The sequence below is a fragment of the Mesoplodon densirostris genome, chromosome 2, assembly GCF_025265405.1.
Source record: "Mesoplodon densirostris isolate mMesDen1 chromosome 2, mMesDen1 primary haplotype, whole genome shotgun sequence".
Lineage (NCBI taxonomy): Eukaryota > Metazoa > Chordata > Mammalia > Artiodactyla > Ziphiidae > Mesoplodon > Mesoplodon densirostris.
The window spans coordinates 12,302,279-12,428,824 of NC_082662.1; the positions used below are offsets into that span (position 1 = coordinate 12,302,279).

The 126,546-nt window shown below is 46.8% G+C and overlaps 1 protein-coding gene and 1 long non-coding RNA gene across 2 annotated transcripts; both read left to right on the plus strand.

The window, feature by feature from the left end:
* Nucleotides 1–23,578: 23,578 nt before the first annotated feature.
* Nucleotides 23,579–119,833, plus strand: LOC132502448 (forkhead-associated domain-containing protein 1-like). Its single transcript, XM_060118342.1, has 10 exons — nucleotides 23,579–23,671; nucleotides 27,863–28,012; nucleotides 76,948–77,077; nucleotides 77,754–77,878; nucleotides 80,798–80,893; nucleotides 81,318–81,538; nucleotides 82,076–82,241; nucleotides 88,352–88,440; nucleotides 89,750–89,811; nucleotides 119,784–119,833. Exons 1-10 carry the CDS (start codon nucleotides 23,579–23,581, stop codon nucleotides 119,831–119,833), a joined length of 1,182 nt encoding a protein of 393 aa, XP_059974325.1.
* LOC132477581 (uncharacterized) lies at nucleotides 63,860–71,162 on the plus strand. Its single transcript, XR_009530294.1, has 3 exons — nucleotides 63,860–63,932; nucleotides 67,601–67,731; nucleotides 71,105–71,162. It is a non-coding gene; the product is annotated as an uncharacterized LOC132477581 (long non-coding RNA).
* Nucleotides 119,834–126,546: the final 6,713 nt, after the last annotated feature.

Here is a 126,546-nt window from a genome sequence, read left to right on the forward strand (position 1 = left end):
TTTTTGATATTGTTAGCTGAAAAGTAAGCTGGATAAGAATCTCTGTCATGTAAATGTATTTTTGTTTTTTGAAAAGATATGATTGCAATAAAAAATATATAGCTAACATTTAGTGCTAAATGCTCTACATGAGGGGTCAGCAAACTTTTCCTGTAAAGAGCCAGATAGTAAATACTTTAGGATTTGTGGGTCACATGGTCTCTGCTGCAACTACTCAGCTCTGCCTTTGTAGCTGGGAAGCAGCCATAAATAATATGTAAATGAATCACTGTGGCTGTGTTGCAATAAAACTTTATTTACAAAAATAAGCAGAAGGCCAGATTTGGCTGCAGGGCCATAGTTTGCCAACCCCTGCTCTATATCATTATTCTATTTAATCTCCAGATAGCCCTTTATAGCAGAGACTATCAGGGATCCTAAATTATGTATGTGGAAACAAAGGCTTAGAGAGAGCAAATGACTTGCCCAAGGTCATCAGCTCTTATGCGGCATAGAAAAAAGTCTGGAAAGAGACACAGCACAGGGCCTCAGTGCAGTTAACGCTGGGGAAGAGAACTGAGGCAGCTCTTACCCTTTCCAGGCCTCCTGCAATGCTTTCAGTGCATAAGTCTCATGAATGGGAAGGTGAATCTGAAAATATTCTTTAGGACTTTGGGGAAACTCACAGTCTCCTCTGCATTCTCTGTTGATCTTGTGTGTTAGTGTGGACCAACGCGGCGGAACTGTCGGAACAATCAGTGGCCGAGGAAATTCCTGGGGCAGAGCCCTACAGAGAAATTTTTGTGGACCAGGACCTGTCCCAGTACGATAAGGTGAGGGGTCTCGGGGAAGCACAGAGCTACAGCAGCAAGAGGGACCTTGGAGAGATTGCCACTGCCTCTTGTTCTCTGTGTCTCAAGGACTGTCCCTTTTTCCTACTTCCAAGAAACCACCTCTTCCTCCCAAGACATTCAGCCAGGTTTGGCCACTGCTCATTTTATCCCAAATAACATCTACAACTACAAGGTACTGAGCACCTACTGTGTACTGGGCCATGTTCTGTGCACTTGACATTTATTAGCTTGTTAATCTTCACCATCTTCAAAATAGATTTTATCACCCTCACTTTGCAGATGAGGAAACTGAAGCTCAGAGAGGTTCAGTAATGTGTTCAAGGCTGTCCAATGCAAGGAGCCTTGTTAGGATTCAAACCGAGGTCTGGTTAGCTTCTCAGCGGGTACTTCTAACTCCCACACAGTAATCACTTGGTCAACCTTCAGTGATGGAACTGATGCAAAAACACATTCCTAGCAGGAGGAAGTGAGCCCTGAAGTCAGGGAGGCCTGGGCCAAGAGACTCGTTAAAGAGCCAGAGAGGTTTAAAGCAGAGATGCAAGCAGAACAGGTGGATTGAAGCCATCCTGGGAAGGGCCCAGGTCAATTTCTCCCCACTTAGACACGACTCGAAAGTTACTGTAAAAGAAGCAGTCTATAATATCTCGCTTTCCTTCAGGGCCAGGGCCTGCTCCTGCAGCAATTCTCAGAGTTTGTGAGGAGCAGACCTACCTGGGGTTCTTGTCAGACACGGAAATCCAAACCTTCAGGAGGCAGGGGGTTCCAACCCAGGCATCCTGGGACCAGACTGTGCAAAATGTTTCAGAAAGGCCAGAAGCCATGCTCAGATTCTGTATTTATCGCTGTGTAACAAGCCATCCCCAAACTTAGCGGCTTCAAACAGCAATTCATTATTCCCCAGAATCTATGGGTTGACCTGGAAGGTTCCTTTGCTCGCGTCCCCTGGCCTCACTCATGCGGCCTCAGTCAGCTGCTGGCTTGGCCTGTCTGGTGGTCGGTCTCCATTGGCCTCCTTCCCACATCTAGGGCCTAAGCCAGGACGCCTGGACTGGTGGGCCCCTTTGTGCATGTGGTTTTTCATCACAGCACGGTGGTCTCAGGGTTCCCAGGGGGCCAGAGCAGAAGCTGCACAGCCTGTAAGAACTTGCCTGGAGATCATGCAGCATCACTTCCACTCCATTCCGTTGGTTAAAGCAAGTCACGGGGCCAGCCCAGACTAAAGGTTGGGGAAATAGACCGGATGGCAAAACTGCACAGTATTGGTAGCCATTTTTCAACCTGCCTCAATTTTAACTTGGAAATATAGTGCAACCACTATAATTTTTTTCTATTTATAGAAAATTTTTATAAGCCATTTATAATTTTTTCTATTTATAACAGAAATAATTCTTTCTATTTATATGCTGTTTATATCCTGACTTGCCAGGACTCCTTCAAGTGACAATAAACAAATTAGCTTGAGGGGGAGCATTGATTAGCTCATCTTATTGGAAAATATAAAGGGCCACTAGCTTCAGGTATGGCTAGATCCAGGAGCTTGAATAATGTCATTAGAACACCTCCCCACTACCAAACTCTCCCCTCTGTTTCCCTCAGGTTCTGGCTTTCTACATAAGGCTGGCTTTGTGTGTTTGAAAAGACAAACTCAGGCAAACAAGCCTACATATTTAAAGTTTATGATCCAAAAGAAGGCAAGATCCTCTCCCTCTGTAATCGATGTGTGAAATCTCTGATTGACCAGCTTGGGCCACATGCACATGGGGAGGTGGGACAGGAAGGAGCAGGGCACATGACTGACAGTCCTACCCAGACCCCATGGAAGGAGGAACGCTCCCTCCAAGAAGGGCAAGGGGACCCTCAGCAGGAAAGCAGAACCCACAGCTGTCCACTGCCCTCTGCAAACTTCTTATATTCCAGCACTGGCATGGGGCCTGGCACTTAGTTGCTGCCCGATGAAAGTTTGTTGCATGAAAAATGAATAAGCACCTGGCTGATCATAACAGGGTGAAACAGGGGAAACTGCCCAGGTTTAGGGAATACGTCTGCCACTCTCTCTTGAAGTTTTGCCACCAACTTTCACAAGGACCCAAAGGAAGGCCCCTGGCAGCAGCTGGCAATGTCAGACAGGCTTTCTCATGAGCGAGACCCTGTCCTTCCCCAGGTCACGGAGCTAGTAGGTCGTGAGGCTGACTGGATAGCTCTCCTGCGAATGAGCTGGCCCAGAAATTGCCCATTTACCTCCTCCTGTGACTGCTGTGGAAAAGGCCTCTGGGGAATTTCTTCTTCTTCTTCTTCTTCTTCAGTTTTTCTGACATTTTATTGATAACGTCTGATGAGAAGTTTGGGGGAATTTTTTTTTCCTTTTTTGGAAAACCTAACCAATTCTTTGGCTGCAGAGCTTTATCACTGGAGAGATGGAGGACAGGGTTGATTATACCTGTGGGTACAGTCTACCAGCAATTTTGTTTTTCCAGCCAAAAGTTTACATGAGCCCATGCAAATAAATCACTATTCCTGTCTCATTTACTTTCCAGATTGAGTTACCTGGAAAAAATTCATACATGAATAGCCAAAAGAGGCAGGAAATATTAGAAGAGAGGAAAGGGAAAACAAATAGTTCAGAATGTTTTAAGTTAAAACAAATAACCCTCATTATAGGCAGAATGTGGTCCAACAGAATGTTGTTTTCCTAACTACCTTTCCTAGGTCCCCAGTGTGCTAGGCTGAATATTATAAATGAAAACATTCTAAGTAAACTTTCTAGCAACAAAAGTTCCCAAGTGGGATGGTTGTTCTTAATATGAAAGTCTAATTCTTGGGGAAAGGAAAGTTTCCGTACCTGTGGGGTACAGACATCCATTACAGGAGTCTATATACAAGCACCTCATTTTAACCCAATTCTTGTCTCTGTGAGATTTTCCAAGTGACAGAGATAGCCTTGAAAGTCTGCTTTTTCCCTCCCTGCCTGCACTCACCTTCCCAAAGAATGATACCATATTTTTCCTGTGTTTCTTTAAATGGGCTCAGCCTTACACCCAGACCCACACCTAGTAAATTTCCCATCTGGCCTCCACCCAGGATGAAATAATTCGTCTGCTGGGAAAAGAAGTCAGCCGTCTCTCCGATTTTGAACTTGAATCTAAATACAAAGACACCGTGATAGCAAGCCTGCAGAACCAAGTGTCCAACCTGAGGCAGAAGCTGTTGGAAACAGCCGCCTCCAGGCAGGAGAGGGTGATCCCGCCCAAGTTTCAGGTTCTGCATGAAGAGGACGATGCCCAACAGAGAGAGATCCAGAGCTTGAAAAACCAGGTAGGGCTCAGAGACAAGTGGGTCGGGGCCTTGGGGTCACAACACAGGGTGACAGCTCTCAGGTAGAGCCTGGGGGGAGCCACCCGGGTAGTTAGAAATGGGCAGTGAGCACAACCTGGTGAAGAGTGGAGATCCAGGGAGTGGAGGGTTGGCAAGTTTCTAGCCTTGTAAGAACAATATTAGATTTGATTAAGTGCGTACCATTTTCAGGCCCCGGTGCAGGTGCTTTGGGTGCATTAACTTATTTGTTTGTTTGTTTGTTTGTTTGTTTGTTTGTTTAATGTATTTATTTATGGCTGCATTGGGTCTTCGTTGCTGTGCACGGGCTTCCTCTAGTTGCAGTGAGCAGGGGCTACTCTTTACTACGGTGAGTGGGCTTCTCATTGCAGTGGCTTCTCTTGCTGCAGAGCATGGGCTTCAGTAGTTGCAGCATGAGGGCATCAGTAGCTGTGGCTCGTGGACTCTAGAGTGCAGGCTCAGTAGTTGTGGCCCACAGGCTTAGTTTCTCCACGGCATGTGGGATCTTCCCGGACCAGGGCTCGAACTCGTGTCCCCTGTATTGGCAGGCAGATTCTTAACCACTGCACCATGAGGGAAGTCCCCTCATTAGCTATTTAACCTCAGTCTTCTGACACATGCCATTCTACAGATGAGGAGACTGAGGCACGCTCAGAGATGCCCAGGAGCTTGCTACAGCTTGCACAGCAAGTGAGAGGCAGTGATGTGATTTGGGCTCAGCTCTGCCACGTTGTACACCTCATGCTTTCACACCCATTTTGCATTTCCACCCAACTCCTGTCGCTTCAGTGACCACTTCTCACACCCACCTGGACCCAGCCAGAAAGAGCTGGAGATGGGGAGAAGGAACCCCACAGTGTTCCAAACACTGAGGCCTTTATCAAACCCTGAAGGCAGCTGCTGGTTCATTTATAGGGAATTTCACCAAAAAATCTCCACCCAGAATGTCTGGATTTACCAGTCAACTTCCTTCCTCCTGAAACTAAATCCAAAAAAAAAAAAAAATGCTTTTTAAGTTTTAAAGAACTACTTTAAAATTGGCCACTGATCTTGTACATAAATTGTATCTCAACAAAGTTGATAAAAAAGCAATTGGTCATTGATGAATTTTGGCCTCAGTGCATAATTCTGCTTAAAACCGTAGTCAGATTTGGTTCAACATGGCGGAGTAGAAGGACATGCTGTCACTCCCTCTTTCGAGAACACTGGAATCACAACTGACTGCTGAACAATCATCGACAGGAAGACACTGGAGCTCACCAAAAAAGATACCCCACATGCAAAGACAAAGGAGAAGGCGCACTGAGACAGTAGGAGGGGCGCAATCCCCATAAAATCAAATCCCATCACTGCTGGGTGGGTGACTCACAAACTGGAGAACACTTCTACCACAGAAGTCCACCCACTGGAGTGAAGGTTCTGAGCCCCACGTCGGGCTTCCCAACCTGGGGGTCTGGCAATGGGAGGAGGAATTCCTAGAGACTCAGACTTTGAAGGCTAGTGGGATTTGATTGCAGGACTTTGGCAGGACTGGGGGAAAGAGAGTTTCCACTCTTGGAGGGCACACACAAAGTAGTGTATGCATTGGGACCCAGGGGAAGGAGCAGTGACCCCCATAGGAGACTGAACCAGACGTACCTGCTAGTGTTGGAGGGTCTCCTGCAGAGGCGGGGGACAGCTGTGGCTCACCAAGGGACAAGGACACTGGCAGCAGAAGTTCTGGGAAGTATTCCTTGGCAGGAGCCCTCCCAGAGTCTGCCATTAGCTCCACCAAAGAGCCTGGGTAGGCTCCAGTGTTGGGTCGCTTCAGGCCAAACAACTAACAGGGAGGGAACCCAGACCCACCCATCAGCAGACAAGCAGATTAAAGTTTTACTGAGCTCTGCCCACCAGTGCAATAGCCAGCTCTATCCACCACCAGTCCCTCCCATCAGGAAACTTCCACAAGCCTCTTAGGTAGCCTCATCCACCAGAGGGCAGACAGCAGCAGCAAGAAGAACTACAATCCTGCAGCCTGTGGAACAAGAACCGTATTCACAGAAAGACTGCGAAGATGAAAAGGCAGAGGGCTATGTAACAGATGAAGGAACAAGATAAAACCCCAGAAAAACAACTAAATGTAATGGAGATAGGCAACCTTCCAGAAAAAGAATTCAGAATAATGATAGTGAAGATGATCCTGGACATCAGAAAAAGAATGGAGGCAAAGGTCGAGAAGATGCAAGAAATGTTTAACAGAGTTCTAGAAGAATTAAAGAACAAACAAACAGAGATGAACAATACAATAACTGAAAAAAAATACACTAGAAGGAATCAATAAAATAACTGAGGCAAAAGAACGGATAAGTGACCTGGAAGACAGAATGGTGGAATTCACTGCTGAGGAACAGATAAGAAAAAAGAATGAAAAAAATGAACACAGCTTAAGAGACCTCTGGGACAACATTAAACACAACAATGTTCACATTATACGGGTCCCAGAAGGAGAAGAGAGAGAGAAAGGACCCAAGAAGATATTGAAGAGAATATAGTCAAAAACTTCCCTAACATCAGAAAGGAAATAGCCACCCAAGTCCAGGAAGCACAGAAAGTCCCATACAGGAGAAACTCAAGGAGAAGCACACCGAGACACATAGTAATCAACTTGGCAAAAATTAAAGAAAAATTATTGACAGCAGCAAGGGAAAAATGACAAATAACATACAAGGGAACTCCCAGAAGGTTAACAGCTGATTTCTCAGCAGAAAGTCTACAAGCCAGAAGGGAGTGGCATGATATACTTAAAGTGATGAAAGGGAAGAACCTACAACCAAGATTACTCTACCCAGCAAGGATCTCATTGAGATTCCATGGAGAAATCAAAAGCTTGACAGACAAGCAAAAGCTAAGAGAATTCAGCACCACCAAACCAGCTCTACAACAAATGTTAAAGGAACTTCTCTAAGTGGGAAACACAAGAGAAGAAAAGGACCTACAAAAACAAACCCAAAACAATTAAGAAAATGGTAATAGGAACACACATATCGATAATTACCATAAACGTGAATGGATTAAATGCTCCAACCAAAAGACACAGGGTTGCTGAATGGATACAAAAACAAGACCCATCTATATGCTGTCTACAGGAGACGCACTTCAGACCTAGGGACACATACAGACTGAAAGTGAGGGGATGGAAAAAGATATTCCATGCAAATGGAAATCAAAGGAAAGCTGGAGTAGCAATACTCATATCAGGTAAAATACACTTTAAAATAAAGAATGTTACAAGAGACAAGGAAGGACACTACGTGATGATCAAGGGATCAATCCAAGAAGATATAACAATTATAAATATATATGCACCCAACATAGGAACACGTCAATGCATAAGGCAACTGCTAACAGCTCTAAAAGAGGAAATCAACAGTAACACAATAATAGTGGGGGACTTGAACACCTCACTTACACCAATGGACAGATCATCCAAACAGAAAATAAATAAGGAAACACAAGCTTTAAATGACACAATAGACCAGATAGATTTAATTGATATTTGTAGGACATTCCGTCCAAAAACAGCAGATTACACTTTCTTCTCAAGTGAACATGGAACATTTTCCAGGATAGATCACATCTATGTCACAAATCAAGCCTCAGTAAATTTAAGAAAATTAAAATCATATCAATCATCTTTTCTGACCACAGTGCTATGAGATTAGAAATGAATTACAGGGAAAACCTGTAAAACACACAAACACATGGAGGCTAAACAGCACGTTACTAAATAACCAAGAGATCACTGAAGAAATCAAAGAGGAAATCAAAAATTACCTAGAGACAAATGCCAATGAAATCACAATGATCCAAAACCTATGGGATGCAGCAAAAGCATCCCATAGTTCTAAGAGGGAAGTTTATAGCTATACAAGCCCACCTCAAGAAACAAGAAAAATCTCAAATAAACAATCTAACGTTACACCTAAAGGAACTAGAGAAAGAAGAACAAACAAAACCCAAAGTTAGCAGAAGGAAAGAAATCATAAAGACCAGAGTAGAAATAAATGAAATAGAAACAAAGAAAACAATAGTAAAGATCAATAAAACTAAAAGCTGGTTCTTTGAGAAGTTAAACAAAATTGATAAATCATTAGCCAGACTCATCAAGAAAAGAGGGAGAGGACTCAAATCAATAAAATTAGAAAGGAAAAAGAAGTTACAACAGACACCGCAGAAATACAAAGCATCCTAAGAGACAACTACAAACAACTCTATGCCAATAAAATGGACAACCTGGAAGACATGAACAAATTCTTAGAAAGTTATAACCTTTCAAGACTGAACCAGGAAGAAATAGGAAATATGAACATATCAATCACAAGTAATGAAATTGAAAGTGTGATTAAAAATCTTCCAACAAACAGCAGTCCAGGACTAGAAGGCTTCACAGGTGAATTCTATCAAACATTTAGAGACGAGCTAACACCCATCCTTCTCAAACTCTTTCAAAAAATTGCAGAGGAAGGAACACTCCCAAACTCATTCTCTGAGGCCACCATCAGCCTGATACCAAAACCAGACAAAGACACTACAAAAAAAGAAAATTACAGACCAATATCACTGATGAATATAGATGCAAAAATCCTCAACCAAATACTAGCAAACAGAATCCAGCAATACATGAAAAGGATCATAAACCATGATCAAGTGGGATTTATCCCAGAGAGGCAAGGATTCTTCAATATATGCAAATCAATCAATGTGATACACCATATTAACAAATTGAAAAAGAAAAACCATATGATCATCTCAATGGATGCAGAAAAAGCTTTTGACAAAATTCAACTCTGATTTATGATAAAAACTCTCCAGAAAGTGGGCATAGAGGGAACCTACTTCAACATAGTAAAGGCCATATATGACAAAGCCACAGCAAACATCATTCTCAATGGTGAAAAACTGAAAACATTTCCTCTAAGATCAGGAACAAGACAAGGATGTCCACTCTCACTACTGTTCTTCAACATAGTTTTGGAAGTCCTAGCCACAGCAATCAGTGAAGACAAAGCAATAAAAGGAATCCAAATTGAAAAAGAAGAAGTAAAACTGTCACTGCTTGCAGATGACAGAATACTCTACAGAGAGAATCCTAAAGATGCCACCAGAAAACTACTAGAGCTAATCAATGAACTTGGTAAAGTTGCAGGACACAAAATGAATGCACAGAAATCTCTTGCATTCCTATACACTAAGGATGGAAAATCTGAAAGAGAAATTAAGGAAATACTCCCATGTACCACTGCAGCAAAATAATAAAATACCTAGGAATAAACCTACCTAGGGAGACAAAGACCTGTATGCAGAACACTGTAAGACACTGATGAAAGAAATTAAAGATGATACCAACAGATGAAGAGATATACCATGTTCTTGGATTGGAAGAATCAATATTGTGAAAATGACTCTACTACCCAAAGCAATCTACAGATTCAATGCAATCCCTATCAAATTACCAATGGCATTTTTTAGAGAACTAGAACAAAAAAGCTTAAAATTTGTGTGGAGACACAAAAGACCCCGAATAGCCCAAGCAGTCTTGAGGGAAAAAAACGGAGCTGGAGGAATCAGACTCCCTATCTTCAGCCTATACTACAAAGCCACAGTAATCAAGACAATATGGTACTGGCACAACAACAGAAATATAGGTCAATGGAACAGGATAGAAAGCCCAGAGATAAACCCATGCACCTATGGTCAACTAATCTATGACAAAGGAGGCAAGGATATACCATGGAGAAAAGACAGTCTCTTCAATAAGTGGTGCTGGGAAAACTGGACAGCTACATGTAAAAGAATGAAATTAGAACACTCCCTAACACCATACACAAAAATAAACTCAAAATGGATTAGAGACCTAAATGTAAGACCAGACACTCTAAAATTCTTAGAGGAAAACATAGGAAGATCACTCTTTGACATAAATCACAGCAAGATATTTTTTGATCCACTTCCTAGAGTAATGGAAATAAATACAAAAATAAACAAATGGGACCTAATGAAACTTCAAAGCTTTTGCACAGCAAAGGAAACCATAAACAAGATGAAAAGACAACCCTCAGAATGGGGGAAAATATTTGCAAATGAAGCAACTGACAAATGATTAATTTCCAAAATATATAAAGAGCTCATGCAGCTCAATATTAAAAAACAAACAACCCAATCCAAAAATGTGCAGAATACCTAAATAGACGTTTCTCCAAAGAAGATATACCGCTGGCCAAGAAGCACATGAAAAGCTGCTCAACATCATTAATTATTAGAGAAATGCAAATCAAAACTACAATGAGGTATCACCTCACACCAGTTAGAATGGGCATCATCAGAAAATCTACAAACAACAAATGCTGGGGACAGTGTGGAGAAAAGGGGACCCTCTTGCACTATTGGTGGGAATGTAAATTGATACAGCCTCTATGGAGAACAGTATGGAGGTTCCTTACAAAACTAAAAGTAGAATTACCATAGGACCCAGCAATCCCACTACTGGGCATATACCCAGAGAAAACCATAATTCAAAAAGCCACATGCACCCCAATGTTCATTGCAGTACTATTTACAATAGCCAGATCATGGAAGCAACCTGAATGCCCATCGACGGACGAATGGTTAAAGAGGAAGTGGTACATATATACAATGGAATATTACTCAGCCATGAAAAGGAACAAAATTGGGTCATTTGTAGAGATGTGGATGCATCTAGAGACTGCCATACAGAGTGAAGTAAGTCAGAAAGAGAAGAACAAATATCACATATTAACGCATATATGTGGAACCTAGAAAAATGGTAAAGATGAACCAGTTTGCAGAGCAGAAATGGAGACACACATGTAGAGAACAAACGTATGGACACCAAGGGGGGAAAGCGGCAGGGGGTGGGGGTGGTGGTATGATGAATTGAGAGATTGGGATTTACATGTATACACTGATGTGTATAAAATGGGTGACTAATAAGAAAAATACAAAAAAATAAATAAACATTTTAAAAAAAGAAATAGAAAAAAAAAAAAACGTAGTCAGTGCTTTGGGGCCTTTGTTCTCTTGTTCTCTGTTTACTGTCTTTCCCTTCTGTAACCAATTCTAGGTACACAGTTTCAATCCTAGAAATGGTGCTCTAGAAAGGACACAGATTGTGTATGGTTAACCTAGGAGATTCTAGCAGGAAACTGTAAGCTCCATGAAGGCAAAAGTTGGGCCCAGTAACCTTCTAGAACTCTGTTAGGACTGTGTCTGTTTGTTTGTTCTTTATTCATCCATCCATCCATCCGTCCATTAATCCAAATAAATATTTTGGAGGGCCTATCCTGTGTCATGCCCTCTTCCAGGCTCTGAGAATTCAGCAGAGAACAAGACAGACATGATCCTTCCCCCTGTTATGCTCTAGTGAGGGAGACAGAATAAACAAGTCAACAAATACATGCTCTAATATTTAAATGAACTAATGACTCTCCTTCAAACCTGGTTTTGAAAAAACAATGAAAGTAACAGGTCCTATAGGAATTATTAGTGCAAACAGCTACCTTGACATGTAGCTGACACATTAATGAGCATCTTTTTCTTGAACTGAACCCAATTTTGCTGAAATATTCCTTTCAGTTATTCTCCCATTTCAGAGCTTTCCTGAGAAAATGACATGTCTTTTTCAGGTACATGGATGAGGCTGAATTATTCCCACATACCTTTTTTTTTTTTGGCCGTACCACGCGGCTTGCAGGATCTTAGTTCCCTGACCAGGGATGAAACCCATGCCTCCAGCAGTGGAAGCACAGAGTCCTAACCACTGGACTGCCAGGGAATTCCCCACATACCTTTTTTTAAATAATTGAAATATCTTTGATATAGAATATTATATAATTTCCACATATCTTTGAATATCAGCCGGTCCCAATTTGAGTTTTATTTAAAGTGGCTGCCGATATCTGGGGGAAAAAATGTTTTTTTACAAAGAAATTATCTAGAAATAATTACACTGATGCCTCCCCTACCACTGGAGCTTCACTTATAACTGAAGAAGAATATTTTATAGCAAGGCATATATGAACCAGAGGCTCCATCGGTTTGAACTCAAATCGAGTTTCATCCACTGACATTTTAGTTTCTTAACTATTCTACTGCCTGCAGGGCATTCCACCAGAAGTGTAAGCCACATGGCAGGTTGATTTATGGTTCTGATTACTTTTCTGATTACTGTTTTCCCTGGTACCCGAAGGTGTGTCCATAATGATTTGCTCTCAGAGATGTTCGATCTGCTACAGTATCACTAGAAAATTCTTACCTCCATGTGCTCTTATACGCCTGTGCTAATTAGAAGCCAAATTATCATCCTGAAACAATCACTCCTCCTAGCACTCTTAACTTTCTTATGATTCAGTGCCCATTTTATTACACAGCTTAACAGACTTTAAACATCTTGGAATTTATGCCATTACAAACAATATGGATATTTATTTTGATAGTAAAAGTATCAAAGAGGTTTGAAGACTCTTTGGAGTTTTCCAGCAATCTGAAATCCTAAAACTCTGACACTCAGATTGAAATATTTTCAATCTGTCAAAACCACTGGAATCTTAGAGGGGAACATATGTTTTCCCTCCCAGAAGTTTGTCTCTGTGTGTTCTATCTCTGGTATCTTGCAAATAAAAGCATTAAGCTGAGAAGAGCTTACAAACACTTTCAGTGATCCAAGGACCTTTTATGGAAAAGTTGTATTTCTCCCCAACAGAGAAAAGTAAAATGTGAAAGAATTTTTTTACTCAAAGTTTCCAAAGCACAAACATGCAAAAGTATAGCCTTGGGGAGAGTGGGGGGCAGAGTGGCCTGTGTCCCCGCAAGTTCTAGCATAGACCCCCCCCAAAAATGTCTCAGGTGCCCCAGGGAAAAAGTAAGTGTAACTGCCCCAAATGTCCTAGACTCTGAACCATGATGGTGCATGAAACGAGTCAGAAAACGTGTGAGACCTTGACGCTTCTGTTAATTCTACCAGAGTAATAATGACAAGATTTCCAAGGACACAAACCAAGACCAAAGACTGTGATCGCCATCCGGTGGCCATATCAGCACGCCCGAACTCCATTACCTGGGCATGCCCACCACCTCCCCCCAATCTTTTTTTTTTTTTTTTTTTTTAGTGTGCTGCCTGCAACCTGGTCTGATGATAAACAGGGAAATTCCTGTATTTCTTCTTTTGGAGGGATCATTTTTATTTAAGATACTGAGTCTCTATTTACTCTTATAACAGTTATTTTTAATTTAATGCACGTTTTTCAGTTTAAAAAGGGAGCTGCTTCTACGAAAAATGCTAAGAAATTATAGTGGGGCTAGCCAAGAGACATGGGAAAAATGGTGAAAGTGGTATATGAATGACTGAAGTTTAGGAACTCTCTTAGGGTGGGGTTGCCAGATAAAGTAAGGACACCCAGTTAAATTTGAATTTTAGAATTTCGTTTTAGTGTGTGTCCCAAATATTGCATGGGACACATTTGCACTGAAATATTATTCATTATCTGAAATCCTATTTTAAGTGAACATCATTTTTTCCTCCCCTAAATCTGGCAAACTTACCTTAGGAGAACAAAGAAATTGCACCCAGAACTTCCCTGGTGGCACAGTGGTTAGGAATCCGCCTGCCAGTGCAGGGGACACGGGCCCGAGCCCTGGTCCAGGAAGATCCCACGTGCCGTGGAACATCTAAGCCCGTGTGCCACAACTACTGAGCCCTCGTGCCACAACTACTGAAGCCCGTGCGCCTAGAGCCCATGCTCTGCAGCAAGAGAAGGCGCTGCTATAAGCCTATGCACCGCAACAAAGACCCAACACAGCCAAAAATAAATAAATAAATAAATAAAATTTATTTTTAAAAAAAGAAAAGAAATTACATCCTTCTCCTTGTCACTTCCGTTTTGATCTATCAAAACAAGCTAGTGGGGCTTCCCTGGTGGTGCAGTGGTTCACACTCCGCCTGCCGATGCAGGGGACGCAGGTTCGTGCCCCGGTCCGGGAAGATCCCACATGCTGTGGAGCGGCTGGGCCCGTGGGCCATGGCCACTGAGCCTGCATGTCCGGAGCCTGTGCTCCGCAACAGGAGAGGCCACAACAGTGAGAAGCCCGCGTACAGGAAAAAAAAAAAAAAAAAAAAAAAACAAGGTAGCTCTTGTCCTGTCTACGGATTGCGTGGCATTTATGCCCCAATAAACGTGTCCCTGTGGAGTACTGAGGCCTGACATCTGAAAAATCCCAGGGCAAAGGCCCACAGTGCACCTTGAGGTGGGAAAGTCCGGGCCACTCAGAACAAGCAGTCTGGCCACATCAAACCGAGAGGGAGGGTGTTCCCGGCCCAGCTCTCTTTCCCAGCCTCTCAGGTACCTGCTCTGTGGAGGCCGAGGCCTGGCAGCTACTTTCGGGCCCTTACCAACGTTGCATTTGATGGAGAGCCTTCTGCACCCCACGTGTAGACCTAGACCCCTGGAGGGGGGACCACCCTTGAGGGGGCTTTGAGCCATGGACTTAGAGGGTGCTCAGAGCAGCCATAGATAGAGCCGGCCTGTGGTGCTCCCACCCACGATTCCTGTATTTCCTGTTTTTATTTTTATTTTTATTTTTTTTTGTGGTACACATGCCTCTCACTCTTGTGGCCTCTCCCATTGCGGAGCACAGGCTCCGGACGCGCAGGCTCGGCGGCCACGGCCCACAGACCCAGCCGCACTGCGGCATGTTGGATCTTTCCGGACCGGGGCATGAACCCGCGTCCCCTGCATCGGCAGGCGGACTCTCACCCACTGCGTCACCAGGGAAGCCCCTGTATTTGTGCTTAATAACAGCCATACTGGCGTTTAAGTGAGCCTGGCAAGGCTTACAAATGCACACATAAAGATTACCAACTACCTTCCCCAGAGACGGACGAGGGAAGCTGAAGCTAAAACACCCTGTGAGGGCTTCCCTGGTGGCGCAGTGGTTGAGAGTCCACCTGCCGATGCAGGGGACACGGGTTCGTGCCCCGGTCCGGGAAGATCCCACATGCCGCGGAGCGGTTCTGCCCGTGAGCCATGGCCGCTGAGCCTGCGCGACAGGAGCCTGTGCTCCGCAATGGGAGAGGCCACAACAGTGAGAGGCCCGCGTACCGCCAAAAATACCAAAATAAACCCAAAACAAAAGAAAAAAAACACCACGTGGGTAGTCAGAGGAGAGGACCGTCACAGCTCATCCCCCTGAGCCGTGTGCCAGGCATGATCTGATCACTTGTACACATGCTAACTTATTAAAATACTTCTAACAATCCTATCAGGTTGGGACTACCATCACCCTGCGTACAGACTGAACAAAAGGAAACAGAATATGGTGTCCTCCTTGTGTTCACAAAGCCCGTTAACTGGCAGAGACAGGACTTGAAGGCCACAGTCCGGCTCCTGAGTCCATGCCATGCTTTACGGCCTCCAACTTCCCACGCTCATTCCTAGAGCCACCTGGGAAGGAAGAACCAGGCAACTAAAGACTGGGTTTGAATCAGACTCCACGTCTGACCAGCCACGTGATCCCGAGCAGGGGGCCTAACCTCTCTGAGTCTCAACCTGGCTCCCTTGCAAAATGGGCACATTAATGGGAACGTCAGCCTTCAGCAACGCTGTGACGAGTATCAGTGTAGCATGTGTGAACGGGCTTTGTAAACTCTGGAGTGTTCTGTGAGGTATAAACTACCCTCTATTCTCATTAGAGGGAATTCATTTCATAACCTGCTCCCGGCTCTTGAACTTTGCTGTGCATCCAGTCAGTGCTGGATGATCTGGAACCAACAGCTGGTCTATTTATGGCTGAAAATCCACAGGTCATAGGAAGACAGCAGCACCCGAGCCCCTGGGTGGCCACAAAGATAAGGTCCGTGTCTCGAGGACCGATGACATGGTGGTCACTGAAGGAACAGGCCCCTCCTGCCCCTTCCACTAGTGACAACGGAAAACCTTGGTTTCCCCAACACCCCGATCCAAGATCAACCCGACTCTTTGCCCAACGTTGGAGAAGTACCGGCGTGTCCTGCAGGCCTGGCTGGCCCCTCTGACTGTATGTTGCCTCCTTCCACAGATCAGTGCCCTACAGCAAGGCTACAACCAGGTGCTGTGCCAGACCCTGTCTGAGAGAAAATTAGAAATCACCTCCCTGAAGCACGAGGCCGAGAACTTAAGGAGGGACGCCGCCACAACGTCAGGTGAGGCCCTTCTGCATTCAGGCCCCAGAGCTTCTGCCCTCCCCCTGCAGACATCACCAGTCAACCAGCGCACCTGTGCCCGTGACCTGGGTGCAGCCTCAGGGATCACCCGTGTCGGTGCATTAGAGTTCTCCCTCAGTGGACGTTTCTTGCCACCCAGTTCCGAGGGCAGGGCCTGGTAAATATTTGAGAGAATGGTATCTCTTGGCTACAAGGTCTCCTGAGCACTGGCCCCACCAGGGAGAACACAGGTCGCCTTGTGGCTTGGGTGGTTCCACAAAGCAGCGTGAGTGCAAACTAGAGCGTGGACAAATGGGGTCACTCCTTTAAGGCACCCATGGTCTCACCCATTTCAGCCGAGTGCACTTGGGCCCAAGGGAAACCATTTTCTAATTTGATCCGAGGTGGTTCCCTGATAAAGGGCTTGGGTTGGGAGAGGTGCAGCCAACACACAGCTGTGGCTGAGCTTTGATTTCCCTGGATTCCTTCATTGCTTCCACATGTTTCTTGAGCTCCTACTAGGTGTCAGGCCCTGTTCCAGGCTCCGGGGAGGGAGAGCCAAGCAAGACAGTCAGATTCCTGTACTCACAGATTTGGGAGGGGGTGACAGACAATAAAAGTAAACGGATGAATACACAAGCCCACTTCAGAGAGCAGTGGTGCTGTGGAGAAAATAAACTGTGTGTCGTGGTGGCCAGCGCTTGAAGGGGGGAGGCCAAGGGGGACCAGCTTAGTGGGTGTGCAACCATGGAACTCAGGTGGGACTTGAACCCGTGGGCTGGGACTCGAACCCAGTGAGAACCCACTATCTTTTAATCGAGATCATGCATCTGGTCTCGGGACTTACTAAAGCTCAGGTTCTTTATGTCTCATCGCAGAAAGAATTCAGTGAGAGACAAAGTAAGAAGTGGATTTCTTTAGAGAGAAACACACTCCACAGACAGAGTGTGGGCCATCTCAGAAGGCTAGAGGCCCCCAAATATGGGGCGGTTAGTTTTTATGGGCAGGGTAATTTTATAGGCTAATGAGTGGGAGGATTGGGACAACTCTAATATTTTGGGGAAGGGGCAGGGATTTCCAGGAATTGGGCCAACACCCACTTTTTTTTTTTTTTTTTCTGTACGCGGGCCTCTCGCTGTTGTGGCCCCTCCCGTTGCGGAGCACAGGCTCTGGACGCGCAGGCTCAGCGGCCATGGCTCACGGGCCCAGCTGCTCCGTGGCATGTGGGATCTTCCCGGACCGGGGCACGAACCCGTGTCCCCTGCATCGGCAGGCGGACTCTTAACCACCGCACCACCAGGGAAGCCCCACCACCCACTTTTTGACCTTTATGGTCAGCCTCGGAAATGTCCTGGTGCTGGTGGGTGTGTCATTTCGCTCATGTATTACAATGAGCCTGTAATGAGGCTCCAGTTCCCCAGGAAGACGAATCTTACGCCCCCTTGGACCTAGCCGATTCTAACCAGTTTATGCTGTATCCTCCACGGCTATGTCCTTCTTTTAGAGAGGACCTGTTTCACGTGGGCAAGGACAAGCCAAGGGCAAGAGAGTCTGCGTGGAGTGAACAGGGGATTGTGGGGCTGGGCAGGGTCGGGGGTCTGGGTTTTTATTGCAAGGGTGTTGGGAATCCAGTGGAGTTTTTTAAGCAGAAACTGACATGTCTAGAGACCTGAAGAGGATGGGACCACTCACAGACGAGGGGAGGGAGAGAAGCAGGTGACAGGGCGGAGGCAGTGAGCCTCGGAGGGGCACATCACTCTGAAAGCAGCCAGCGCGTAGCAGGAAAGATGCCCACAGCTGTAGAAGCCAGGCATCGCATTGAGTCGCACGTGAATCCCCATCTCTGTATGAATCTGTGCTTTCCTTCTGCCTCACTCTGCAACTTAATCACACCCACACCCACCCCCTGCTGCCCCCAGGTTTCTGCTTATGCTCCTCCCTCACTTGGGATGTCCTCAGATATTTTCTGAGCACCTCCCCCAGGCTAGGTGCTCTTCTGGGCACCAGGAATGTAAGGATGAACTCGCTGCTCCTCACCTTCCTCCCGTATGTCGGCCAGTGAAACCTCATCCAAGCATCGAGCCTGTCTCAGATCCCACCTTCTCCGATCACAGACTCGGACAGACCTGGGTTGGGATAACGCTTGAGATGGGCTGGACCCACTCAAAGTGTGGCAAGCCCCAGAGGGATTTCCAAGTAACTGAACTGTGTCCTGGAGGCAAAGCTCATTTTTAAACTGAAATTCTGGAGCATTTTGGGCTTTATTACATAGACATTCTTGATTGATACCTACCACTAAAACTGGGCCTGATGTTCTTTCAAGAAAAGAACCGTAGGAGATAACCCAATACCACTGCATTTATGCACCCTTCTTCCCACTTTTATTCAAAATGATACTACAATGCAAGAGGGAAGAGATATGGGGAGATATGTATATGCATAACTGATTCACTTGGTTATAAAACAGAAACTAACACACCATTGTAAAGCAATTATACTCCAATAAAGATGTTTTAAAAAAATGATACTACAGTAATGGAGTAGTTATCTATTGCTGCATAACAAGTTACCCCAAAATGTAATGGATAAAACCCCAACCAATATTTATTATCTCACCCAGTATCTGTAGTTCAGGAATTTGAGCGGGGGGTGACTTAATTCTCATGAGTTGCAGTCAAGATGTTGGCTGGGGCATCAGTCATGTCATCTAAAGCCTCGGGGGGAGCCGGAGGATCCCCCTTCAGAATGGCTGCTCATGTGGCTATTGGCTGGAGGCCTTAGTCCCTCAGCACACATGCTTCTCTCTAGGGCTGCTTGAGTGTCCTCACGACACAGCAGTTGGCTTCCCCCAGAGTGAGTGATTGGAGAGAGAGCAAAGAGGAGGCCACAGTGTCTTTTATGACCCAGCCTGAGAGGAAACAGTCCGTCATTTCCACAGTATCATATTGGTTACCCATGGCAGCCCTATTCAGGGTGGGAGGGGCTACACAGGGCATGGATTCTAGGTGGTAGGGATCATTGGGGCCATTTTGGAAGCTGGCTGCCGAGAAAAATAATAGGCGCCATGGAACAAACATAATTTAGCCACTTTGTGTTCTTGGGACATACCGCATCATTTGACCCTTACAATAACTCTGTGTGGGACAGACAGTGGGAGGTGAAATAGCTTGTCCAAGACCAACAAGATAATAAGTGGTAGAGAGGGGTCCAAACTCAGAGGACTGTGAAACCAACCACCCCATCAATAGTGTCCAGCAGTGCCCTCTGCCACACGCCCGTCTCCTGGCCTCTGGAGAAGAATTCCTGGACCTTCCCTGTGCTGGACCTTTGTTCCCCAGGCCCATGGTGTGGCCTCTCCTCCCAGCTTTGCCTGGCCTGTGCCCTCAAGGGGCCCCCAAAGGCTTCTCCTCTCGCTGCTGCTGACTGCCCCTCATTCTCACTGAAGCCGCAAACCCAGTTCTGTGGACTTCGCTCTCATTCCCATTCCTGCTCTGGGACCCTTGGAAAAAGCCTCCCCAATTGTAGGCAGTCAGCGGTGGTGGCCTGGACTTGGAAGGTCTTTTCCAAACGTTGGCTGACAGCCACGGTGTTGCCAATAATCCTTCCTGCCTCTTTGACCTCCATGAGTCTTTTGTTTTGGTTTGGTTTGGTTCTTTTACAGAGATGGTGTCATCTTTGCAAAGAGACGTGTTAGTAAAGGATGGTCAAGTTCAACAACTACAACAGGAGGTGAATCAACTGAAAAGTGAGAACAAAGAAAAGGATCACCAGCTCGAAGCCCTCAGCTCCAGAGTGAGTGTCGGGTCATCAGCAAATTGTAGCTGCGAAAAGCAGACACAGTGGAGTCACATGACACACGGTGGTGAGATGAGGCCGGTGCCTAAGGACACAGGGAGGCTAGCTGCTGGGCACGTGGCCAACTTCTCTGAAGCCTTTCAAAGGACAGCATGTATGTGGCTCAGAATAAGCATAATAGATTTTCAAATCAAGCAAACATTTTCTAACCACTATTATAAATTAGTTTGTTTAATCCCAGCAACAAACCCACGTATGAGCATATACTGCCATTACAAAGTTTAACATTAAACAGAATACGATCTCTCTGTGAGCACGGATGACCACACAGCTGCATCATGGTCCCAGCACCACTGGTTCTCATAATTGTCTTCAAAGCAGAATGTCTGAAGATCCAGATGCAAACACGTAGACTCTCATTTCTTCCTTAGACTTTAGTGTGTAGAATGTCTCTATGGAAGATGAACGTGGTAGGCAAGCAAAGAGCTTTTTCCATGTAACTGACTATTTGCAAATCTTGTCTTCAATGCTAACTTTAGAATCCTGCCTCTATAGGATAAGATTTCTCAGTATTTGCATGATGTGCCTGTTTCTGTGAGTCAAGGTAAAACCTCAAAGCTTTCATCTCAGGTGGCAACTCAGAGATTCCCAGAGGTAACCCAATAGCTAGGTCTGCATGGGGCTGGGGTGAGAACAGATCTTGAGGTTCCAAGGAAAAGGCACAATAAGTAATACCTAGTACATAGTACCATACCCAGTTTGGAGCTGGTGAAAGGCACTGCACGAGCTTTGGGATCAGACAGACCAGGGTCCAATCCCAGAGCTTTCTTTCATTGTAAATTATTTGGCCTCCATTTCCCCATTTGTGAAATGGGGATGACAAAATCGTTTTCCGAGAAGTGGGAGGCTGGTTTTAGTTGTGCTCTTCTGCCTCTGCCCCGGGTCGGCTGCCTGGCCAAGCCCTCTGCATTCGTTTCTCCCAAGCAGAGTGTCTTCCCAGGCATGTGCTATAGCTGTTTAATGTGGTGTGTGTGTGTGTGTTTGTGTGTGTGTGTGTGTGTGTGTGTGTGTGTGTTGGGGACGGGAAGGGGATGCAGAGCTGGTGCTAAGTAGAAGGAATCTGCAAAGACAGCACCTGCTTGGCTCTTCTAACTCCTGAAGTGCATTTGGATGATTTATGTCCCCGTTTCCCCTTCCTCATTGACCTTGGAATGAGGTCCCTTCTCTTCTAGACTGTGCTGGCCAATAGCACAAGGGCTCGTCACCACCAAGGGTCGTACTCTTGTGAACATTTGGGATGCCTTTTTTTTTAATGACATACATCATGTGTGTTACTTTTAGAAAAATAAGTAGATGACATTGAAAAGAAAAAAGTAAAAAGAGAGGAGAGGAAATGCTACCTTGAGAAATCAGTGTTAATATTTTCATGTATTTTCTTCCAGTCTTATTTCTATATATTGCCTAGAAATCAATCAATCAATCATTTTATAGTGAATTTATTCTATGCACATTTTTAAAATTTTTAAATACTTACTATTATCCCGTGCTAATAAATCAACGCTCTTATCATTCGTCTTAAAAGCTACATACTTTCTCCTGGATGTACCCAGTGTTATAAAGTGGTCTGCTGTTCTAAACAACACTTGGGTTGTTTCCTCATTTTTTTTTTTCTTCCACGGTTACTGACAATTCTGTGAAGAGCATCCTTGAAACTACAGATTTACTTATTTCTCCAGTCATTGTCCTTAAGGTACATTCCTAAAGGGGGAATTGCTGGGTCAAAAGAAGGCACATCCATCCTTATGCCCTTAATGCCTGTTGCCAAGCCGCCCTCGGCCAAGACAGCTCCCTTTACCCCTCCACACCAGTCGGGGCAGTTGTGTCTTTGAGATGCAACCTGCACAAAAGCCCTAAGATGGACCCCAGCTCTCTGGCTAGGCCCCCTCCACCCTCACTGGTCACAGCGTGAAAATATCCCAATCCCTGCCCCCTAAGTACCCAGACTCTACAAAGCTGGATTTCCCCTGCAGTGAAGTTTGCTGGCTTTTGAAGAGGAATTTAGATGCTCTATTCCTCAGAACTCATGAGAGGGGTGAACTGGGAAGGACTGCAGGATCCCGTGCTCCCATCACACAAATGGTCTCGCCTCTCAGAATTCAGAGGTGTGATTGGGTTATACAGCAGGAAACACTCCTGGGCGTGAACACAGGTACTTGGGACCCCCAGCCAAGCCCCCTGGCCTTGTCCTTTTTCTCCACAGTGCTCAGTGCTGAAAGAAGAGTTACAGAAGGAAGATGCCCAAAAGGAGAAGTGGGAAGCCCAAGAGAAAGAGTTAAAACTCTGCAAAACCGTGCGTTGAACCTCCTGACCCCTAGGTGTCCACTGAAAGCCTAGATTGTGGCCTTGAGGGTTTTGGAGGGGTTCCTTGGCCCATTAGCTAGCACAAGCTCTGGGGCTTTCTGGGTGTTTGTCTGTTAATGTAGTCTCCTAATTCTTTGGTTTGCTGGCCTCAAAGAGATGGGTGAAAAGACCATGGAAAACATACTCTCCCCAGATTTTCTGGGCAGTTGGCTCAAGGCCCCTCATCAGGTTTCCCCTGGGGAAAGGGACGGGAGGGGGCCACCGTATGCTGCTAGAAATTCACCGTGGTCCCTACCCCTGACTTGTGATGCCCAGACTTTCATGATCCACTGTCACAAGTTTTAGCACAGCCCTGAGCACTGTTATTAACACAACTCTTCTTGAAGTGTTTTTGCTTAAATACATTCAATTTTACAATAATTGATAAAAACAAAATAAAAAGCAAATGTATCACTGGCCTTGTATGGAAGGTGAACATAAAAATTTATAAAATGAAAAGATGACCACTAAATGTAAATGTTCACCCCCTGTACTGGCCCGAACCCTCGTGCACATCACCAGGCATACGTTTTCCATCCGTTGGGAAGGACGGTGCCTGGGACGGGGGGAGGAGATGTGTGCTCTTCTCTCTGTCAGGAACACACTTCTCTGCCTCAAATGAGAAAAAAGAAAAATGTCATTGTTCTTTGCTTCCAAACTGTGCCCATTGTGTCTTCCAAACAGCCCTTATTTAGATTGAACTCAAAAATATACCCCAAGGAAAGAGATTCTAATGAGTGGATAGGTATCTTGTACTGTTTAATCCAGGATCCATGCTGATCTTCAAAAGAAACTCAAATTTTCCCTCACCCAGCCCTTTCATTGCATCCGTTGAAAGAAAGTCTACTTTGCCTCAAAGATGTGGAATTGTCCCCCAAGGGAAGGAATGAAGCGAATCCCAGACTAGGTTTCTGCCTTAATGAACCAGATGAAATGAGTTCTGAAGTTGACTTCCCTGTTGTTGGAACTCTTTCAGCAAATCCAGGACATGGAAAAAGAAATGAGGAAGCTCAGGGTGGAGCTGAAAAGGAGCAGTACCGAGCAGAGCCTGATCTCTATGACGCTGCAGGAAAAGAGCAAGGTATGGCAGGGACAGGTCGGCCTGGGAACCACTCTGGGGCAAGCACTCCACCTGCATCATCTCTGTTCATCCTCACAATGACCCCATGCGGTCTATACTGGTATTAACCCCACTTTACAGTTGGGAAAACTGAGGCTCACAGAGGTGAAGGAAGTTATCCAAGTTCACTTGCATAAAGTAGTTGTGGCAGAACTTGAATCCAGGTCTGCCTGACTCCAAAGCTCCTATGTGTAACCACTACCCTAGACTGCCTTCAGATCTTAATTGTCAAATTATCTAAGAAAGAATTGATCCATTAAATCAAGTTTGCCAACGATGTTGTTCCAACTTAAATTCTCATATTTATTTTTTTTGTCTTTTTGTTCCATCATTGAGAATGTTTTTAAAAATCTCAACATGTTTGTAATTTGTGTGTTTCTTCTTTTAATATGAACGATGTTTGCTTTATATATTTTGAGGCTGTGTTACTAGGTGCATATGAATTTAGAATCCTAATACTTCCTGTAGAGCAAAACTTTAGATCATCATGAAATGTCCCTTTTCATCTCTAGTAGTGTTTCTCCCTTAACGTCTCCTTTGTCATTTAGCTTCATCACTGGCTTTCTGTTGGTTAGAGTTTTCATACCATATCTTTTTCATATGTTCTCTGTCAATTTGTGTCTTAAGGTTTAGACATATGCCTTCAAATAGCGTATCATTTTTACAAAATCCAGTTTGACAATCTTTGACTTTTAGTCCATTTATATTATGTAATTACTCATGTACTGGGGTTTAAATCTACCTTCTTGCTCAATACCAGTTGTACCATCTGTGTTATGTTCCTTTCTCTCCTTTCTTGCCTCCTTCTGAGTGGATGGTTTTCTCTTATTCCACTTTCCCCCTCTACTAGCTTGGAAATATTTCACTTTTTTACTCTTTTTTAGTAATAGTAAGACAATAGCATTCATCCTTGACTCACCAAACTCACACATTAATTAAGTTTTTCACTCTTCTACTATTCTCTTAGTAGTCATCCTGAAGACTACAATATGCATTATGTATTTATTTATTTTTTTTGCGGTACGCGGGCCTCTCACGGTTGTGGCCTCTCCCGTTGCGGAGCACAGGCTCCAGACGCACAGGCTCATTGGCCATGGCTCACGGGCCCAGCTGCTCCGCGACATGTGGGATTCTCCCGAACCAGGACACGAACCCACGTCCCCTGCATCGGCAGGCGGACTCTCCACCACTGCGCCACCAGGGCAGCCCTGCGTCCTTCACTTCCCCAGAGGCACTAGTAGTTGGTGATCCTGCCCTTCTCCTGGACAGTGCCGTGAGCTTCAAGCACCTTCACTTCACTGACCCCCTCCAGGTTTATAAGCCATTGCTGTCATGTTCTAAACTCCTCTTGATACTTGAAACCCCACAAGACATTATTAGGGTTTTGCTATAGTCAGTATCATATCCACACATGACCCTTACTGTTGCTCGTCTTTTCTGCATCTCTGATCACCCACCTGGGTTCATTTTTCTTGTGTCTGAAGAATAGCCTTTAATGTTTTCCCTCATTGTGGCTCTGCTGATGGCAAATTCTCAGATGTGCCTGTGTGTCTGTCTGGAGATGTATATTTAACCTTCATTCTTAAAACACATTTGACTGCGTATTGAATTCTACAATGGCAATTCTTTTCTTTCAGCACATTAGATACAGCATTAGATATGTCACTATTGTCTTGTGGCTCCTATTATTTCTATTTAGAAGTCATCTGTAAGCCTAACTGTTGTACCTTTGCATAATCTGTCTTTTTCTCCGGTTGCTTTTAAGATTGTCTTTTCCCTTGATTTCCAGCAGTTTTATTATGGTTTATCTAGGTGTGGATTCAGTTTTATTTACCTCGTTCAGAGTTCGTAGGGGCTTCTTGAATCCCTGGCTTAGTGTTTTGCCTTAGTTCAGGCGCTTGGGCTCTGTACCACACAGGCCGTGGGGAGCTACTAAGGCTTCTGAACAAGTGACTGATGCAATGACATTCGTGGACAGTAATCAGGGTGAAAATGATAGTTACAATTTCTCACGTACTAGGAGTTTCCTTGAACATTTCATCTCTTCATCTTCACAACAGCGCTGTGATCTAGAAATCATCCTCTCCATTTTACAGATGAAAAAGTCAAGGCTACTAGTTACTAGTAAAGTAACTAGCCCAATGGCACAGTCAGTTTTGTCTGACTCCAGGTTCGTCTGACTTCAGTGACCCTGGCGTAGCAAACAGCCACATGCTACTGTTTACACTGAAATTAATGAAAATTAAGTAAAATTTTTAGTTCAGTTCCTCCGTCACACCAGCCCCATTTCGAGTGCTCGATCCCCAGATGTGCCATGTGGCTGCCATATTAGACAATGAGCCTCGCTCATTGTACCTGTACCGTTGCAGAAAGTTCTGTTGGAAAGAGCTGCCTTACAGCTGGGTAACTCTCACAGTACCGTTAAGATTGCACTGGAAGAAACTAAACTCGAGGCGAGGAGGCCACTTGTCACAGTCCAGCTTGCATGTGAGAGGGGTTGGAGGACAGGAATGAGACCCCCGAGTGTGAGAGAGGGAGCAGGGTGGCTGTTGAAGGTGACTCTGAGGCTTGGGGACGGGAACGGGGGCTGTTCATGCACAGCACAGATAAGGGCAGAGTCCAAGGCTGGACTTGGCTTTTGCAGCACATGAAAAAGGCTGCTGACATAGAAGTCAGAGCATGTTTAGACCTGGGAGAAAACTAACGCCGAGAGAGCTTAGATGACTTTTCCAAGGTAACAGAGCTGGGTAGAGGCTCTTCCACTGGACCACACTACTCAGAAGAAAGCTCTTAAGGGCTTTTCTGGGTCTTTTATTACATCCCTGTGATCCCCCTCTTCAGATCCCTAAAAAAACATCCTGTGAATTTGTTTCAGCACAAAAACTTTCCATTTATTTATGAGAGTTTGCCTCATTTCCTGTTAGTGCCAGGGCCCAGGGCTCAGCAGGTGCATCCAAGAACTGAGCAGCTGCGAGGCCTACACTGGCCAGCCAACGGTAGCATGGAGCACGCCCAAGCTTACCGTGAGTTGACTATTACCCAAGCAAGGGGGGAAAAGTAGGCAAGCTTCTCCACTTTAAACACCTTCCTTTGCAGGCTGCAATTCTTAATAGACATTGCTTTGGCAAGCCTCCAGAGAGGTTACCACCAGTGAGTGTGCTCAAAGTGGTGACGACAAACAGTTATGATAATAAACCCAATCATAACATTTCCAAGTACCCATTCCGAATTATTAGAACGAGACTGTACAGCAGACATTCCCGTCCACCTTTCATAGGTTACAACAGTACTTAACAGAGCCCTTAAGCACTCTTCCAAACATTGAATCCCCACAATAACTCTATGCAGTGATACTAGTATCATCATCCCCATTGGACAGATGAGGACACTGAGTCACGGAGCAGTGAAATAACTTTCCCAGTGTCGTACAGCTTGTTAGGGACTGAGCTGGGATGGGAGTGTGCGGTAGAACATAGTTGAGCCCCGGGTGCAGAGCTGGGCCCTTTCCCATAGGGGGCAACCCCCTGTGAGTTTGCCTCCACCCTCTGCATGCCTGTGACCCCTGCTGCTGGGCTGCAGCTGTCCCTACCCCTCAGGGACTCCCCCACTGCCATTAGCACCCCCAAAAGAGTTTCCCCAGAAGGCATGATGATCACATTAGCAGGAAGCCCTCGGTTTCATCATCCTTTCAGGTTGAAGAGAAGCTTCGGCAGGATTCCAGAAGGAAATTGCTTCAGCTGCAAGAAATGAGGAACAGAGCAAACCTCATTAAAGCCAATTTGGAAAGGGCAGTAGGTCAGGTAGGCGTGCTGCAGAGCCACTAACCGGGCCCGTGCTCTCCACGGAATCCCGCACCCAAGCGGCTGGCAGGGATGAATGAGGAGGAAGACGGCCTGCCTTTGTTCACCCGCTTATTTTCTATACGAAGAAGTGTCTAGAAAGAACTAGAGCTGAGATTCTATCTAGATATAGAGTCTGAGCTCTTAACCACGATGCTCTACAACTTCGCTATTAGTTTCTAAGCTAAGCATCATTTTTCTGTGTTTTGAAGAAAGTTTCGTGAACCTTTGTCCCGCCCCCAAAGGTAGTGGAAATGACTCCTGTGTTAGTCCTGTCCCCCATCAGCTGCAGTTCCCCTTCCCCTCATTTCAGATGAAGATCAATAGTTCTCGGGAAACTCAGCAGTATTTGCTGCAAGAAGAGTTATGGCAGCATCTGGCAGAGAAGGAGAAGCTGACCGAGGAAAGGCTACAGCAAGAGAAGCTGAAAGCCAGAGTCAAGCGGCTAATGGCAGAGAAATCGGTAAGGTGGTCCCCGTCCTTCTCTTTACTACTGGAAACTGATGAAATGGGCTTTCCTATGAGAAACAGAGGGCACGTACTTAGATGGAGGAATCTCAACAACTCCTTGTTGGGAACTAAATTAATTAAAGAGGGTGAATGATGTAGGAGGAATTAACATGAAGCTTGAATCCTAAAACTCAGAGATCAACTTGAAGATCAACTTGAAGAGGCAAGGTTATTGAAATGTCTAGAAATGGTACTTTGTTTATATACCGCAGCTGATTTTATTGATACAAATCCCAGTCGTTACTGCGGGTCCTGGTTTGTGTCTAAGTGTGTGCAAGACCAACCAATAGTATTTCAGTCTTTCTCTTCATGCATATCAGGGGAAACACATGGCCAAAACTGCTACTTACTTTTCCAGAAACCAGCCAATTAGAGGATACTTTACAGTGGCACCTCTCAACTCAAAGGTGTCCACGGATCATATGGGGATGTTGTTAAAATGCAGATTCTGACTCAGCAGGTCTCGGGTGGGGGGAGCCTGGGATTCTGCATTTCTGAACAGCTCCCAGCTGGTACCAATAGCACAGCTCTGCAGACTACATTTTCAACCACAAAGTCTTAGAAGAAATTTTTCCCCAAGTTGGCCGATAAGAACCACCTGGGGCTTCCCTGGTGGCTCAGTGGTTGAGAGTCTGCCTGCCAATGCAGGGGACACTGGTTCATGCCTCAGTGCGGGAGGATCCCACATGCCGCGGAGCGGCTGGGCCCGTGAGCCATGGCCACTGAGCCTGCGTTTCCGGAGCCTAACACAGAAACTAACACACCATTGTAAAGCAATTATACTCCAATAAAGATGTTAAAAAAATTAACTCTATCAAATTATTCTTTAGTATCTTTCCAGTTCTTCCATTATTGCTTGGGTTATTCTTCTGGATGTAGAAAATCATAATGGAATGCCAAGTGAGTTTTTTTCTTTTGTTTTATTTCAGCCTCAAAATGGCCTTTCCAGCCCAGGGTCCATCATGGCCACTGAGAAGTTATGGAAAACGGATGTGGCTGAGGCTTTAGATCTTAGTGAAAAGCTGGTAGGTATACCCAGCATCAGTCCCCTCCTGTCCAAACCTGCGTGCCCTGCAGATAGTTTAAACATCAACTCCACATACATGTTTAGTTGTTACAGTAGCTCCACGAGACCCGTCTCCTATCCCAGCATGGGCTGGAAATTTCAGAGCCCAATTCCTTGCAAGACTGGGTAGTAAGAATGAATGTTTATGTCTGTTGTCATTCCCCCTCCACCCCTCCCCCCAATTTGCAAAAAGGCATACTGTAAATGGATGCGGGGTAAAATGAAAGTCGTAGTAAAAGCCCCAAATGCACTCATTTGCAAAGCATGTGTTTCTTCTCTGCAACTGCAGAAAATGAATGAAACAGAATTAGATGTTTGCCTCCTCAAAGTGGCCACCAGCGGTCTTGGGCCAGGCCTCTTACCAGTGAAACACTTTCTCGTAGTACTTGGATATGAGCAAAACCCTCGGGACTATGATGAACATCAAAGATATGTCAGGTCACGTGTCGATGAAACACCTCTCCCCAGAAGAGAGGGAGAGAGTCTACCAGCTTCGACAAAGAGACCTGTACCTGGTGTTTGATAAGATCACCCTACTCAAGAACCAGCTGCAGAGAAAAGAAGAGCTTTTGAGACGATACGAGAAGGACATTGAACAGCTCAAGTATGGCCCGTGTCCCCGGCAAAAGGCCCAGGCCTCCATTCTCCAAGCTAAACCTCGGGGCAGCTGCAGACCCGTAGGGACCAGGACAAGAGGACAGAGGCCTGGGTGTGGAGGGGGGCAGGCGGGATGGTGACTCAGGGCCTGATGGACCCAAGTCTCTGGGCAAGAAACAGCAGTTAAAGTACCCTACTGTTAAGGAATAAGGTGCACCTTTTATAAATGTGTCTGATGTTTCACCATGTGTGTGTTTTTCGTAATTCCATCCTATTTTCAGTGGTATCCGTTCCCCCACCCTCTCTGGAAAATTGGGAGGGGCTGGTAGCATAACCGTTGCCCCCTTCATGCTGCACGTCCACAGCCAATGGGCTATTTACTCTGCCCTCTAGTCCCCACATCTTCAGCCTTCCCCCCACTTGTAAGGAAACCGCAAAGCCAGGAATACATGGAAGTGTTCTGAGGATCTCCCAGGTCGGGAGCATTGGTGGTGAGTGAGAAAGATGAGGAGAAAAGAGCCTTTGTCTCTCCTGTGTGCTCAGGCAGAGCAAAGTGTCGGTTCAGATGTACCAGCCACAGGTGGCAAAGCTGAAGGACGACATCTCCAAAGAGGCCGAAGGAAAGGCGCTGCTGAAGGAGGCCCTGGTGCACATGGAAGAGCGGCTGCACCAGGAGAAGAAGGTCACCAGGGCGATCAGGCAGCAGAAGGTGGGAGGCCCCTGCTCGGAGCAGAGCCTCTGAGGCTGCCGCTCAGCTCCCTTTAGAAACAGCCAGCTGAGGTCCCGGTGGGATCCAGGCAGCACAGAATGCATTCGCTCATTGCAAAGGAAGGTGGCAGAATAGCTTTAGCGTTAGGCAGACTTAGGTTTAGACTCTTGTTCTGCCATTTACTGTGTGACTTCAGGCAGCTTTTTTTTTTTAACATCTTTATTGGAGTATAATTGCTTTACAGTGTGGTGTTCGTTTCTGCTGTGTAACAAAGTGAATCAGCTACATGCATACGTATATCCTCAGATCCCTCCCTCTTGCGTCTCCCTCCCACCCTCCTTATCCCACCCCTCTAGGTGGTCGCAAAGCACTGAGCTGATCTCCCTGTGCTATGCGGCTGCTTCCCACTAGCTATCTATTTTACATTTGGTCGTGTATATATGTCCATGCCACTCTCTCACTTCGTCCCAGCTTACCCTTCCCCCTCCCCATGTCCTCAAGTCCATTCTCTACATCTGTGTCTTTATTCCTGGCTGCCCCTAGGTTCATCAGAACCTTCTTTTTTTTTTTTTTTTTTTTAGATTCCATATATATGTGTTAGCTTAACCTCTCTGAGACTCATAGTCTAGCTTGCCTCTATTTTTTTTAACTTTCTCTTTTTTTAATTTAATTTTTATTTTATATTGGAGTATAGTTGATTTACAGAGTTGTGTTAGTTTCAGGTGTACAGCAAAGTGATTCAGTTATACATATACATATATATATTCTTTTTCAGATTCTTTTCCCATATAACTTATTACAGAATATTGAGTAGAGTTCCCTGTGCTATACAGTAGGTCCTTGTTGATTACATATTTTATATATAATAGTGTGTATATGTTAAACCCAAACTCCTAATTTATCCCTCCCCACCACAGTTCCACTTTGGTAACCATAAGTTTGTTTTCAAAGTCTGTGAGTCTCTTTCTGTTTTGTAAATAGGCTCATTTGTATCATTTTTTTTAGATTCCACATATAAGTGATATAATATGATATTTGCCTTTGTCTGAATTACTTCACATAGTATGATAGTCTCTAGGTCCATCCATGTTGCTGCAAATGGCATTACTTCATTCTTTTCTATGGCTCAGTAGTATTCCACTGTATATTTGTACCACATCTTCTTTATCCACTCCTCCATCGACATTTAGGCTGCTTCCATGTCCTGGCTGTTGTGAACAGTGCTTTCTGAGACTCATAGTCTAGCTCGTCTGTATTTTTTTAACTTTTGATAATTCGTGTATTTTATCTTGTTCTTTCTATCCAGATAACTCTTTTTTCTACCAGTTTTATTGAGACATAATTGACCCACAGCACTGTACTGAGCTTAAGGGTGTCCAGCATCATGATCTGACTTCCCTGCCTCCTGCAATGATGACCACAATCAGTTGAGTGAACAGCCCGAGTGTTTTTAAAGGTGGCGCTTCTGATTTTCATTGTTCTGCCAGGTGCCAGGGATACACCGAGGAATAAGCTCTCTGAGAATAAAGATTTGGGTTTGCTCTTCTGAGTAGCCAGAATAGTACTCCAGTCTTTCTGACTTGGGGCTGTGTATTTGTACACGCATGCTTGCGTGTATGTGTGTACATGTGAGTATGTGCTGTGTGTTGGCATGTGTGTGTATTTGCATGTGTGTGTTTGTTGCCTGCATGAGCTCTAAGGAGGCCAAGGTCATAGAAGGGTGCCCTTCTCCTCAACCAGGAGGTGATGGTCAGATAGTTCCTTGCAGAAGCCTGCCCTCCATCCTGCGAACCTTCCAGGCAATAGGTTTCCAGACAGCAGGCTCTCTGGCTTAGAGCCCCAGAAATGAAAAGTGGCTGTCCTGCTCTGAGGGAGCCTGGATGTGGTGTTTCCAGTGCTCACTGCTGTGAATTAAACATCACAGGCCTTAGTCTGCATGTGTCATGGGGCTGCCTCAGGCAGAGGACAGTTTCCTTTCACACCAAGCAATGCCAGGGAGAGCTGGGCCAGTGACAGAGTTGTGACTTTCCCTTTGATGTGCCCTCTGGAGAGCTCACCCCTCTCCGACATGCCCCCCCCCAGGGCTTGGCAGACTAGGCCCCAAAGTAGAGACACCAGACCACAAAGTGGGACAGAGAAGGGCCCAAAAAAAGCCATTGTCATGTACTGAAAACCTGAGGATTTACATAATCAGGCTTCACATGCATTATTCATGGGCTGCCTCATTCATACACAACGCAAGGGACATGCCAGCCTGTTTGTCAGGAAGAAAACAATAATACATTTTAAAGTTTTGCTGGATCCTAAAGCGCACTTGTATACATCTGTCTTGGCATCCGTTCCTTCCAGGGAGTATATCTTCGTTGTCTTTAAGCAGAAATGAACAGAAAGTTGAATTCCTCTTTTCTAAGTTTTACACTTAGTATTTTCACAAGGAGCCTTAGTTTTTTAGCCTTCTGTTTAAAACTTTGAAACTCTTCACCCGTTCACAGAGGTGGCAAGGTTGAAGCACTGAGATGAAATGACACACCTTAAGCTTCAGAATTGCCCCCCCCCAAAAAACCTGGAGTGTGTAGTTTTAATGTTTGACCATCTCTTCACCAAGCAGACCTTTCAAGAATCAAAAGTCCTATTTCCACACTAATATCTCTGGCTGTGAAAATGAGACTTGGTATAAGATGCTGGGCCTTCACAGCGACTGGGCCTGTGGCTCTGTCCATGTGGCAGAGGGACGGGAACCGCGGCCCAGGCCGTGCCCACTCGAATCCACATCCCACATCCCTCGAGAAGCCGGCAGTGTCTCTCAGAGTTCAGAGGCCAGATTTGGAGTCAAACAAATAGGGGTCAAGCCCCACCGCTGCCCCGAATGACCCTGAGTAAGTGGCTTGACCTCTGTATCGCAGGTTCCTCAACAAAGCAACCAAAACTGTTAGCAAGGGGCCTACTCCGTGGGGCAGTGGGAGGGTTAAATGGCAAAATGCCTGCAGTGCCTGGCACATCACAAGCCCCGTGTCTAAGGGGGAAGAATAGGCAGCTCATGGATGGGTGGGGATTCCTCTATTTCTTTCAGGGAGCTTCCTGCCAGCTGACGCCTTCCCTGGTCCTCCCAAAGCCGCCAGCTCTTATGGGACGCGCTCTTCTCTTTGGTGAATACGACTAGGGCCACGGCCAAGAAAGGACCCAGATACCTTTTGTGAAAGGGCTAAGGCTGGGATTTTCAACAGGAAATTTTTAAATGCACAGAAGTTGCCACTTGGGAAGCACGCAAGCCCTTTCTTAGGGCTTGAAGTGGAAGAAAGGCTGAAGGGCACCGGCTGCTTCTGGCAGGAGAAGCCGCTCAGCTATCCTGCCAATCGAATCTCCAGCCAATCAAGTGCTGCCTTGGGGGCATGACCACCACTTGGTCTTGTGGTCTCAGCCAGGAATACCCCCTAACCTTCCCTCTGCTTAATTAGCTCAGATCCCTCTTCTTTAAGATGAGAATAAAAATGGCACCTAGGTCGTAGCCTTCCCAATGGGAGCTTGTATACAAAAGCCTTAGCACATAGGACCACAAAGCATACACGCTCTCCTACCATCGTCATTAACCTCACTATTTTCTTTAACTCACTATCTTCCAAGATTTCCTTGGGCCCAGGTATTCTCAAGATTCTGGCTTCCTCCGTGCCACTTCTGTGTTTTGTTTGTTTGTTTGTTTGTTTTTCCTGTACACGGGCCTCTCGCTCTTGTGGCCTCTCCCGTTGCGGAGCACAGGCTCCGGACACGCAGTCTCAATGGCCAAGGCTCATGGGCCCAGCCGCTCCGCGGCATGTGGCATCTTCCCGGACCAGGACACGAACCCGTGTGCCCTGTGTCGGCAGGCGGACTCTCAACCTCTGCGCCACCAGGGAAGCCCCACAATTGGTAGATGTTGTGTAGGAGGAGCGTGGGATGGGAGGGGCTTGGGGTGGTGCTCTTCCGCCCACAATGATGAAGTAGAACCATGTGGCCAGGCCTATGCAGCATACGGATAGAAGAAGGCTAAAGAAAAAGACCCTCCCCCACCCCCTTCATCACATCCCAGTGAGTTCAGTAAAGTTCAGGAAAAGCAGGTGCACAGGGGCCAGGCTCTGCCCTTCAGTGCCCAGCTGCCCACTGACGGAACTTAATCCAGGAAGGAATTTTGCAGCAATGTTCAAACTGGGGTTCCCTGGAGCCTTTGGGTGCCATGGAAAGGTGTGACTCTCAAAGCACACACACCTTTCTCCCGCCAGAGAAGCTCTCCATTATCTTATACCCCAAGTTCCTCATGGGATTTTGCTTGGATAAACGGTTCTGCAAAAAAAGAGGTGGGGGATGGGGTGGGAGAGAAGAAGGCTGTTGGTTTAAAACTAACCCCTGCTTGATAAAATCTGAGAATTTGGATAGTGATTGTCTCAACTGAGTTTGTGATAAATACTGAGTGGCTGCAGGCTCGAGGCCTTCTCCACGGAAAACGCCTGGAGGGCAACTGTCAGTTCAATACGGGCCCATCAGCCTTCACGGACATTCCTCTGAGGGTAGAGTTAGCATCCTTCTGGGAGAATGGAAGAGTCTTGTAAGCACCTATGCCCTGTCCCAAAAGACAGCCTTATTTCCTCCCTGAGTTTTGTGACCACCCGGTAGGGTTGCCAGATTTAGGGGAAAACAAACAAACACAAAACACGATGCCCAGTTAAATTTTAATTTCAGATAAACAACAAAAGCTATTCAGTATAAATGTCCTAAATATTACACGGGGCATATTCACACTCACAAATTTGTTGGCTTCATTCTGAAATTCAGATTTAACTGGGCATCCTGTATTTTATCTGGCAACCCCTCCAACATTTACTGAGCACCAACTAGACACCAAGCAGGGAGGTTCTGAACCAGGTGTCGCAAGGTGGCAGCCCACAGATATATTCCATTTGGCTCATGGGATTTTTTTTTAAGTTACATTTCAAAATAGGGCAGTTTCCTGGAATACTCTGGATTTCCAGCTTCTCTGGGAAACTTGGAAGATCTGGCAACCCTAGGCCCACAGACCCACAAGCCACCATCACAAGCCTCCATCTTCCAGGCCCCTTAGAAAGGCGCTGGGCTCGTGTGTTTGCTGCTGTCCACCGCCACCCCAGCTCACTTCACCCACTTCTTTTACTTTCCTGGCCGCTGTAGGAATCAGGTTGGCGACCCCAGTGGATGCTCAGGGCTCTAGGAGAACGTCTCCTTCCAGACACCACTGCACATTCACCTGCGGAGTGTCAGTCTGCAAGGGAGACCCCAGTTCCCTCTCACTTTTGTGTCTCCAGTGCCTAGGGGATGCTCTTTCTTTGATGAGCTGCCCCTGAGGTGCAAGGTCTTGAGCAGATCAGGGTCAGCAATAGTAATCAAACCCCAGGGGAGCGGCAAGCTCCAGGGTTTCAGTGATGCTGGCTTCCCAACAGGCCCCTGTAGTCCCTGCCAGGGAGGTTAGCCACTGGGGCTTTCAACATTTCCACTGGGTGGAAAGCCACTGGCCATCTACAGCCTCTTCCACTGATCTAGGAGGCTCTGCTTCCAGCTAAAGCAGATCTGTCCTCCAAGAAGAATACAGTATCCTTCATAGCCTTCTTGGTTGACCACCTCCTTCTCTGCTGGAATCTGGAACAGAGATTCCCTAAAAGGTGCAGCAGGACAGTGTAGCGTTGCCCCAAAGCCACACCCCCTTCTGCAGACCTCTATCCTCACCTCCTCACCTAGGAAGGCTCAACATTCCATCCAAATGGGTAGCATCTGAAAGTTGAGAAAAATCCATCTTTCTCTGATGCAAAAGGCAAAGAAGAACATAAGCTAAATTTGGTCAATATTCTTTCTGTGTTAAAGAGACGAATGTTCGTAGAGCTGATGAAGAACTCGAAGATGCAGAACTCACATTTCCAGGTGAGCCAGAAGAGAGAAGAGAGAAAACCCTAGAACGTCAGCAGGAAGCCCAGTTGACAGTTATCCCACATCTATTATGTATTGAGCATTTGGCATGTGCCGGGCACAGAGCCAAACACTCGACGTGCAGTATCTCTTTTAAGCTTCACAACAACCCTATGGGGTGGGTGTTGTTATTATACCCAATTGACAGATGAGGTGTCTGAGGCTCAGAGACTTTCTTTGTCCAGAGCCACACAGCTCAGTAGGAGAGCTGGGAATCAGTGCAGATCTGACACCCAGGTGAGTGCTAGCTTTTCCTCCTTTAGGTTAGAAACCTCCAGGTAATAAACCTGATACATTTCCAGTGGCATTTCTCTGAAATTTCCAGGAAGCATCCTCTAGAATTCTCTTCAAAGTTGAGAATTAAGACTATGAAATCTTGAACATGTTGAAACATTGCCATTGACAAATCAGCCCTGGAACTGCAATTAAGCCAGTCCACGTTCCCACTTTGCAGACAGTAGAGGCGAGCTCTCAGGAAGCTAGAAAGCCAAACACATTTTGGTTGAATATGAGAGAGGAGACATTCAAGTTTGATAAAAGGCCACAGTCATGCTGAGGCAACCAAATTATCATGGGAAGAAATGAAGATATTCTAGGTGAGGGATATATTTGGAAAATAGAAGCTTCTTAACCAGCATCCTTGTGCTAAGACCAGAAGGTGGTTATTCCCCAGAACAGTATGTTAAGAGGATAGAGAGCATCCTGAGGGCCCCACTTGATCTGAGACGTTTGCCACCCTGCAAAGTGGAAACGACTGGAAGTTTGTTACTTATTCACTCACATATATGACTGAGCTGGGAGGAGGCAGAAACTGCCCCACATCTAGGTTTTGTCTGAGGACCACCTGGGGATGTGAAATGGCAGAGGAGATATTGGGATGGGCCCCGGATGTTGTGGGAACATTGTGCTTCTCTGAGATGTGAGACCCCCTGGAACTTCACGCTGCCTCTGGCTTTAACAGAAACGGGGCAGATGGTGCTTCGGCTAAGAGCAAAGAGCCAGCTTCCCATTCTCCCTGCCCTCCAGCCTGAGCTTAGAAGTTTGGTGTCTAGGATCTCGTCAGTACAGAAAGGTTTCCTCCAGGTTCCTTGCCAAGTGTAACTTGGGTGACTCCTTCCCCAAGAGTGGGCCTTGGGCTTCCCTGGTGGCGCAGTGGTTGAGAGTCCGCCTGCCGATGCAGGGGACACGGGTTCATGCCCCAGTCTGGGAAGATCCCACATGCCGCGGAGCGGCTGGGCCTGTGAGCCATGGCTACTGAGCCTGCGCATCCGGAGCCTGTGCTCCGCAACGGGAGAGGCCACAACACTGAGAGGCCCATGTACCGCAAAAAGAAAGGGGGGGGGAGGGGGCTTTTTTAAGGATATAGGGGTGAGTGCCTCATAAAAACTGGGAGCTGAAAGAGAGCCTGGCCTCGAAATAGAACTGGTAAGCCATCAGATCTCAGGCATCATCTCTTTTACACACACACAATCATGCGCACACGCACACACAGGCCGTATCTCCTCCCTGTGTCTCTGTGTGGCTCCCCTGATCTCTGCTCTCTCCAGTCATGTGACAGGATGGAATGACCTCACGGTCCCCCAGTTCAAAGGACCAGCCCAGGAAGCAAGTAGCATCTTAGAGCCCATAACCCCAAATCCTGGGAGTGACCATCTTAAAAGCCCAGCCCGTGCCAAGTGCCCGATCAGCTATGACCAGGGACAGAGTCACACACATGGCTGCCTGGATCCAGGAGTAGTGCTCAGAAAAGGGTTAGACAGACCCCCTAAAGTATGCTGCATCTTACCCTCCTAAGACATCAGAGACATAAGGCATTCAGTTCAGTAACAGCTTTTCGAGAGAAAGTCCATCCCAATGAAATTGCCTATAATCAGAAACTCCTGGTTCAAAAAAAGATGCAAATGTCAGAAGAAAACGTTATCTGTGTACCTGGAAGAGTGTACACCAAAATGTGAATAAGGTTACCTGTGGGTAGTGTGATAATGGTGGATCATTTTACCTTCATTTTGCTCACGTCTATGCGTGTATATAAATATTTTTTACAACAAAGATTTTATTTTGAGTAAAAAAAAATGCCATTTGAGAAATATTTGGGGATCTCCCTACAATTATTGAGTTTGGGCATTTGTTGCTCTTGCTTGTTGTAGGTTGGAGCCAGAAAAGGCACCCCAAAGATGGACCAAGGAAGGGAGATGCTGAAGAGAGAAGTGTCTAGCAAATCCAGCCAGAGCCTTCTGTTTTCTAAACCTGATGGAAGGAACTAGAAACGTCGTCCCGCTGGGCCTCGCGTGATCCTCCGTGAGTCAGTGTAACTCTTCTGCGTCAAACTACTAAGATGCTTTTTTAGGACATTAAAGGTTGCTACCGTAGTGTGTTGCTTCCTAGACTGGTATTTTGCACAATACTGTATTTTGGAGTGTGTGAGGAGAGGGGTTCTTTTCACAGATATTATGAATGTAAACGTATGCAGGCGTATGAAGAATATGTTTGAAATTCAGAATCCTAGGCCTGGTAGATGCAATTATGTGTTTGGGTAGTGACAAACCCAAATGTCACACCTCCAAGGAGCTCTGAGAAGCCCGCAGTTGAGAAAACCCAGGGCGTGTACTGGGGCCACAGGACAGAATGGTAACCTCAGGGCTGTTGGGGCCATGGTATAGTGCATTTATATCTGAATTGATTATAATAAATGTGAACAGCAACCAGTTTTATCGCTTCCATAACAGTGAGTCATGTTTATATGGCGCTCTGCGGTGTTCAAAACACTTCTCGTCTAATCCTCTCTCAAGCCCTGGGAGGTAAATAGCGTTATGTTCCCCATTTTACAATGAGGAAGCTGAGGCCCAGAGAGGTTAAATGGCCCGTCTAAAGTCACACAGCCAGCAAATTCAAGAATTGGGTCTGGAACCCAAGTTTCTAACTCCATCTCACGCTGCCCATTCTGCCGCACCAAGACAGCCCAGTAGGTCAAGTCCCAGGCCATCAGGACAGACCAAGTACCCAGTCATCAAAGAACACACACTGCCCAGGTGGACAGACCCCTTTCCCGTGGTGTTTGAAGAGACCTTCATTTTTGCCTTCTCTCCAGCCATCTGTTCTCTCCCTGCCTTTCTTGTACGGCCAGAGACCACCAAACAAAACAGGAGGAAGAGCCAGAAGCCATGAATATCATTTATTTTTTATTTTTAAAAAGCCACAATAAAAGTATTTTGATATTTTAAAACCAAATGCATTCTTTATACTGATTAAAACTAGAAGGAAATGGGGAAAATGATTTGCATGATCTTCCACTAAAGGTACTTCTTACACAGTGAGAAGGGTGAGCATCACCTGACCCTAAAAATAATCTTGAAAATCCCAGCAGTTTTCCATAAAGAACATATTACTTATACTGTACCATATCCCCAAAATCCAAAACAGCAATCTCCAGCACCAGAAAAGATCACTTGGTCAGGCAGTAGTTAAGTAGCTGGCTCAGGTTTGGAAGCCAAATTGTGTGGGAAAAAAATACTTTGGTTGAATACAAATATTTGAATTTGCATAAATTAAATGTAATGCCTATGGGACTCCACTGTATTTGAGGTCTTTCAAAGGACGTGTTAATTTTTATCGTATCAACATTGTAACCCACAATGGCAATGTCCTTTCTTCACTCCTTGAACTAGATGGTTCTTTAGGTGTCTCCTCAGCCACACACCCCTTTCTCTGAGAATGCACATTCCCCAACCAGGTTTACCCTAACTACTGCTGCTCTCTTGGCCACACCTGACTGGCTGATCAGTAGATATTATACCCAAGCCAGACCAATCAGGTTTCTCTTCTAACCCAAGCTGGGCCAATCAGCACCTGTGCCCTTGATATTTGGAAGTGGGACACGGAGTTACCACACAGGTCATTAATGGCCCGGAGCTGAAAGTCTTGATGCAGTTCCCAGCTGGGGTGGCCATTTCTCCCACTGTGTTTGGAGAAACAAAGCCAGTCTTAGAAAGAGATGGCCAGGATAAATAAGCAACAGGTAGAGACAAGAAACCAAGACCCAGGGAATTCCCTGGCAGTCCACCCTGCACTTTCACTGCCAAGGGCCCGGACTCAATCCCTGGTCAGGGAGCTAGGATCCCATAAGCCACTCCGTGTGGCAAAAAAAAAGAAGAAGAAATCAAGACGACCCCCAGAGAGACAGTGCAGCAGACACTGCAAGCCCCTTAGTCATTGCCTCCCTCTACTGTATAAGCAGCACGCGAAATGCCCTCATTTCCCAGCCTCCCTTGCAGCTAGACCTGGCTGTGTTGTTCAGTTCTGGCTAGTGACATGCAGGTGAAGGCCCTGGGCAGGGCTTCCCTTCTGGAATTAAAGGCAAGGCTTTGCTAGGAGAAAGTTTTTCTCTTTGTCCCTTTGCCTTGTCTCCTTTTCCTCTCCTGGAGCTCAGACTTGGAGCTGGAGCAGCCATGTTGGGGATCACCAGGTAACAAGCAAGAGACCAAAGCCCAACTCAAAGGACAGTGGAGTGGAAAGACATGAAAAGCCTGGGTGGGAGCCTAGTGGCATCACTGTGCTCTGCACTGTTCCTGAACTGCCTACCTCTGTACATCCTGTTGTATAAATACATCAATCCTATCAGTTTCAGCCACTGTAGTCAGATGTACCTGTTTGTGCTGTGGAGCCAACCACTCAAAAGTTAGTGACTTAAAATGGCAACTATTAGTTCTCAGGATTCCAGGCGTCAAGCTGGCCACTTGTACTGGCCTGGTTGGTTTGGCTGGGGCTAGTTTAGGGTGGCTTCGTGTACAGGCCAGCCTGGTCATTGCCAGGCAAGCTGAGTTAGGACAGTGGGTCTGAACTGGGGGCGATTTTGCCACCCAGGGGGCATTTGGCAATGTCTGGACACACTTTGGTTGTTAAACTGGGGTGGGGGTGATACGATCATCTCGGGGTAGAGGCCAGGGATGCTGCTAAACATCCTGCAGTGCACAGAACAGCTGCCCACAACCAAGACTTATTTGATCCAATATGTCAATAGTACCGAGAATGAGAAACCCTGGTCTAGAAAGGCCTCAGCTGGGACGTCTGATTCTGCCTGGTGTGGTCCCTCATCACCCAGCAGGCCAGACCAGGCCACGTGTGGTGGGTACAGGTTTCCAAGAGCAACAGGAGAGAGAAAGCCTCAAAGCACACTTTCGAAGTCTCCACCTGCCATGTGTTTGCCAACATCTCATCAGACAAAGCAAGCCACATGGCTAGAGTTCATTTGGGAGGGGCTCCAGATTTTTACCATCTACCCACATCCAGGTTTCAGTTATTTAAAGCTGAAGGCAGCGCGCGCCCAGAGCGTTAACGGGCGGGGGCGGGGGTGTGCAGTTGGGAGGTCAACTGGGCCTCCTGGTAGCCTCCCTGAGTTCAACCAATCCAGTGAGGAGAAGCCGTGGGCGGGGCGAGCTCCGCTGCCAGAGCGGCGTGAAAAATTTCCCAAGGCAGAGCGAAAACCTTTCCTGAGCGACTGAGCATGCCTGCTGGTGAAAGGTCCAGCCCAACTTTCACCACATCCCAGACTCCAGAGGGACTTTTCTGAAACCCAGAGAATTGACCATGTCCTCAAACAGCTTAAAAATCTTCCATGGCTCCCCCATGCCTCCTCAGGAAAAAAAGATCACACTTCAGTGGGTTTTTTATGCTTCATCCTCAACCAATTTCTTCAGCCACGTCTCCCACTACTTTTGCAAGAACTCTTTTGCTCCACGGATGTTGAAAACTTGCAGCTTCTCATACATACCATGTTCTCTGTGCACACAGGTTCACCTAACTGCGATTCTCTGCCCAGGCCCTCTCTACCAGGATAATTGCATCTGTGCTTTCTAGGTCTATGAAGACAGTCATGCTTCATCCCTCTGGCATAGCTCTTGTTTTTTTTTTTTTTTTTTTTGCATCTTTGTTGGAGTGTAGTTGCTCTACAGTGGTGTGTCGGTTTCTGCTTTGTGGCAGGGTGAATCAGTTATGCATGTGCATGTGTTCCCATGTCTCTTCCCTCTTGCATCTCCCTCCCTCCCACCCTCCATGTCCCACCCCTCTAGGTGGTCGCGGGGCGCCGAGCTGATCTCCCTGTGCTGTGCGGCTGCTTCCCACTAGCTATCTGTTTTATGTTTGCTGCTGTATATGTGTCCATGGCATAGCTCTTCTTATTCTGTGTTGTGAATATACTCTATGTGCTCACATGTCTTATCTTCACTAGAATGTGTGCTACTTGAGGGCAGGGGTCTTGGCATATTTTACACCTGTATGGAACTCTAAGACCTACCAGTGTGCCTGGCACAGGATAATACTCAATAATTGTTTATTGAATAAATGAATGGATTATGAGCTCCATGAAGGAAAAAAAAAAAAAAAAAGCTTTAGGCATTCCAACTGATGCACAAAGTTGCCCTGATTCCTGATGACTTTCTGGTTCCTGGTTTCTTTCCTTGGAAAGGCCCATTCCAATGCCTGCCCTTGGGTTCCACTAGGACGTTTTGTATCACTCAAGATTCTCTGGTTGCAACCAACAGAAATCTCCTGTGGCTAACTTAAACAGAAAAGGAGTTTACTGAAAGGAAATGCGGAAGGTTAGAGAATCAAAGGGCAAGCAAAGCGGAGGAGTCTGGACAGGCAGGAGCCATCTTTTCTTCCCCATAGATGTCCCCTTTTTTCTTCAGCCGGTTTGAGTTTCTGTTATTTACAACCAAAATGGCATTTACTAAGACGCTCTGCACAGCCCCAACTGGTAGCTCTGAGAAGCTACCAGCGAACTTTCTTTCCCCTGACGTTGTACCAAGGGACAGCAAGGTACCTGCAGTCCCGCCCTAGAACTCCCAATCTTCTGATCCCCCAAGAAGCTAAGCCAAACAACTTCCTTCCACCCTTGCCAATGGGGGCCCATTTGGATTCGTGACTTTGCAGATAAGGTGCCCTTCTCCAGCAACTTGGCAGATCCAGCAGTGCCTGCTGTTGTGGAAACCGGGGTCATGAAGTGTCTACGGAAGAAAACAGCTTCCCCCGGATCCGTGTTGCAAAGTGTGTTCCTGGTAAGTGGAGTGGTTTCCAATTTTTTAGGGTCTTAGGAAGGAAAGCAATACTCTAACGATGAGAGGAAACCCAAAACCTGCTAATGCTAATGTTCTCCTCTTTTTTTTAATATAAATTTATTTATTATTATTATTATTTTATTAAATTTATGGCTGCATTGGGTCTTTGTTGCTGCGCCCTGGCTTTCTCTAGTTGTGGCGAGCAGGGGCTACTCTTTGTTGCGTTGCGCGGGCTTCTCATTCCACGGCCTTCTCTTGTTGCAGAGCATGGGCTGTAGGCATGGAGGCTTCAGTAGTTGTGGCTCGCGGGCTCTAGAACGCAGGCTCAGTAGTTGTGGTGCACGGGCTTAGTTGCTCCGGGGCATGTGGGATCTTCCTGAACCAGGGCTCGAACCCGTGTCCCCTGCATTGGCAAGCAGATTCTTAGCCACTAGGGAAGTCCATGTGCTCCTCTTTTTCATACTGAGTTTCCTAAGGCAGGAGTTAGGGAGCCAGTTGAGGGACGGTAAACTCTTTTGGCTTATTAGCTTGGCCTCATTTCCATCAAGATGCGCCGCTTGCCTCTGTCTGCTCAGTGTCCCGAGTTATCTGGGCCCACTCATGATCTTCTGTGCCTGCTTTTGTTTTTAAACATTTTTCTTTGTCCATCTGTTCCCCGGGAATCCACTGCAATGCCTCTGTCCTGCGGTGGGAAACATTAGCAGGCTCCTTGTTTGAGTTTCCTCTCATCACATTGCTTTCATTCCTAAGACCCTAAGATATCGGAGGCAGCAATTTTACCTCTGGCTCGACGTGGTCTTATCAGCACAGGTTAGAGTTGCCCTTTGACGGATAAATCTCTTTTATGGTTAAACAACCAGCCTTCATTCATTCCAACAGACACCAGGTACCTACTACGTGCCAGGGACTAATGATACTGTGCTAGACCTTGGGGCCTTAACCTTTGCTCCCCTTTCTTTTCATGGTCTAATCTGCTGCCCTCCTGCAAAGGAGTTGGAATAGTTAATTTAGTGGGTGTGTTGCCTGGGAGAGCTCACCTGGGACATTCCCAGCCTCTTTTGGCTTTCTATGAGATTATTGCTGGGCCTTCTCTAGAGAGAGCTGCATGCAGCAGTGACCCTCTTCTGGGAGTTTCTTTGTGCCTTTCAACAGTTGAAGTTTCATAGCTAATAATAGCCAGCTTTTTATAGCATCCTTGCCAGCCATCAGACCCTGCACTAAGCACGGTCCAGACGTGCTCAGTCCTCACTGTCTGGATCGCTCCGGTTTCACGTGTGAAAATGATGAGAAGTAAGTTACTTGCCCAAGAGCAGAAGCATCAGAGCCCACACTTCGTACTCAGCTGCTCCAATACAGCGTTTTCCTTGGTGAAGTCCAGGAACCAGCTTGTTATCTACTGGATGATGAGGGTCAGGTCAGCAAACGTTTTCTATAAAGGGTCATTTCCCTTTGTGAACCATGGGGTCATTGTCATCACTACTCACCTCTGCCATTGCAGCATTATGCCTAAACAAATGAGCTTGGCTGTGTCCCAATAAAACTTTATTTATAAAGATAGGCAGAGGGCCAGATATGCCAACCCATGTTAAACTCTCACGCAGACTAGATTGTTAATATCTGCATGGCTATTGTCTGCCACATGACTACCAGGAAACCAGCTGATCATCATCTCCATCACTTGTTGTGAGAGTGTTGTGAGCTTTTGCTACGTGCCACGTGCCACACACTAAACGAAACCCTTTACATACATTTTCTCATTTAATCCTCTCAAGTAGTCCAGGAGGAGAGGGCCATTCGAAAGGCCTCTCGAAAGGTAAAACAGGCTGCCCAAGGTCACCCCAAAGGGATTTTGAAACCCATATCCTAACCATGAGTTAGGAGGCAAATGTAAAGATGGGCAAAATGATGCAAATGTAAGAAGAAAATGTTAACTGTGTATCTGGAAGAGTGTACACCAAAATGTGAATAAGGTTACCTGTGGGTAGTGTGATAATGGTGGATCATTTTACCTTCGTTTTGCTCATGTCTATGTGTGTATATAAATATTTTTTACAACAAAGATTTTATTTTCAGTAAAAAAAACGCCATTTGAGAAGTATTTGGGGATCTCCCTACAATTATAGAGTTTGGGCATTTGTTGCTCTTGCTTATTGTAGGTTGGAGCCAGAAAAGGCACCCCAAAGATGGACCAAGGAAGGGAGATGCTGAAGAGAGAAATGCCCAGCAAATCCAGCCAGAGCCTTCTGTTTTCTAAACCTGGTGGAAGGAACTAGAAACGTCGTCCCGCTGGGCCTCGCGTGATCCTCCGTGAGTCAGTGTAACTCTTCTGCGTCAAACTACTAAGATGCTTTTTTAGGACATTAAAGGTTGCTACCGTAGTGTGTTGCTTCCTAGACTGGTATTTTGCACAATACTGTATTTTGGAGTGTGTGAGGAGAGGGGTTCTTTTCACAGATATTATGAATGTAAACGTATGCAGGCGTATGAAGAATATGTTTGAAATTCAGACTCCTAGGCCTGGTAGATGCAATTATGTGTTTGGGTAGTGACAAACCCAAATGTCACACCTCCAAGGAGCTCTGAGAAGCCCGCAGTTGAGAAAACCCAGGGCGTGTACTGGGGCCACAGGACAGAATGGTAACCTCAGGGCTGTTGGGGCCATGGTATAGTGCATTTATATCTGAATTGATTATAATAAATGTGAGCAGCAACCAGTTTTATCGCTTCCATAACAGTGAGTCATGTTTATATGGCGCTCTGCGGTGTTCAAAACACTTCTCGTCTAATCCTCTCTCAAGCCCTGGGAGGTAAATAGCATTATGTTCCCCATTTTACAAATGAGGAAGCTGAGGCCCAGAGAGGTTAAATGGCCCATCTAAAGTCACACAGCTAGTAAATTCAAGAATTGGGTCTGGAACCCAGGTTTCTAACTCCATCTCACGCTGCCCATTCTGCCGCACCAAGACAGCCCAGTAGGTCAAGTCCCAGGCCATCAGGACAGACCAAGTACCCAGTCATCAAAGAACACACACTGCTCAGGTGGACACACCCCTTTCCCATGGTGTTTGAAGAGACCCTCATTTTTGCCTTCTCTCCAGCCATCTGTTCTCTCCCTGCCTTTCTTGTACGGCCAGAGACCACCAAACAAAACAGGAGGAAGAGCCAGAAGCCATGAATATCATTTATTTTTTATTTTTAAAAAGCCACAATAAAAGTATTTTGATATTTTTAAACCAAATGCATTCTTTATACTGATTAAAACTAGAAGGAAATGGGAAAAATGATTTGCATGATCTTCTACTAAAGGTACTTCTTACACAGTGAGAAGGGTGAGCATCACCTGACCTTAAAAATAATCTTGAAAATCTCAGCAGTTTTCCATAAAGAACATATTACTTATACTGTACCATATCCCCAAAATCCAAAACAGCAATCTCCAGCACCAGAAAAGATCACTTGGTCAGGCAGTAGTTAAGTAGCTGGCTCATGTTTGGAAGCCAAATTGTGTGGGAAAAAAAATATTTTGGTTGAATACAAATATTTGAATTTGCATAAGTTAAATGTAATGCCTATGGGACTCCACTGTATTTGAGGTCTTTCAAAGGACGTGTTAATCTTTATCGTATCAGCATTGCAACCCACAGTGGCAATGTCCTTTCTTCACTCCTTGAACTAGATGGTTCTTTAGGTGTCTCCTCAGCCACACACCCCTTTCTCTGAGAATGCACATTCCCCAACCAGGTTTACCCTACCTACTGCTGCTCTCTTGGCCACACCTGACTGGCTGATCAGTAGATATTCTACCCAAGCCAGACCAATCAGGTTTCTCTTCTAACCCAAGCTGGGCCAATCAGCACCTGTGCCCTTGATATTTGGAAGTGGGACACGGAGTTACCACACAGGTCATTAATGGCCCGGAGCTGAAAGTCTTGATGCAGTTCCCAGCTGGGGTGGCCATTTCTCCCACTGTGTTTGGAGAAACAAAGCCAGTCTTAGAAAGAGATGGCCAGGATAGATAAGCAACAGGTAGAGACAAGAAACCAAGACCCAGGGAATTCCCTGGCAGTCCACCCTGCGCTTTCACTGCCAAGGGCCCGGACTCAATCCCTAGTCAGGGAGCTAGGATCCCATAAGCCACACCGTGTGGCAAAAAAAAAAAAAAAGAAGAAGAAGAAGAAACCAAGACGATCCCCAGAGACACAGTGCAACAGACACTACAAGCCCCTTAGTCATTGCCTCCCTCTACTGTATAAGCAGCATGTGAAATGCCCTCATTTCCCAGCCTCCCTTGCAGCTAGACCTGGCTGTGTTGTTCAGTTCTGGCTAGTGACATGCAGGTGAGGGCCCTGGGCAGGGCTTCCCTTCTGGAATTAAAGGCAAGGCTTTGCTAGGAGAAAGTTTTTCTCTTTGTCCCTTTGCCTTGTCTCCTTTTCCTCTCCTGGAGCTCTGACTTGGAGCTGGAGCAGCCATGTTGGGGATCACCAGGTAACAAGCAAGAGACCAAAGCCCAACTCAAAGGACAGTGGAGTGGAAAGACATGAAAAGCCTGGGTGGGAGCCTAGTGGCATCACTGTGCTCTGCACTGTTCCTGAACTGCCTACCTCTGTACGTCCTGTTGTATAAATAAATCAATCCTATCAGTTTAAGCCACTGTGGTCATATGTACCTGTTTGTGCTGTGGAGCAAATCACTCAAAAGTTAGTGACTTAAAATGGCAACTATTAGTTCTCAGGATTCCAGGCGTCAAGCTGGCCACTTGTACTGGCCTGGTTGGTTTGGCTGGGGCTAGTTTAGGGTGGCTTCGTGTACAGGCCTGCCTAGTCATTGCCCGGCAAGCTGGGTTAGGACAGGGGTTCTCAACTGGGGGCGATTTTGCCACCCAGGGGGCATTTGGCAATGTCTGGACACACTTTGGTTGTTAAACTGGGGTGGGGGTGATACTGTCATCTAGGGGTAGAGGCCAGGGATGCTGCTAAACATCCTGCAGTGCACAGAACAGCTGCCCACAACCAAGACTTATTTGATCCAATATGTCAATAGTACCGAGAATGAGAAACCCTGGTCTAGAAAGGCCTCAGCTGGGACGTCTGATTCTGCCTGGTGTGGTCCCTCATCACCCAGCAGGCCAGACCAGGCCACGTGTGGTGGGTACAGGTTTCCAAGAGCAACAGGAGAGAGAAAGCCTCAAAGCACACTTTTCAAGTCTCCACCTGCCATGTGTTTGCCAACATCTCATCAGACAAAGCAAGCCACATGGCTAGAGTTCATTTGGGAGGGGCTCCAAATTTTTACCATCTACCCACATCCAGGTTTCAGTTATTTAAAGCTGAAGGCAGCGCGCGCCCAGAGCGTTAACGGGCGGGGGCGGGGGTGTGCAGTTGGGAGGTCAACTGGGCCTCCTGGTAGCCTCCCTGAGTTCAACCAATCCAGTGAGGAGAAGCCGTGGGCGGGGCGAGCTCAGCTGCCAGAGCGGCGTGAAAAATTTCCCAAGGCAGAGCGAAAACCTTTCCTGAGCGACTGAGCATGCCTGCTGGTGAAAGGTCCAGCCCAACTTTCACCACATCCCAGACTCCAGAGGGACTTTTCTGAAACCCAGAGAATTGACCATGTCCTCAAACAGCTTAAAAATCTTCCATGGCTCCCCCATGCCTCCTCAGGAAAAAAAGATCACACTTCAGTGGTTTTTTTATGCTTCATCCTCAACCAATTTCTTCAGCCACGTCTCCCACTACTTTTGCAAGAACTCTTTTGCTCCACGGATGTTGAAAACTTGCAGCTTCTCATACATACCATGTTCTCTGTGCACACAGGTTCACCTAACTGCGATTCTCTGCCCAGGCCCTCTCTACCAGGATAATTGCATCTGTGCTTTCTAGGTCTATGAACAATGTCATGCTTCATCCCTCTGGCATAGCTCTTGTTTTTTTTTTTTTTTTTGCATCTTTGTTTGAGTGTAGTTGCTTTACAATGGTGTGTCGGTTTCTGCTTTGTGGCAGGGTGAATCAGTTATGCATGTGCATGTGTTCCCATGTCTCTTCCCTCTTGCATCTCCCTCCCTCCCGCCCTCCCTGTCCCACCCCTCTAGGTGGTCGCGGGGCGCCGAGCTGATCTCCCTGTGCTGTGCAGCTGCTTCAGACTAGCTATCTATTTGATGTTTGCTGGTGTATATGTGTCCATGGCATAGCTCTTCTTATTCTGTGTTGTGAATATACTCTATGTGCTCACATGTCTTATCTTCACTAGAATGTGAGCTACTTGAGGGCAGGGGTCTTGGCATATTTTATACCTGTATGGAACTCTAAGACCTACCAGGGTGCCTGGCACAGGATTGATACTCAATAATTGTTTATTGAATAAATGAATGGATTATGAGCTCCATGAAGGAAAAAAAAAAAAAGCTGAAAGCATTCCAACTGATGCACAAAGTTGCCCTGATTCCTGATGACTTTCTGGTTCCTGGTTTCTTTCCTTGGAAAGGCCCATTCCAATGCCTGCCCTTGGGTTCCACTAGGACGTTTTGTATCACTCAAGATTCTCTGGTTGCAACCAACAGAAATCTCCTGTGGCTAACTTAAACAGAAAAGGAGTTTACTGAAAGGAAATGCGGAAGGTTAGAGAATCAAAGGGCAAGCAAAGCGGAGGAGTCTGGACAGGCAGGAGCCATCTTTTCTTCTCCATAGATGTCGCCTTTATTCTTCAGCCAGTTTGAGTTTCTGTTATTTGCAACCAAAATGGCATTTACTAAGATGCTCTGCACAGCCCCAACTGGTAGCTCTGAGAAGCTACCAGCGCCCTTTCTTTCCCCTGACGTTGTACCAAGGGACAGCAAGGTACCTGCAGTCCCCCCACCAGAACTCCCAATCTTCTGATCCCCCAAGAAGCTAAGCCAAACAACTTCCTTCCACCCTTGCCAATGGGGGCCCATTTGGATTCGTGACTTTGCAGATAAGGTGCCCTTCTCCAGCAACTTGGCAGAGCCAGCAGTGCCTGCTGTTGTGGAAACCGGGGTCATGAAGTGTCTACGGAAGAAAACAGCTTCCCCCGGATCCGTGTTGCAAAGTGTGTTCCTGGTAAGTGGAGTGGTTTCCAATTTTTTAGGGTCTTAGGAAGGAAAGCAATACTCTAACGATGAGAGGAAACCCAAAACCTGCTAATGCTAATGTTCTCCTCTTTTTTTAATATAAATTTATTCATTATTATTATTATTTTATTAAATTTATGGCTGCATTGGGTCTTTGTTGCTGCGCCCAGGCTTTCTCTAGTTGTGGCGAGCAGGGGCTACTCTTTGTTGCGTTGCGCGGGCTTCTCATTCCACGGCCTTCTCTTGTTGCAGAGCATGGGCTCTAGGCATGGAGGCTTCAGTAGTTGTGGCTCGCGGGCTCTAGAACGCAGGCTCAGTAGTTGTGGCGCACGGGCTTAGTTGCTCCGGGGCATGTGGGATCTTCCTGAACCAGGGCTCGAACCCGTGTCCCCTGCATTGGCAAGCGGATTCTTAGCCACTAGGGAAGTCCATGTGCTCCTCTTTTTCATACTGAGTTTCCTAAGGCAGGAGTTAGGGAGCCAGTTGAGGGACGGTAAACTCTTTCGGCTTATTAGCTTGGCCTCATTTCCATCAAGATGCGCCGCTTGCCTCTGTCTGCTCAGTGTCCCGAGTTATCTGGGCCCATTCATGATCTTCTGTGCCTGCTTTTGTTTTTAAACATTTTTCTTTGTCCATCTGTTCCCCGGGAATCCACTGCAATGCCTCTGTCCTGCGGTGGGAAACGTTAGCAGGCTCCTTGTTTGAGTTTCCTCTCATCACATTGCTTTCATTCCTAAGACCCTAAGATATCGGAGGCAGCCATTTTACCTCTGGCTCGACGTGGTCTTATCAGCACAGGTTAGAGTTGCCCTTTGACGGATAAATCTCTTTTATGGTTAAACAACCAGCCTTCATTCATTCCAACAGACACCAGGTACCTACTACGTGCCAGGGACTAATGATACTGTGCTAGACCTTGGGGCCTTAACCTTTGCTCCCCTTTCTTTTCACGGTCTAATCTGCTGCCCTCCTGCAAAGGAGTTGGAATAGTTAATTTAGTGGGTGTGTTGCCTGGGAGAGCTCACCTGGGACATTCCCAGCCTCTTTTGGCTTTCTATGAGATTATTGCTGGGCCTTCTCTAGAGAGAGCTGCATGCAGCAGTGACCCTCTTCTGGGAGTTTCTTTGTGCCTTTCAACAGTTGAAGTTTCATAGCTAATAATAGCCAGCTTTTTATAGCATCCTTGCCAGCCATCAGACCCTGCACTAAGCACGGTCCAGACGTGCTCAGTCCTCACTGTCTGGATCGCTCCGGTTTCACGTGTGAAAATGATGAGAAGTAAGTTACTTGCCCAAGAGCAGAAGCATCAGAGCCCACACTTCGTACTCAGCTGCTCCAATACAGTGTTTTCCTCGGTGAAGTCCAGGAACCAGCTTGTTATCTACTGGATGATGAGGGTCAGGTCAGCAAACGTTTTCTATAAAGGGTCATTTCCCTTTGTGAACCATGGGGTCACTGTCATCACTACTCACCTCTGCCATTGCAGCATTATGCCTAAACAAATGAGCTTGGCTGTGTCCCAATAAAACTTTATTTATAAAGATAGGCAGAGGGCCAGATATGCCAACCCATGTTAAACTCTCACGCAGACTAGATTGTTAATATCTGCATGGCTATTGTCTGCCACATGACTACCAGGAAACCAGCTGATCATCATCTCCATCACTTGTTGTGAGAGTGTTGTGAGCTTTTGCTACGTGCCACGTGCCACACACTAAACGAAACACTTTACGTACATTTTCTCATTTAATCCTCTCAAGTAGTCCAGGAGGAGAGGGCCATTCGAAAGGCCTCTCGAAAGGTAAAACAGGCTGCCCAAGGTCACCCCAAAGGTATTTTGAAACCCATATCCTAACCATGAGTTAGGAGGCAAATGTAAAGATGGGCAAAATGATGCAAATGTAAGAAGAAAATGTTAACTGTGTATCTGGAAGAGTGTACACCAAAATGTGAATAAGGTTACCTGTGGGTAGTGTGATAATGGTGGATCATTTTACCTTCGTTTTGCTCATGTCTATGTGTGTATATAAATATTTTTTTACAACAAAGATTTTATTTTCAGTAAAAAAAAAACCCATTTGAGAAGTATTTGGGGATCTCCCTACAATTATAGAGTTTGGGCATTTGTTGCTCTTGCTTATTGTAGGTTGGAGCCAGAAAAGGCACCCCAAAGATGGACCAAGGAAGGGAGATGCTGAAGAGAGAAGTGTCTAGCAAATCCAGCCAGAGCCTTCTGTTTTCTAAACCTGGTGGAAGGAACTAGAAACGTCGTCCCGCTGGGCCTCGCGTGCTCCTCCGTGAGTCAGTGTAACTCTTCTGCGTCAAACTACTAATGCTTTTTTAGGACATTAAAGGTTGCTACCCTAGTGTGTTGCTTCCTAGACTGGTATTTTGCACAATACTGTATTTTGGAGTGTGTGAGGAGAGGGGTTCTTTTCACGGATATTATGAATGTAAACATACACAGGCGTATGAAGAATAAGTTTGAAATTCAGACTCCTAGGCCTGGTAGATGCAATTATGTGTTTGGGTAGTGACAAACCCAAATGTCACACCTCCAAGGAGCTCTGAGAAGCCCGCAGTTGAGAAAACCCAGGGCGTGTACTGGGGCCACAGGACAGAATGGTAACCTCAGGGCTGTTGGGGCCATGGTATAGTGCATTTATATCTGAATTGATTATAATAAATGTGAATAGCAACCAGTTTTATCGCTTCTATAACAGTGAGTCATGTTTATATGGCGCTCTGCGGTGTTCAAAACACTTCTCGTCTAATCCTCTCTCAAGCCCTGGGAGGTAAATAGCATTATGTTCCCCATTTTACAAATGAGGAAGCTGAGGCCCAGAGAGGTTAAATGGCCCATCTAAAGTCACACAGCTAGTAAATTCAAGAATTGGGTCTGGAACCCAGGTTTCTAACTCCATCTCACGCTGCCCATTCTGCCACACCAAGACAGCCCAGTAGGTCAAGTCCCAGGCCATCAGGACAGACCAAGTACCCAGTCATCAAAGAACACACACTGCTCAGGTGGACACACCCGTTTCCCGTGGTGTTTGAAGAGACCCTCATTTTTGCCTTCTCTCCAGCCATCTGTTCTCTCCCTGCCTTTCTTGTACGGCCAGAGACCACCAAACAAAACAGGAGGAAGAGCCAGAAGCCATGAATATCATTTATTTTTTATTTTTAAAAAGCCACAATAAAAGTATTTTGATATTTTAAAACCAAATGCATTCTTTATACTGATTAAAACTAGAAGGAAATGGGAAAAATGATTTGCATGATCTTCCACTAAACCTACTTCTTACACAGTGAGAAGGGTGAGCATCACCTGACCTTAAAAATAATCTTGAAAATCCCAGCAGTTTTCCATAAAGAACATATTACTTATACTGTACCATATCCCCAAAATCCAAAACAGCAATCTCCAGCACCAGAAAAGATCACTTGGTCAGGCAGTAGTTAAGTAGCTGGCTCAGGTTTGGAAGCCAAATTGTGTGGGAAAAAAAATCCTTTGGTTGAATACAAATATTTGAATTTGCATAAGTTAAATGTAATACCTATGGGACTCCACTGTATTTGAGGTCTTTCAAAGGACGTGTTAATCTTTATCGTATCAACATTGCAACCCACAGTGGCAATGTCCTTTCTTCACTCCTTGAACTAGATGGTTCTTTAGGTGTCTCCGCAGCCACACACCCCTTTCTCTGAGAATGCACATTCCCCAACCAGGTTTACCCTACCTACTGCTGCTCTCTTGGCCACACCTGACTGGCTGATCAGTAGATATTCTACCCAAGCCAGACCAATCAGGTTTCTCTTCTAACCCAAGCTGGGCCAATCAGCACCTGTGCCCTTGATATTTGGAAGTGGGACACGGAGTTACCACACAGGTCATTAATGGCCCGGAGCTGAAAGTCTTGATGCAGTTCCCAGCTGGGGTGGCCATTTCTCCCACTGTGTTTGGAGAAACAAAGCCAGTCTTAGAAAGAGATGGCCAGGATAGATAAGCAACAGGTAGAGACAAGAAACCAAGACCCAGGGAATTCCCTGGCAGTCCACCCTGCGCTTTCACTGCCAAGGGCCCGGACTCAATCCCTGATCAGGGAGCTAGGATCCCATAAGCCACACCGTGTGGCAAAAAAAAAAAAAAAAAAAAAAAAAAAGAAGAAGAAGAAACCAAGACGATCCCCAGAGAGACAGTGCAACAGACACTGCAAGCCCCTTAGTCATTGCCTCCCTCTACTGTATAAGCAGCATGTGAAATGCCCTCATTTCCCAGCCTCCCTTGCAGCTAGACCTGGCTGTGTTGTTCAGTTCTGGCTAGTGACATGCAGGTGAGGGCCCTGGGCAGGGCTTCCCTTCTGGAATTAAAGGCAAGGCTTTGCTAGGAGAAAGTTTTTCTCTTTGTCCCTTTGCCTTGTCTCCTTTTCCTCTCCTGGAGCTCAGACTTGGAGCTGGAGCAGCCATGTTGGGGATCACCAGGTAACAAGCAAGAGACCAAAGCCCAACTCAAAGGACAGTGGAGTGGAAAGACATGAAAAGCCTGGGTGGGAGCCTAGTGGCATCACTGTGCTCTGCACTGTTCCTGAGCTGCCTACCTCTGTACGTCCTGTTGTATAAATAAATCAATCCTATCAGTTTAAGCCACTGTGGTCATATGTACCTGTTTGTGCTGTGGAGCAAATCACTCAAAAGTTAGTGACTTAAAATGGCAACTATTAGTTCTCAGGATTCCAGGCGTCAAGCTGGCCACTTGTACTGGCCTGGTTGGTTTGGCTGGGGCTAGTTTAGGGTGGCTTCGTGTACAGGCCTGCCTAGTCATTGCCCGGCAAGCTGGGTTAGGACAGGGGTTCTCAACTGGGGGCGATTTTGCCACCCAGGGGGCATTTGGCAATGTCTGGACACACTTTGGTTGTTAAACTGGGGTGGGGGTGATACTGTCATCTAGGGGTAGAGGCCAGGGATGCTGCTAAACATCCTGCAGTGCACAGAACAGCTGCCCACAACCAAGACTTATTTGATCCAATATGTCAATAGTACCGAGAATGAGAAACCCTGGTCTAGAAAGGCCTCAGCTGGGACGTCTGATTCTGCCTGGTGTGGTCCCTCATCACCCAGCAGGCCAGACCAGGCCACGTGTGGTGGGTACAGGTTTCCAAGAGCAACAGGAGAGAGAAAGCCTCAAAGCACACTTTTCAAGTCTCCACCTGCCATGTGTTTGCCAACATCTCATCAGACAAAGCAAGCCACATGGCTAGAGTTCATTTGGGAGGGGCTCCAAATTTTTACCATCTACCCACATCCAGGTTTCAGTTATTTAAAGCTGAAGGCAGCGCGCGCCCAGAGCGTTAACGGGCGGGGGCGGGGGTGTGGAGTTGGGAGGTCAACTGGGCCTCCTGGTAGCCTCCCTGAGTTCAACCAATCCAGTGAGGAGAAGCCGTGGGCGGGGCGAGCTCCGCTGCCAGAGCGGCGTGAAAAATTTCCCAAGGCAGAGCGAAAACCTTTCCTGAGCGACTGAGCATGCCTGCTGGTGAAAGGTCCAGCCCAACTTTCACCACATCCCAGACTCCAGAGGGACTTTTCTGAAACCCAGAGAATTGACCATGTCCTCAAACAGCTTAAAAATCTTCCATGGCTCCCCCATGCCTCCTCAGGAAAAAAAGATCACACTTCAGTGGGTTTTTTATGCTTCATCCTCAACCAATTTCTTCAGCCACGTCTCCCACTACTTTTGCAAGAACTCTTTTGCTCCACGGATGTTGAAAACTTGCAGCTTCTCATACATACCATGTTCTCTGTGCACACAGGTTCACCTAACTGCGATTCTCTGCCCAGGCCCTCTCTACCAGGATAATTGCATCTGTGCTTTCTAGGTCTATGAAGACAGTCATGCTTCATCCCTCTGGCATAGCTCTTGTTTTTTTTTTTTTTTTTTTTGCATCTTTGTTTGAGTGTAGTTGCTTTACAATGGTGTGTCGGTTTCTGCTTTGTGGCAGGGTGAATCAGTTATGCATGTGCATGTGTTCCCATGTCTCTTCCCTCTTGCATCTCCCTCCCTCCCGCCCTCCCTGTCCCACCCCTCTAGGTGGTCGCGGGGCGCCGAGCTGATCTCCCTGTGCTGTGCGGCTGCTTCCCACTAGCTATCTATTTGATGTTTGCTGGTGTATATGTGTCCATGGCATAGCTCTTCTTATTCTGTGTTGTGAATATACTCTATGTGCTCACATGTTTTATCTTCACTAGAATGTGAGCTACTTGAGGGCAGGGGTCTTGGCATATTTTATACCTGTATGGAAATCTAAGACCTACCAGGGTGCCTGGCACAGGATAGATAATCAATAATTGTTTATTGAATAAATGAATGGATTATGAGCTCCATGAAGGAAAAAAAAAAAAGCTGAAAGCATTCCAACTGATGCACAAAGTTGCCCTGATTCCTGATGACTTTCTGGTTCCTGGTTTCTTTCCTTGGAAAGGCCCATTCCAATGCCTGCCCTTGGGTTCCACTAGGACGTTTTGTATCACTCAAGATTCTCTGTTTGCAACCAACAGAAATCTCCTGTGGCTAACTTAAACAGAAAAGGAGTTTACTGAAAGGAAATGCGGAAGGTTAGAGAATCAAAGGGCAAGCAAAGCGGAGGAGTCTGGACAGGCAGGAGCCATCTTTTCTTCTCCATAGATGTCGCCTTTTTTCTTCAGTCGGTTTGAGTTTCTGTTATTTACAACCAAAATGGCATTTACTAAGACGCTCTGCACAGCCCCAACTGGTAGCTCTGAGAAGCTACCAGCGACCTTTCTTTCCCCTGACGTTGTACCAAGGGACAGCAAAGTACCTGCAGTCCCCCCACCAGAACTCCCAATCTTCTGATCCTCCAAGAAGCTAAGCCAAACAACTTCCTTCCACCCTTGCCAATGGGGGCCCATTTGGATTCGTGACTTTGCAGATAAGGTGCCCTTCTCCAGCAACTTGGCAGAGCCAGCAGTGCCTGCTGTTGTGGAAACCGGGGTCATGAAGTGTCTACGGAAGAAAACAGCTTCCCCCGGATCCGTGTTGCAAAGTGTGTTCCTGGTAAGTGGAATGGTTTCCAATTTTTTAGGGTCTTAGGAATGAAAGCAATACGCTAACAATTAGAGGAAACCCAAAATCCACTAATGCATTTATTTTTTTATTATTATTATTATTATTTTAATTTATGGCTGCATTGGGTCTACGTTGCTGCGCCCGGGCTTTCTCTAGTTGTGGCGAGCAGGGGCTACTCTTTGTTGCGTTGCGCGGGGTTTCTCATTCCATGGCCTTCTCTTGTTGCGGAGCACAGGCTCTAGGCATGGAGGCTTCAGGAGTTGTGGCTCGCAGGCTCAGTAGTCGTGGCGCACGGGCTTAGTTGCTCCGCAGCATGTGGGATCTTCCTGGACCAGGGCTCGAGCCTGTGTCCCCTGCATTGGCAGGCGGATTCTTAACCACTGCACCACCAGGGAAGCCCCTCATTTACTCTTAATCCTTCCCCCTGTTGAGGACAAACAGGAGGAAAAAAGAAAGCGCAGAGCTTCCTTCGTGGCGCAGTGGTTGAGAGTCCGCCTGCCAATGCAGGGGACACGGGTTCGTGCTCCGGTCCGGGAGGATCCCACATGCCACCGAGCGGCTGGGCCCGTGAGCCATGGCTGCTGAGCCTGTGCGTCCAGAGCCTGTGCTCCGCAGCGTTAGAGGCCGCAACAGTGAGAGACCCACGTACCGAAAAGAAAAGAAAAAAAAAAAAAAGGGCAATAGCAAGGTTCCAAATGAGCTGAGAAATGACCTTCTAAACGGGCTCTCAATCTGGCCTCTGGTAGATGTCTGTCGGGGTTTCTGCCCAGCCTAGACCTTCCTCAGGAGAGAAGACGTTTAGGGCTTACAGTGGGCTGACTGGTGGCCCCAAAGATCTCAGGCTCTAATCCCTGGGACCTGAGAATGTTACCTTACAAGGTAAAGTTTTGCGGATATAAGGATTTTGAGTTGAGACTATCCTCGCCCTAAGTGCCATCTGTAAGTGTACTTATAAGTGAGAGACAGGAGGAGATTATATACAAAGAAGAGGCGGAGGCAGTGACCACAGAGGCAGGACTAGAGTGCTGCACCTACAAGTCCAGGGATGCCAGCAGCTTCTGTGGTTAGAGTCTTTTGAACTCCTTGGCTTTTCAGCTCCTAGGCTGTAAGATTTGAATCAGCCAACGCCCCAAGGAGAAAAGCTGCACCAAATGTCAGGCTTGCGTCTGTGTTTCCCTTCTCTCCAGAACTTGGCCCACATGTCTTGGTGTCTCTCTAACATTCAAATGCCAGTGAACAGATGTTTTCTTACTTTATACAGGTTTTCTAAAATTTCTTTAGGCTTCACCTGATCTTATGTTATTATTGAACTACCATCTCAATTACCCCTAGGAAGAAAATTTACAATTTTTAGAGAAAACGGAACCCTGGTACAGTGTTGGTAGGAATGTAAACTGGCACAGCCACTGTGGAAAACAGTACGGAGGGTTCTCAGAAAACTAAAAATAGAACTACCATATGACCTCGAAACTCAACTCCTGGGTATAAATCCGAAAAAAACAAAAACACGTGTTATAAAAAACATGTATTTGAAAAGATACATGCACCCCAATGTTCAGAGTGTCATTATTTACAATTACCCAGATACGGAAGCAACCTAAGTGTCATCAAGAGATGAATGGATAGGGGCTTCCCTGGTGGCGCAGTGGTTGAGAGTCCGCCTGCCGATGCAGGGGACACGGGTTTGTGCCCCGGTCCAGGAAGATCCCACATGCCGCGGTGCGGCTGGGCCCGTGAGCCATGGCCGTTGAGCCTGTGCATCTGGAGCCTGTGCTCTGCAACGGGGGAGGCCACAACAGTGAGAGGCCCGCGTACCGCAAAAAAAAAAAAAAAAAAAAATTAAAAGAGATGAATGGATAAAGAAGATGTGGTACATATAACCAATGGAATACTACTCAGCCTTAAAAAAGAACGAAATTTTGCCATTTGCAGCAACATGGGTGGACTTGGAGGGCATTGTGGTAAGTGAAATAAGTCAAACAAAAACAAATACTGTAGGATATCACCTATATATGGAATGTAAAAAATACAACAAACTACCGAATATACCAAAAAAGGAGAGTCACAGATATAGAGAACAAACTAATGGTTGCCAGCGCGGAGTAGGAAGAGGGTACAATACAGGGTGGGGAGGTGAGAGATGTAAACTTCTGGGTGTACGATAGGCTCAAGGATGTATTGTACAACACAGGGAATATAGCCAATATTTTGTAATACTGTAAATGTAAAGTAACCTTGAAAAAGTATATAAAAATTTTTTTAAAAGAAATCATATTGAAAATTGGAAACAATTTAAATGTCCATCAACAGGAAAATGCACATATAAATTATTGTATTTCCCTAGATGGGAATCCTACATAGCGAGAAAAAAAAGAAAAAGAAAAAAGGGATGCCAGCAGCCACCAGAGCTGGAAGAGGCAAGGGATGGACTCCTCCCTAGAGCATCCAAGGGAGTTTGGTTCTTCTGAAAAACCTTGATTGCAGCCCAGCTGATGCTGATTTGGGGCTTCCAGCCCCCAGACCCATGAGAGAATACGTTTGTTGTTTTAGGCCACTAAGCTAGTGGGAATTCATCACTGTGTTTAGCAAACCAACACGGGGCTCAATCTTCAACTCATTAGAGACCAGCCCCTCACTTTGATCTGAACACTTCTGGACTCTTCCTATACGGCAGGAGTGCTGTGGAAATTGCACAAAGGACATTAGTTGTTTTGTATGTGTGGAAACAATCAAGTAGAAAATTATTCACGTTGTTCAGAGAATAGCTCATGGATGTTTAGTATGTAAAATATGGAGCATGGATGCACCTCCGTCTAAAAGGAAGGCAGGGAGAATGTTAGCTGGGAATGGTAGCAATAGGCTGGAGCCCTGAATAGTGCCTAGGAAGACAAGGAAGTTATCTGCAAGGGTAAATTAAAACTAAAGCAGGAGGTCACTTTCACCTCAAAATTCCCGAAGGCACACTCGTCCTGCTTGTTCACTGGTTCAGACTTCTCAGAGCTCTCTATCTTTTCACTACAGAAAAAGCTAAAAAGGTAAAAACCAGAAGAAAGACCCTGGCCCTTCCTTTCCTCTCCACCGTGTTTTTGTTCTTAGACTAAATATAAGAAAGGCAGAGACAGGGGAGAAAAATCAAAAGCCACCCACCTCACCTGTTCTTGGGCCCAAACTGGCCCCAGGGCTATGAAAGAGCAAAGAAAATTCCCCCCAGCACTCCCACCCCACCCAAAAGGAGGAATCTTAGCAGCCATATTGGTGCCATGTGACCTCCACCCTCTCAAGTCACAGCTGATAGGTATGTGTTCACCTGACCCAGGAGAACCAATCAGATGCTGGGCTGGGCTAGGCTCATCTCTCCCAGGTCCTGGGTTGGGCAATGTGGTATCAGGGATTAAGGGGCCACAGGTGAGTGAAGCAGGGGACGTACCTCAGCACAGAGAGAAGGTGACTGCTGAAAGAGGCCGACATGAGGATGAGACCTCAGACATAGCTGTGTCCTGATGACTTTCTGGTCTTTGGTCCTGATGCCTTGGAAAGCCCAGCTGTACTTCTGCCCCTGGGTTCCACAAGAAATGCTGTGTCCTCCCAATAAATTCCCCTTTTAAGGTCGGATCCTAAACTTAGCCCATGTCCTTGAAGGCGGGCCCTGCCTTTGCATCATATCAGGCAGTGCTGGGCCCACAGTGGATACTCCACCGGGTCTCAATTTTGATTTTCACTTTTCTCAGACCAGTTACAGTTCTGAAAAGGGGAGCCACAAGCAGATGATTGAGATAAAGATCGTGTTGGAGCACAGCTGTGACCGCAGTGCAGAGCGCTGCCTGGTGTGTGTGTGCAGCTAAGTCAGCTGCATCCACCCACAGATAGGTATGGAGCTCCACAGATATGTGCCAGGGTACTGTTCTGGGTTCTGGGGACAAAGCATGAAGCCACGCTCTCCATGGGAAGGGTCCTTGCTTGAACAGTGTTTCCCAAAGTGGGACCCGTGGCCTTGGGTGACCATGACCATGGTCATTTTGGACTGGCTACTTGCACTGGATCTAATCAACTTGAAAGCCACCAGGGAGCCACGTGCACAGAGAAAGCTGGTCTGCAAGAGGAGACTCATGAAGCAGAGGTTCACGGAGAAAACAGTCCTTCATAGAAAGAGAGTGTTCTGGGCTCTCCTTAGCCTGGCCTCACTCGCTGTCCTATAGGATGCCCCAGGCTACTTTCAATAAAGTCCTATCTTATGCTTAAACGAGTTGCAGTGGGTTTCTGTTGCTTGATGCCAAATGTTCTGAGACGCCTTGGCTCTGGATGAACACGTGTGAGATGGGAAATCTAAACTAAACCCGCAACTGTGGAGCAAAACTGAAAATGGGACACAGCTTTATCCCTGGAAATGGATGGATCAATCAAACCACAGGCCATAAATGGGCAGTACATGAAGAGCCCTTCTGAGGATTACTGGTCTCATTTGTTGCCTTAAGGGCCCTGGCCAGGCCCATTTAGCTCCTAGGACAAATTGTGCTGAGTATTTAAGTGTGGAGGTACAAAAGGACAGCCCCTGTTCTGTATGCAAGCGCAGAGGGCGAGAGATGGGCTTTCAACTGGGGAGGACTTTGTTTTAATGCAAGCACTGCTGCTTCCTAGAAGGATGATCGTGAGCAAATAATTGGATCCCTCTGAGCCTTCCTCTCTACACCACCAAAATGGAGTTTCCTAATTTTTTTTTTTTGGTGGTACGCGGGCCTCTCACTGTTGTGTTCTCTCCCGTTGCGGAGCACAGGCTCCAGATGCACAGGTCCAGCAGCCATGGCTCATGAGCCCAGCCGCTCCGTGGCATGTGGGATTCTCCCAGACCGGGGCACGAACCCGCGTCCCCTAAATTGGCAGGCGGACTACCAACCACTGCGCAACCAGGGAAGCCCCTGTATTTCCTATTAATAACAACCAAACTGGCGTTTAAGTGAGCCTGGCAAGGCTTACAAATGCACACATAAAGATTACCAACTACCCCAGAGACGGACGAGGGAAGCTGAAGCTAAAACACCCCATGAGGGTTTCCCTGGTGGCGCAGTGGTTGAGAGTCTGCCTGCCGATGCAGGGGATACGGGTTCGTGCCCCGGTCCAGGAAGATCCCACATGCCGCGGAGCGGCTGGGCCCGTGAGCCAAGGCCACTGAGCCTGCACGTCCGGAACCTGTGCTCTGCAATGGGAGAGGCCACAACTGTGAGAGGCCCGCGTACCGCAAAAAAAAAAAAAAAAAAACACAAAAAAACCCCAAAACAAAACAAAAAAAACACCCCATGGGTAGTCAGAGGAGAGGACCGTCACAGCTCATCCCCCTGTGCCGTGTGACAGGCATGATCTGAGCACTTGTACACATGCTAACTTATTAAAATACTTCTAACAATCCTATCAGGTTGGGACTACCATCACCCTGCGTACAGACTGAGCAAAAGGAAACAGAATATGGTGTCCTCCTTGTGTTCACAAAGCCCGTTAACTGGCAGAGGCAGGACTTGAAGGCCACAGTCCGGCTCCCGAGTCCATGCCATGCCTTACAGCCTCCAACTTCTCACGCTCATTCCTAGAGCCACCTGGGAAGGAGGAACCAGGCAACTAAAGACTGGGTTTGAATCAGACTCCACGTCTGACCAGCCACGTGATCCCGAGCAGCAGGCCTCGCCTCTCTGTGTCTCAACCTGACTCCCTTGCAAAATGGGCACATTAATGGGAACGTCAGCCTTCAGCAACGCTGTGACAAGTATCAGTGTAGCATGTGTGAACGGGCTTTGTAAACTCTGGAGTGTTCTGTGAGGTATAAACTACCCTCTATTCTCATTAGAGGGAATTCATTTCATAACCTGCTCCCGGCTCTTGAACTTTGCTGTGCATCCAGTCAGTGCTGGATGATCTGGAAGCAACAGCTGGTCTATTTATGGCTAAAAACCCACAGGTCATAGGAAGACAGCAGCACTGGAGCCCCTGGGTGGCCACAAAGATAAGGTCCGTGTCTCGAGGACCGATGACATGGTGGTCACTGAAGGAACAGGCCCCTCCTGCCCCTTCCACTAGTGACAACTGAAAACCTTGGTTTCCCCAACACCCCGATCCAAGATCAGCCAGACTCTTTGCCCAACGTTGGAGAAGTACCGGCGTGTCCTGCAGGCCTGGCTGGCCCCCCCTGACGGTGTGTTGCCTCCTTCCACAGATCAGTGCCCTACAGCAAGGCTACAACCAGGTACTGTGCCAGACCCTGTCTGAGAGAAACTTAGAAATCACCTCCCTGAAGCATGAGGCCGAGAACTTAAGGAGGGAGACCGCCATCACGTCAGGTGAGGCCCTTCTGCATTCAGGCCCCAGAGCTTCTGCCCTCCCCCTGCAGACATCACCAGTCAACCAGCGCACCTGTGCCCGTGACCTGGGTGCAGCCTCAGGGATCACCCGTGTCGGTGCATTAGAGTTCTCCCTCAGTGGAGGTTTCTTGCCACCCAGTTCTGAGGGCAGGGTCAGGTAAATATTTGAGAGAATGGTATCTCTTGGCTACAAGGTCTCCTGAGCACTGGTCCCACCAAGGAGAACACAGGTCGCCTTGTGGCTTGTGTGGTTCCACAAAGCAGCGTGAGTGCAAACTAGAGCGTGGACAAAATGGGGTCACTCCTTTAAGGCACCCATGGTCTCACCCATTTCAGCCGAGTGCACTTGGGCCCAAAGGAAACCATTTTCTAATTTGATCCGAGGTGGTTCCCTGATAAAGGGCTTGGGTTGGGAGAGGTGCAGCCAACACACAGCTGTGGCTGAGCTTTGATTCCCTGGATTCCTTCATTGCTTCCACATGTTTCTTGAGCTCCTACTAGGTGTCAGGCCCCGTTCCAGGCTCCGGGGAGGGAGAGCCAAGCAAGACAGTCAGATTCCTGTACTCACAGATTCGGGAGGGGGTGACAGACAATAAAAGTAAACGGATGAATACACAAGCCCACTTCAGAGAGCAGTGGTGCTGTGGAGAAAATAAACTGTGTGTGGTGGTGGCCAGCGCTTCAAGGGGGGAGGCCAAGGGGGACCAGCTCAGTGGGTGTGCAACCATGGAACTCAGGTGGGACTTGAACCCGTGGGCTGGGACTCGAACCCAGTCAGAACCCACTATCAATCGAGATCACGCATCGGGTCTCGGGACTTACTAAAGCTCAGGTTCTTTATGTCTCATCGCAGAAAGAATTCAGTGAGAGACAAAGTAAGAAGTGGATTTCTTTAGAGAGAAACACACTCCACAGACAGAGTGTGGGCCATCTCAGAAGGCTAGAGGCCCCCAAATATGGGGCGGTGAGTTTTTATGGGCAGGGTAATTTTATAGGCTAATGAGTGGGAGGATTGCGGACAACTCTAATATTTTGGGGAAGGGGCGGGGATTTCCAGGAATTGGGCCAACACCCACTTTTTTTTTTTTTTTTTTTTTTTTTCTGTATGCGGGCCTCTCAATGTTGTGGCCTCTCCCGTTGCAGACCACAGGCTCCGGACGCACAGGCTCTGCGGCCATTGCTCACGGGCCCAGCCGCTCCGCGGCATGTGGGATCTTCCCGGACCGGGGCACGAACCCATGTCCCCTGCATCGGCAGGCGGACTCTCAACCACCGTGCCACCAGGCAAGCCCCACCACCCACTTTTTGACCTTTATGGTCAGCCTCGGAACTGTCCTGGTGCTGGTGGGTGTGTCATTTCGCTCATGTATTACAATGAGCCTGTAATGAGGCTCCAGTTCCCCTGGAAGTCGAATCTTACGCCCCCTTGGACCTAGCTGATTCTAACCAGTTCATGTTGTATCCTCCACGGCTATGTCCTTCTTTTAGAGAGGACCTGTTTCTGCCGGGCAAGGACAAACCAAGTGCAAGAGAGGCTGCATGGCGTGAACAGGGGATTGTGGGGCTGGGCAGGGTCGGGGGGTCTGGGTTTTTATTCCAAGGGTGTTGGGAATCCAGTGGAGGTTTTTAAGCAGGAACTGACATGCCTAGAGACCTGAAGAGGATGGGACCACTCACAGACAAGGGGAGGGAGAGAAGCAGGTGACAGGGAGGAGGCAGTGAGCCTCGGAGGGGCACATCACTCTGAAAGCAGCCAGCGTGTAGCAGGAAACATGCCCAAAGCTGTAGAAGCCAGGCATAGCATTGAGTCGCACGTGAATCCCCATCTCTGTATGAATCTGTGCTTTTCTTCTGCCTCACTCTGCAACTTAATCACACCCAGCCCCACCCGCTGCTGCCCCCAGGTCTCTGCTTATGCTCCTCCCTCACTTGGGATGTCCTCAGATATTTTCTGAGCACCCCCCACCCCAGGCTAGGTGCTCTCCTGGGCACCAGGAATGTAAGGATGAACTCGCTGGTCCTCACCTTCCTCCCGTATGTCGGCCAGTGAAACCTCATCCAAGCATCAAGCCTGTCTCAGATCCCACCTTCTCCGATCAGGGAGTCGGACAGACCTGGGTTGGGATAACGCTTGAGATGGGCTGGACCCACTCAAAGTGTGGCAAGCCCCAGAGGGATTTCCAAGTAACTGAACTGTGTCCTGGAGGCAAAGCTCATTTTTAAACTGAAATTCTGGAGCATTTTGGGCTTTATTTCATAGACATTCTTGATTGATACCTACCACTAAAACTGGGCCTGATGTTCTTTCAAGAAAAGAACCATAGGAGATAACCCAATACCACTGCATTTATGCACCCTTCTTCCCACTTTTATTCAAAATAATACTACAATGCAAGAGGGAAGAGATATGGGGAGATATGTATATGCATAACTGATTCACTTGGTTATAAAGCATAAACTAACACACCATTTTAAAGTAATTATACTCCAATAAAGATGTTTAAAAAAAATGATACTACAGTAATGGAGTAGTTATCTATTGCTGCATAACAAGTTACCCCAAAATGTAATGGATAAAACCCCAACCAATATTTATGATCTCACCCAGTATCTGTAGTTCAGGAATTTGAGAGGGTGATGACTTATTTCTCATGAGTTGCAGTCAAGATGTTGGCTGGGGCATCAGTCATGTCATCTAAAGCCTCGGGGGGAGCCGGAGGATCCCCCTTCAGAATGGCTGCTCATGTGGCTATGGGTTGGAGGCCTTAGTCCCTCAGCACACATGCTTCTCTCTAGGGCTGCTTGAGTGTCCTCACAACACAGCAGTTGGCTTCCCCCAGAGTGAGAGATTCAAGAGGGAGCCAAGAGGAGGCCACAGTGTCTTTTATGACCCAGCCTGAGAGGATACAGTCCGTCATTTCCACAGTCATATTGGTTACCCATGGCAGCCCTATTCAGGGTGGGAGGGACTACACAGGGCATGAATTCTAGGCGGCAGGGATCATTGGGGCCATTTTGGAAGCTGGCTGCTGAGAAAAAAAATAGGCGCCATGGAACAAACATAATTTAGCCACTTTGTGTTCTTGGGACATACCGTCTCATTTGACCCTTACAATAACTCTGTGTGGGACAGACAGTGGGAGGTGAAATAGCTTGTCCAAGACCACCAAGATAATAAGTGGTAGAGAGAGGTCCAAAATCAGAGGACTGTGAAACCAACCACCCCAACAACAGCGTCCAGCAGTGCCCTCTGCCACACGCCCGTCTCCTGGCATCTGAAGAAGAATTCCTGGACCTTCCCTGTGCTGGGCCTCTGTTTCCCAGGCCCATGGTGTGGCCTCTCCTCCCAGCTTTGCCTGGCCTGTGCCCACAAGGGGCCCCCAAAGGTTTCTCCTCTCGCTGCTGCTGACTGCCCCTCATTCTCACTGAAGCCTCAAACCCTGTTCCGTGGACTTTGCTCTCATTCCCATTCCTGCTCTGGGACCCTTGCAAAAAGCCTCCCCAGTTCTAGGCGGGCACCGGTGGTGGCCCAGGCTTGGAAGGTCTTGTCCGAACGTTGGCTGACAGCCATGGTGTTGCCAATAATCCTTCCTGCCTCTTTGACCTCCATGAGTCTTTTGTTTTGGTTTGGTTTGGTTCTTTTACAGAGATGGTGTCATCTTTGCAAAGAGACGTGTTAGTAAAGGATGGTCAAGTTCAACAACTACAACAGGAGGTGAATCAACTGAAAAGTGAGAACAAAGAAAAGGATCACCAGCTCGAAGCCCTCAGCTCCAGAGTGAGTGTCGGGTCATCAGCAAATTGTAGCTGCGAAAAGCAGACACAGTGGAGTCACATGACACACGGTGGTGAGATGAGGCCAGTGCCCAAGGACACAGGGAGGGTAGTTGCTGGGCACGTGGCCAACTTCTCTGAAGCCTTTCAAAGGACAGCATGTATGTGGCTCAGAATAAGCATAATAGATTTTCAAATCCAGCAAACATTTTCTAACCCCTATTATAAATTAGTTTGTTTAATCCCAGGAACAAACACACCTATGAGCATATACTGCCATTGCAAAGTTTAATATTAAACAGAATATGATCTCTCTGTGAGCAAGGATGACCACACGGCTGCATCATGGTCCCAGCACCACTGGTTCTCATAATTGTCTTCAAAGCAGAATGTCTGAAGATCCAGATGCAAACACGCAGACTCTCATTTCTTCCTTAGACTTTAGTGTGTAGAATGTCTCTATGGAAGATGAACGTGGTAGGCAAGCAAAGAGCTTTTTACATGTAACTTTGACTATTTGCAAATGTTGTCTTCAATGCTAACTTTAGAATCCTGACTCTATAGGATAAGATTTCTCAGTATTTGCATGATGTGCCTGTTTCTGTGAGTCAAGGTAAAACCTCAAAGCTTTCATCTCAGGTGGCAACTCAGAGATTCCCAGAGTCTACCCGATAGCTAGGTCTGCTTTGGGCTGGGGTGAGAACAGATCTTGAGGTTCCAAGGAAAAGGCACAGTAAGTAATACCTGGTACGTAGTACCATACCCAGATTGGAGCTGGTGAAAGGCACTGCACGAGCTTTGGGATCAGACAGACCAGGGTCCAATCCCAGAGCTTTCTTTTTTTGTAACTTATTTGGCCTCCATTTCCCCATCTGTGAAATGGGGATGACAAAATCGTTTTCCGAGAAGTGGGAGGCTGGTTTTAGTTGTGCTCTTCTGCCTCTGCCCCGGGTCGGCTGCCTGGCCATGACCTCTGCACTCGCTTCTCCCAAGCAGAGTGTCTTCCCAGGCATGTGCTATAGCTGTTTAATGTGGTGTGTGTGTGTGTGTGTGTGTGTGTGTGTGTGTGTGTGTGTGTGTGTTGGGGACGGGAAGGGGATGCAGAGCTGGTGCTAAGTAGAAGGAATCTGCAAAGACAGCAACTGCTTGGCTCTTCTACCTCCTGAAGTGCATTTGGATGATTTATGTCCCCGTTTCCCTTCCTCATTGACCTTGGAATGAGGTCCCTTCTCCTCTAGACTGTGCTGGCCAATAGCACAAGGGCTCGTCACCACCAAGGGTCCTACTCTTGTGAACACTTAGGATGCCTTTTTTTTTTAATGGCATACATCATGTGTATTAATTTTAGAAAAATAATTAGATGACATTGAGAAGAAAAAATAAAAAGAGAGGAGAGGAAATGCTACCTTGAGAAATCAGTGTTAATATTTTCATGTCTGTTTTTCCAGTCTTGTTTCTATATATTGCCTAGAAATCAATCAATCATTTTATAGTGAATTTATACTATGCACATTTTTTAAATTTTTAAATACTATTTATTTTCCCATTCTAATAAATCAATGCTCTTATCATTCGTCTTAAAAGCTACATACTTTCTCCTGGATGTACCCAGTGTTATAAAGTGGTCTGCTGTTCTAAACACTTGTGTTGTTTCCTCTTTTTTTTTTTTTCTTCCACTGTTACTGACAATTCTGTGAAGAGCATCCTTGAAACTACAGATTTACTTATTTCTCCAGTCATTGTCCTTAAGGTACATTCCTAAAGTGGGAATTGCTGGGTCAAAAGAAGGCACATCCATCCTTATGCCCTTAATGCCTGTTGCCGAGGCGCCCTCGGGCAAGACAGCTCCGTTTACCCCTCCACACCAGTCGGGGCAGTTGTGTCTTTGAGACTCAACCTGCACAAAAGCCATATGATGGACCCGAGCTCACTGGCTCGGCCCCCTCCACCCTCACCGGTCAAAGCGTGAAAACATCCTAATTCCTGCACCCTAAGTACCCAGACTCTACGAAGCTGGATTTCCCCTGCAGTGAAGTTTGCAGACTTTGAAGAGGAATTTAGACGTTCTATTCCTCAGAACTCATGAGAGGGGTGAACTGGGAACGACTGCAGGATCCCGTGCTCCCATCACACAAATGGTCTTACCTCTCAGAATTCAGAGGTGTGATTGGGTTATACAGCAGGAAACACTCCTGGGCGTGAAGACAGGTACTTGGGACCCCCAGCCAAGCCCCCGTGGCCTTGTCCGTTTTCTACACAGTGCTCAGTGTTGAAAGAAGAGTTACAGAAGGAAGATGCCCAGAATGAGAAGTGGGAAGCCCAAGAGAAAGAGTTAAAACTCTGCAAAACCGTGCGTTGAACCTCCTGACCCCTAGGTGTCCACTGAAAGCCTAGATTGTGGCCTTGAGGGTTTTGGAGGGGTTCCTTGGCCCATTAGCTAGCACAAGCTCTGGGGCTTTCTGGGTATTTGTCTGTTAATGTAGTCTCCTAATTCTTTGATTTGCTAGCCTCAAAGAGATGGGTGAAAAGACCATGGAAAACACACTCTCCCCAGATTTTCTGGGCAGTTGGCTCAAGGTCCCTCATCAGGATTACCCTGGGGAAAGGGACGGAAGGTGGCCACCGTATGCTGCTAGAAATTCACTGCGGTCCCTACCCCTGGACTTGTGATGCCCAGACTTTCATGATCCACTGTCACAAGTTTTATCACAGCCCTGAACACTGTTATTAACACAACTCTTCTTGAAGTATTTTTACTTAAATACATTCAATTTTACAACAATTCATAAAAACAAAATAAAAAGCAAATGTATCACTGGCCTTGTATGGAAGGTGAACATAAAAATTAACACAATGAAAAGATGACCACTAAATATCAATGTTCACCCCCTGTACCAGCCCAAACCCTCGTGCACATCACCAGGTATACGTTTTCCATCTGTTGGGAAGGACGGTGCCTGGGACGGGGGCAGGAGACGTGTGTTCTTCTCTCTGTCAGGAGCACACTTCTCTGCCTCAAATGAGAAAAAAGAAAAATGTCATTGTTCTTTGCTTCCAAACTGTGCCCATTGTGTCTTCCAAACAGCCCTTATTTAGATTGAACTCAAAAATGTGCCCCAACGAAAGAGATTCTAATGAGTGGATAGGTATCTTGTACTGTTTAATCCAGGATCCATGCTGATCTTCAAAAGAAACTCAAATTTTCCCTCACCCAGCCCTTTCATTGCATCCGTTGAAAGAAAGTCTACTTTGCCTCAAAGACGTGGAATTGTTCCCCAAGTGAAGGAATGAAGCGAATCCCAGACTAGGTTTCTGGATTAATGAACTGGATGAAATGAGTTCTGAAGTTGACTTCCCTGTTGTTGGAACTCTTTCAGCAAATCCATGACATGGAAAAAGAAATGAGGAAGCTCAGGGTGGAGCTGAAAAGGAGCAGTACTGAGCAGAACCTGATCTCTATGACGCTGCGGGAAAAGAGCAAGGTATGGCAGGGACAGGTCGGCCTGGGAACCACTCTGGGGCTAGCACTCCACCTGCATCATCTCTGTTCATCCTCACAATGACCCCATGCGGTCTATACTGGTATTAACCCCACTTTACAGTCGGGAAAACTGAGGCTCACAGAGGTGAAGGAAGTTATCCAAGTTCACTTGCATAAAGTAGTTGTGGCAGAACTTGAATCCAGGTCTGCCTGACTCCAAAGCTCCTGTGTGTAACCACTACCCTAGACTGCCTTCAGATCTTAATTGTCAAATTATCTAAGAAGAATTGATCCATTAACTCAAGTTTGCCAATGATGTTGTTCCAACTTAAATTCTCATATTGATTTTTTTTGTCTTTTTGTTCCATCATTGAGAATGTTTTTAAAAATCTCAACATGTTTGTAATTTTTGTGTTTCTTCTTTTAATATGAACGATGTTTCCTTTATGTATTTTCAGGCTGTGTTACTAGGTGCATATAAATTTAGAATCCTAATACTTCCTGTAGAGCAAAACTTTAGATCATCATGAAATGTCCCTTTTCATCTCTAGTAGTGTTTCTCCCTTAACGTCTCCTTTGTCATTTAGCTTCATCACTGGCTTTCTGTTGGTTAGAGTTTTCATACCATATCTTTTTCATATGTTCTCTGTCAATTTTTGTCTTAAGGTTTAGACATATGCCTTCAAATAGCGTATCATTTTTACAAAATCCAGTTTGACAATCTTTGACTTTTAGTCCATTTATATTATGTAATTACTCGTGTACTGAGGTTTAAATCTACCTTCTTGCTCAATACCAGTTGTACCATCTGTGCTATGTTCCTTTTTCTCTCCTTTCTTGCCTCCTTCTGAGTGGCTGGTTTTCTCTTATTCCACTTTCCCCCTCTACTAGCTTGGAAATATTTCACTTTTTTCCTATTCTTTTAGTAATAGTAAGACAATAGCATTCATCCTTGACTCCCCAAAATCACACATTAATTAAATTTTTCACTCTTCTACTATTCTCTTAGTAGTCATCTTGAAGACTACAGTATGCATTCTTTTTTTTTTTTTTTTTTTTTTTTTTTTTTTTTTTTGCTGTATGCGGGCCTCTCACTGTTGTGGCCTCTCCCGTTGCGGAGCACAGGCTCCAGACGCACAGGCTCATTGGCCATGGCTCACGGGCCCAGCCGCTCCGCGACATGTGGGATTCTCCCGAACCAGGACACGAACCCACGTCCCCTGCATCGGCAGGCGGACTCTCCACCGCTGCGCCACCAGGGAAGCCCTGCGTTCTTCACTTCCCCAGAGGCACTAGTAGTTGGTGATCCTGCCCTTCTCCTGGACAGTGCCGTGAGCTTCAAGCACCTTCACTTCACTGACCCCCTCCAGGTTCATAAGCCATTGCTGTCATGTTCTAAACTCCTCTTGATACTTGAAACCCCACAGGACATTATTAGTGTTTTGCTATAGTCAGTATCATATCCACACATGACCCTTACTGTTGCTCGTCTTTTCTGCATCTCTGATCACCCACCTGGGTTCATTTTTCTTGTGTCTGAAGAATAGCCTTTAATGTTTTCCCTCACTGTGGCTCTGCTGATGGCAAATTCTCAGATGTGCCTGTGTGTCTGTCTGGAGATGTATATTTAACCTTCATTCTTAAAACACATTTGACTGCGTATTGAATTCTACAATGGCAATTCTTTTCTTTCAGCACATTAGATACAGCATTAGATATGTCACTATTGTCTTGTGGCTCCTATTATTTCTATTTAGAAGTCATCTGTAAGCCTAACTGTTGTACCTTTGCATAATCTGTCTTTTTCTCCGGTTGCTTTTAAGATTGTCTTTTTCCTTGATTTCCAGCAGTTTTATTATGGTTTATCTAGGTGTGGATTCAGTTTTATTTACCTCGTTCAGAGTTCGTAGGGGCTTCTTGAATCCCTGGCTTAGTGTTTTGCCTTAGTTCAGGCGCTTGGGCTCTATACCACACAGGCCGTGGGGGGCTCCTAAGGCTTCTGAACAAGTGACTGATGCAATGACATTTGTGGACAGTAATCAGGGTGAAAATGATAGTTACAATTTCTCACGTACTAGGCGTTACCTTGAACAATTCATCTCTTCATCTTCACAACAGCGCTGTGATCTAGAAATCATCCTCTCCATTTTACAGATGAGAAAGTCAAGGCTACTAGTTACTAGTAAAATAACTAGCCCAATGGCACAGTCAGTTTTGTCTGACTCCAGGTTCGTCTGACTTCAGTGACCCTGGCGTAGCAAACAGCCACATGCTACTGTTTACACTGAAATTAATGAAAATTAAGTAAAATTTTTTGTTCAGTTCCTCCGTCACACCAGCCCCATTTCGAGTGCTCGATCCCCAGATGTGGCTGGTGGCTGCCGTATTAGACAACACAGCCTCGCTCAGAGTACCTGTACCATTGCAGAAAGTTCTGTTGGACAGAGCTGCCTTACAGCTGGGTAACTCTCATAGTACCGTTAAGATTGCACTGGAAGAAACTAAACTCGAGGCGAGGTGGCCAGCTGTCACAGTCCAGCTTGCATGTGAGAGGGGTTGGAGGACAGGCGTGAGACCCCCGAGTGTGAGCGAGGGAGCAGGGCGGCTGTTGAAGGTGACTCTGAGGCTTGGGGACGGGAACGGGGGCTGTTCATGCAGAGCACAGACAACGGCAGAGTCCAAGGCTGGACTTGGCTTTTGTAGCACATGAAAAAGGCTGCTGACATAGAAGTCAGAGCATGTTTAGACGTGGGAGAAAACTCAGGCCCAGAGAGCTTAGATGACTTTTCCAAGGTAACAGAGCTGGGCAGAGGCTCTTCCACTGGACCACACTACTCAGAAGAAAGCTCTTAAGGGCTTTTCTGGGTCTTTTATTACATCCCTGTGATCCCCCTCTTCAGATCCCTAAAAAAAGAGCCTGTGTATTTGTTTCAGCACAAACACTTTCCATTTATTTAGGAGAGTTTGCCTCATTTCCTGTTAGTGCCAGGGCCCAGGGCTCAGCAGGTGCATCTAAGAACTGAGCAGCTGCGAGGCCTACACAGGCCAGCCAAGGGTAGCGTGAAGCACTCCCAAGCTTACCGTTTGTTGACTGTTACCCAAGCAAGGGGGGGAAAGTAGGCAAGCTTCTCCACTTTAAATGCCTTCCTTTGCAGGCTGCAATTCTTAATAGACATTGCTTTAGCAAGCCTCCATAGAGGTTACCACCAGTGAGTGTGCTCAAAGTGGTAACGACAAACAGTTATGATAATAAACCCAATCATAACATTTCCAAGTATCCATCACGAGTTATTAGAACGAGACTGTATGGCGGACATTCCCGTCCACCTTTCATAGGTTACAACAGTACTTAACACACTCACAGAGCCCTTAAGCACTCTTCCAAACATTGAATCCCCACAATAACTCTATGCAGTGATACTAGTATCATCATCCCCGTTGGAGAGATGAGGACACTGAGTCACGGAGCAGTGAAATAACTTTCCCAGTGTCGTACGGCTTGTTAGGGACCGAGCTGGGATCGGAGTGTGCGGTAGAACATAGTTGAGCCCCGGGTGCAGAGCTCGGCCCTTTCCCATAGGGGGCAACTCCCTGTGAGTCTGCCGCTACCCAGTGCATGCCTGTGACCCCCTGCTGCTGGGCTGCAGCTGTCCCTACCCCTCAGGGACTCCCCCACTGCCATTAGCACCCCCCAGAAGAGTTTCCCCAGAGGGCATGATGATCACATTAGCAGCAAGCCCTCGGTTTCATCATCCTTTCAGGTTGAAGAGAAGCTTCGGGAGGATTCCAGAAGGCAATTGCTTCAGCTGCAAGAAATGAGGAACAGAGAAAACCTCATTAAAGCCCATTTGGAAAGGGTAGTAGGTCAGGTAGGCGTGCTGCAGAGCCCCTTCACGGGCCCGTGCTCTCCACGGAATCCCGCACCCAAGTGGCCGGCAGGGATGAATGAGGAGGAAGATGGCCTGCTTTAGTTCACCCGCTTATTTTCTATACGAAGAAGTGTCTAGAAAGATCTAGAGCTGAGATTCTATCTAGATCTGGAGTCTGAGCTCTTAACCACGATGCTCTACTACTTCGCTATTAGTTACTAAGCTAAGCATCGTTTTTCTGTGTTTTGAAGAAAGTTTCGTGAACCTTTGTCCTGCCCCCAAAGGTAGTGGAAATGACTCCTGCGTTAGTCCTGTCCCCCATCAGCTGCAGTTTCCCTTCCCCTCATTTCAGATGAAGATCAACAGTTCTCGGGAAACTCAGCAGTATTTGCTGCAAGAACAGTTACGGCAGCATCTGGCAGAGAAGGAGAAGCTGACCAAGGAAAGGCTACAGCAAGAGGAGAAGCTGAAAGCCAGAGTCAAGCGGCTAATGTCAGAGAAATCGGTAAGGTGGTCCCCGTCCTTCTCTTTACTACTGGAAACTGATGAAATGGGCTTTCCTATGAGAAACAGAGGGAACGTACTCAGATGGAGGAATCTCAGCAACTCCTTGTTGGGAGCTAAATTAATTAAAGAGGGTGAATGATGTAGGAGGAATTACATGAAGCTTGAATCCCAAAACTCAGAGATCAACTTGAAGATCAACTTGAAGAGGCAAGGTTATTGAAATGTCTAGAAATGGTACTTTGTTTATATACCGCAGCTGATTTTATTGATACAAATCCCAGTCGTTACTGCGGGTCCTGGTTTGTGTCTAAGTGTGTGCAAGACCAACCAATTGTATTTCAGTCTTTTGCTTTCTCTTCATGCATATCAGGGGAAACACATGGCCAAAACGGCTACTTACTTTTCCAGAAACCAGCCAATTAGAGGATACTTTACAGTGGTGCCTCTCAACTCAAAGGTGTCCACGGATCATATGGGGATGTTGTTAAAATGCAGATTCTGACTCAGCAGGTCTCGGGTGGGGGGAGCCTGGGATTCTGCATTTCTGACCAGCTCCCAGCTGGTACCGATAGCACAGCTCTGCAGACTACATTTTCAGCCACAAAGTCTTAGAAGAAGGTTTTCCCCAAGTTGGCCGATAAGAACCATTTGGGGCTTCCTTGGTGGCACAGTGGTTGAGAGTCCGCCTGTAGATGCAGGGGACACCGGTTCATGCCCCGGTCCGGGAGTATCCCACATGCTGCGGAGCGGCTGGGCCCCTGAGCCATGGCCGCTGAGCCTGCGCGTCCAGAGCCTGTGCTCCGCAAGGGAGAGGCCACAACAGTGAGAGGCCCGCGTACCAAAAAAAAAAAAAAAAAAAATGCCCCTGCAGGGACTTCCCTGGCGGTCCAGTTGTTAAGACTCTGTGCTTCCGCTGCAGGGGGCACGGTTTCGATCCCTGGTCAGGGAACTAATATCCCGCATGCCGCATGGTGCCGGCAAAAAAAAAAAAAGCCCCTCCAGGAGCAAATTTGATGTGATTGTTCAGAGATGAGACCAGAATGACAACAAGTGGAAACCCAAGCTTACAAGAAGATTAGAAGAAAAAAAGAAATAAAACATGGGGAGGGAACATAGGGGGGATCTCTTATTTATAGTGATGCTAAGTAGGTAGGAAAGTTGGAAATCTTCCTTGATGTGACTTTGTATTCGAAATGCAATTTTTAAATTCCTTCTCGTCTGAAACCCTGTAATGATATTTTCCAAGGTACTAAGTAAGTGACAGGGTTTCTGCTAATCCATGATTTGTTCATGTTTCTTCAAATACAAGAGAGGGAGGTTGTGATCACTGATAAAGCTGCTGTCCTCACCCTTCTGGCCACAGGAGCAGTCCTTCAGTGATCTAGGAGCCAAGTGCAAAGGGTCCCGACATGAGGAAGTCATTCAGCGTCAGAAAGAGGCTTTATCTGAGCTTCGTGCACGAATTAAAGAACTTGAGAAGGCCTGCTTGTCAAGTAAGTTTCCTCCTGCCTAGTCACCCCCTCTGTGCTGAGAACCGTGGACCCCAGACTTGAGGGTTCACTTTAGGGACTAACCAATTTGCCAGGACCACCATCTTCTATCCCCATCATTTCATAACTAAAAAAACATAGTTATAAAAAAAGATGGGCAGGAAAAAAAAATAGATGTGTAGGCATGAGCTCAGAGTCAAGAGCAGGCCTTGATATTAAATAAACAGGATTTCATGAAAAACTCAGAACCTTGTCCTTCTTATTTCACTGTGGCCCAGTGGAAACTTTTTCATAGACGGATGCTGTGCAAGGACCAACCTTGGGGAACTTCCCAGGATAAATACCCTGTTTAGAGGGAATAGGGCTTTCAAGAAGCCAAGCTTGCTGCTGGGTGGAGCCCTGGGCTAGGACACAGAAGCCTGGGTTCAAGTCCGTCCTCACACCTGTGGCCGAAGGTTCCCCCTCAGTGCCCCAGCCCTGGGAGGCTGCAGCCTCATACGAGCTGTGTGGCCTTGGACAAGTCATTTCACCTCTCTGGGCCTCGATGACCCACCTGCCAAGGGAGGATGGTGAGCTCATTAGTACTGGCCTGTGGTAAGTGTCCAGGAAATAGCAGCTGTGACTTTTACATGCAGTAACTTCTTCCTGAGCCTTTGAGTGTAAACTTTTTCTTTTATAGATCACAAGGACCACATGGATGGATCATTTCTAGACTTAAAGACCTTCGGGATGGAAAAAAATGTTCGGAAAATATTGGATGCAAAACCTGACTTGCCAACTTTTTCAAGAGTAGAGACCCGAACGGTAACCAAAGACACTTTGTCTCTGCATTGACTGACACATGGGGAGGGTGGGCATGAGGACAGACACTAGCCGTGTGCCCTGGCACCACTGTATACATCATTGGTTCGAGGCCAGGTCCTCCCTGATGGGCTGGCACCTGTATGGACTGATCGGTGCCTGGCCGTACCAGCGATCCAGTGTTTGAATAGAAAGGCGGCTTCCCATCATGTACAGCATGATATAGCATTGCACTGATGCTGGCCCGGTCAATCTCTGGGCCCTCCTTTTCACATCACATGTTATATTCTGCAGAAATATCCAACAAGCTAATGTACAACAGTATGTCATGAGCTTGCCTAACATTTGCTTTTTGCTATAAACTGAAAAACATGAACACATAAAGGGCAGCAGAAGGGAGCCATGATGATTAAGAAGACACAAGTTCTAGAATCAGAGACCTGTGTCCTAATCCCAGCTCTGCAAGCTCTGTGACCTTGGGCAGCCTCCTAACCTTTCTGGGGCTTCAATTTCCCAGCTGTAAAATGATGATGGAAAAATTAAAGGAGATCATTATGTAAAGTGCTTATCCCAGTGCCTAGCTCATAGCGAGCACTTTAATAGATGATAGTTATTATTGTCAAACAGTATTTAAAGAGTATTATCCAAGAAAACCTTCCTTTCTTAGGGAGCATAGTTTGTGTTTTCCAGGATTTTCAGAAGTAATTTGATTGTTAGGTTGAAGGTGCCCTGTATCCTAAATGGATGTTTGATCGGGTGTTTGACTGACACATGACAATGGACAGCTCAGGCCAGCGTGGCTTGCTGCGGCAGCTGGTCTAAACCAGCTTTTGGAAAACATAATAAAGCCATCCTATCCGTACCAGCATTTTCTCCTACAATTTTTCTAGACATTTGCTCACACGTCTAGAGATGTGAGTCTTCAGAAACATGTTGGTCTTCCTGATAAAATCGAACCTTCCTTCTCTGAGGTTGGGAGTAGAGGGACCGTCTCCAGGTGGGGAGCTCAGCTGGATCTCACGTCCTGATGGTCCTGCTTCCAAGACCTTCTCCTTGGCAACAAGCCCTCATCCCACCACTGACACCACAGAGCAGGAAACCTCCTAACTCTCAATCCTCCAAGGTTGGCAGTAATTAAATGAAAGAGCAGGAGGAAGAATAGCTGACATCTGTGAACTGCTTACTGTGTGCCAGGCGTTGAGCTCAGCCGGCTCCATGCCTTATGTCATTGAACCATCGTAGCAGCCTTGTGTCATAGTTACTCTTATTGTCCCCATTTAACAGATAAGAAAAATGAAGGCTTCAGGAGGTCAAGTACCTCACCCAAGGTCACAGAATAATGATTGAAGACACACCAGGGGTGTGTCCCTGGTGGTGTGTCTGCTAGCCTGCAGAGACCGGGTGGGGACTGTGTGCTTGGATCCTGTAGCCCAGGCTCTTCCTTAGTGACCCTCCCCTCAGGAAAAGAGGGGGCGTCTGGAGAGGTACAGAGGATGCAGCTCAGGGTAGCTGAAGACACTGAGCAGCATCTCAGGTTCTTTTTGCAGCAGATCTGCCCGGTTTATTGTCATCTTCAGATACCCTCTTTTATTCTCATCTCCATAGATACATAGACAAATATGTCCACTCTTATCTATCACAGTCACTTTGGGGGCCATTATAGTTTTTTAGTTGTTTTGTTTTTAATCTCAGAGGGTTTCAGGGTAGTGCCAACAAATGCTAGGGCTAAGAGATGCTCATGGCAAGCATTAAAAGCCAATTTATTTTTTAAGGAGGCTTATTATGGTTATTTGTAGTCGTTCAGTTCGGGTAACCTATTCAGACTGGTGGCCATTCCATGCAGTCATTTGGGCTTCCAGCAGCCAGCTGGCTGGTTGGGGTCTTAGGGAGATGCAGCTGCAAACACTATCTGCATTGTCTCTGGAAAGGGTCTGAAGTGATGCCCACCCACCAGGTTCCCGAGCTAGGAGAAGGTTGGGCCAAATTTTGTGAGGGTATGGTTTCTGCTGCACAGAAATGAGATTCCTTTAATCAAAAGGAGGGAGGCTATTTTCCACTTAACCTTCATTCGTTCATTCAACAAACATGCCCACTATGCACCACTCGGTGCCAGGTGCCATGCTGGGCACAAGGAGGGAGATAGTGAGCAAAAGCCGCATGGTCCCCATTTTTCTGGAGCTTGTCTTCTCAACATCAGCGGTACTGATTTTTTGAGCCAGGTAACTCTTTGTTTGGGAGACTGCCCTATGCATCGTGGGGTGTCTAGCAGCATCCTTGTCCTCTACCCACTAGACGCCAGCAGCAATTATGACAACCACAAATGTGTCCAGGCATTGCTAAATGTCCTGGAGGGGGTAGGGTGGACAGAGTCACCCCCGGTTGAGAACCACTGGCCTAAAGGGAAGACAGACGAGACGGTGGCCAAAGAACGGCACAAGTGATGCATCATTTCAAAGGCAGTCGTGCTCTGAAGGGGTAGGAACACAGTCATAAAGAAAGCAGTTCACAGAGTCAGACTGGATTTAAAACCAATTCTCTTGGCATGGACATATATACACACACACGCTACCAAAGGTAAAATAGATAGCTAGTGGGAAGCAGCTGCATCGCACAGGGAGAGCAGGTCGGTGCTGTGTGTCTACCTAGAGGGGTGGGATAGGGAGGGTGGGACGGAGACGTAAGAGGCAGGGGATATGGGGATATATGGATATGTATAGCTGATTCACTTTTTGATACAGCAGAAACTAACACACCATTGTAAAGCAATTATACTCCAATAAAGATGTTAAAAAAATTAACTCTCTCAAATTATTCTTTAGTATCTTTCCAGTTCTTCCATTATTGTTTGGGTTATTCTTCTGGATGTAGAAAATCATAATGGAATGCCAAGAGAGTTTTTCTTCTTTTTTTTTTTTATTTCAGCCTCAAAATGGCCTTTCCAGCCCAGGGTCCATCATGGTCTCTGAGAAGTTAAGGAAAATGGATGTGGCTGACGCTTTAGATCTTAGTGAAAAGCTGGTAGGTATACCCAGCATCAGTCCCCTCCTGTCCAAACCTGCGTGCCCTGCAGATAGTTTAAACATCAACTCCACATACATGTTTAGTTGTTACAGTAGCTCCACGAGACCCATCTCCTATCCCAGCATGGGCTGGAAATTGCAGAGCCCAATCCCTTGCAAGACTGGGTAGTAAGAATGAATGTTTATGTCTGTTGTCATTCCCCCTCCCCACTTCCCCCCAATTCTCAAAAAGGCCTAGTGTAAATGGATGCGGGGGAAAATGAAAGTCGCACTAAAAACCCCAAATGCACTCATTTGCAAAGCATGTGTTTCTCCTCTGCAACTGCAGAAAATGAATGAAACACAATTAGACGTTTGCCTCCTCAAAGTGGCCACCAGCGGTCTTGGGCCAGGCCTCTTACCTGCGAAATGCTTTCTCGTAGTACATGGACATGAGCAAAACCCTCGGGACTTTGATGAACATCCAAGGTATGTCAGGTCACGTGTCCATGAAATACCTCTCCCCAAAAGAGAGGGAGAGTGTCTACCAGCTTCGACAAATAGACCTGTACCTGGTGTTTGATAAGATCACCCTACTTAAGAACCAGCTGCAGAGAAAAGAAGAGCTTTTGAGACGATACGAGAAGGACATTGCACAGCTCAAGTATGGCCCATGTCTCCGGCAAAAGGCCCAGGCCTCCATTCTCCAGGCTAAACCTCGGTGCAGCTACAGACCCGTAGGGACCAGGACAAGAGGACAGAGGCCTGGGTGTGGAGGGGGGCAGGCGGGATGGTGACTCAGGGCCTGAAGGACCCAAGTCTGTGGGCAAGAAAGCAGCAGTTAAAGTACCCTACTGTTAAGGAATAAGGTGCACCTTTTATAAATGTGTCTGATGTTTCACCATGTGTGTGCTTTTCGTAATTCCATCCTATTTTCAGTGGTATCCGTTCCCCCACCCTCTCTGGAAAATTGGGAGGGGCTGGTAGCATAACCGTTGCCCCCTTCATGCTGCACGTCCACAGCCAATGGGCTATTTATTCTGCCCTCTAGTCCCCACATCTTCATCCTTCCCCCCACTTGTAAGGAAACCGCGAAGCCAGGCATACATGGAAGTGTTCTGAGGATCTCCCAGGTCGGGAGCATTGGTGGTGAGTGAGAAAGATGAGGAGAAAAGAGCCTTTGTCTCTCCTGTGTGCTCAGGCAGAGCAAAGTGTCGGTTCAGATGTACCAGTCACAGGTGGCAAAGCTGAAGGACGGCATCTCCAAAGAGGCCGAAGGAAAGGCGCTGCTGAAGGAGGCCCTGGTGCACGTGGAAGAGCGGCTGCACCAGGAGAAGAGGGTCACCAGGGCGATCAGGCAGCAGAAGGTGGGAGGCCCCTGCTCGGAGCAGAGCCTCTGAGGCTGCCGCTCAGCTCCCTTTAGAAACAGCCAGCTGAGGTCCCGGTGGGATCCAGGCAGCACAGAATGCATTCGCTCATTGCAAAGGAAGGTGGCAGAATAGCTTTAGCGTTAGGCAGACTTAGGTTTAGACTCTTGTTCTGCCATTTACTGTGTGACTTCAGGCAGCTTTTTTTTTTTAACATCTTTATTGGAGTATAATTGCTTTACAGTGTGGTGTTCGTTTCTGCTGTGTAACAAAGTGAATCAGCTACATGCATACGTATATCCTCAGATCCCTCCCTCTTGCGTCTCCCTCCCACCCTCCTTATCCCACCCCTCTAGGTGGTCGCAAAGCACTGAGCTGATCTCCCTGTGCTATGCAGCTGCTTCCCACTAGCTATCTATTTTACATTTGGTCGTGTATATATGTCCATGCCACTCTCTCACTTCGTCCCAGCTTACCCTTCCCCCTCCCCATGTCCTCAAGTCCATTCTCTACATCTGTGTCTTTATTCCTGGCCGCCCATAGATTCATCAGAACCTTCTTTTTTTTTTTTTTTTTTTTTAGATTCCATATATATGTGTTAGCTTAACCTCTCTGAGACTCATAGTCTAGCTTGCCTCTATTTTTTTTAACTTTCTTTTTTTTAAATTTAATTTTTATTTTATATTGGAGTATAGTTGATTTACAGAGTTGTGTTAGTTTCAGGTGTACAGCAAAGGGATTCAGTTATACATATACATATATATATTCTTTTTCAGATTCTTTTCCCATATAACTTATTACAGAATATTGAGTAGAGTTCCCTGTGCTATACAGTAGGTCCTTGTTGATTACATATTATATATATAATAGTGTGTATATGTTAAACCCAAACTCCTAATTTATCCCTCCCCACCACAGTTCCACTTTGGTAACCATAAGTTTGTTTTCAAAGTCTGTGAGTCTCTTTCTGTTTTGTAAATAAGCTCATTTGTATCATTTTTTTTAGATTCCACATATAATGATATAATATGATATTTGTCTTTGTCTGACTTACTTCACATAATATGATAGTCTCTAGGTCCATCCATGTTGCTGCAAATGGCATTACTTCATTCTTTTCTATGGCTCAGTAGTATTCCACTGTATATTTGTACCACATCTTCTTTATCCACTCCTCCATCGACATTTAGGCTGCTTCCATGTCCTGGCTGTTGTGAACAGTGCTTTCTGAGACTCATAGTCTAGCTCGTCTGTATTTTTTTAACTTTTGATAATTCGTGTATTTTATCTTGTTCTTTCTATCCAGATAACTCTTTTTTCTACCAGTTTTATTGAGACATAATTGACCCACAGCACTGTACTGAGCTTAAGGGTGTCCAGCATCATGATCTGACTTCCCTGCCTCCTGCAATGATGACCACAATCAGTTGAGTGAACAGCCCGAGTGTTTTTAAAGGCGGCGCTTCTGATTTTCATTGTTCTGCCAGGTGCCAGGGATACACCGAGGAATAAGCTCTCTGAGAATAAAGATTTGGGTTTGCTCTTCTGAGTAGCCAGAATAGTACTCCAGTCTTTCTGACTTGGGGCTGTGTATTTGTACACGCATGCTTGCGTGTATGTGTGTACATGTGAGTATGTGCTGTGTGTTTGCATGTGTGTGTATTTGCATGTGTGTGTTTGTTGCCTGCATGAGCTCTAAGGAGGCCAAGGTCATAGAAGGGTGCCCTTCTTCTCAACCAGGAGGTGATGGTCAGATAGTTCCTTGCAGAAGCCTGCCCTCCATCCTGCGAACCTTCCAGGCAATAGGTTTCCAGACAGCAGGCTCTCTGGCTTAGAGCCCCAGAAATGAAAAGTGGCTGTCCTGCTCTGAGGGAGCCTGGATGTGGTGTTTCCAGTGCTCACTGCTGTGAATTAAACATCACAGGCCTTAGTCTGCATGTGTCATGGGGCTGCCTCAGGCAGAGGACAGTTTCCTTTCACACCAAGCAATGCCAGGGAGAGCTGGGCCAGTGACAGAGTTGTGACTTTCCCTTTGATGTGCCCTCTGGAGAGCTCACCCCTCTCCGACATGCCCCCCCCCAGGGCTTGGCAGACTAGGCCCCAAAGTAGAGACACCAGACCACAAAGTGGGACAGAGAAGGGCCCAAAAAAAGCCATTGTCATGTACTGAAAACCTGAGGATTTACATAATCAGGCTTCACATGCATTATTCATGGGCTGCCTCATTCATACACAACGCAAGGGACATGCCAGCCTGTTTGTCAGGAAGAAAACAATAATATATATTAAAGTTTTGCTGGATCCTAAAGCGCACTTGTATACATCTGTCTTGGCATCCGTTCCTTCCAGGGAGTATATCTTCGTTGTCTTTAAGCAGAAATGAACAGAAAGTAGAATTCCTCTTTTCTAAGTTTTACACTTAGTATTTTCACAAGGAGCCTTAGTTTTTTAGCCTTCTGTATAAAACTTTGAAACTCTTCACCCGTTCACAGAGGTGGCAAGGTTGAAGCACTGAGATGAAATGACACACCTTAAGCTTCAGAATTGCCCACCCCCAAAAAATGGAGTTTGTAGTTTTAATGTTTGACCATCTCTTCACCAAGCAGACCTTTCAAGAATCAAAAGTCCTATTTCCACACTAATATCTCTGGCTGTGAAAATGAGACTTGGTATAAGATGCTGGGCCTTCACAGCGACTGGGCCTGTGGCTCTGTCCATGTGGCAGAGGGACGGGAACCGCGGCCCAGGCCGTGCCCACTCGAATCCACATCCCACATCCCTCGAGAAGCCGGCAGTGTCTCTCAGAGTTCAGAGGCCAGATTTGGAGTCAAACAAATAGGGGTCAAGCCCCACCGCTGCCCCGAATGACCCTGAGTAAGTGGCTTGACCTCTGTATCGCAGGTTCCTCAACAAAGCAACCAAAACTGTTGGCAAGGGGCCTACTCCGTGGGGCAGTGGGAGGGTTAAATGGCAAAATGCCTGCAGTGCCTGGCACATCACAAGCCCCGTGTCTAAGGGGGAAGAATAGGCAGCTCATGGATGGGTGGGGATTCCTCTATTTCTTTCAGGGAGCTTCCTGCCAGCTGACGCCTTCCCTGATCCTCCCAAAGCCGCCAGCTCTTATGGGACACGCTCTTCTCTTTGGTGAATACGACTAGGGCCATGGCCAAGAAAGGACCCAGATACCTTTTGTGAAAGGGCTAAGGCTGGGATTTTCAAGAGGAAATTTTTAAATGCACAGAAGTTGCCACTTGGGAAGCACGCAAGCCCTTTCTTAGGGCTTGAAGTGTAAGAAAGGCTGAAGGGCACCGGCTGCTTCTGGCAGGAGAAGCCGCTCAGCTCTCCTGCCAATCATATCTCCAGCCAATCAAGTGCTGCCTTGGGGGCGTGACCACCACTTGGCCTTGTGGTCTCAGCCAGGAATACCCCCTAACCTTTCCTCTGCTTAATTAGCTCAGATCCCTCTTCTTTAAGATGAGAATAAAAATGGCACCTAGCTCGTAGCCTTCCCAATGGGAGCTTGTATACAAAAGCCTTAGCACGTAGGACCACAAAGCATACACGCTCTCCTACCATCGTCATTATCCTCACTATTCTCTTTAACTCACTATCTTCCAAGATTTCCTTGGGCCCAGGTATTCTCAAGATTCTGGCTTCCTCCGTGCCACTTGTGTGTTTGGTTTGTTTGTTTGTTTGTTTTTCCTGTACACGGGCCTCTCGCTCTTGTGGCCTCTCCCGTTGCGGAGCACAGGCTCCGGACACGCAGCCTCAATGGCCATGGCTCATGTGCCCAGCCGCTCCGCGGCATGTGGCATCTTCACGGACCAGGACACGAACCCGTGTGCCCTGTGTCGGCAGGCGGACTCTCAACCTCTGAGCCACCAGGGAAGCCCCACAATTGGTAGATGTTGTGTAGGAGGAGCGTGGGATGGGAGGGGCTTGGGGTGGTGCTCTTCCACCCACAATGATGAAGTAGAACCATGTGGCCAGGTTTATGCAGCATACGGATAGAAGAAGGCTAAAGAAAAAGACCCTCCCCCACCCCCTTCATCACATCCCAGTGAGTTCAGTAAAGTTCAGGAAAAGCAGGTGCACAGGGGCCAGGCTCTGCCTTTCAGTGCCCAGCTGCCCACTGATGGAACTTAATCCAGGAAGGAATTTTGCAGCAATGTTCAAACTGGGGTTCCCTGGAGCCTTTGGGTGCCATGGAAAGGTGTGACTCTCAAAGCACACACACCTTTCTCCTGCCAGAGAAGCTCTCCATTATCTTATACCCCAAGTTCCTCATGGGATTTTGCTTGGATAAACGGTTCTGCAAAAAAAGAGGTGGGGGATGGGGTGGGAGAGAAGAAGGCTGTTGGTTTAAAACTAACCCCTGCTTGATAAAATCTGAGAATTTGGATACTGATTGTCTCAACTGAGTTTGTGATAAATACTGAGTGGCTGCAGGCTCGAGGCCTTCTCCACGGAAAATGCCTGGAGGGCAACTGTCAGTTCAATACGGGCCCATCAGCCTTCACGGACATTCCTCTGAGGGTAGAGTTAGCATCCTTCTGGGAGAATGGAAGAGTCTTGTAAGCACCTATGCCCTGTCCCAAAAGACAGCCTTATTTCCTCCCTGAGTTTTGTGACTACCCGGTAGGGTTGCCAGATTTAGGGGAAAACAAACAAACACAAAACACGATGCCCAGTTAAATTTTAATTTCAGATAAACAACAAAAGCTATTCAGTATAAATGTCCTAAATATTACACGGGGCATATTCACACTCACAAATTTGTTGGCTTCATTCTGAAATTCAGATTTAACTGGGCATCCTGTATTTTATCTGGCAACCCCTCCAACATTTACTGAGCACCAACTAGACACCAAGCAGGGAGGTTCTGAAGCAGGTGTCGCAAGATGGCAGCCCACAGATATATTCCATTTGGCTCATGGGATTTTTTTTTAAGTTACATTTCAAAATAGGGCAGTTTCCTGGAATACTCTGGATTTCCAGCTTCTCTGGGAAACTTGGAAGATCTGGCGACCCTAGGCCCACAGACCCACAAGCCACCATCACAAGCCTCCATCTTCCAGGCCCCTTAGAAAGGCGCTGGGCTCGTGTGTTTGCTGCTGTCCACCGCCACCCCAGATCACTTCACCCACTTCTTTTACTTTCCTGGCCGCTGTAGGAATCAGGTTGGCGACCCCAGTGGATGCTCAGGGCTCTAGGAGAACGTCTCCTTCCAGACACCACTGCACATTCACCTGCGGAGTGTCAGTCTGCAAGGGAGACCCCAGTTCCCTCTCACTTTTGTGTCTCCAGTGCCTAGGGGATGCTTTTTCTTTGATGAGCTGCCCCTGAGGTGCAGGGTCTTGAGCAGATCAGGGTCAGCAATAGTAATCAAACCCCAGGGGAGCGGCAAGCTCCAGGGTTTCAGTGATGCTGGCTTCCCAACAGGCCCCTGTAGTCCCTGCCAGGGAGGTTAGCCACTGGGGCTTTCAACATTTCCACTGGGCGGAAAGCCACTGGACATCTACAGCCTCTTCCACTGATCTAGGAGGCTCTGCTTCCAGCTAAAGCAGATCTGTCCTCCAAGAAGAATACAGTATCCCTCATAGCCTTCTTGGTTGACCACCTCCTTCTCTGCTGGAATCTGGAACAGAGATTCCCTAAAAGGTGCAGCAGGACAGTGTAGCGTTGCCCCAAAGCCACACCCCCTTCTGCAGACCTCTATCCTCACCTCCTCAGCTAGGAAGGCTCAACATTCCATCCAAATGGGTAGCATCTGAAAGTTGAGAAAAATCCATTTTTCTCTGATGCAAAAGGCAAAGAAGAACATAAGCTAAATTTTGTCAATATTCTTTCTGTGTTAAAGAGACGAATGTTCGTAGAGCTGATGAAGAACTCAAAGATGCAGAACTCACATTTCCAGGTGAGCCAGAAGAGAGAAGAGAGAAAACCCTAGAACGTCAGCAGGAAGCCCAGTTGACAGTTATCCCACATCTGTTATGTACTGAGCATTTGGCATGTGCCGGGCACAGAGCCAAACACTCGACGTGCAGTATCTCTTTTAAGCTTCACAACAACCCTATGGGGTGGGTGTTGTTATTATACCCAATTGACAGATGAGGTGTCTGAGGCTCAGAGACTTTCTTTGTCCAGAGCCACACAGCTCAGTAGGAGAGCTGGGAATCAGTGCAGATCTGACACCCAGGTGAGTGCTAGCTTTTCCTCCTTTAGGTTATAAACCTCCAGGTAATAAACCTGATACATTTCCAGTGGCATTTCTCTTAAATTTCAAGGAAGCATCCTCTAGAATTCTCTTCAAAGTTGAGAATTAAGACTATGAAATCTTGAACATGTTGAAACATTGCCATTGACAAATCAGCCCTGGAACTGCAATTAAGCCAGTCCACGTTCCCACTTTGCAGACAGTAGAGGCGAGCTCTCAGGAAGCTAGAAAGCCAAACACATTTTGGTTGAATATGAGAGAGGAGACATTCAAGTTTGATAAAAGGCCACAGTCATGCTGAGGCAACCAAATTATCATGGGAAGAAACGAAGATATTCTAGGTGAGGGATATATTTGGAAAATAGAAGCTTCTCAACGAGCATCCTTGTGCTAAGACCAGAAGATGGTTACTCCCCAGAGCAGTATGTTAAGAGGATAGAGAGCATCCTGAGGGCCCCACTTGATCTGAGACGTTTGCCACCCTGCAAAGTGGAAACGACTGGAAGTTTGTTACCTATTCACTCACATATATGACTGAGCTGGGAGGAGGCAGAAACTGCCCCACATCTAGGTTTTGTCTGAGGACCACCTGGGGATGTGAAATGGCAGAGGAGATATTGGGATGGGCCCCGGATGTTGTGGGAACATTGTGCTTCTCTGAGATGTGAGACGCCCTGGAACTTCACGCTGCCTGTGGCTTTAACAGAAGCAGGGCAGATGGTGCTTCGGCTAAGAGCAAAGAGCCAGCTTCCCATTCTCCCTGCCCTCCAGCCTGAGCTTAGAAGTTTGGTGTCTAGGATCTCGTCAGTACAGAAAGGTTTCCTCCAGGTTCCTTGCCAAGTGTAACTTGGGCGACTCCTCCCCCAAGAGTGGGCCTTGGGCTTCCCTGGTGGCGCAGTGTTTGAGAGTCCGCCTGCTAATGCAGGGGACACGGGTTCGTGCCCCAGTCTGGGAAGATCCCACATGCCGCGGAGCGGCTGGGCCTGTGAGCCGTGGCTGCTGAGCCTGCGCATCCGTAGCCTGTGCTCCGCAACGGGAGAGGCCACAACACTGAGAGGCCCACGTACGGCAAAAAAAAAGGGGGGGGAGGGGGCTTTTTTAAGGATATAGGGGTGAGTGCCTCATAAAAACTGGGAGCTGAAAGAGAGCCTGGCCTCGAAATAGAACTGGTAAGCCATCAGATCTCAGGCATCATCTCTTTTACACACACACAATCATGCGCACACGCACACACAGGCCGTATCTCCTCCCTGTGTCTCTGTGTGGCTCCCCTGATCTCTGCTCTCTCCAGTCATGTGACAGGAAGGAATGACCTCACGGTCCCCCAGTTCAAAGGACCAGCCCAGGAAGCAAGTAGCATCTTAGAGCCCATAACCCCAAATCCTGGGAGTGACCATCTTAAAAGCCCAGCCCGTGCCAAGTGCCCGATCAGCTATGACCAGGGACAGAGTCACACACATGGCTGCCTGGATCCAGGAGTAGTGCTCAGAAAACGGTTAGACAGACCCCCTAGATTATGCTGCATCTTACCCTCCTAAGACATCAGAGACATAAGGCATTCAGTTCAGTAACAGCTTTTCGAGAGAAAGTCCATCCCAGTGAAATTGCCTATAATCAGAAACTCCTGGTTCAAAAAAAGATGCAAATGTCAGAAGAAAACGTTATCTGCGTACCTGGAAGAGTGTACACCAAAATGTGAATAATGTTACCTGTGGGTAGTGTGATAATGGTGGATCATTTTACCTTCATTTTGCTCACGTCTATGCGTGTATAGAAATATTTTTTTACAACAAAGATTTTATTTTGAGTAAATAAAAATGCCATTTGAAAAATATTTGGGGATCTCCCTACAATTATAGAGTTTGGGCATTTGTTGCTCTTGCTTGCTGTAGGTTGGAGCCAGAAAAGGCACCCCAAAGATGGACCAAGGAAGGGAGATGCTGAAGAGAGAAGTGTCTAGCAAATCCAGCCAGAGCCTTCTGTTTTCTAAACCTGGTGGAAGGAACTAAAAACGTCGTCCTGCTGGGCCTCGCGTGATCCTCCGTGAGTCAGTGTAAATCTTCTGCGTCAAACTACTAAGATGCTTTTTTAGGACATTAAAGGTTGCTACCCTAGTGTGTTGCTTCCTAGACTGGTATTTTGCACAATACTGTATTTTGGAGTGTGTGAGGAGAGGGGTTCTTTTCACAGATATTATGAATGTAAACATACACAGGCGTATGAAGAATAAGTTTGAAATTCAGACTCCTGGGCCTGGTAGATGCAATTATGTGTTTGGGTAGTGACAAACCCAAATGTCACACCTCCAAGGAGCTCTGAGAAGCCTGCAGTTGAGAAAACCCAGGGCGTGTACTGGGGCCACAGGACAGAATGGTAACCTCAGGACTGTTGGGGCCATGGTATAGTGCATTTATATCTGAATTGATTATAATAACTGTGAACAGCAACCAGTTTTATCGCTTCCATAACAGTGAGTCATGTTTATATGGCGCTCTGCGGTGTTCAAAACACTTCTCGTCTAAACCTCTCTCAAGCCCTGGGAGGTAAAGAGCGTTATGTTCCCCATTTTACAATGAGGAAGCTGAGGCCCAGAGAGGTTAAATGGCCCGTCTAAAGTCACACAGCTAGTAAATTCAAGAATTGGGTCTGGAACCCAAGTTTCTAACTCCATCTCACGCTGCCCATTCTGCCACGCCAAGACAGCCCAGTAGGTCAAGTCCCAGGCCATCAGGACAGACCAAGTACCCAGTCATCAAAGAACACACACTGCCCAGGTGGGCACACCCCTTTCCCGTGGTGTTTGAAGAGACCCTCATTTTTGCCTTCTCTCCAGCCATCTGTTCTCTCCCTGCCTTTCTTGTACGGCCAGAGACCACCAAACAAAACAGGAGGAAGAGCCAGAAGCCATGAATATCATTTATTTTTTATTTTTAAAAAGCCACAATAAAAGTATTTTGATATTTTAAAACCAAATGCATTCTTTATACTGATTAAAACTAGAAGGAAATGGGAAAAATGATTTGCATGATCTTCCACTAAAGGTACTTCTTACACAGTGAGAAGGGTGAGCATCACCTGACCCTAAAAATAATCTTGAAAATCCCAGCAGTTTTCCATAAAGAACATATTACTTATACTGTACCATATCCCCAAAATCCAAAACAGCAATCTCCAGCACCAGAAAAGATCACTTGGTCAGGCAGTAGTTAAGTAGCTGGCTCATGTTTGGAAGCCAAATTGTGTGGGAAAAAAATACTTTGGTTGAATACAAATATTTGAATTTGCATAAATTAAATGTAATGCCTATGTGACTCCACTGTATTTGAGGTCTTTCAAAGGACGTGTTAATTTTTATCGTATCAACATTGTAACCCACAATGGCAATGTCCTTTCTTCACTCCTTGAACTAGATGGTTCTTTAGGTGTCTCCTCAGCCACACACCCCTTTCTCTGAGAATGCACATTCCCCAACCAGGTTTACCCTACCTACTGCTGCTCTCTTGACCACACCTGACTGGCTGATCAGTAGATATTCTACCCAAGCCAGACCAATCAGGTTTCCCTTCTAACCCAAGCTGGGCCAATCAGCACCTGTGCCCTTGATATTTGGAAGTGGGACACGGAGTTACCACACAGGTCATTAATGGCCCGGAGCTGAAAGTCTTGATGCAGTTCCCAGCTGGGGTGGCCATTTCTCCCACTGTGTTTGGAGAAACAAAGCCAGTCTTAGAAAGAGATGGCCAGGATAGATAAGCAACAGGTAGAGACAAGAAACCAAGACCCAGGGAATTCCCTGGCAGTCCACCCTGCGCTTTCACTGCCAAGGGCCCGGACTCAATCCCTAGTCAGGGAGCTAGGATCCCATAAGCCACACCGTGTGGCAAAAAAAAAAAAAAAGAAGAAGAAGAAGAAACCAAGACGATCCCCAGAGACACAGTGCAACAGACACTACAAGCCCCTTAGTCATTGCCTCCCTCTACTGTATAAGCAGCATGTGAAATGCCCTCATTTCCCAGCCTCCCTTGCAGCTAGACCTGGCTGTGTTGTTCAGTTCTGGCTAGTGACATGCAGGTGAGGGCCCTGGGCAGGGCTTCCCTTCTGGAATTAAAGGCAAGGCTTTGCTAGGAGAAAGTTTTTCTCTTTGTCCCTTTGCCTTGTCTCCTTTTCCTCTCCTGGAGCTCAGACTTGGAGCTGGAGCAGCCAAGTTGGGGATCACCAGGTAACAAGCAAGAGACCAAAGCCCAACTCAAAGGACAGTGGAGTGGAAAGACATGAAAAGCCTGGGTGGGAGCCTAGTGGCCTCACTGTGCTCTGCACTGTTCCTGAACTGCCTACCTCTGTACATCCTGTTGTATAAATACATCAATCCTATCAGTTTCAGCCACTGTAGTCAGATGTACCTGTTTGTGCTGTGGAGCCAACCACTCAAAAGTTAGTGACTTAAAATGGCAACTATTAGTTCTCAGGATTCCAGGCGTCAAGCTGGCCACTTGTACTGGCCTGGTTGGTTTGGCTGGGGCTAGTTTAGGGTGGCTTCGTGTACAGGCCAGCCTGGTCATTGCCAGGCAAGCTGGGTTAGGACAGTGGTTCTCAACTGGGGGCGATTTTGCCACCCAGGGGGCATTTGGCAATGTCTGGACACACTTTGGTTGTTAAACTGGGGTGGGGGTGATACGATCATCTCGGGGTAGAGGCCAGGGATGCTGCTAAACATCCTGCAGTGCACAGAACAGCTGCCCACAACCAAGACTTATTTGATCCAATATGTCAATAGTACCGAGATTGAGAAACCCTGGTCTAGAAAGGCCTCAGCTGGGACGTCTGATTCTGCCTGGTGTGATCCCTCATCACCCAGCAGGCCAGACCAGGCCACGTGTGGTGGGTACAGGTTTCCAAGAGCAACAGGAGAGAGAAAGCCTCAAAGCACACTTTTCAAGTCTCCACCTGCCATGTGTTTGCCAACATCTCATCAGACAAAGCAAGCCACATGGCTAGAGTTCATTTGGGAGGGGCTCCAAATTTTTACCATCTACCCACATCCAGGTTTCAGTTATTTAAAGCTGAAGGCAGCGCGCGCCCAGAGCGTTAACGGGCGGGGGCGGGGGTGTGCAGTTGGGAGGTCAACTGGGCCTCCTGGTAGCCTCCCTGAGTTCAACCAATCCAGTGAGGAGAAGCCGTGGGCGGGGCGAGCTCCGCTGCCAGAGCGGCGTGAAAAATTTCCCAAGGCAGAGCGAAAACCTTTCCTGAGCGACTGAGCATGTCTGCTGGTGAAAGGTCCAGCCCAACTTTCACCACATCCCAGACTCCAGAGGGACTTTTCTGAAACCCAGAGAATTGACCATGTCCTCAAACAGCTTAAAAATCTTCCATGGCTCCCCCATGCCTCCTCAGGAAAAAAAGATCACACTTCAGTGGGTTTTTTATGCTTCATCCTCAACCAATTTCTTCAGCCACGTCTCCCACTACTTTTGCAAGAACTCTTTTGCTCCACGGATGTTGAAAACTTGCAGCTTCTCATACATACCATGTTCTCTGTGCACACAGGTTCACCTAACTGCGATTCTCTGCCCAGGCCCTCTCTACCAGGATAATTGCATCTGTGCTTTCTAGGTCTATGAAGACAGTCATGCTTCATCCCTCTGGCATAGCTCTTGTTTTTTTTTTTTTTTTTTTTTGCATCTTTGTTGGAGTGTAGTTGCTCTACAGTGGTGTGTTGGTTTCTGCTTTGTGGCAGGGTGAATCAGTTATGCATGTGCATGTGTTCCCATGTCTCTTCCCTCTTGCATCTCCCTCCCTCCCACCCTCCCTGTCCCACCCCTCTAGGTGGTCGCGGGGCGCCGAGCTGATCTCCCTGTGCTGTGCGGCTGCTTACCACTAGCTATCTATTTGATGTTTGCTGGTGTGTATGTGTCCATGGCATAGCGCTTCTTATTCTGTGTTGTGAATATACTCTATGTGCTCACATGTTTTATCTTCACTAGAATGTGAGCTACTTGAGGGCAGGGGTCTTGGCATATTTTACACCTGTATGGAACTCTAAGACCTACCAGTGTGCCTGGCACAGGATAATACTCAATAATTGTTTATTGAATAAATGAATGGATTATGAGCTCCATGAAGGAAAAAAAAAAAAAAAAAAGCTTTAGGCATTCCAACTGATGCACAAAGTTGCCCTGATTCCTGATGACTTTCTGGTTCCTGGTTTCTTTCCTTGGAAAGGCCCATTCCAATGCCTGCCCTTGGGTTCCACTAGGACGTTTTGTATCACTCAAGATTCTCTGGTTGCAACCAACAGAAATCTCCTGTGGCTAACTTAAACAGAAAAGGAGTTTACTGAAAGGAAATGCGGAAGGTTAGAGAATCAAAGGGCAAGCAAAGCGGAGGAGTCTGGACAGGCAGGAGCCATCTTTTCTTCTCCATAGATGTCGCCTTTTTTCTTCAGCCGGTTTGAGTTTCTGTTATTTGCAACCAAAATGGCATTTACTAAGACGCTCTGCACAGCCCCAACTGGTAGCTCTGAGAAGCTACCAGCGACCTTTCTTTCCCCTGACGTTGTACCAAGGGACAGCAAGGTACCTGCAGTCCCCCCCCAGAACTCCCAATCTTCTGATCCCCCAAGAAGCTAAGCCAAACAACTTCCTTCCACCCTTGCCAATGAGGGCCTATTTGGATTCGTGACTTTGCAGATAAGGTGCCCTTCTCCAGCAACTTGGCAGAGCCAGCAGTGCCTGCTGTTGTGGAAACCGGGGTCATGAAGTGTCTACGGAAGAAAACAGCTTCCCCCGGATCCGTGTTGCAAAGTGTGTTCCTGGTAAGTGGAGTGGTTTCCAATTTTTTAGGGTCTTAGGAAGGAAAGCAATACTCTAACGATGAGAGGAAACCCAAAACCTGCTAATGCTAATGTTCTCCTCTTTTTTTAATATAAATTTATTTATTATTATTATTATTTTATTAAATTTATGGCTGCATTGGGTCTTTGTTGCTGCGCCCGGGCTTTCTCTAGTTGTGGCGAGCAGGGGCTACTCTTTGTTGCGTTGCGCGGGCTTCTCATTCCATGGCCTTCTCTTGTTGCAGAGCATGGGCTCTAGGCATGGAGGCTTCAGTAGTTGTGGCTCGCGGGCTCTAGAACGCAGGCTCAGTAGTTGTGGCGCACGGGCTTAGTTGCTCCGGGGCATGTGGGATCTTCCTGAACCAGGGCTCGAACCCGTGTCCCCTGCATTGGCAAGCGGATTCTTAGCCACTAGGGAAGTCCATGTGCTCCTCTTTTTCATACTGAGTTTCCTAAGGCAGGAGTTAGGGAGCCAGTTGAGGGAGGGTAAACTCTTTCGGCTTATTAGCTTGGCCTCATTTCCATCAAGATGCGCCGCTTGCCTCTGTCTGCTCAGTGTCCCGAGTTATCTGGGCCCATTCATGATCTTCTGTGCCTGCTTTTGTTTTTAAACATTTTTCTTTGTCCATCTGTTCCCCGGGAATCCACTGCAATGCCTCTGTCCTGCGGTGGGAAACGTTAGCAGGCTCCTTGTTTGAGTTTCCTCTCATCACATTGCTTTCATTCCTAAGACCCTAAGATATCGGAGGCAGCAATTTTACCTCTGGCTCGACGTGGTCTTATCGGCACAGGTTAGAGTTGCCCTTTGACGGATAAATCTCTTTTATGGTTAAACAACCAGCCTTCATTCATTCCAACAGACACCAGGTACCTACTACGTGCCAGGGACTAATGATACTGTGCTAGACCTTGGGGCCTTAACCTTTGCTCCCCTTTCTTTTCACGGTCTAATCTGCTGCCCTCCTGCAAAGGAGTTGGAATAGTTAATTTAGTGGGTGTGTTGCCTGGGAGAGCTCACCTGGGACATTCCCAGCCTCTTTTGGCTTTCTATGAGATTATTGCTGGGCCTTCTCTAGAGAGAGCTGCATGCAGCAGTGACCCTCTTCTGGGAGTTTCTTTGTGCCTTTCAACAGTTGAAGTTTCATAGCTAATAATAGCCAGCTTTTTATAGCATCCTTGCCAGCCATCAGACCCTGCACTAAGCACGGTCCAGACGTGCTCAGTCCTCACTGTCTGGATCGCTCCGGTTTCACGTGTGAAAATGATGAGAAGTAAGTTACTTGCCCAAGAGCAGAAGCATCAGAGCCCAGACTTCGTACTCAGCTGCTCCAATACAGCGTTTTCCTCGGTGAAGTCCAGGAACCAGCTTGTTATCTACTGGATGATGAGGGTCAGGTCAGCAAACGTTTTCTATAAAGGGTCATTTCCCTTTGTGAACCATGGGGTCACTGTCATCACTACTCACCTCTGCCATTGCAGCATTATGCCTAAACAAATGAGCTTGGCTGTGTCCCAATAAAACTTTATTTATAAAGATAGGCAGAGGGCCAGATATGCCAACCCGTGTTAAACTCTCACGCAGACTAGATTGTTAATATCTGCATGGCTATTGTCTGCCACATGACTACCAGGAAGCCAGCTGATCATCATCTCCATCACTTGTTGTGAGAGTGTTGTGAGCTTTTGCTACGTGCCACGTGCCACACACTAAACGAAACACTTTACATACATTTTCTCATTTAATCCTCTCAAGTAGTCCTGGAGGAGAGGGCCATTCGAAAGGCCTCTCGAAAGGTAAAACAGGCTGCCCAAGGTCACCCCAAAGGGATTTTGAAACCCATATCCTAACCATGAGTTAGGAGGCAAATGTAAAGATGGGCAAAATGATGCAAATGTAAGAAGAAAATGTTAACTGTGTATCTGGAAGAGTGTACACCAAAATGTGAATAAGGTTACCTGTGGGTAGTGTGATAATGGTGGATCATTTTACCTTCGTTTTGCTCATGTCTATGTGTGTATATAAATATTTTTTTACAACAAAGATTTTATTTTCAGTTAAAAAAAACGCCATTTGAGAAGTATTTGGGGATCTCCCTACAATTATAGAGTTTGGGCCTTTGTTGCTCTTGCTTGTTGTAGGTTGGAGCCAGAAAAGGCACCCCAAAGATGGACCAAGGAAGGGAGATGCTGAAGAGAGAAGTGTCTAGCAAATCCAGCCAGAGCCTTCTGTTTTCTAAACCTGGTGGAAGGAACTAGAAACGTCGTCCCGCTGGGCCTCGCGTGATCCTCCGTGAGTCAGTGTAACTCTTCTGCGTCAAACTACTAAGATGCTTTTTTAGGACATTAAAGGTTGCTACCCTAGTGTGTTGCTTCCTAGACTGGTATTTTGCACAATACTGTATTTTGGAGTGTGTGAGGAGAGGGGTTCTTTTGACAGATATTATGAATGTAAACATACACAGGCGTATGAAGAATAAGTTTGAAATTCAGACTCCTAGGCCTGGTAGATGCAATTATGTGTTTGGGTAGTGACAAACCCAAATGTCACACCTCCAAGGAGCTCTGAGAAGCCCGCAGTTGAGAAAACCCAGGGCGTGTACTGTGGCCACAGGACAGAATGGTAACCTCAGGGCTGTTGGGGCCATGGTATAGTGCATTTATATCTGAATTGATTATAATAAATGTGAACAGCAACCAGTTTTATTGCTTCCATAACAGTGAGTCATGTTTATATGGCGCTCTGCGGTGTTCAAAACACTTCTCGTCTAATCCTCTCTCAAGCCCTGGGAGGTAAATAGCATTATGTTCCCCATTTTACAAATGAGGAAGCTGAGGCCCAGAGAGGTTAAATGGCCCATCTAAAGTCACACAGCTAGTAAATTCAAGAATTGGGTCTGGAACCCAGGTTTCTAACTCCATCTCACGCTGCCCATTCTGCCACGCCAAGACAGCCCAGTAGGTCAAGTCCCAGGCCATCAGGACAGACCAAGTACCCAGTCATCAAAGAACACACACTGCCCAGGTGGGCACACCCCTTTCCCGTGGTGTTTGAAGAGACCCTCATTTTTGCCTTCTCTCCAGCCATCTGTTCTCTCCCTGCCTTTCTTGTACGGCCAGAGACCACCAAACAAAACTGGAGGAAGAGCCAGAAGCCATGAATATCATTTATTTTTTATTTTTAAAAAGCCACAATAAAAGTATTTTGATATTTTAAAACCAAATGCATTCTTTATACTGATTAAAACTAGAAGGAAATGGGAAAAATGATTTGCATGATCTTCCACTAAAGGTACTTCTTACACAGTGAGAAGGGTGAGCATCACCTGACCCTAAAAATAATCTTGAAAATCCCAGCAGTTTTCCATAAAGAACATATTACTTATACTGTACCATATCCCCAAAATCCAAAACAGCAATCTCCAGCACCAGAAAAGATCACTTGGTCAGGCAGTAGTTAAGTAGCTGGCTCATGTTTGGAAGCCAAATTGTGTGGGAAAAAAAATACTTTGGTTGAATACAAATATTTGAATTTGCATAAGTTAAATGTAATGCCTATGGGACTCCACTGTATTTGAGGTCTTTCAAAGGACGTGTTAATCTTTATCGTATCAGCATTGCAACCCACAGTGGCAATGTCCTTTCTTCACTCCTTGAACTAGATGGTTCTTTAGGTGTCTCCTCAGCCACACACCCCTTTCTCTGAGAATGCACATTCCCCAACCAGGTTTACCCTACCTACTGCTGCTCTCTTGGCCACACCTGACTGGCTGATCAGTAGATATTCTACCCAAGCCAGACCAATCAGGTTTCTCTTCTAACCCAAGCTGGGCCAATCAGCACCTGTGCCCTTGATATTTGGAAGTGGGACACGGAGTTACCACACAGGTCATTAATGGCCCGGAGCTGAAAGTCTTGATGCAGTTCCCAGCTGGGGTGGCCATTTCTCCCACTGTGTTTGGAGAAACAAAGCCAGTCTTAGAAAGAGATGGCCAGGATAGATAAGCAACAGGTAAAGACAAGAAACCAAGACCCAGGGAATTCCCTGGCAGTCCACCCTGCGCTTTCACTGCCAAGGGCCCGGACTCAATCCCTGATCAGGGAGCTAGGATCCCATAAGCCACACCGTGTGGCAAAAAAAAAAAAAAAAAAAAAGAAGAAGAAGAAACCAAGACGATCCCCAGAGAGACAGTGCAACAGACACTACAAGCCCCTTAGTCATTGCCTCCCTCTACTGTATAAGCAGCATGTGAAATGCCCTCATTTCCCAGCCTCCCTTGCAGCTAGACCTGGCTGTGTTGTTCAGTTCTGGCTAGTGACATGCAGGTGAAGGCCCTGGGCAGGGCTTCCCTTCTGGAATTAAAGGCAAGGCTTTGCTAGGAGAAAGTTTTTCTCTTTGTCCCTTTGCCTTGTCTCCTTTTCCTCTCCTGGAGCTCTGACTTAGAGCTGGAGAAGCCATGTTGGGGATCACCAGGTAACAAGCAAGAGACCAAAGCCCACCTCAAAGGACAGTGGAGTGGAAAGACATGAAAAGCCTGGGTGGGAGCCTAGTGGCCTCACTGTGCTCTGCACTGTTCCTGAACTGCCTACCTCTGTACATCCTGTTGTATAAATAAATCAATCCTATCAGTTTCAGCCACTGTAGTCAGATGTACCTGTTTGTGCTGTGGAGCCAACCACTCAAAAGTTAGTGACTTAAAATGGCAACTATTAGTTCTCAGGATTCCAGGCGTCAAGCTGGCCACTTGTACTGGCCTGGTTGGTTTGGCTGGGGCTAGTTTAGGGTGGCTTCGTGTACAGGCCAGCCTGGTCATTGCCAGGCAAGCTGGGTTAGGACAGTGGTTCTCAACTGGGGGCGATTTTGCCACCCAGGGGGCATTTGGCAATGTCTGGACACACTTTGGTTGTTAAACTGGGGTGGGGGTGATACTGTCATTTCGGGGTAGAGGCCAGGGATGCTGCTAAACATCCTGCAGTGCACAGAACAGCTGCCCACAACCAAGACTTATTTGATCCAATATGTCAATAGTACCGAGAATGAGAAACCCTGGTCTAGAAAGGCCTCAGCTGGGACGTCTGATTCTGCCTGGTGTGGTCCCTCATCACCCAGCAGGCCAGACCAGGCCACGTGTGGTGTGTACAGGTTTCCAAGAGCAACAGGAGAGAGAAAGCCTCAAAGCACACTTTTCAAGTCTCCACCTGCCATGTGTTTGCCAACATCTCATCAGACAAAGCAAGCCACATGGCTAGAGTTCATTTGGGAGGGGCTCCAGATTTTTACCATCTACCCACATCCAGGTTTCAGTTATTTAAAGCTGAAGGCAGCGCGCGCCCAGAGCGTTAACGGGCGGGGGCGGGGGTGTGCAGTTGGGAGGTCAACTGGGCCTCCTGGTAGCCTCCCTGAGTTCAACCAATCCAGTGAGGAGAAGCCGTGGGCGGGGCGAGCTCCGCTGCCAGAGCGGCGTGAAAAATTTCCCAAGGCAGAGCGAAAACCTTTCCTGAGCGACTGAGCATGTCTGCTGGTGAAAGGTCCAGCCCAACTTTCACCACATCCCAGACTCCAGAGGGACTTTTCTGAAACCCAGAGAATTGACCATGTCCTCAAACAGCTTAAAAATCTTCCATGGCTCCCCCATGCCTCCTCAGGAAAAAAAGATCACACTTCAGTGGGTTTTTTATGCTTCATCCTCAACCAATTTCTTCAGCCACGTCTCCCACTACTTTTGCAAGAACTCTTTTGCTCCACAGATGTTGAAAACTTGCAGCTTCTCATACATACCATGTTCTCTGTGCACACAGGTTCACCTAACTGCGATTCTCTGCCCAGGCCCTCTCTACCAGGATAATTGCATCTGTGCTTTCTAGGTCTATGAAGACAGTCATGCTTCATCCCTCTGGCATAGCTCTTGTTTTTTTTTTTTTGCATCTTTGTTGGAGTGTAGTTGCTTTACAATGGTGTGTCGGTTTCTGCTTTGTGGCAGGGTGAATCAGTTATGCATGTGCATGTGTTCCCATGTCTCTTCCCTCTTGCGTCTCCCTCCCTCCCACCCTCCCTGTCCCACCCCTCTAGGTGGTCGCGGGGCGCCGAGCTGATCTCCCTGTGCTGTGCAGCTGCTTCAGACTAGCTATCTATTTTATGTTTGCTGGTGTATATGTGTCCATGGCATAACTCTGCTTATTCTGTGTTGTGAATATACTCTATGTGCTCACATGTTTTATCTTCACTAGAATGTGAGCTACTTGAGGGCAGGGGTCTTGGCATATTTTATACCTGTATGGAACTCTAAGACCTACCAGGGTGCCTGGCACAGGATAGATACTCAATAATTGTTTATTGAATAAATGAATGGATTATGAGCTCCATGAAGGAAAAAAAAAAAAAAAAGCTGAAAGCATTCCAACTGATGCACAAAGTTGCCCTGATTCCTGATGACTTTCTGGTTCCTGGTTTCTTTCCTTGGAAAGGCCCATTCCAATGCCTGCCCTTGGGTTCCACTAGGACGTTTTGTATCACTCAAGATTCTCTGGTTGCAACCAACAGAAATCTCCTGTGGCTAACTTAAACAGAAAAGGAGTTTACTGAAAGGAAATGCGGAAGGTTAGAGAATCAAAGGGCAAGCAAAGCGGAGGAGTCTGGACAGGCAGGAGCCATCTTTTCTTCTCCATAGATGTCGCCTTTTTTCTTCAGCCGGTTTGAGTTTCTGTTATTTGCAACCAAAATGGCATTTACTAAGACGCTCTGCACAGCCCCAACTGGTAGCTCTGAGAAGCTACCAGCGACCTTTCTTTCCCCTGACGTTGTACCAAGGGACAGCAAGGTACCTGCAGTCCCCCCCCAGAACTCCCAATCTTCTGATCCCCCAAGAAGCTAAGCCAAACAACTTCCTTCCACCCTTGCCAATGGGGGCCGATTTGGATTCGTGACTTTGCAGATAAGGTGCCCTTCTCCAGCAACTTGGCAGAGCCAGCAGTGCCTGCTGTTGTGGAAACCGGGGTCATGAAGTGTCTACGGAAGAAAACAGCTTCCCCTGGATCCGTGTTGCAAAGTGTGTTCCTGGTAAGTGGAGTGGTTTCCAATTTTTTAGGGTCTTAGGAATGAAAGCATACGCTAACGATGAGAGGAAACCCAAAATCCACTAATGCATTTATTTTTTTATTATTATTATTATTATTTTAATTTATGGCTGCATTGGGTCTACGTTGCTGCGCCCGGGCTTTCTCTAGTTGTGGCGAGCAGGGGCTACTCTTTGTTGCGTTGCGCGGGGCTTCTCATTCCATGGCCTTCTCTTGTTGTGGAGCACAGGCTCTAGGCATGGAGGCTTCAGGAGTTGTGGCTCGCAGGCTCAAGATCGCAGGCTCAGTAGTCGTGGCGCACGGGCTTAGTTGCTCCGCAGCATGTGGGATCTTCCTGGACCAGGGCTCGAGCCTGTGTCCCCTGCATTGGCAGGCGGATTCTTAACCACTGCACCACCAGGGAAGCCCCTCATTTACTCTTAATCCTTCCCCCTGTTGAGGACAAACAGGAGGAAAAAAGAAAGCGCAGAGCTTCCTTCGTGGCGCAGTGGTTGAGAGTCCGCCTGCCAGTGCAGGGGACACGGGTTCGTGCTCCGGTCCGGGAGGATCCCACATGCCACCGAGCGGCTGGGCCCGTGAGCCATGGCTGCTGAGCCTGTGCGTCCAGAGCCTGTGCTCCGCAGCGGTAGAAGCCGCAACAGTGAGAGACCCACGTACCGAAAAGAAAAGAAAAAACCAAAAAGGGCAATAGCAAGGTTCCAAATGAGCTGAGAAATGACCTTCTAAACGGGCTCTCAATCTGGCCTCTGGTAGATGTCTGTCGGGGTTTCTGCCCAGCCTAGACCTTCCTCAGGAGAGAAGACATTTAGGGCTTACAGTGGGCTGACTGGTGGCCCCAAAGATCTCAGGCTCTAATCCCTGGGACCTGAGAATGTTACCTTACAAGGTAAAGTTTTGCGGATATAAGGACTTTGAGTTGAGACTATCCTCGCCCTAAGTGCCATCTGTAAGTGTACTTATAAGTGAGAGACAGGAGGAGATTATATACAAAGAAGAGGCGGAGGCAGTGACCACAGAGGCAGGACTAGAGTGCTGCACCTACAAGTCCAGGGATGCCAGCAGCTTCTGTGGTTAGAGTCTTTTGAACTCCTTGGCTTTTCAGCTCCTAGGCTGTAAGATTTGAATCAGCCAACGCCCCAAGGAGAAAAGCTGCACCAAATGTCAAGCTTGCGTCTGTGTTTCCCTTCTCTCCAGAACTTGGCCCACATGTCTTGGTGTCTCTCTAACATTCAAATGCCAGTGAACAGATGTTTTCTTACTTTATACAGGTTTTCTAAAATTTCTTTAGGCTTCACCTGATCTTATGTTATTATTGAACTACCATCTCAATTACCCCTAGGAAGAAAATTTACAATTTTTAGAGAAAAGGGAACCCTGGTACAGTGTTGGTAGGAATGTGAACTGGCACAGCCACTGTGGAAAACAGTATCGAGGGTTCTCAGAAAACTAAAAATAGAACTACCATATGACCTCGAAACTCAACTCCTGGGTATAAATCCGAAAAAAACAAAAACACGTGTTATAAAAAACATGTATTTGAAAAGATACATGCACCCCAATGTTCAGAGTGTCATTATTTACAATTACCCAGATACGGAAGCAACCTAAGTGTCATCAAGAGATGAATGGATAGGGGCTTCCCTGGTGGCGCAGTGGTTGAGAGTCCGCCTGCCGATGCAGGGGAAACGGGTTTGTGCCCCGGTCCAGGAAGATCCCACATGCCGCGGTGCGGCTGGGCCCGTGAGCCATGGACGTTGAGCCTGTGCATCTGGAGCCTGTGCTCTGCAACGGGGGAGGCCACAACAGTGAGAGGCCCGCGTACCGCAAAAAAAAAAAAAAAAAAAAATTAAAAGAGATGAATGGATAAAGAAGATGTGGTACATATAACCAATAGAATACTACTCAGCCTTAAAAAAGAACGAAATTTTGCCATTTGCAGCAACATGGGTGGACTTGGAGGGCATTGTGGTAAGTGAAATAAGTCAAACAAAAACAAATACTGTAGGATATCACCTATATATGGAATGTAAAAAATACAACAAACTACCGGATATACCAAAAAAGGAGAGTCACAGATATAGAGAACAAACTAATGGTTGCCAGCGCGGAGTGGGAGGAGGGTACAATACAGGGTGGGGAGGTGAGAGATGTAAACTTCTGGGTGTACGATAGGCTCAAGGATGTATTGTACAACACAGGGAATATAGCCAATATTTTGTAATACTGTAAATGTAAAGTAACCTTGAAAAAGTATATAAAATTTTTTTTAAAAGAAATCATATTGAAAATTGGAAACAATTTAAATGTCCATCAACAGGAAAATGCACATATAAATTATTGTATTTCCCTAGATGGGAATCCTACATAGCGAGAAAAAAAAAAAGAAAAAAGGGATGCCAGCAGCCACCAGAGCTGGAAGAGGCAAGGGATGGACTCCTCCCTAGAGCATCCAAGGGAGTTTGGTTCTTCTGAAAAACCTTGATTGCAGCCCAGCTGATACTGATTTGGGGCTTCCAGCCCCCAGACCCATGAGAGAATACGTTTGTTGTTTTAGGCCACTAAGCTTGTGGGAATTCATCACTGTGTTTAGCAAACCAACACGGGGCTCAATCTTCAACTCATTAGAGACCAGTCCCCCACTTTGATCTGAACACTTCTGGACTCTTCCTATACAGCAGGAGTGCTGTGGAAATTGCACAAAGGACCTTAGTTGTTTTGTATGTGTGGAAACAATCAAGTAGAAAATTATTCACGTTGTTCAGAGAATAGCTCATGGATGTTTAGTACGTAAAATTTGGAGCATGGATGCACCTCCGTCTGAAAGGAAGGCAGGGAGAATGTTAGCTGGGAATGGTAGCAATAGGCTGGAGCCCTGAATAGTGCCTAGGAAGACAAGGAAGTTATCTGCAAGAGTAAATTAAAACCAAAGCAGGAGGTCACTTTCACCTCAAAATTCCCGAAGGCACACTCGTCCTGCTTGTTCACTGGTTCAGACTTCTCAGAGCTCTCTATCTTTTCACTACAGAAAAAGCTAAAAAGGTAAAAACCAGAAGAAAGACCCTGGCCCTTCCTTTCCTCTCCGCCGTGTTTTTGTTCTTAGACTAAATAGAAGAAAGGCAGAGACAGGGGAGAAAAATCAAAAGCCACCCACCTCACCTGTTCTTGGGCCCTAACTGGCCCCAGGGCTATGAAAGAGCAAAGAAAATTCCCCCCAGCACTCCCACCCCACCCAAAAGGAGGAATCTCAGCAGCCATATTGGTGCCATGTGACCTCCACCCTCTCAAGTCACAGCTGATAGGTATGTGTTCACCTGACCCAGGAGAACCAATCAGAAGCTGGGCTGGGCTAGGCTCATCTCTCCCAGGTCCTGGGTTGGGCAACGTGGTATCAGGGATTAAGGGGCCACAGGTGAGTGAAGCAGGGGACGTACCTCAGCACAGAGAGAAGGTGACTGCTGAAAGAGGCCGAAATGAGGATGAGACCTCAGACATAGCTGTGTCCTGATGACTTTCTGGTCTTTGGTCCTGATGCCTTGGAAAGCCCAGCTGTACTTCTGCCCCTGGGTTCCACAAGAAATGCTGTGTCCTCCCAATAAATTCCCCTTTTAAGGTCGGATCCTAAACTTAGTCCATGTCCTTGAAGGCGGGCCCTGCCTTTGCATCATATCAGGCAGTGCTGGGCCCACAGTGGATACTCCACCGGGTCTCAATTTTGATTTTCACTTTTCTCAGACCAGTTACAGTTCTGAAAAGGGGAGCCACAGGCAGATGATTGAGATAAAGATCGTGTTGGAGCACAGCTGTGACCGCAGTGCAGAGCGCTGCCTGGTGTGTGTGTGCAGCTAAGTCAGCTGCATCCACCCACAGATAGGTACGGAGCTCCACAGATATGTGCCAGGGTACTGTTCTGGGTTCTGGGGATAAGGCATGAAGCCCCGCTCTCCATGGGAAGGGTCCTTGCTTGAACAGTGTTTCCCAAAGTGGGTCCCGTGGCCTTGGGTGACAATGACCATGGTCATTTTGGACTGGCTACTTGCACTGGATCTAATCAACTTGAAAGCCAACAGGGAGCCACGTGCACAGAGAAAGCTGGTCTGCAAGAGGAGACTCATGAAGCAGAGGTTCACGGAGAAAACAGTCCTTCATAGAAAGAGAGAGTTCTGGGCTCTCCTTAGCCTGGCCTCACTCACTGTCCTATAGGATGCCCCAGGCTACTTTCAATAAAGTCCTATCTTATGCCTAAATGAGTTGCAGTGGGTTTCTGTTGCTTGATGCCAAATGTTCTGAGACGCCTTGGCTCTGGATGAACACGTGTGAGATGGGAAATCTAAACTAAACCCACAACTGTGGAGCAAAACTGAAAATGGGACACAGCTTTATCCCTGGAAATGGATGGATCAATCAAACCACAGGCCATAAATGGGCAGTACACGAAGAGCCCTTCTGAGGATTACTGGTCTCATTTGTTGCCTTAAGGGCCCTGGCCAGGCCCATTTAGCTCCTAGGACAAATTGTGCTGAGTATTTAAGTGTGGAGGTACAAAAGGACAGCCCCTGTTCTGTATGCAAGCACAGAGGGCGAGAGATGGGCTTTCAACTGGGGAGGACTTTGTTTTAATCCAAGCACTGCTGCTTCCTAGAAGGATGATCGTGAGCAAATAATTGGATCCCTCTGAGCCTTCCTCTCTACACCAGCAAAATGGAGTTTCCTAATTTTTTTTTTTTTTGGTGGTACGCGGGCCTCTCACTGTTGTGTTCTCTCCCGTTGTGGAGCACAGGCTCCAGATGCACAGGTCCAGCAGCCATGGCTCATGGGCCCAGCCACTCCATGGCATGTGGGATCCTCCCGGACCGGGGCACGAACCCGTGTCCCCTGCATCGGCAGGCGGACTCCCAACCACTGCGCCACCAGGGAAGCCCTGGAGTTTCCTACTTTTGAGCACCTGAGGAAACCACAGGCAAAGTGCCAAAGCTACACCTGACTCAGAGTGGAGGCGGGGGTGCGGGGGGGAGTTGCCACGTGGTGGCTGTGACTAGACCACAGTCTCCTGATGGAGAACTTGAAGATTCAAGCACTTCTCCAAGTGTGAGCCTCACACTCATTTCTGAAAACGTGTTTTGGGAAGATTCAACAGGCGCCACCAATAGTTTGCAAGGAATCTTCATATAAAGCCATCTCAGGAAAACGGCAGCAGGGCCCCGTAGGTAAGACCAGTTGAGGCAGCCCTGGGGTCAGCCTTGCACAAGGCTTGGTTCCTCGAGGCACGTGATGGCAACTCTCATGACGTCCGTTTTGTTTATTTTCAGGCTAACGCCGAGTTGTCTGTGTACTCAGAACTAAGTGGCTGGTACTAGGAACCACGGCCCTCGGGATTTTAGCCACCCTCTTCCTGGTGAGTCCCCAAGCACATTTCCCAGGATTTTAATGGGAAAATGTCCCTGATGAGCTCCATTTGGGAATCTCCAAGTTAAACAGTCTATTCATTCAACACATTTTTATTGAGCACCTACTATGGGTCACATGCTAGGGATAATCTGCAAACAAATGGATCAAGTCCCTGCTGACACAGAGGGCACATCTTGGGTGGAGGGGGACATAAAATAAACCAATAAATAAGAATATGATGCAATGTCAGAAAATGAGAAGTGCTGGGAAGACAAATGAGGCAGGGTAAAGGACAGGTGAGAAGGGACCACAGATCTGGGTGATCAGGAAAAGTCTTGAGGGAAATCACATTGCAGAAAAGTGACGAGTGAGCCACATGGATACCTGGGTGCAGAGAATTCCAGAAAATCTCTCAAATGTTTGTGCACATTATGAATCTCCAAACAGATGCTGTATGACGTCACATTTCCCAAACCCATTTGGCCACAAAACTCTTTTTCCCCACAGAGCATCTTCCAGGGTCAGCTTTCACAGAACACCCTGCAGGGAATGGTGATGGAGCCAAATGTGATATTCTGCAGGGGGAGAAATGGGCCCAGAGCAGACAAGGGTTGCCCATAGTCCTACAGCTCATTGATGAAGTCGTCCATCAGCTTTCTCGCTAGGTGGCATTCAGATCACAGATCACCAGTAAGGGCAAGCCACTAAGATGGCCCAGCAGCGCCTGGCAGTGGTGGCGGTGGGCAGCGGGGTAGAACCAAGTTCATGGGTGCAGGATGAGCCAGCCACAGGCGCCTGGAACCTCCATCTCAGACCCCCCTGTGTCCACTCCCCGACAGGGAAGCGTGTGCCTCTGATGGGAAGCCTGCACCCCCTCACGACAGCCTCATGGCAGAGGGGTGGATGCTTTCCAAAGTTCTTGCCACCTGTGTGGGTGGTGGTTCGCAAGGCACCGTCAGACCATTCAGAAGCACCTTTCATGCTGAGCCGACAGGAGAAAGCCATTCCCCGGTGTCTTTGTAGCAATGCAGCTGGCCTAGGAAGCGATGTCCCAGAGTGCCTGAAGATGGGATGGTACGTGACAGCGAGCCACAGCACATCAGGCTCAGATCCTCCAATAACTGAAGGAGAGTAGTGGTCAGGAAACCTGCTCTCCTTGGACATTGCGAAGCAAGCTGACCCAGAGAGGGAGGGAAAGATAGGGAAATACGAGCACACAATACACAGATGCAAATTTCTCCAGAAAAGCCACTAGAGAGAACATGTATACACGTGCACCAGACACCTTTAAAACGTAGCCCTGGCAACAGGAGTTTCCTTGGGACCAACCCGCCTGACTGCCATGTGTCTCATCAGACCCCTGGAACTCTGCACTTTCCAGGAAGGCAGTTAGGTGGATGACATGCTGATACAAGCCGACCAGCTCCCAGATGCAACATGTGACCAAACGTTCTCAGCTTGCAGTGACACTGTTAAGGATTCAAGCCAACGCCAGAACTGAATGTTCTCACCTCAGATCAGTGGTTCTCAACCAGGATTGGGTTTGCCCCCCAGTGGACATTTGGCAAAGTCACAGTGGCCGGAGGGGGAGCTGCTGCTGGCATCTAGGAGAGCAGGGATTCTGCTAAACACCCACCAATGCATAGGACAGTCCCCACAGCAAAGAACTGTTCTACCCCACAGTCAATGGGGCCGAGTTTGAAAAACGCTGCCCTGAACAGAGGAAAATCCATTCTCTTGGGCAGTGAGGATTCCCATCAGAGAGCCTGGACACCCGGTGTCAGTTCCATAAGAAAGAAGCAGGAAACAATCATCCTTGGAGACCAGTCTGAGTGTGGTACTTACCATTTTCCTTTAAAGAAACAGTCTTTTACAAAGACTGTTTTCCTATCCCTCCCCAGTCCAGAACTATAAATCAAATTCTCCATGGCATGATAGAAACAGACTTCTCTTCCCTTTCTCCTTTTCTCTATCTCCAGCCCCAACTCTGTGCATTAAAACCTGGAATTTAATTGTAATATAAAAACTGTGGGAAAGAAAAGAGTCAGTAGTAGTTAGAAACTCAAACTGATTTGGAGAAATTTTAGATTATTTAAAAGCATACTTGGAACTAATGGAGGGTGAATAACCACAACAAAACCAACTAGAATACAATTTGGGAAGCAAAAGTTATGGCAAAATGCCTTCTGGGCTATAGGTCTTCCTTATCAGAAAAAAGAACCAATGTCAAACAATACAGCATGCATCTCAGAGATCACCTAGGCTCAATACCTTATAAAATTGGAGAGGTGCATGGGAACTTTAAATGCAAGAAAATGTCCTTAGTGTTTATCATCAAGATGACTTATTTCAGAAAGCATCCTTGATGATATGTCCAGTCAAGAAAAATCATCAGCATCTACTTTAACAAAACACACAAGAGAGAAAAATCATATAATAATGGGATAGCAAGCTTTTTCCTTCACTTTTTGGGTAAAACTTGACAAGCTGTGAATATATGTGTTGGTAAGAGAAATTGTGTGAATACTTGATATAAACAAGTGAATAAATGTACCTGCCTGGGCTTCCCTGGTGGCACAGTGGTTAAGAATCCGCCTGCCAATGCAGGGGGCATGGGTTCGAGCCCTGGTCTGGGAAGATCTCACATGCCGCGGAGCAACTAAGCCCATGTGCGACAACTACCGAGCCTGTGCTCTAGAGTGCGTGAGCCACAACTACTGAGCCCGCGTGCCACAACTACTGAAGCCCATGTGCCTAGAGCCCGTGCTTCGCAACAAGAGAAGCCACTGCAATGAGAAGCCCACGCACCACAACGAAGAGTAGCCCCCGCTCGCAGCAACTAGAGCAAGCCAGTGCGCAGCAAAAAAGACCCAACGCAGCCAAAAATAAAAATAAATGTACCTGCCTTATCTAAATGCTGCCTCTTTCAAAGCTGAACAACAAAAAAGATAAAAGCTGCATTTTTTTTTGTTTCTGACAAATTAGTTGTCTGTTTTAAAAATCAGATTCAAAGTATGAGCCCACAAATTGACTTTTTGATTAGGAAAGGACACACCATTCTAGCAGTTGCCAATGATAAATTCATTTTAGCACCAAGTGGGTTCTTTTAAATCAGCACAAAAGCATGAGAGAGAAAGATTCAGGAATACACATCTCACAGGAGATGCTGTGAGCAGAAGAGAGCAATAATTTGAAAGGTAATGCTAAGTTCATTGAAAATATCCACTCAATCAATTAAAATGGCAAAGAGGAATTGGGACCAAAAATATCTAACTGCTATTTATGATAAAAGTTGATTTTGATGTTTATTTCCCGAGTCTAAAAAAAAAATTAAGATCTAAAATTTTTCCATTGACCTGAAAGCAGTAAAAATTGTCCATTAACCTTCCCTCAGGCCAATAATAGAAAGGTCTCAAGGGGTAGAATAGGAGCCAGAAATAAGATTGAAGGGCAAACAGTAAGGAGATGCACATCAAATGACTAAATTCTATGGGTAGGTTAAAAACAGACGATCTCATTGTCCTACGTCATGTATAGCTGAATTCTCAGATGTGTACATTTTTATATGTACTTCCTTTCACTGAAACATATAAGTAAGAGGAATATGATTTCATCTCTATGGATTTCTTCAAGTCAGGGTTTCTCAGCTTTGGCACTAATGATATTTGGTGCCGGAGAGCATTTATGTGAGGGGGGGCCGTCCTGTGCACTGTAGGATGTTTAGCAGCATCCCTGGCCTCTACCTACTGGATACCAGTAGCTCCTCCCTGGTGTGACAATGAAACATGTCTCTAGACATTGTCAAAAGTCCCCTGGGAGGCAAAATATCCCTAACTGAGAGGTACAGCTTTAAGTCTACTGGGGGAAAATGCAGTATGGAGAAGTAGACTAAAAACAGTATCAGCAGGGTGGCAATTTTCATGTTTCTGAAAGGAAGGTGTTGGTAACTGCATTCAGTCACAGGACTGGAAGAATCCAATGACTGAACCATAATGTTCTATGTAATGAAAATGCTACAAAAGGGAGAGTTTTGAACAGGAATGGCGCTAGAGCTCATTTTGTCCAACTTCCTTGTACAGCGAAGGAAAACTGAGAGGCAGAGTTGTTTGTCTAAAGACCACACCAATGCAATGCAAACATAGGTGGTTACCAGTAAATACTGCGTAGTTTCCACCTGGAAAAACAAAAACACGGGAGCCAACCTGCATGAACCCCTGAGGTGGCATAGTATGAGCCTCAAACCACATAATGAGTTCAGTGGATTAAAACACATCTACACTGTTTAAATCAAAGACTCCTAATGATATTTTTTAAAACTCACTGGTCACTTTGGCAGTTGCTTCTTTGAATAATGACACATAGGAGGAAAGAACCAATCTCTTATTCTGCCTTCCCTGAACCAAGTGTATTTTATGATAAACAAATAAACAAATGGTTGATGAAGGATTCTAGCTAATAATTACCAAAGGAATAACAATCAGGAAAAAATCACAACTCTGTGACCCCACAAGAAATACGGATCCAGGGAATGATCCTCAAAGGATGCTAAAACTATTAGGTAAAAAGCTGATGGATGAGCTCCAGTGCCCATTTACAAATGAATGGATAAAACAAGGTATATACACACAAGGAAATATTATTCAGCCTTAAAAAGGAAGGAAATTCTGACACGTGCTACAACATGGATGAACCTTGAGGATATTATGCTAAGTGAAAGAAGCCGGTCACTAAAAAGACAAATACCATATGATTCCACTTATATGAGGTCCCTAGCGTAGCCAGATTCATTGAAGTAGAAAATAGATGGGTGGTTGCCAGGGGCTGGGGTAAGGGGAAAATGGAGAGTAGTTGTTTAAGGGGTACACAGTTTCGGTTTTACATGATGAAAAGTTTTTGGAGGTTGGTTAAGCAACAATGTGAATATCTTTAACATTAGTGAACTGCATATTTTTAAATGGTTCAGATGGTAAATGTTATGTTATGTATATTTTACCATAATGAAAAATTAAAAATGTTAATTATTGGGGGAAAAAAAGCCGTTGGGGACTTTGTAATGGATGGCTCAGTCTGTTAGCATTGGACCTACCATTCAATCTCAATATCGATAAAAACAGGATGACCACACATTATGTGCTCACTGTGTGATGCAGGATGGATCACACAGTACTGCCTATGAAGGTGTCTGGACAACAAAAAGACTTTGATCTCCTCAGTGCTCTAGATCTAACTATTAGTTTACAGGAAACATGGGGAAAGGAGGAACAAGTTAACTGAAACCAAGAGGAAGTGATCAGCCAAATCCAGGATGTGAATATTCTACAGGACACAAGACCCAGTTTCTCCAACAAATCAGTGGCTGGGGGATAAAAAAGGTCAGGGGCGGGGAGTTGCTGTTACAGAATTAAAGACATGTCAGAGACATAACAACCAAGTGTAATGTGTGGACATTGTCTGGATCCTGATTCTAACAAACCAACAGTAAAAAAGATATTTCTGAGAGAATCAAGGAAATGTGAGCATGGACTGAATATTAGATGATATTCAGGAATGATTCTAAGTATTTTTAGCTGTGATAATGTCCAGGCGGGGATAATGTAAAGGAAAAAAAAGTCCTTTCAGTTAGGATGTCTTTATGGGTGAAATGACACAACTTGCTTTAAATTAACCTAGAAAACAACTCAAAAAGGAAGAAAAAAGAATGAGAGAACACTGGGAAAATGTTGAAGCTGGATGATGAATACATGGCGTTAATCGCAGGCTTCTCTAGTTTTGTGTGTGTTTCCAAAATCCCATAATAATAAACAATTTTTATGTAGGCAATCTCAAAGGAACATACAGACACACAACACAAACAGAGTGAGCTACAACCAAAGCGTAAGCAAATGAGGAAGCCATTTGCGTTTAATAAGTGCAGGAAACGGCAGATTAACCCTTGGGCCTTGCAAAGTGAGCTAACCAAGTCTAAGATGCCTGTATTAAGCTGGCACCCTCAAAGATGCTCCACACCCTGGCAAGAGGAGGGCTTAAAAATGGTTTTTTTTTCTGGTCTTTCAGAAGGGGGAGCCTATGAAAACCTGTAGTTTTCAATGTGGCTCTGGAGGGGAAAACTAATAATGGCCACAATACTGGTGATGTTGAGGATCACCCTGAAGGTTTGTAACCACGTGGGTCTGGGGCTCAAGTTTACACTCCATGTATTCAGTGGGAAAACTCCAAGTTGAGGAAATAAATGTCAGTGTTCAGAGGTTATTATCATCCCCGGCATCCAGCTGAAACAAACAAAAAAGACTTCCGAGAGAAAAGCAGCCAGGAATCAGACCCCTCAGGATTCCCACAGATTAAGTTCAATCAAGAATGAGATCACAGTCAAATTACTAAACATCCAAGCAATAAGTCAGTATGAGCCAGAGTAAGCACACACAACAAACAAGACATTGAGACACCACCCCCCCCCCCGACACTCCCACCCAAAGACTTCAGATGTTGGAATTATTAGATAACAGATTCTAAAATCACTATGTATTCAATATTTTTTTAAAGAAGGCTTTTAAAATGAGCAAGGAATGAGACTATCAAAAATGGCCAGGCATTTGTCCTCAGGAGTTTGTGGGAGCACAGGAGAGCTATTTGACCCCTGTACATTTGGCTCTTCCATTCTGGTGGGAAAAACAGATTTCTTTACAGAATCAAATTATGCTGGCAATAAAAATTCAAGTGCTTCCAGGAGCCAGAGAGGAAATATGAGCAGTGCATTGGGCAGGCAGAACATAGGCTGTATCTAAAGAGGGAGCCTCTTCTCAGCCCCAGCAGATTGTTGATCTATATACAAGAAGAGAGTCCAGGTATTGCCAGATATTCCCATTTTCCCAAAAAAAGGCATAAATCCAGATGTCAATGATCTGTACATGTTGGCTACTGTGGTAGACATCTGGTTTTTGTCACCTAATAACAATTCACCTCTCTTCTAAAATATTATGGTGTTATGATCCCCCTTTGGGGACAACACCTTTCTCCTAGTCTCAGTCCAGTTTCTCAGAGATGGTGTTGATTCCACCTCTGGCTGCAGGGCTGGGCATGTTGGCTCAAGCTCAGCCAATCAGAGCAGTCTCCTGGGCCACAAGAATTGGCTCAGCAATGGGCTTGTGACCCACCCAGAGAAAATGAGAAGCAGTGAGGCCATTGGGGGAAGCTTAGGAAAAAGACTCCTATCCATCCCTATGGAATTCAAAGCTGAGAAGATGTAAGGGTTGGAGCTTCGGCCGCCTTTTTGTGACCATTATACAGAGATTCTGTCTAAGGTTGGATCCACGTGGTTCAAAGAATCCCTGAGAGCTGGAGAGAGGCCAAGGCCTCATGAAATCATCTGAGCCTGAACCCAGAGGTTCCCTCTAGACTTTTCATTTTTGGTAACCAGTGAATTTGCATTCATGCTGAAGACAATTTGAATAGGTTTCTCTGTCACTCCACAGAAAGAGGCCTCTCCCTTCAGCAACAAATTAAAAGTCTTAACACACTGGGAAAGCCAGACAAACATATCTGAGGGCTGACCATGGACCTTCAGTCTGCGGTCTCACCACCTGGCCACCCCTCTCCTTCTGTACTCCTGTCCCTAGCTTCTCTGATGACTCATCTTCTAGCCTCCATTCCCACTGCTCCTTCCTTGGACCATCCTCTGCTCTCCCTGCTCTGCCTCCGGAAATCCTACTCTTCCTTCAGAACTCAAGTCAAATGGGTCCTTTTTTCTTAGCGCTTTTCCTGACAACCCCACCCTAAGCCCTACCCGAGGCAGAAGAAGATACCTCTCCCTCCATCCCCAGGCCCCTCTGACCAGCCCGATGAACACTCAGCCCTTCTGCTGAGGATCCTAATTACCCAGCCACGTTCCTGTCTCCCCTGCTTCTTGACCGTGATCCAAATTCAGACGCAGATTAGAAGGGATGATATTTGAGTCTTAAGTTTCAAAAAACAATCAGTTCTTAGGAGAAGTCAGAAAACATGGTGAAAGATGAGGCTTTGGGTAAGGGATTCGAAAGAAAAGAACAGTTCTTCCAGGGAAAAGAGAGGGTCTATGTGGAGTGCAGTGAGGAAGGAGGAAACACGGGACATATGTAGACCAAACGAAATGATTCAGAGGAAACCTGAGAAGAAATGTCTAGAGAGGCATGAGGCTGATCTGACTGGAAAGGAATACAAAAAATGTGTGACGGGAATGACGCAAAACAACAAAGACAAAATGCCCAAAATAGGTGCACTGTTCACGTGAGAAAAGAATGCAGACAGCAGCAAGACTCTGAGCAGCCTCCAGAAAACAAGAGAGAAGGTGACAAAGGATGAGGTCATCTCAAACCAGATAACCTGGGAGGCTTTCAATTGATTGAAAGGGGTTTTTCAAAAGCTAGGGCTCATGTTGGCTTGCCGCTGATGGAAACTCTGGGCACCGAGGCCTTCTGGAATTATCTGTTCAACAGACAGACACAGGGAGGATCCCAGGAGGCCAGGCAGTTGCTAGATGTACCAAAAGAGCTACCATGGGTCAAAGGTCAAAACAAGCAAAGTCTCAGTTTATGAGCCACCCCAGGCAAACACTGTCTCGCTTTTTACTTCTAAGGACCATGGGACCTTGTCCACAGTTCCCATGCCTCCTACCCTGGGACCAGTTCTTTCTTCATGTGATAAAATACCTAAGCCGGACAGTATCCAATCCCAGCAGCCTTTAACCTTTGTTGGGGACATACCTGGTTGAGGCTCTGAGCCCTCTTCCCAGAAAAATGCACACAGCCTCACACACAACAAAGTTTCCTTCCCATTTAAGCAGCTTATACCCGCCCTGGGGCCCATCTCTTGAACAATATTTCCTAAACTCATTCACTTAATCAAAAAAACATTTATTGAGTGCCAGCTACCTGGTACCTGCCAGGTACTGCTGCCGGGTACTGCTCCGGACACCAAGGATACAGGGATCCTCGCCTCATGGAGTGGACCTTCCAGTTTGTATCTGAGCCCTCAAATGATCAGAATGTCTGGCGAAGCGGCCCGGGAATTCAGTGATTCTGACATGGGGCCAGAATTAGGACCTGTCGTCCCAAAGAGCCCCAGCTCAAACACCCCTTCTGTAAGGAGAGAGGGGAGGAGTGTATTGAAAGCATGTGCTCTAACTGGGAAGCTCATAGCCTGCTGAGGGAGTGTAGAGGGTACCTGCACTTTGGAAAAATGTGTGGCAGAATCTCATAAAGCCGGACGTATGTGGGACCCAGAAATTCTACTCCTAGATGTATAACCAAGAGATATGTGCACATGTTCATACCAAAAGGCATACACAACGGCCCCCAATTATCCCTGGTGTTCACACCTCTGTGTCCCCTCCCCTTGAGAGTAGGCAGGACTGTACCTTATTTCTAATCAGTAGATGCTGCAAAGGTGATGGGCATGTCATTTCTGTGATTATGTTACAGAAGACTGTAACTTCCATCTTGCCTGGAGACTCTCTCTATGGATTCTCACTGGCTTTGATGAAGCAAGGCACCTTATGGAGAGGCCCACATGGCAAGAAACAGTGCAGGATCTCTGGCTAACAGCCAGCAAGGAGGTGAGGCCCTCAGACTAACTAACAACCCTCAGGAAACTGTATCCTGCCAACCACCACATGAACTGGAAAGAGGATCCTTCCCCAGCTGAGCCTCAGATGAGACCCCAGCCCTGGCCACCTCCCTCATTGCGGCCTGGGAGAGACCCTGAGCAGAGAACCCAGCTAAGCAGTGCCCGGATTCCTGACCCACACAAACTGGGACATAAGTGTGTGTTTTTTGGATCCGTTAAGTTTGCCATAATTTGTTCTGCAGGAATAGATAACAGAGTGTAAAGCAATGCAGCAGTGAGAATGAATGAACCACAGCTACATCAGACAATGTGGTCGAACCTCACATAGTTGAGTGAAAGAAACCAGGCAGCAAATGGAATCTGTAAGATTCCATTTCCATGAAGTTCAAAACCAAGCAGAACTAATCTCTGATTGGAAGTCAGACAAGCGGGAGGGGCTAACCAGAAGTGAGCACAGGGAGTCTTCTTGGAGGGGCTGGGGTGGGTGGTGATGTTCTGCTTCTTGTTCTGGGTTCTGGTTAGGGTGGGTGCATACACTTTGTGAAAATTCTTCAAGCGTACACTTATCAGTTGTGCTCTTTTCGAGATGTAGATTATGTTTTGAAAACAAAACTTTACAAAAAAGAAAATATGCTGGAGTCCAACAGCTAGGGTTCGAATCTTGGACCTATCACTTACAAGATTTGTAACTGGGCAAGTTACTTGACTTTTCTGAGCCCGCCTCTGTGAAATGGGTTGGGCCAAGAATTAAATAAAACAGTGCATGGCATAGCGGCTGGTACCTAACAAGCCTCCGTAAATATTAGCTAGTTTGGTTCACCTCATTCATAGTGGTTCATTGTTAATCCCCCCAAAAAAAGTAGTGGAGGTTGATTTGCATGGATGCCTGCAAGTCGAATTTATGGAGTTGTCCTGCAGGTGCCACCCCACAGAGACCAGCTGGATTCTCAGAATCCCTCTAGCAGCGATCAGGGGAGCTCAGCCTGCCTCTGACACCCACACCCAGAAAGGTCCCTGGGCAACAAGCAAGATGATATGCGAGTGTTCTGAGGTCAAGTTTGCTCTGGGTTGGGACTGAGACGATGCAAATCAAAGCTCTCCCCAGGATGGCTGTGATCGGGTTGAGATGGTGCTGTCCTCCCACATCATCAAGAAAGCAACAAAAACAAGCAAACAGACAGACAGCAACGCGGACATTCACAGAAGGAGTCTGTGGTATCGGGCACAGTTTACTACTTCACACATATTAACCCATTTGGTCTTTACAGTCAATGCTGTTATTACCTCCATTTTACAGGTGAGAGAAGTGAGGTACAGACAGAATAAAACAAACAAACTAGCGAAACCAGGCCGATCAGAGGTGGGATCAGCACCCTTCATCTGCAGTTTTCAAACAGAACATACAGACTGACCTCACTGGCAAAGCTTTTTTCCTGTTTTTTTGTTTGTTTGTTTTTAGAGAGAGTGTTTTTTTGTTTTTGTTTTAATTATTTAAATTAAATAATTAATTTATTTTTGGCTTTGTTGGGTCTTCGTTTCTGTGCGAGGGCTTTCTCCAGGTGTGGCAAGCGGGGGTCACTCTTCATCGCGGTGCACAGGCCTCTCACTATCGCCGCCTCTCTTGTTGCAGAGCACAAGTTCCAGACGCGCAGGCTCAGTAGTTGTGGCTCACGGGCCTAGTTGCTCCGCGGCATGTGGGATCCTCCAAGAAAAGGGCTCGAACCCACGTCCCCTGCATTGGCAGGCAAATTCTTAACCACTGCGCCACCAGGGAAGCCCCCTGGCAAAGCTCTGATTTGCAAGAGATGAATGTCCCAACCAGCCTTGTCTCTATCTGAGAAAACACCTGGGTGACTTCTCATGTTCTGACAGGGGAAGGGGGTGAGCACGGCTGCAGAAGGCCTCAGTGACCAGCTGTGATTTTGTGGTTTGAATTTATTTTTGTGAACCTGTGTGTGTGTGTGTGTGTGTGTGTGTGTGTGTATAAAAACCTGCATTTCCTTAGCCCATAGCGTCAGGTTATGAATGGACTGTGGAGCCTCCAGTGGCCCTTTGCTCTCCCATCTGTCACCTACTCAACAGCTTAGCTACTTCCTGATCTTCGAGCGCTCTCTCTCTCTTTTACACTCCCTTTCTCCTGTTCCAGCTCTTTCCCTGGCTCTCTCTTACCCCTTAAAGGCTGGGCAAGCTCCCTACCTCTTCCAGGCAGGAGGCCAGCATTCATTTCTTGTTGGAATGCAGGGGACAACAAGCAGATCTGGGGAGGGGGCACAGTGGATGGGCTCTCCCAGTCAAGGACAGCCCAGGGAAGGTAACTCTGGCCCAATGAGATTTTATGGGGCAGAGGTCCTGCAGGAAAGAAGCCCAGTGGGTGGCAGGAGAGGTCCCTGGCAAGCCCCACCTACCCCCTCCTGGCCTCAGCTCCCTCCCCCTCTTGCTGCAGGCACTGCCCACACTTCAGGACAGCCAGAAGCCCAGATTGTTCAGGGCTGAGGGAAAGCAGGTGGTGAGCATGGGTGTCTCGTGGCTGTGACACCTGTCACCTGTGGTCCCCGGGGAACATACCGTCCCATCACCGTCATCTAGATTCAAATCCTTCTCTGGCTGTGTCACCTTGGGCACATACCTCCATGTCTCTTGAGCCTTATTTTCCTGTTCAAGTGGGAGTGATGTGATAGAAATACTACCCATCACGACGTTTTTGAGCGCTTCTCTGCAGAGCTCCCTGTTCCAGGTGTTTCACACACACCTACTGCCCCAGGTTATGGTGAGGTTTAAATGAGATGATCCACAGGAAGGACTGGGACAGTGCCCTGCGGGTGGAAAGCCCGGAGTTAACATCACTCGCTCCAGTATTAGGAGGACAGCTGGGAATGACAAAGCTGGGACCTGGACCCAGGCCTTTCAGACACCAGCATCCTGATGTTGATGGAGATAGAGTACAGCCTTGGTAGCCACCCAGATCTCAATAAGATTGATTGATTACAGGCATCACCAAGGAGCCCATATAAGCTAGAAACCTCTTTTTTTGGCCATGCCGTGTGGCTTGCGGGACCTTAATTTCCCCACCAGGGATTGAACCAGGGCCATGGCAGTGAAAGCACCAAGTCCTAACCAGTGGACCACCAGGGAATTCCCCAGGTGCAGTATTTTGAACACCCTATCATTGCAAAGTACAACTCTCACTCAGCCCAGGACATGCTATGATAAAGCCATGAGTTATTGGGGTATTTTAGTTTCTGTTTTTGAAATTTAAGTGGATGACATGGAACTGGGTTTTTAGACTTTCACACACCCTTTGAGATGACTGTGGCATCCTGTGGGGAGCGGCAGGATCCAATCAAGATTTGGCAATTTCTGCTCCAGTGAGCCTGAATGTCAGCTTTGTTCTCCGTTTAGTATTTCCTCATCGAGAGATGGATTAATGGCAACATATGCTCTCCCAAGCCTATCAGGGGGCCAAGGGCAGCTCCGGCTCCAGGCTGGCCTGGATGGGCTCCGTAGGGTCTGGCTGGCAGTGCGCAGGGTTGCGTTCTGTGCTCATGTTGATGACACTGAAGACAAGCATGGAGATGGGGGTGGGGCTGGGGAGGGCCAAGGCTACAGAAGCCTAGGTCCTGGGGTAAGGACAGTTCAGCTCAGCAGCTCAAGAGTAGGAGGCAAGGCTGTGGGCGGGTGGCAAGGGCTGCCCCTGTTCATTCACTCATTCGTTCATTCAGGCACTGTTCTAGGTACTGGTCATACAGCAGTGAACAAAAGAGAAAAAAAATCCCTGCCCTCATGGAGCTTAAGTTGGGGGGCAGGGGGGAGTTGGGAGTGGGGAGACGGACAACAAATAAGAGAAGGAAACTAAATAAATAGCATGTTAGAGGAGTGGTAAGATGAAGGGAAGAGCAATAGAGTGAGGTGTTTGTTTTGTTATTCATGTTTTTAGGGGGGTGTTTTTTGTTTTGTTTTGTTTTTTTGGGTGGCATCATGGGGCTTGCAGGATCGACCACGGATCGAACCGGGCAGTGAAAGCACTGAGTCCTAAACACTGGACGGCCAGGGAATTCCAAGACCCTTTTAAATAGGGGGATATTTGAATAAAAATCTAAAGGAGCTGAAGGAGATCCCTGGGGGAAGTGCCTGGTAGGGAGAAGAAACAGAAACTTCAAAGGCCCTGAGGCAGAAATGTGCCTGGAGAGTTGAGCCTGACCCTCTCTGTTCCTCTGAAGTTACCACTCAGGGCCCCGGCCTCTGTGGTCACTCCTCATACATTCCTAAGGTCTTTCTGGTCAAAGGGAACTAACTCAGGCAGAACCTTCCAGGCTGACTGAGGGCCTGGAAGAGATTTTTAGGCACAAGTTCTGGGAGGGCTCTGTGATTCAAATGCAGGGTTGAATAAGTCCTGAGGTTTTGCCAAGCTTTTAACAAATGCACAAGGAATTTGCAAGAATGCAACAAATTCATTCCTGGACCATGCTCCAGAGCTGCTTAATCAGAATCTCTGAGGTCTGTGACAGGGAATGTGCATTTCTAAGAGCCTCTAGGCATGTGGGAGCATCTTTACCATATATTCCATCCCATATCGATTTCCATGATTTTTCTCTCTTATCTCTTCTTCTAATTGACTAGAGTGGAGTCTGCCATCTTTCATCTTTCTCAGATGAATATTTTGAGTTTGTCTTGGGGCACCTTGTCCGGCATTTCCTGCCAGGGAAATGAGGCATTCTGTAGGTAGTCAGAGGAGCTGTTCTGCTCCCAGACAGAAGGGGCTGATCTGAAAAAGGTGACATGGGGTGAGGGGAGATAGTTGGCATTTGCATGTCTTCTCCACATGCTCCATCCCCCCAGCCCCGTGCCCATGGGGAGTGCGGGGGGTTTCTTAAGGATCTGATCCAGGTCAACACTGGGTCCACCGTCTGACCTTGTAGGGACTCAGGTGATGTTTGTAGAAGTAAAGAACACATGAATGAATAAACGCGAGTTTTGACAGGGATGGACAGGAACAGTAAGGTTGGGGGCTTGTAAATACCCCTTCCCTAGCACGTGGGAGAATCTTCCATTCTTTCAGAAGTGTTCCTTCCACCGCACCCATCTCCCATCTCCAACCCCACCCCCAGAAGTGATGGTCCCCCCAGCTTACTCTGTTTTCTCCTCCACAACAGAGAGAACTAGAGATTCGGGTGGGACGGGGTGTACTAACCTCCAAGCTTCTCGTGGTTCAGCTCCATTACCCGCCCACGCCTGACCACCCCTCCTCAACGCACCAAGCCTGGAGCTAAGGTCACTAGGAAGGATTCTTGAGGCTGCTCCTTCCCCGCTGTAAGACTTTGAGCTACTTCTGTGAACACTGAGCCTGTTTCTCCATCCTTGAAACGGGGCTGGGGACCTCTAGCGGGCAGGTCGGGTAGGGCTCGCAGCGCTGCAGCGGGCTGTAATTGGCCGGGTGCTCCCAGCGCACCTCCCCCTCATCCTCGGGCGCCGCGCACGCACGCCCCTCCCCAGCTTGGCCGTCAGAATGGCGTTGCCGTGGCGACGTTTGTACAAAGGCCGGGCGGGCGCGCGTGCTGCGGGCCATAGCCTGGAGACTCCGCGGGAGGGCGGCAGAGCGGAGGTCAGGGCTCTTGGCGGAGGACGAGGCGTGGGCTTCTTCCTCTGGCCAGGTGAGAGCGGCACGCGAGGAGGCGGCGGGCGGAAACCTGGGCCGGAGGAGGCCAGCCCTGCGAGGTCAAGGGCGTTGGGGTAGGCAGGGGACCCGGCCCCACCCGAGTCCGAACTCTCTGATCCAGGCTCGGGTTGCCAAGAGCACCCCAGAAAAGATGCCCCAACACCAGCCGTTCCTTCCTAATTGCAGCCCCTACCTCGCCCCCCAAGGGAGGCGGCACGGGAGCTTTAAGCCTCTCCTGGGCACCAGCTCTTGGATGTCCTGTGGGTATAGCTGGGATTAAGAGAGGAACCCCTGTTTCCCCTGATTTATGGACAACACCCACCCAATGGTCAGAGACACACACACACACACACACCCGCCCCTTACCTGAACTCCCCTTCTTTAAGGAACTTTGAGGCCACTGTAAACCTCAAAAGAAAGTTTGCTCCTATAGCCCAATTCTGAGCCATCCAAAGTGGTCGGGGGAACGCAGATGACTGAAGCCCTTTTGCTCTTTCCTGTGGCTGGTGCTCCATGGCACTGAGTAAGAAGGAATTCACAGAGCTCCACACATTCAAATTACTTTGACAGTGTTTTCACGCAAGGAAGTGATGCACAGGGCAAAATGAAGGTGGAGAAATATTGTCCAATCCAAAAGCTAAAGAGATAGAATTTAGGTTTTCCAAGGAGTCATCTAAGCTAGATACTGACAGGAAAAATGAAAGGTAGTTACTATCAAAGCTTCCTAGCCAGCTGGCTGTACTGACTTGCTTTGAGGTGTCCTTTGTATTTTCATTCACTCAGCAAGTGTTTCCCAAGCACCTACTATGTGTCAGGTTCTGCCCCCCCACCGCCCCCTACCCTGGAGAAGGGGTAATGCACAGAACTGGCAGGAACTGCAAAGGGTCTGACATTTGACCCTGTTTGAAAGTTAGTAAGTTAGCCTGCCCAGCTTATAGTTCCTGGCAGAAGACAAGAGACTCCTGGGCCAGAAACAAAGAACTTGATTACTCACAGCACAGCCGATGACATAACAGGCAGCCAGAGCTGCATATGCACATTGGTTCCTGTTGCCCTGAAAGTCCCTCGGGCTGGTGCAGAGCAGCCAGTGTGGATGCTGTGCGCACAGTGGGTCTGTGTCCCAGGTAAGGAACTCCAAACTCAGGAAACTGCAATCTTTGAAAGGGGCTGCTAGCAAACCTGCCCAACTTTTGCCCCAGAAGGAGCCGTTCTCTTTATTAGGAACATTACCTCTATCCTCCCAGGCTGTTTGCCATACAAGCATCCTCGGAAAGTGAGTGCAGGACAAAATCTTTCAATGCCTTTGCTCTGAAGATGGGTACAAACACAAAATACCCATGAAGAATCGCTTCTGAACAAAATGAACACAGTCCTGGTTTTCTAGGAACATATATCTTAGTGAAAGAGAAACCAACAGCAAGCACAACTAAAGAAAGGAACAAGAACATGTCAGAGAATGATAAGTACAAGGAAGGAAACACAGCAGGGGAAAACTAGTAGGGGAATAACATGACTGAGGGTGCCTTTAGCCAGAGTGGTCAGGTGGTTGCCCCGAGGGGGGACGTCTGAGCAGAGAGAAGACCCCAGCCTTGGGGACGTCTGGGGTGAGAGCTAAAAAACAAATATGCGCATGATCCAAGTTTAAGTTTTCGATTAGTGGCGTTTCCTATGGTTTTCCTGCAGAAGAGACATTTCTTGGAAGTTTACATTTTAGCTTAATTAGACTTGAATGTGCTGCGTGCTAACATGGTCCTCTGCAATTGAAGATTAATAACTGAAGGCATCAGAGCATGGTTCTTTGGGAAGAGGAAATGTCTTTTCCCCTGTACACATGACAGCGAACTTAATCAAATGTATTTCTCATTATCTGAAAGCATCAATATTTGTGGGACATCCACAGGCCTCAAAGTTTACAAATATAAACTATCCTGCTTATTTTTATTTCTCTTACCCCCAGGTAGGGTCTCGTCTTCCTTTCAGAGGATAGAATGCTGGTTTCAAGGACTTTCTTTTATTACATGTCCCAAGTGTCAGCAGACAATGCAATTCCCCCACCCCTACTCTGCCCCACCAGCAGCAATGGAGGTTTGTACACTGGTTACAGGCAAAGGCCCAGAGTTGTCACACACTTACTATTGTGTGACCTTAACTTCTCTGAGTCTCAGTTTCCTCATTTGTAAAGCGGGAAAATACTGACACCTGCCTCGCAGGGTGGTTCTGAGGATGAAAAGAGGCCATGTGTTTAAAAGGACAGCCCAGTGCCTGGCACTTAGTAGGGATTCAGTGATGGAATGATGATGGAGATGTTGATGGAAAGCAGAGCCAGACCGGAGACCCTCTACGGTCAGACCTAGATGATTTTTGTTTTTATCCACAGTCTAACAACTTCACACATCAGTGACCTTTCAGTTGAAAAGAGACTTTGGGGACTTTCCTGGTGGCTCAGCGGTTAAGAATCCGCCTGACAATGCAGGGTACACAGGTTCGAGCCCTGGTCCAAGAAGATTCCACATGCCTCCGAGCAACTAAGCCAGTGCACCACAACTACTGAGCCTGCACTCTAGAGCCCGCGAGCCACAACTAGGGCCCGCGTGCCACAACTACTGACCCAAGTGCTGCAACTACTGAAGCCTGCACACCTAGAGCCCGTGCTCCACAACAGGAGAAGCCACCGCAATGAGAAGCCTTCACACTGTGAGGAAGAGTAGCCTCCACTCGCCGCAACTAGAGAAAGCCCGCATGCAACAACGAAGACCCAACACAGCCGAAAAAAAAAAAAAAGGAGAAAAGAGAGTTTCTTTGACATGGCACTGAGATGGATCAGAACTTAAATATCATGTGAATTATCATCAACATCTTGGAACCAGCTGAAGTCACTGACGATTTTATGTTTTAAAAAACATGTATAGGGCTTCCCTGGTGGCGCAGTGGTTGAGAATCTACCTGCTAATACAGGGCACAGGGGTTCGAGCCCTGGTCTGGGAAGATCCCACATTCCGCGGAGCAACTAGGCCCGCGAGCCACAACTACCAAGCCTGTGCATCTGGAGCCTGTGCTCCGCAACGAGAGGCCGCGATAGTGAGAGGCCCGCGCACCGCGTTGAAGAGTGGCCCCCGCTTGCCACAACTGGAGAAAGCCCTCGCACAGAAACGAAGACCCAACACAGCCAAAAATAAATAAATAAATTTTAAAACCATGTATAGGATTTACTTTGAAATGCATTAAAATATAAAATGTATAGATGGGTAGATACATGATAAAGCAAATATAGCAAAATGTTGATTGTAGAATCTGGGTGGTGGTTCTATAGAAGTTCACCATCCACTTCTTTCAACTTTTCTGTGTGTTTGACATTTTCCTAATAATATGCCAGGAAAAGATACGTACAGAGTCTTGACCGTACAGCCCAGCTATAATGTTGATATTTTGTCTTTGGAAATCATTTTTTTTTCAACCTAAATATATGATGGAATGCAGTGAACTAAAAAGAAAGTATCTTCTAATGCCCATTTCCTTGGTGACTGACTCTTCCACACTTTAAGAAGCTCTGTAG

Coding starts and splice junctions, on each gene's coding strand:
- LOC132502448 (XM_060118342.1), top strand. CDS start 23,579: ATGGAAAAAGAAATGAGGAAGCTCAGGGTGGAGCTGAAAAGGAGCAGT. Junction 28,013..76,947: donor GGCTAATGGCAGAGAAATCG/GTAAGGTGGTCC, acceptor TTCTGGCCACAG/GAGCAGTCCTTCAGTGATCT. Junction 88,441..89,749: donor AGTGCAGATCTGACACCCAG/GTGAGTGCTAGC, acceptor TGCTCTCTCCAG/TCATGTGACAGGAAGGAATG.